We start from the raw sequence: 142006 nt of genomic DNA, 5'->3' as shown, positions 1-142006 counted from the left end.
ATGCATTAATTACAAGGCCCTTGAGGGCCTGTGAACCTAGAGACTCTGGTCTCATCTGGCCCCTTACAAACAGATTCAAAGGGTCACAAACAAGGCTGCAGCATGAGCTCAAATGATCGAGAGACGTGCTCTGGGACAGGCATCTGGGCAAAGATGTGAGGGCCATACGCTCTGGTTCTGCGGAAGCTGAGAGGAGCATCCACGGGTTCTAACCAGACCCCCTCCCACCCCGACAGCTATGTCAGGTGTTGCTCAGACCACAGGGTGTGACTGCAAAGAGGTCTTGGTTCCCTCATCAGCCTCCAGGCACAGGAGGCATCTACTGTCCCTTCAACTTCACACAGGGCGACGTTGGTGATGAGGTCATGGCATCCTTGATTTAATGCACCACCACCAAGACTCCCCTCAGAAATTAGAGTCCAGAGAGTGGTCCCAGGTGGGGCCAGGACGGCTGGCAGTTGGGGCTGGAGCTCAGATGCAAGAGCCCTGGCAGAGAGCACCTCACCTGGGCCTGTGCCGCGGGGACAGGAGCACCGGGCTCCTTGGCTCCAGTTCGTCCCTTGTGGAAGAAAATGACACCATTCATCCTGCTGTCTGTCAGCGGAGCACGTGGTTCCCTTTGTTCTGTGAATGCACCGGCTGTGGAGACCATGTTGCCAGGAGGCAGGGAGTGGACGCCCCCAGCCTCACTCTGTCATGTCTCCCCCTCTCTAGTCCAAACTGCAAAATAAAAAATGCTGGATGGGGAACCTGCCACCGATTGCCGACCCCCAGGCCACCTGTGAAAATATTAGTCTCTGAGGCTGCAGCAGGGAACAAATTGTTCATTGAAGCCATGTGGCCCCAAACCGGCACCTCCCTGCCAGAAACACACCCAGCCACGCTGGCGCTCTCCGGGCGGAGTCTGGCCACATCTGGCTGGCTGGAGATCAATCCAGTGCAAGACACAACAGACTCGCTTTAAATCAAGTATTGCCTCATTTATTTTCCCTTTGTAGTTCAACAAAGGGTGGCTTCTCAGGACGGGGGTGTGTGTAAAGGGGGGGTTACTCCCCTAGTTCTCCCCCAGGCAGCTCTGGGCAGGAAATAACCACAGCTGGCAGATGCTGCCTCGCCTAATGAGCACCAGTTCTTGTTCTGAGATGCGCTGTTTTGGATGGTAAACACAGATGCATACAGAACAGGCTGGGAGCATGTGTCTGGGCACCATGCTCCTTGTTGTGTGCACCGAGGTGACACACATCCTTTCTGTTCCCAGGTGGCTTCTGTAACCCCAGAGCTGGCAGGATTCTCAGCTACATGGTGGAAACTGTTTTAATGAAAATGGACTCCTGCATCCAATTTTATGGTTTAAAAATTTTTTTTATTGATTTGAGAGAGACAGAGAGAGAGTCAATTTGTTGATCCACTTATTTATGCATTTATTGGTTGATTTTTGTATGTGCCTTGACCAGGGATCAAACCCGCAACCTTGGCGTATCAGGATGATGCTCTAACTAACTGAGCTACTTGTCCAGGGCCCAATTATATGGTTTTAAAACCTCTTCCTTGAATTGCACACCAGGGGAGGGCCTTTCAGATCAAATGGCCCTCAGCCCTCAGCCCCATAGAAGACTCGGGTCCTCTGATATGGGTTCTCTGTGGCGGCTTGAAGTGCGGGCCCACAGAGCCACTCTGAGTCACTGGGGAGGTCGGCCTTTGAGAGATCCTTGCATTGGGTTTGCTGGCTATCTCCACAGCTACCTGTCAGCCCAGCGCTCTGCCTTTCGGGTCACTGAAGGCAGGTGACCAGCCCATGTGGGGTTTTTACCCCAATCAGATTCAAGGACACCCACAGCCTCGGTTCTCTGGAAACCTTGGTTCTGCAGGCCATGAGGGCACTGCCAGGGGAAGCCAGGTGTGGATGACTGCCACTCGGGTCAGCAGCCCATAGAACAGCAGGGAAAACGAAGAAGTCAAGTGACATGAGCTGAGGCTGGGTGGCAGTACAGAGCCAGAACTGGGAGCGAGGCATGAGTCTGGGACTTAAATTGACCAGCTGTATGAGCTCCAGAGCTCACAGAACATCCCTGGGCAGCTGACTTTTTGTAAAGAAGGCAACCATTTTTTGAGCATTGACTCTGGGGACAGCTCCTGTTTTGAGCTCTCGCTGTCTTCAGGTCCTATACCCTGGGACTGTGTTATACCCATTTTACAGATGTGGACATGGAGCCTGGAGAGCTAAGTGGTATGCTTGTGGTCATGCGGCCAGGACAGCATGGATCTGGCCCCGAAGTCCTGGGCTCTCGGAGTTCTATGACTTTGAACACAATCTTCATGATGCCCTCTGCCTTGTTGAAGGAAGTCCTATCCAGAAATTCAATTTATGAGCCTAAGGTCACAGCAGTGAACACGCTCTTCCCAAACAGTAGATTAGTCCCTAGGGGCAGAGCTGAGGGACTCTGTCCAAACTCAATAGGAACCACAGACTATTGGAACAGGGATGAACCATGGGTCTATCTTGTTCAAACAAAGTGTTTGAATAAGAGGTTATGTGACTTTTCTGGGGTAACAGCCAGGAAGTTGTGGAAGAGCTTTCTTCAGACATAAAGATATATATATGAGAAACACCTGCTCCTCAAAATCAGGGGTTTGAAAGCAGGATCCGACCCCAGGTGAGGACACAGAGCTGCAGAGTGATCCCGCCAGTGTTGGAGTCTGCAGAGGGCTGTGATGGCTCTGATAACGGCCCCCTTGTGGTGGCCATGCTGCAGCTTGATGCCAGGCCCTGTTCCATCATTATCCAGGGGTCCCCCTTGTGGTGGCCATGCTGCAGCTTGATGCCAGGCCCTGTTCCATCATTATCCAGGGGTCCCCCTTGTGGTGGCCATGCTGCAGCTTGATGCCAGGCCCTGTTCCATCATTATCCAGGGGTCCCCCTTGTGGTGGCCATGCTGCAGCTTGATGCCAGGCCCTGTTCCATCATTATCCAGGGGTCCCCCTTGTGGTGACCATGCTGCAGCTTGGACAAGCCAGGCCCTGTTCCATCATTATCCAGGGGTCCCCCTTGTGGTGACCATGCTGCAGCTTGGACAAGCCAGGCCCTGTTCCATCATTATCCAGGGGTCCCCCTTGTGGTGACCATGCTGCAGCTTGATGCCAGGCCCTGTTCCATCATTATCCAGGGGTCCCCCTTGTGGTAACCATGCTGCAGCTTGATGCCAGGCTCTGTTCCATCATTATCCAGGGGTCCCCCTTGTAATGACCACGCTGCAGCTTGGACAAGCCAGGCCCTGTTCCATCATTATCCAGGGGTCCCCCTTGTGGTGACCATGCTGCAGCTTGATGCCAGGCCCTGTTCCATCATTATCCAGGGGTCCCCCTTGTGGTAACCATGCTGCAGCTTGATGCCAGGCCCTGTTCCTCCATTATCCAGGGGTCCCCCTTGTGGTGACCATGCTGCAGCTTGATGCCAGGCCCTGTTCCTCCATTATCCAGGGGTCCCCCTTGTAATGACCACGCTGCAGCTTGGACAAGCCAGGCCCTGTTCCATCATTATTTAGGGGTCCCCCTTGTGGTGACCATGCTGCAGCTTGATGCCAGGCCCTGTTCCTCCATTACCCAGGGGTTGGAGTCCACTCACCAAGGCTTTGCCCCACTCTCAGTGCCCACTCTGTTCTCGAGACCATCTGCTCTACCTCCTGTTCCCCCTGGTTGTCTACCCTCCAACTACAGGCCAGGGTTGGAGGGCACTAAGGAACAAAAGCCTGGGCATGTCTGAGGCTCCAGCCCCATGGGGCCATTGAGGGAGCTGAGAGGCCTCACTGGCCAGCAGTCCTTCTTTTCAGGAAACACAGGCTCCAGGCCAGAAGGAAAGCATCGTAGGTGGTTGTGTGGGGACCCTCTTGGAGGACGGTCTGTGATCCTAGGTGAGAAGGATGTTTCAGACGGGCAGGGTCGCTCTGAGCCCAGGACGGCGCCTGCCAGGGCCTCAGTAGATGGGGTGTGCACATCCCTGGGTGCTGGCCTCCCATGCAGGGCTCACAGTTATGCACTTGTAGCAGAGCATGTAGGGCAAGGCAGGTCTCACCTGTCCCTACTGTGTGTTCCTCGCCCTGGACCTCACACAACTCCCTGCCTGAGCCCCATGGGACAGAACTCGCACTGGCTCCCCCTTCCAGCTGTATAAACCAAGCTTAGCTTCAAAGCTGACTGAGACACACTGCGGTGGGCTTGGTGGCATCTGAAGGGGAGGGGAGAAGTCTAGGCCTGCACGGACAGCTTGGAGGCCTCTGACCGGAAACACGCCCCCCAGAGAGCTGTGCTGCAAGCGTGAGACCCAGACTGGGGAATGGTGCTAAGAAAGAACGCAAAACGGCTTCAAATCCGGGTTACATGCCGAAACAATAATATTTGGGGTCCAAAACATATTATTAAAATTAATATCATTCATTTCTTTGGGATTTTTTAATGTGGCTACTAGAGACCTACACGTGTGTGCTTGCAGCGTGTTCTGTGGGCCGGCGCTGGTCTAGACAGACGACCAACGGGGCGACGAATCCTGGCACCTCTGATTCACCAATAGAGGGCTTCAGAGGAAGGGTGACAGGTCTTGCTAAAGTTTTGTGGTCCTGCCTGGAAAGGCTCATGGTACTAGTTCAATAAAAGGTAAACATGACGTAATCTTGTGTAAGAAGTTGACATCAAGTCCTGGCTGGTTTGGCTCAGCAGTTGGATGGAGCGTTGGCCTGCGGACCAGAGAGTCCCAGGTTCGGTTCCCACTAAGGGCATGTACTTTGGTTGCAGTTTGTCCCCGCCCCAGTTAGGGTCGTGTGGGAGGCAACCACTTGATGTGTCTCTCTCACATGGATGTTTCTCTCTTTCTCTTCCTCCCTCTCTCCCTCCTGCTCTATCTGCAGATAAATGCAAAAATGATCTTAGGTGAGGATAAAGAAAAAAAAAAAAAGAAGAAGTTGACATCAAGGCAACCCTGGCCCGCGGGATGGATGACACACAGCACACACGTCCCTGTGTGGTGTGCCTGATGCCATCTAGGTGCAGTTAGAGATCAGGGTCCACGGTGCAGCTGAGCACAGAGGCCTTGCTAAGTGGGTCCGAGGAGGTGAGCCTCGAGAGTGGGCTTCATGGCCAAGGGGCCTCTGCCTCCTCTCCCAAGCCCTGCATGCACCAGGCAGTGGGTGAGGGGGCACTGTGGTGATTACGAAGTTTACTTTATTCACTTTAGCTGCACTGCTCCTGTATTTCAACATGTAACACATGCATCCTCTTTGGTCACCCTTGTCTGGGTCCCTTGTCTTAGCTCCACAAGTACATACATCCCTGGCCCGTCCTCAGAGCTGCTGCTGAAACTTCTCCGGTTATTTTGTGGTTGTTGGAAGTTGGTTCTTTAGTAAATTCTTCAAGAAGGGCTCATGGGGACCATGCTCCCCGAGTGCTTGCAAATTTATGACTTCTCCTGCCTTTATTCTTGCAGAGCTGATTCAGCCTTCTTGGCTCACATTTTCTTCCCTGGAGCATTTTTAAAACATTGCTTCATTGTTTTCTAGCAAAGAGTTGCTATTGAGCCATTTAATGCCAATCTTCTGTTCTTTCCTTTGTAAACAAATTTTGTTTGAATGTCCAAAGGATTTTCCCCTTATCTTTAGTTTGTGAGGTTATATCTTGGTGCTGACTGTTTGAGACAAATACACCACACACATACACACCTGGACGGCAACCTACCCCATAACATTGATCGCAATAAAAAAAAGAGTTAAATAATATTCCACCAGACAACAGAAAGTTATGACTGAAAAGTAGATGAAAATCATGCTCTAATATTTAGAAATAAATTAAGGCAATTTTCAGGCTTTGAGACAAGAGTTCAAGTCAGAAATGGACAAGCTAGTAGCAATATAATCAAATAACATGTATACATGAAACAACTAAAGAAATCAGGAAATACTGTGAAAAACAAGGGAAAGGCCATTTTAGAAATGGAGACTAAATTTAAAAGAATCTAAGAAGAATAGACACCATGCAAAACAATCATAGAAAAAGAACTGGAAATGATAAAAGTGAAGAAAATGATGCAGAAACAGAAAAAATGTAAAGGTCTGTGAGAAAGTCATGGATGTCAGAGGCAGGAAAAGGTGATTGGAGTGTGTGTGCATGGTATGTATGTTGTGAGTCTGCCTGTGTGTTTGTGTATCTTTGACTGTGTACTTATGGTGCATAGTGTGTATGACTGTGTATGATATATGTGCATTTATGTGAGTGTGGTGTGTGTCTGGATGTGTCTGTGTCTGTGTGAATGTGCCTGAGCGTGTTTATCTATGTGTGATGTATATGCATGTCTGTCTGTGATGCATGTGTGCTTAATGTCTAAATGTGTGTGTGTGTGTGTGTGTGTAGTGTGTTTCTGTGTGTATGGTGTGTGTCTCCCTGTGCATACTGATGGATATCCATGGACAGTGGTCACACAGCTCCTGAGAGGTGGTGGGAAGGGCAGTGTCCTCCCAGCTGGGTTTCTCTGAGTTGTTACAGGACTCAGATGGTCCTCCCCACAGAGCACAGCCCTGCTCTCTGCTCAGTGTCTTCGGGAACATTCCACAGCCTTGTTTGCAGAGCACTGCCCTTGGCCCCGCTGTGTGGCATTGTCCTCATTCTGTCCCACCTGTCCTCGTGGCCCCTCTGCTCTGACCTCCAATCCTGGTGGTCCTCTCCTTTTGGGGTGAGTAGTGTTGGGGTTTCAGGGTACAAAGCCCAAGGCCACCCTGGGCCCCTTTGATCCCTACTCCCCCAGGTATGCGCTGACCCCTTGCTGGCCGTGATATGCTGGGGTGCAAATGAGAAGTCTAGTTCATAGATCCATAATGACTGAAAATGTCACACAAAAGGAATAAAATCCTCAAGTGAAAACCCAGAAAGGGGGCTTCGAGCCATGAGCTGGAGCTGGGACAGGGGGCAGAACTGGTGGCCTTATGGCTGCCTCGGTGGCCAGCCTACAGCTGTGCCAGAGCCGCGTGTAGTGTCTTAGACCTTCCAGCCTCTGAAATATTGAGCTCCTGCCTGCAGTGCGTGTGTTTTTACTGGTGCCTGAGCTGTCTTATCCACAAATGACACAAATGGTTTCAGTGACTGGAGCAGCCTGTCCTCTCGGAGGTCCCTGGTGCATTCATGCTCTGTCCACGCCTGGAAACAGCCCCCAGGCCTGGGAAAGCCCAGGTATAGTGAAGGCACGAACCTGCTGGCTTCGGATTCCGCACAGGCTGTGGGATAGGGCATTAGGTGCGAGGAGACAGAGAGGATTGCCATATGCCCGGGCAGACCCCAGGCTCAAAGCTAAACAATGCAAACGCCACTGTTCTCCAAACCCACATCTGCCTGTAGTCATGGCCTGTGCCTGCTGCCTCTTGGGAAAATGTGAACTGCCAGGGCAGAGCTGATGATAGCAGCTAGAGATGCATACCTGTATGTGGATCCTCCCTCCATCTGAACCCTGGAGAACGCACCCAGATCCATGGTCTCCCAGCGCCGGGGAAGTGACCTCTGTTCCTGACAGATGGCCTGAGATGGGGCTGTCCAGGCTTGGTACCACAGCCAGGTGGCTCCTAGCCCAGCTGCCCTGGTGCTTCTCTCCCCTGGCCTATGGATCCATAGGACCACGGTCCTCTTGTCCACAGCCTCCCTCTGGTTCAAGGGGATAGACACGGGGTAGAGGTGCTGGAGTCAGAAGCATGCAGTGGCGCATACAGGCAAGAGAGCATGAGAGCTGACCCTCCAGACTGCTCTGGCCGAACCCACCCTCCTCCCACTCACAGCCTGTCGCCTGGAGCCTTGAGGACCATTCAGGATCGTGGAGCCCAGAGGAGAAGGCCTGCGGCACCCCAGGGTTCTTTTCTCATCCATGAGCCCCCCCTCCCTCTCCCCAGTGATGGGCCAGGTGCGCAGACAGACTGGAAGTTCTGTTCCCTGATGCCTCTGCTGGGAGTGGATGTGCCGCAGCCAACCTGGGCCTGGTCCCCATGAGGGTGGACACTGTTGTCTTTGCTGTTCTCCTTCCAGAGTCTGGCCTGTGCTGGGCCCTTGCATGTTTGTTGGATGGCCAGTGAGTGCTTGCATGGCTGGGGGAGAAGGAGGAGGCCTGAGTGGTGTCCTGTTTGGTCCCTACACATGCTCAGTAGATGAAAGGGGCCCAGCGCCCAGCACAACTGGTCTCCCCTGTCACCTGAGAAGGCTGCTGTGGGCCTACCTGGGGGAGAAGGGTAAAACGGCCCCCAGACATGTGCCTCAGAACACGTGTCTAGAACCAGCACCCACGGAAATTTGCCAATGGAGGAGGAGGAACCAAATAATACAGGTAAGACAAAGCTTAAATCCACACAACAAAGTATTGTTTTAAAAAAGATAAGGGCACAGATTTTGAACATCAAAATAAAAAGAGAAAGGGCACCACGCCTTCTGCGGATACTTGAGCATCATGTGATCATTTTGAAACACTTTATGCCACTATGTTTTAAAATATAGAGGAAATAGATGAATTCCTAGATAAACACAAACTTCCAAAACTGACACTAAAAAACAGGAGAAATCTAACTCTCTTAAAGAAATGGACTCTACAATTTAAAATCTTTCCACAGATGCACCTCTAGGCCTAAATGGCTTTAGTAGTAAATTCTTCCAAATGTTTAGGCAAGAATTCATACCAAACGTACATAAAGTAGCCGATAGTGCCCTGGCCAGTTTGGCTCAGCAATTAGAGCATTGGCCCATAGACCGAAGGGTCTTGGGTTTGATTCCAAGTCAAGGGCATGTACCCGGGTTGCAGGTTCAATTTCCAGCCTCAGTCAGTTCTCAAGGGAGGCAACCAATCAATGTGTCTCTCATATCAATGTTCCTCTCTCTCCTTTCCTTCTACTCTATCTAAAAAATCAATGGAAATAAAGTCTGCAGGTGAGGATTAACAACAACAACAAAAACTAGCCTGTAGACGAGAAAGAGAAAATATTTCCCAAATAATTCCATGAGCAGCATAACTTCAGTAACCAACAACAAGAGAAATTACAAGAAGAAAACTACAAATCAATCTCACGAACAAAGCAAAAGTCTCACACAAAATATTAGTGAACCAAATCAGACAACATATTTCATTTTTTTCCATAAAGAGAATAAAGCCTAATAACAGAGTGGTATTTTTCAAGAAATTCAAAGTTGGTCATTCAGTCTATTAATAGCATAAAGGAGAAAAGGCATAAATCATCTCAATCGATGTTTTTAAGAAAGCATTCACTACCAGTCAACACTACTCATGAGAAACATCTGAGGCTCCCACTTGGTGACAGGCATCTACCGCCCCAGGACACCACCACGGGAAGCACGGGCCACTTTCCCTGTGGCAAGGTGCCAGCTCCCGCCTGTCCTATCCAAAAGTCCTGCTGGGTCCTGTGGTAAGAAAAAGAGGTCAAATAAGATAAAACTGCCCCATAGAAGGCTGGACTCTGACATCAGAAATTGATCCAAACGAATTGTGATTAGAATTAATAACTACATTAGCAAGATTATTGGGTACAAGTCAATATAAAAGTTCTAGTTTTGTGTCCTAGGAGAACTGAGTGAGCAGTTTGCCAAACAATGCGTCTCCAGCAGAGTATGTCTCTGTGAAATCGGACTAAAGCTGTGTGTTCAGCCCCCACACACAAAGTCGTGAGCCTGACAAAACCCAGGCTCGGAAAACACAAATGCCTTGTTGCGCCTTGCTGGGGTTTTGAGGGAAGGCTCCGGGTCCCAGACTTTCCTCAGAAGTAGGGTGAGGATCTCAGCAGGGGGGAGATGGAGGGGAAGGTGGGGCGGGCGGTGACAGGGACCTTGAGGCAGAACTGTGAGAACCAGGCCCTGGCCCCCAGCTCACGCCCACGGTGCCTGACCACTTCCTCGGGAGGGTTGCCTAGTCCCTGCAGGGATGGAGACATGTTGGTGGCCTAGAAGGAAGAGGGAGGAATGTGGCTCCCAGCCCAGCAGGGAAGGACCGGCGTGCGTGTCAAAGGCGAGTTTCTGGTTTTTGTCCAGCTCATGAGGCACCTTGTATGGTGAGGCTTCGTCAGTCTCTGCTCTGTCCCGTGGAAGTCGATGTCCTGGGCTACTGCTACCTCACTCCCTGTGGGCAGAACTTTTACCATGTCCCAAGGTCCCCTCCGTCCCCACCCACAGGCCACTGGGGCCCACAGCTCCTCTGGCAGCCCTGCCAGAGAAGTCCTGCCGGCTGTGGCTCCTGGAGAAGGGTCACCGGAATGGTGACACAGCATTGCTCCTCACTCTGTCCCTCGGGCTCACAGCCGTGGGCCTGCACCTCCCAGTCTGTGTCGCAGGCTCGGCCTCCAAGGGACCTGGGCTGGGACACTTCTGACAGCCAGCAGTCCCTCCCCTCTCTTGGCAGCTGAGTAAACGGTGTGAAGGAAGTTGGCCTCTCTCCCTGATTGCAGGCATCTGTGCTGGGGACTGCCTTGGTGACAGCTCCCGCCTCACCCTGTCCCTGCCTGACAGCTCGGCGTGGAGGCTGAGTGTGCCGTTTTCCTGGGGTGTCAAGCAGGACAGATGCCCTCTCGTCATGTGCTGACCCAGCCTCGGCCTCCTTGTGCTGGCTCCAGACCCTCCTCTCGTTGCACAAAGTCCTTTGTCCCATCCAGCAGGTAGAGAGAACAGGCAGTCATGTGACAGGCCAGGCACACCCCAAATGACCTCTGAGGTCAGAGGCATTATTCTGACTTTCTTATGAGGGAAGGGAGCCTCACAGCACCTATTGGTTTTGGGCCTCATGGGGGGTTCGAGCCCACCCCACTCAGAGTAGGAGGCGGCCAAGGGGGCCCTGGGGTGCAAACCTACCGGGCAGTGCTGGGGCAGAGCAGGGAGACCATGGTTGCGGGGGGGAGGGGGGGGAGGGGCTGCTTCCCACTGGATCAGAGAAAAAACGAGATGCCCTTGAGAGGGTTAAGAACACCACATGCCACCTGGGCGGGGGCTGTGAAAGGCCCCTCAGAAATACCACTCCCATTTCTAGATATGAAGACAAGAGCTAAAAATAAAACTACAATGATACAAGTCCTTGCCCCGCTGTGCCTGAAGTGCCTTTGTGACGCTGCTGGGTCTTCAGGTGCCCCTGACACAGACTATAGCTTGTGGTCTCTCCTGCAAGCTGGTGTAAACAGTAATAAAAAAGGAGCCACTTTTAAATAGAAAGCTGCCATCCCAGAGAAACCACCTTGAAGGTCTTATACCTCAAACCTTGGAATGTTAAAAAACAAGGCAAATTTTTTGAGGTAACACCATATTGTTTTCCATAGTGGCTGCACCAGTCTGCATTCCCACCAGCAGTGTACTAGAGTCCCCTTTTCTCCACACCCTCGCCAACACTTGTTGTTTGATGATTTGTTGATGGTGGCCATTCTGACAGGTGTGAGATGATACCTCATTGTTATTTTAATTTGCATCTCTCTGATGATTAGTGATGTTGAGCATTTCTTCATATGTCTCTTAGCCATTTGTATGTCCTGTTTGGAGAGGTGTCTATTTAGCTCCTCTGCCCATTTTTTAATTGGGTTCTTTGTCTTCCTTTTGTTGAGTTGTGTAAGCACTCTATATATTTCGTAAATTAACCCCTTATCTGATGTATTTATTCTCTCTGATGCAATTATTCTCTCCCATACAGTGGGTTCCCTTTCCATTTTGATGGTTGTTTCTTTTACTGTGCAGAAACTTTTCAGTTTGAAAATTAAAAATTGAATTGCCATTTGACCCAGTGATTCCACTTCTAGGAATATACCCTAAGAAGCCTGAAACATCAATCAGAAAGAATATATGTACCCCCATGTTCATAGCAGCACTTTTTATAATAGCTAAGATCTGGAAACAGACCAAGTGTCCATCTGTAGACGAATGGATAAAAAAGTTGTGATACATATACAGCTGTACTATGCAGCTGTAAGAAAGAAAGATCTCTTATCCTCTGAGATGACATGGAGGGACCTGGAGAGTATTATCCTAAGTAAAACAAGCCAAGCAGAGAAAGACAAATATCACATGATCTCATTTATTTGTGGAATATCATGAACATAACAGTCTAAGGAACAGGGTAGGCCCAGAGATGTGGGAGTAGGGTACAGACTGACAACCCTCAAAAGTGGGGGTAGGGGGAAGAGATAAACCACAGAACTTACATGCATGTACGCTTAGATGGACAAGGACAACAAAGCTGGGAACGGGGTGGGAGGGATGGGGGAGGAGGGTGTCAATGGGGGAAAAAAAGGAGAAACATCTGTAACAAAAATAAATTAAAAAAAAAAAAGGGAAAATAACTTTGGACTGGGCCTAGGGCAACATTGTATCCCAAAAAGCTGTTTGCAAAGATAACAAGAAAGCAGATATGATGACTAAAGGACTGAAGATTAAAAACGTTGTATAGAATTAGTGATACTATGTTATCTGTACCAATCGAAATGCCTGCCTCTTGCTGATGTAATTATTCCCCTTTCCTTTCTCATAAATACCCCTTGCCTTTGTCTCCTACTCCGAACACTATTTGGGCCTCTGCTGTTGTTACTGATCTCAATAAATGCATGTTGTCTCTCACTTTGAAAGGCCTTTTATTTAGAGGTTAGCACGGGTGAATGCTGATTTGCCCTCCTGGGCAGTCCCTAGCCTGTGGTGTGGTGAGGGTTCTGGGCAGCATGAGATACAGTCACACCGGTGGTACTGCTAGCTGGGCCAGGGCAATGTAGGGTTTACTTTCTTTTTTTTTTAATCCTCACCCGAGGACATTTTTGAATTTATCTTCAGATAGAGCAGGAGGGAGAGAGGAAGGAAGAGAGAGAGAGAAACATCGACATGAGAAAGACACATGCAGTGGTTGCCACCTCCATGACCCCAACCAGGGCCAGGGACAAACTGCAACCGAGGTACGTGCCCTTAGCAGGAAATGAACCACAGGCTGACACTCTAACCGCTGAGCCAAACCGGCCAAGGCAGGGCTTACTTTCTTTGTTGTGGTTTGGTCAGCGTAATTCACAGCCTGAAGCTTGGCTTTCTGAAGACCCAGCCCTGGAGCCTTCACCACTGAGATTTACTAGGAGATTATGCCCATGTGCGTGCGTGCACACACACACACACACACACACACACACACACACACAAGAACTTCTACATCTACACATAGTTACCCTCCTCTAGTCAAACACCACGTGTCCTCACTGGGGCCCTTGTGATGAAGGAAAAGCCAGGTGACTGTGGGACAACAGCAGGTGCACAGCCCACTGTTGTGAGGGTCACCGTCCCTCACATGCACAGACAACTTAAACCCCACTTTCTTCGGGCAGCATGAATCCAGAAGATCTTTGGTCCCCCTGACGTGTTGGTGCAGCTGCACAGCTGTGTTCTCGGGCAACACCCCACCTTCTCCGGAGAGCCAGATGGAAGAAAGGGGGCTCCACCCTCAGGAGTCGCGCTCCCTCCAGATACGCTCTGAGGAAGAGGCCTGCTTCAGAGTTTCAAGCCCACATTCCTTTGGGCAGGGCAGCACTTGCCGATCTGCATTTACATCCTGTTTTTATGACTTAGATTGGGCCAGAGGAATACTGGCTTCTACCAAGATGGCAGTGAGCTGGGCTCTGGGCAGCTCTGGCTCCAGGCCTCCCTGGAACAAGGGCTCCAGAGAATGACAAAACCCAACATCCACACTGTACCCAGAAAAGATGGTGGACTGTGAGAAATCCCTGGGAGCAGACAGGGGTCAGCAGCTGTGGCGGGGACCCTAGGGCATTGATGAACACAGGGGTCCCTGTCATCCGAGGAGATGCTGGATTGATGGAGAAGCTGCAAGACAGGGCCGGCAGAGGGAGGGACCCCACCTTCTCTTGTTTAGTCTGTGTTTCTCTCCCTTTCAGCGTCCTGTTCTTTTAAAGCAGGAACAGTCATTCCTGATGTCCTCATATCCACCCCAGTGCCTGGCACAAGGAAGGCACTCAGTACACTGATGGATGATCAGTAAGGGAAGAGGACTGGAGGGGAGATCTGGGGCCTTGCCAAGCTCTCCCAGCCACAGCTGGCATGGTGTGGACTCAGCCTGGTCGGGCGGCCCTCTGGAGCCGAGGGATAGGTGAGGGCTGGGCCTGACTCACCTGGGCAGGTGATGTCACTTGTTTCTGTGCCCAGGCCAGGAGTGATGCCACCATGAGTGCATGCATTTCCTCAAAGACACAGAGAAGCCTGTAATGCTGTGGGTTGGCTCAAGGAGGTTTCTAGGAGCAAAATGTTGTAATCAACATAGAAAAGAAACACTGGTCTACATTGTATTAAAGGAATGCTTGTCCAGACACAACGTCTGGGCTACAGTGATGTCAAAACCTCCTGTCAATTCAGTCCTCCATTGTTGAGCCCCATGCAGACAAAACATGTGGGTGAGTGACTCAATTTTTGCCCTAATTGACTTTATGTATTGGTGTCATGGAGACGCAGACAAGGAATAACTTCCTGACAGAGGCTTAAACATAAGAACAGATTTCCAAGAAAGACTGCATTATTCTCCTCTCTGGAGGCTCATGGAGGGTGTTTGGGTCAATTCCGGGCAGAGAAATACTTGGGAAGACGTCATAAGGGCCTTTGAAGTTGGATGACTTTGACCCTTCTGGGCCACCAGAGTCACTGAAAGAAAGGCCACAGTGCTCACATTTATACACACATTTTAAGTGATCTTTGTGTGCTTTCCAGAGCAGCGGCAAGTTGTAAAACAAGGCATGCAGTCTCATGATGGAAGCTGTTGTTAATTCTTACATAGTTCTAATGATGCACACTCAAAATTAATCTTCGTGCATTTAGCACAGAGCTCATGAACTAATGCTCCTCTTCTTAACACTAACTTTTCAGTTAATACTCATTTTTATTTCAGTTTCCAACAGCATTTAAGAGAGGCACATTTGTCAGTAGCAAAGCCCTGAGCTGAAGTTTACTAGAAAATGCCCAAAGTGGAGAAGCTGGTTTCTTTTTTTAAAAAAAGTAACATTCGGTTAAGGCAAAAGTTTAAACACCATTTTGCTAACCTGGGATGTGTCTTAAGGTTTAGGCTTGTCTGCTTATTTGGTGAAGCATTCTCTCTTTACTACATTAGAGGCAGTTAAGATCTCTGGGGCGCACAGGCTGCACACATGACCATGTCCCAGTCTCGAGGAGAGGGCAGGGAGCAAGCGCACACCCTCGGTCCAGAGGGTTTCGCAAGCCTTCCCGCAAGATTAAATGCTGGGCCGCTGGGAGGTTTTCAGATCTGAACTGGAAACATATTTGTTTTTTCTGCTTTGATGAGGTTCTGCTGTTTTGCAGGGCTTTGAAGTTTACTCATTGACATTAAATCGCATTAATTATTTTTAAATTTATATTTTTGTGCATGACTTTAAGGCTTTGCGAAGGGCCTAACATGAGCATAGATTCAAATAATTCAAAGGAACAGATCCCACAGTTCCTGCTAATTGGCAGCAGAACGTGGCCTCCAGTTTATTACAAACTTACATGCTCCGGTTTAGAGCTAATCTCAACTTCCCCTTGAAGTTGGAATTCAAAACCTCACTCGTGGCTTGACATGGTATTATCCTAGAAGAATGTTTGTTTCATAATTTGAAACAAGAACCTGGATCTTTTATGAGGCCCAATATTATTTCCATATGAGGAACAGATCTGGACAGAAAGTGGTTAGAATGGAGCGTTGAGTCCTGACAGTGCCCCCGAGGCCCAGCTGGGAGCTGTGACAACTCTCTGCCTACGTCCTCTTCCACTGAGGTCCCACCAGGGGCGCGTACAGAGCACACCTTCACCCTGGGGCCCTGTGGGGTGGCAGTAATAAAGGCAAGTCCCACAGGCCTAGATGGAGGGGGCTTCAGTTTCCATCCCACTCCCCGTCACAGCAGATGCCTCCTGGGCCCACAAGGAACAACCAGCGCTCCTCCACTCAAGCGTCGTCTCGTCTTTCTTTCTTTGTTCCCTTCATCAGCAATTTCTGGAGCACCTGCTCTGGGAGAGGGGTCTTCCACGCTCTGGGGTGCAACAGTGAGATAAGAGGACCTGTCCTCCCAGGGGGCACCGTAAGAACACAGATGTGATGGTAGGGGCCACGTGTGCAGGGAAGGGAAGCAAAGGCTGCTGCTTTATGCAGAGCCCAAGGGGGTGTCCCCTCCAAGCAGACCCCAGGATGGGGACTGGGATACATAATCATAGTGAGAGGTGGTTCCAGGAAGCAGAAGTGGAAAAGCAGGAACTTCTCCACTCACCTCTGCCCTGGGGGCACTAAACTCCCACACTGTGAGGCCGCCCTGCCCTGGGGCCCATGATGAAGCCAGCCATTGATGGGTGGAAAGCTGTGAGTGTGTTCACATGTCCAGTGTCCACACAGTGGCCAGGGAAGCCAGGGCCCAGGAGACAGGGTGGGCATGACAGTGCAGTCTCTGAGCAGAAACCTGGAGGACTGAGGGGCTGAGCTTGTGGACATTTGGGCAGGGAACTACCTGTCTGTGGGGGCAGGACCCAGCTGCTCGAGTCCAGTGCGCTGGAGGAGGCCGAGGTGGGACGGGATGGGGGGGGCTGCAGGCCAGTTAAGGACCCCAGCTCCCACTGGAGAGGTGGGGAAGCATGGGGCTTTGATTATGGGTGACTATGCCTGACCTTCAGTTGTAAAGATGCCTTTGGTGACAAGAGTGAGACCAGCTAGGAGGCTGTGGCAAGAGGTCAGGGAGCCGGTGAGACCCGGACGGGTTGGGTAAGAGTGACGAGGTTCCAGGTGGGCTTGAAAGCAGAGCTGAGAGCATCTGCTGACAGGTCAGAGGAGGTGAGGGAAAGGCCGGACCTACCCCCTGTAGGGGCTGAAGGAAGGAGCCAAGGAGCACATGGGAGGTGAATGTGCTGGAGGGGCATCCGGCAGATGTGATGGGAGTGGTTGGAAATTCATATCTGGGGTCCCAGGAAGAGAAGCCGAGGATGTCAGTGTGGGGACATGTGACCAATGAGCCAGGACAGCACCCATGCCACCCAAGTTCACAGGTCTGGGCAAGTGGCACTCCGAGGCTGGGGCGAGGATACAGGGAACTGGGGTGTGAGGGGAGGCAAGGGGAACCCAGAAGCCGGAGTATCCAGAACACTCGAGCGTGTGAAGTCCCAGCAGGGCACGTCAGCCCACTTAGGTTTTCCATGACTATTGATTTATTTGGACATTTCCTGTCATCTCTACTTTTTCTATTTGCGATGCCTTTTCTGTTTCCTTCTTCTCATTTTTTGCCTTTATTTAAATTAATAACAACTGACAAGATGAGGGTCTTACTGGCCCCTCTCAGCGCTCCGATTTGACCTCCGGGTCCCTCACTGTTTTTTTGTTTTTAATTTTTATTGAATTTATTGGAATGACATTGGTTAATAAAATTATATAGGGTTCAGGTGTACAATTCGACAATAGATCATCTCTTTACTGTATTGTGTGTTCATCCCCCAAGTCAAGTCTCCTTCCATCACCATTTATCCCCCCTTTACCCTCTTCCACCTCCCCCTCTCCCCCCTCCTCTCTGGTAATCACCATGCTATTGTCTGTGTCTATGAGGATTTTTCTCTGCTTAATCCCTTCACCCTTTTCACTCAGCCCGCAACTGCCCTTTCCTCTAACTGCTGTCAGCCTGTTCTCTGTATCTGTGAGTCTGTTTGTATGTTGTTGTCTGTTTGTTTTGTTCATTAGATTCCACATATAAGTGAAATCATATGGTACTTGTCTTTCTCTGACAGGCTTATTTCACTTAGCATAACACTCTCCAGGTCCATCCATGCTGTTGTAAAGGGTAAGGTTTCCCTCTTTTTTACAGCCGAATACTATTCCATTGTATAAATGTACCACAGCTTTTTTATCCACTCATTTACTGACGGGTACTTGGGCTGCTTCCAAATCTTGACTATTGTAAATAATGCTGCAATGAACACAGGGCTGCATGTATTCTTTCGAATCAGTGTTTCAATTTCTTCAGCTATATTCCCAGAACTGGAATCACTGGGTCACAGGCAGTTCCATTTTTAATTGTTGAGGTAACTCCATACTGTTTTCCACAGTGGCAACACCAATCTGCATTCCCACCAACAGTGCACCAGGGTTCCGTTTTCTCCACATCCTTGCCAACCCTTGTTGTTTGTTAATTTATTGATGAAAGCCATTGTGACAGGTGTGAGGTGATATCCCATTGTGGCTTTAATTTGCATTTCTCTGATAATTAGTGACACGGAGCATTATTTAATATGTCTATTGGCCATCCATATGTCTTCTTTGGAGAAGTGTCTATTCAGGTCTTTTGCCCATTTTAATTGGATTATTTGTTTTTTGATGCTGAGTTGTATAAATACTTTATAAATTTTGGATATTAACCCCTTATTGGGTGTCATAAGCAAATATGTTCTCCCATTCAGTGAGTTGTCTTTTCATTCTGTTAATGGTTTCAAACTTTTCTTTCTGTTAATGGTGCAAACTTTTTAGTTTGATGTAGCCCACATACGTTCTTAATATTAGACTTGGCACCGTTAGTCCTCCTGGACAATGCAAGCTGATTATAGTCCGTTAATCCCATTTGTGGTTTTAATTTGCATTTCTCTGATAATTAGAGACATGGAGTATCTTTTCATATGTCTATCGGCCATCCGTATGTCTTCTTTGGAGAAATGTCTATTCAGGTCCTTTGCCCATTTTTATTTATTTATTTATTTTTTCTTTTTTTTTTTAAATTTTTTTTATTTTAGGAATTTTTATTTATTTTTTTGTTACAGATATTTTACCTTTTTACCCCATTGGCACCCCCCCACCCCACCCCCCTTCCACCCTGTCCCCGGCTTAGTTGTCCATGTCCATTGGTCATGCATACATGCATATAAGTTCTGTGGTTTATCTCTTCCCCCCCCCCCCCCCCATCCCCTCTTCTGAGGGATGTCAGTCTGTGCCCTACTTCCATGTGTCTGGGTCTACTGTATTCCTCAGATTGTTATGTTCATTATATTCCGTATATAAGTGAGATCATGTGGTATTTGTCTTTTTCTGCTTGGCTTCTTTCACTTAGGATAATACTTTCCAGGTCCCTCCATGTCGTCTCAAAGGATAAGAGATCTTTCTTTCTTACCACTGCATAGTACTCCATTGTGTATATGTACCACAGCTTTTTTATCCATTCGTCTACTGGTGGACACTTGGGCTGTTTCCAGATCTTAGCTATTGTAAATAGTGCTGCTATGAACATGGGGGTACATATATTCTTCCTGATTGGTGTTTCAGGCTTCTTAGGGTATATTCCCAGCAGTGGGATCACTGGGTCAAATGGAAGTTCAATTTTTAATTTTTTGAGGTAGCACCATATTGTTTTCCATAGCGGCTGCACCAGTCTGCATTCCCACCAGCAGTGTATTAGAGTCCCCTTTTCTCCACACCCTCGCCAACACTTGTTGTTTGATTATTTGTTGACAGTGGCCATTCTGACAGGTGTGAGGTGATACCTCATTGTTGTTTTAATTTGCATCTCTCTGATGATTAGTGATGTTGAGCATTTCTTCATATGTCTCTTGGCCATTTGTATGTCCTGTTTGGAGAGGTGTCTATTCAGCTCCTCTGCCCATTTTTTAATTGGGTTCTTTGTCTTCCTTTTGTGGAGTTGTATGAGCACTCTATATATATTGGAAATTAACCCCTTATCTGATACATCATTGGCAATGATGTTCTCCCATACAGTGGGTTGCCTTTCCATTTTGATGATTGTTTCTTTTGTTGTGCAGAAGCTTTTTAGTTTGATGTAGTCCCATGTGTTCATTTTCTCCTTTATTTCTGTTGCCTTAGGTGATGTATCAGTGAAAATTCTGCTCCATATGATGTCCAAAATTTTGTTGCATACATTTTCTAGAATTTTTATGGATTCACGGGTCATATTTAAGTCTTTTATCCATTTTGAGTTTATTTTTGTGTATGGTGTAAGTTGATGGTCTAGTTTCATTTTTTTGCATGTAGCTGTCCAATTTTCCCAACACCATTTATTAAAGAGGCTGTCTTTACTCCACTGTATGCTCTTGCCACCTTTGTCAAATATTAATTGAGCGTATTGCCTTGGGTCCATTTCTGGGTTTTCAGTTCTGTTCCACTGGTCTATATGCCTGTTCTTGTGCCAGTACCAGGCTGTTTTGGTTACAGTCGCTTTGTAGTATAACCTGATAGCTGGTATTGTGATCCCACCTACTTTGTTCTTCTTTTTCAAGATTGCTGTGGCTATTCGGAGTCTTTTTTGGTTCCATATGAACTTTTGAAGTATTTGTTCTAGTTCTATGAAATATGTCGTTGGTATTTTGATGGGGATTGCATTGAATCTATAGATTGCTTTGGGTAGTATGGACATTTTAATTATGTTAATTCTTCCAATCCATGAACAGGGTATGTGCTTCCACTTTTTTATATCTTCCTCTATTTCTTTTTTCAATGACCTGTAGTTTTCTGCAAATAGGTCCTTTACTTCTTTGGTTAAGTTTATTCCTAGGTATCATAATTTTTTTTGGAGCGATGGTAAATGGGATTGTTTTTTTCAGTTTCTCTTTCTGTGAGTTCATCATTGATGTACAAGAATGCCGTCGATTTCTTGACGTTAATTTTGTATCCTGCTACTTTGCCAAATTCATTTATTAAGTCTAATAGATTTTTGATGGAGTCTTTAGGGTTTTCTATGTACAATATCATGTCATCAGCAAATAATGACAGTTTCACTTCCTCCTTTCCAATTTGGATCCCTTTTATTTTTTCTTCATGTCTGATTGCTGTGGCTAAGACTTCCAGTACAATGTTAAATAAGAGTGGCGAGCCCTGGCCGGGTTGGCTCAGCGGTTAGAGCGTCGGCCTGCGGTCCGGAGAGACCTGGGTTCGGTTCCCGCTAAGGGCACGTACCTCGGTTGCAGTTTGTCCCCGGCCCTGGTCGGTCGTGTGGGTGGCAACCATTCGATGTGTCGCTTTCACGTCGATGTTTCTCTCTCTCTCTCTCCCTCCCACTCTATATGAACAAAATATCGAAAAATGTCCTCGGGGTGAGGATAAAAAAAAAGAGTGGCGAAAGTGGATATCCCTGTCTTGTTCCTGTTCTTAATGGAAATGTTTTTAGTTTCTGTCCATTGAGTATGATGTTGGCTGTAGGTCTTTCATATATGGCCTTTATTATGTCGAGATATGATCCCTCTATTCCTACATTGCTGAGCGTTTTTATCAGAAATGGATGCTGGATTTTGTCGAATGCTTTTTCAGCATCTATTGATATGATCATGTGGTTTTTATTCTTCATTTTGTTTATGTGGTGTATCACGTTTATTGATTTGCGAATATTGTACCAGCCTTGCATCCCTGGAATGAATCCCACTTGGTCATGGTGAATAATTTTTTTGATGTATTTCTGGATCCGATTTGCTAATGTTTTGTTCAGGATTTTGGCGTCTATGTTCATCAGGGATATTGGCCTGTAGTTTTCTTTCTTCGTAGTGTCTTTTTCTGGTTTTGGAATTAGAATTATGCTGGCTTCATAGAACGTGTTTGGAAGTCTTCCTTCTTCTTGAATTTTTTGAAATAATTTGAGGAAAATGCGTGTTAGTTCTTTTTTGAATGTTCAGTAAAACTCCCCCGTGAAACCATCTGGGCCTGGGCTTTTGTTTGCTGGGAGAGTCTTGATTACTTCTTCAATTTCCTTAGTTGTTATTGGTCTGTTCAAGTTTTCTATCTCTTCCGGGAATAGTTTTGGGAGACTGTGTGTTTCTAGAAATTTGTCCATTTCGCTTAGATTGTCGAATTTGTTGCCATATAGTTGTTCATAGTAGTTGTTCATGATCTTTTGTATTTCCGTGGTGTTGGTTGTTACTTCTCCTCTTTCATTTCTGATTTTGTGTATTTGGGTTCTCTCTCTTTGTTTCTTGGTGAGTCTAGCTACGGGTCCATCAATCTTGTTTATCTTTTTGAAAAACCAGCTCTTTGTTTCATTGATCCTTTGAATTGTTTTTTTGGTCTCTATGTCATTTATTTCTGCTCTGATCTTTACTATTTCCTTCCTTCTACTTGCTCTGGGGTTTTCTTCTTGTTTGCTTTCTAATTCTTTAAGTTGTGAGGTTAGACAGTCAATTAGAAATTTTTTCTTGTTTTTTGAGGTAGGCCTGTAGTGCTATGAACTTCCCTCTCAGAACTGCTTTCGCTGCATCCCATAGATTTTGTGTTGTTGTGTGTTCATTTTCATTGGTTTCCAGGAAGTTTTTAATTTCTTCCTTGATCTCCTCGGTGACCCATTCATTGTTTAATAACATGCTATTTAGCCTCCATGTGTTGAAATGTCTTTGCGTGTTCTTGTTGCAATTGATTTCTAGTTTCATGCCATTGTGATCTGAGAAGATGCTTGATATGATTTCAATCTTCTTGTAGAGATTTAGTTTGTGTCCTATCATGTGGTCTATCTTTGAGAATGTCCCATGTGCACTTGAGAAGAATGTGTATTCTGTAGTTTTAGGGTGTAATTCTCTGTAGATATCTATTAAATCCATTTGGTCTAGTGTTTCATTTAGAGTCTCTGTTTCCTTGCTAATTTTTTGCCTAGAGGATCTATCCAGTGCTGTCAACGGGGTGTTGAAGTCCCCTGCTATGATTGTATTGTTGTCGATTTCTCCTTGGAAGTTCTCCAGAAGATTTTTAATATATTTTGGTGCTCCTATATTGGGTGCATATATGTTTATCAAGGTTATATCTTCCTGTTGGATAGATCCTTTCAATATTATGTAGTGGCCGTCTTTGTCTCTAGTTATGGTCTTCATTTTGAAATCTATTTTATCAGATATGAGAATTGCTACCCCAGCTTTTTTTTTGCTTTCCATTTGCTTGGAAAAATTTTTTCCATCCCTTCACTTTCAACCTATGTGAGTCTTTTGTTGAGAGGTGCCTTTGCCCATTTTTAAATTGAATTGTTTTTTTTTGTTTGTTTTTTGGTGCTGAGTTGTATAAATTCTTTATAAATTTTGGATATTAATCCCTTATCACATATATCATTAGCAAATATGTTCTCCCATTCATTGGATTGTCTTCTCATTTTGATGATGGTTTCCTTTGTTGTGCAAAAACTTTTTAGTTTGGTTAAGTCTCATCTGTTTATTTTTCTTTTGTTTACCTTGCCCAAAGAGACATAGAGAAAATATTTCTGTGAGAAATATTTGAGATTTTACTGCCTGTGTTTTCTTCTAGGATTTTACGGTTTTGAGCTTTACATTTACATCTTTAATCCATTTTGAGTTTATTCTTGCTTACAGTGTAAGAGGGTGGTTTCATTTCTTTTTCTGCATATATATGCTCATTATTTTGTTGATATTATTGAGAATTTTCGTTCTGGTGTGTGTGTGTGTGTGTTTCTTTGGTGTCAGTTTTTTTTCTATATTTTAAATTTTTTTCTTATTGATTTTTAGAGAGAGAGGAAGAAAAAAGGGAGAGAGAGAGATAGAAACATCGATGAGAGAGGACATTGATTGGTCACCTCCTGCATGCCCCCACTGGGAATTTGGCCCACAACCTGGGCATGTGCCCTGACCAGTGACCTCTTGGTACATGGGATGATGCTCAACCCACTGAGCCACACCAGCCAGACTTAGTTTTTAATTAAGACAACAACAAACTTTGTAAAGGTATAGGTTTAATCTTTGTTTTTTTCCCTCATATCTCTTGCAGCTTTCCCTGGGTTTGTTCCCTTTTTATGTTAAGGTTTCCTCCCAAATTATTTTCATTGTGGGTTTTGTTGGCAAATTTATTGAAAACTTATGAGAATATTTTTATTATGCCTTCAAAATAGTTTGTTATTTCAACTATTATATTTTATACATACTATATCTCTTCGTTGTTTTTTCAAAATATTTCTTTTTAAAATTGCTAATTTCTTCCCTTATATATTTAAAGATATTTGTCTTATTTTAAATAATTTGGCTGTTACTTCTGCTTCCAATGTTATAACCTTGGAGTTTTTTCTTTTGTAATTTTTTAAATTTTATGAGTTTTTCATTTTCTTGACTCAGAACTCACCTTCCCGTAGAAGTGAATTAAGTGGCCTCTGGAAGCAAACACATCATCCAAAACCTTTATTTCCATGTATGGCATCCAAAATAGCCTCACTATTTCCAGCCATTCCAAGGGTCAAATGGCCAAGCACCAAGACAATACAATATAAACAGAATCAAACATGATCAAATATTGGATTTTCTAAGTATGGGTTTTATTTTTATTTTGGGGTTTTAAGTTAACTGTTGTTAATATGTATGCAGAAAATGACAAAACAGATAGTTTCACAGGAGAGCTAAAATATAGATATTTTTAAATCAAATGAAAATACTAGAACTAAAAACTACATTAACTGAAATTAAGTACTTGAAAGATGGATTTAGCAATGGGTTAGCTGCAGAATAAAGGTCCATAAAAGTGAAAACAGGTCAGTAGAGAATATTAAGAACAAAGCAATAAAAGTTACAAGGATTAAAATACAAAAAAAGAAAAAGAAAAAAGAAAAGTAAAGAAAGAAAGAAAAAAGCATAAAACATTTGTAGTGAAAAGTTATAACATGCATGGATTGGGGTCCCAGAAGGAGAGGAAAGAAAATAAGGGAGAAGAAATATTTGAAGAAACACTGGTCAAGAAATTTCCAAAAGCAATAACAGACATAAAACCATATATTTGTGAAGCTTTGCAAACACAAAGCAAAGAGTACACAGAGAAGACCACAAGCAAAGTGAATACAGAGTTTGACATATCACAATCAAACTGTCAGAAATAAAAACAGAAAAATTGTAAAAGTAAACAGATTGATAGACAGCTAACTTCTCAATAAAAATGATGGAAGCTGGAAGACAATTGAATAATGCATTTTAAATCTGGGGGGGAAATAACAGCTCACCTAGATTTCTACATCCAATTAAAATACTTTTTGAAAATAAACAGTAAGTTAAGATATATCAAATGAAAAAAATTGAGAAAACTTGTCAGCAGTGATTGTCACTAAAATAAATAATAAAGACTTCCAGGAAGAAGGAGAATTATCCCCCAGCTCCAAATCTTGTTTTGTTTTTAAACAAAAAAACAGAGGAAATTGTGGCAAACAACAGAAAAGGTCAATGTGTGGCAAAACCCAGATGACTATGACTGAGTGCAACAATAACGATAATCTCTTGTAGAATTTAAATACACATAAAATTAGGATACAGAACAATAGCACAAAGGCTGGGGTAGGTAAATGGGATTAACGGACTATAATCAGCTTGCATTGTCCAGGAGGACTAACGGTGCCAAGTCTAATATTAAGAACGTATGTGGGCTACATCAAACTAAAAAGTTTGCACCATTAACAGAAAGAAAAGTTTGAAACCATTAACAGAATGAAAAGACAACTCACTGAATGGGAGAACATATTTGCTTATGACACCCAATAAGGGGTTAATATCCAAAATTTATAAAGTATTTATACAACTCAGCATCAAAAAACAAATAATCCAATTAAAATGGGCAAAAGACCTGAATAGACACTTCTCCAAAGAAGACATATGGATGGCCAATAGACATATTAAATAATGCTCCGTGTCACTAATTATCAGAGAAATGCAAATTAAAGCCACAATGGGATATCACCTCACACCTGTCACAATGGCTTTCATCAATAAATTAACAAACAACAAGGGTTGGCAAGGATGTGGAGAAAACGGAACCCTGGTGCACTGTTGGTGGGAATGCAGATTGGTGTTGCCACTGTGGAAAACAGTATGGAGTTACCTCAACAATTAAAAATGGAACTGCCTGTGACCCAGTGATTCCAGTTCTGGGAATATAGCTGAAGAAATTGAAACACTGATTCGAAAGAATACATGCAGCCCTGTGTTCATTGCAGCATTATTTACAATAGTCAAGATTTGGAAGCAGCCCAAGTACCCGTCAGTAAATGAGTGGATAAAAAAGCTGTGGTACATTTATACAATGGAATAGTATTCGGCTGTAAAAAAGAGGGAAACCTTACCCTTTACAACAGCATGGATGGACCTGGAGAGTGTTATGCTAAGTGAAATAAGCCTGTCAGAGAAAGACAAGTACCATATGATTTCACTTATATGTGGAATCTAATGAACAAAACAAACAGACAACAACATACAAACAGACTCACAGATACAGAGAACAGGCTGACAGCTGTTAGAGGAAAGGGCAGTTGCGGGCTGAGTGAAAAGGGTGAAGGGATTAAGCAGAGAAAAATCCTCATAGACACAGACAATAGCATGGTGATTACCAGAGAGGAGGGGGCGGAGGGAGGTGGAAGAGGGTAAAGGGGGGATAAATGGTGATGGAAGGAGACTTGACTTGGGGTGATGAACACACAATACAGTAAAGAGATGATCTATTGTAGAATTGTACACCTGAAACCTAAATAACTTTGTTAGCCAATGTCACCCCAATAAATTTAATAAGAAGTTTTTTGTCGCCCTGGAGCGTCGGCCTGCGGTACGGAGAGACCCGGGTTCGGTTCCCGCTAAGGGCACATACCTCGGTTGCAGTTTGTCCCCGGCCCTGGTTGGTCGTGCGGGTGGCAGCCACTCGATGTGTCCCTTTCACGTTGATGTTTCCCTCTCTCTCTCTTCCTCTTTCTCCCTCCCACTCTATCTGAACAAAAAATGGAAAAATGTCCTCGGGTGAGGATTAAAAAAAAATTTTTTTTGTCATTAGTCCTCTCCTGAGCATATTTTTCCATTTGTTTTTAAATAGAGTGGAAGGGGGGAAGGTGGGAAGAGACAGGAGGAAGCACTGATGTGAGAGAAACACACAGATTGGTTGCCTCCTGCACAACCCCACCGGGACTGGGGATGGAACTTGCAATCCAGGTACAGGCCCTTGACTGTGAATTGAACCCAAGATTCTTTGGGCCATGAGCTGATGCTCTAACAGCTGAGCCAAATTGACCAGGGCTAATAAAAAATTTTTTAAAGAAAAAGATGCACATGGGAAATTATTAAAAGAATAATAAAAATCTAATATGAGGATAATAAAAGACATATTTTATTAGTCAGAAACTGGCAAGATAAAAAGGGACAGAGGGGATCACTACAAAGCAAATTATCATGTGGTAAATTTAAACACAAATATACCACTAGTTACACTAAACACAATGTAATCATTATTTCGTCACATCATTAAATGACTTTAATGCTTTAATTAAAAGGCAAAGATTGTCAGGCTGGATTACAAAAATAAAACAAAACAAACTTCATTCCTCCAGATAACACCTACCTGTAAATATGTAAACACGTAAGAATGGGAGAAGGCACACCATGCAAACAGACAAAAATCAGTAGAGATACTGAAGATTTAAAAAACATAATAAATAATTTTTTTCTGGTTGACATGCACAGAACCCTGCATCTAATAGATGACTGCAGTATACACTGTTTCTTCACATGCCTATGGATCATAAACCCAAATTGATGACATGCTGGACCAGTAAAGAGCCTCAACCAATTGTTAAGGGTCGAGAACATAGGGAGAATAGTCTATGACCACAGTGAAATCAATAACAACAAGATGCATGGTAAACTGAAAGCAACAAATGAACAGACAAACAAACGAACAAAAACTTATGGATACAGACAACAATGTGGTGGTTAGCAGGGAGAAAGGGGGATGGGGTAGTAATGGGTAAAGAGGCTCAAATATATGGTGAGGGAAGGAGATTTGACTCTGGGTGGTGAACACACAGTGCATTATACAGATGATGTATTACTGATTTTTACACTTGAAACTTATCTAATTTTATTAACCAAAGTCATCTCAATAAATTTAACTGTAAAAAAATACAAAAAGATACATGGAGAAATCTTGAATGTTTGAATATAAAGTGATAAACGTCTAAATGATCCATCAGGCAAAGAGGTCCCAATGGAAATTAGAAAATATTTTGAATTGGATGATGATGAAAATGTAAAGTATAAAAACTTGTGTGATGTACTGACAAGAAAAACTATACCGAGAAAAAAGTATACAGCCTTACCTTGGCCAGTTGGGCTCAGCAGTTAGAGCACAAGCCTGTGGATTGAAGGGTCGTGAGCTCGATTCCTGGTCAAAGGCATGCACCTCAGTTGCAGGTTCGATCCATGGTCCTGGTCGGGGTTGTGCAGGAGGCAACCAGTCATTGTGTCTCTCTTACATCGATGTTTTCTCTCTCTCTTTCTCCCTCCCTCCCTCCTTTCCACTCTATCTAAAAATCAAGGGAAAGATATCCTTAGGTGAGGATAACATAACATAAAATATACAGCCTTCAATGCATATGTTAAGAAAAGTGCTGAAAATCAAAGAACTAGTAATTTTCTCAAGAACTTGAAAAAAGAACACGAAATTAAACTATCATAATGAATAAATTAGAAGAAAACAAAAATAACAGTAATTAACGAAACAAATCATTGCATAAGAAAGAAATTAAGAGCCGAATGTTATTGGCTTAAAATAGGATAATTAAAAACAAAATGATAAACTCCTAGAAAGTTTGATCAAGGAAAAAATGAGGCACAAATCAACAGTGTCAAAGATGAGACTAGAGACATTACTAAAGATCTCACGAATGTTAAATAAAAAAGTATGCTGAACAATTTATGCCAATAATTTTGACAATTTAGATCAATTAAACAAATTCTGAAAAACACAATTTGACAAAACTGATGCAAGAAAAATGTAAAAGTCTGAAGAATCCTGTTAAAAACATGGACACAAATATGCTCTAAAAATGAGCAAATCACAGTCAACAGACTATAAACTGCACCACAGCTAATTGAGGAACAATGCAGACATGCAAGAATGGTAAAACATTAAAAAACAAGTTAATATACAACCAAGTAAAATGAAAATAATCTTCTCAGCAGTTGCAGGGAAGGAGCTCTGAAAAATTCAACTCCCAGTCATTACAACTCTAAGACAGGAGAGAAGAACGAGTGCGTTCCTTCACATAACGAACCATCTCTACAAACACCGTGCAGAATGCTGAAATGTTGACAGCGTTCACAGGAGGGGCTGCAGGCACCAATTTTACCACTTTAATTAAACATTTTACTAGAGGCTCCTTCCAGTGCAACAAAACAAGTAAAAGAAACAGAAAGGAAAAGAAAGGAGGAAATAATGCCATCTTCATGTATAGGCAACGCATGGAAAATATAAAGGAATCTGCAAACAGCTATTAATTGATACATAATTTCACCACGACCATGAATGAGGTCCATCCAGAGGTCGGCCTGGATCTGCTGCTGGTCACCCCTCATCCTCCTGATAGCAACACAGATTCAGTTAACAAGGCACGGGACCCAGGTGGCCCAGGATCTGCCGCGTCTGTCCCACCCATGGGTGTTCGTGGGTGTGTGTGTAGTGGAAGGCTCCTCGTGGAGCTCTGTGGCTGTTCCCGGGGACCCAATTTTCTTTCAGCTACTTGCTTTTAGCTTTCTAATTTTTCATGCATTTATCAAAGAACTGCTAAGGCACCCCTCACCTACAACCAGGATGACAAAAGTAGTTTTCAAACCACCTTTTAAACTCCCCACCCCCCAAAGAGTTCCACGGCCTGCGCATCGAATGTCTGCTTTGTTTCCGTGGGCACTGCCTTTTAAAACAGAAGCAAGTCAGAAACGTTCTGGTTTACTTGATATGTTTTCTTTCGCTCTTGACTTTGGTAGAAATCGTTTCTTATTACTGCAATTGATATTTAATAAACACTATGGTCAAAGGGAAATACCAGGCTGCTCACCGTGAGAGCTGAAGAGGCGTGAGGCAAACAGGGAGCTGGGCAGGAAAGCACGCCAGAGCGTAGTCTGTAAAAACAGTGGGGCCGGGAATGCTGCAGAATAAAGGATCCGATTGTGCCTTATTTATTTCTCTTACACTGTCTTGGCTGGTGAGTCTCGTTAAATGCTTTCCTGGAAAACAATGCATTCTTCTTTCTGCACATGCTGCACATCCCCATGGCTTGTCAGGGGCCCTCTGGGGAGCCCAGCGCCCAGCCCGTGGGGGTGCCGTGGAGCTGACATCCCACACTGGGTCAGGTGGGCACGCAGGGCAGCCTCTTCAGGACCCCACACCTTTGCTCACAGTCCCGCTTGGGGCAGGAGCAGAGGAAGCGGTGCTGGTCCTCGCTCCCAGAGAGCCAGAGCGTGGCCTGGGTGCAGGGAAGGCTTGTGACGGAGACATCACTGCAAATACGTGGAGCAGGAAGATCTTTCAGTAACTGGTACTGAACAAACTGAATGTCAGCATGGGAGGGAGGAATGAGCAGTGACCCATACTTCACATCAAAAACAAAAATAAACTTCAAATGGACCATAGACCTTAATGGGAATGTGAAAGACATAAAACTTCTGAAAGGAAACAGAATATGTTCATGACCAGGACAGAGCAAGCACTAATCATAAAAGAAAACTGGTATCAATAGGACTTTATTAAAAGTAAGAATGTTTGTTCATCTGAAAGGACCACTGAAGGGAGGAGTCCAGCCGGGTGTGGGGAGATGTTAGAACTGACAGGAGATGTCCGGAGCCTGGACCAACGAGACAGACGGCCAACTTAAAAGCAATCAAAGTTCTGACCTGGCACATCTCAAGGGAGGAATTCCAAGTGTGGGAAGGTGCTTGTCAATACGCTGATGATCAGGGAAACACAAACTAAAACCACAACAAGCCAACTCTGCAGATGCTGGACAGCTGGTGTGAGGGGTGGGGCGGGGTTGCCAAGAACAGGGGCCAAGGACAGGGTGGGAGCTGGGGAGAGGACAAGGGTCAAAGACAGTGAATTCGAGGATGGGGTCATCTGCTGGGCACATCTACCAAAGCTGGACGCATGCCACGCCCACCCAAGGCTGACACCCAGAGTAAGTGTGAGAAGCCAACAGGCCAGCACACGTGTCCTGGATGCTGCATCGACCACAACACCATGTGGAAATGCCTGTAGGTCAGTCAGCCACAGGATGGAGATGTCACAGCACAGGTAGTGGCCTCTCCGAGCCCTGAGGGTGGAAGGAGTCTGGCCAGCCGCAGCACGGCTCTGCTCTGGAAGCTGAGGAACAGCAGGCACTGGCCTAGGCGGCAGAAATGGGGGTGATGGGATGTCTGGGCCTCCTGGGGTGCGGGCACCTCTGTCTGTCCTGATTTGGGGAGATCAATATATGTATATATCCAGGGTAGAGCAAAAGTAGGTTTACAGTCATTCATATGGAAAAATAATACAAGAATAAACTGTTTCCCACACTCAAATTGTAAACCTACTTTCCCCCCACCCTGTGTGTGTGTACATATTAGTCAAACCCTGCAGTTAGGAAGTGTGCGCTCCCCTGGATGTGGGATCCCTCAGTTTAAAGGAGACACAAGTGCACAGTGTTGCTGGTTCTGCTCCCAGGTGGCTGCACATACATTCCTAGGAAACCACAGGTGTGTCTGGGTGGGGCCAACCCCCCCGGGGTGAGGGGGAGAGTTCTGGCAGGCACCCCACCTGACAGCCCTGACTCCGGTTTCTTCCCTCGGGTTAAAGTGATTGGGAAATAAAAACACAAAGTAAAAACTTTCTCAGGGAACATTTGACCAATCCTTAGTTTTCAAACGTGATGACAGCAGTTGACCTGGGCTCCCAGGGCCACAGGTAGCCTGCTGGGTGCCTCACCTGAGCCTGTGTGGGGAGGAGCATTCCACCAGGAGGAGAGCTCACCCCACACGCAGGCCAAGGAGGCAGCAGACACTGCCTCCCCCTCTCTCTGACTCTCTCCCCCTCGCTGTCTCTGTCTCTGAATCTCCCTCTCTCTGGGCCCCACCTGACCCGGACTGTCTTACCCACTCACACACGCCCTTTCTGGAGAAGCTGGACAGGACGAGTTCAGCTGCAGAGCTGCGGTGACAAGGTGTGGGTGAGAAAGGGAATGCGAGTCAGCAGAAGGGGAAACCCGTGATTTCCTAAATCTCCGAGGAGGAGCTTTGATCCCTGGGGTGAGGCAGGGTCAAGACATCCCGGCATGTTTTCAAACGTCCCCTTTGCTCCCATCCGAGTACAGAGGGAATGCCCCACCCAGAGCCATCTTACTCTGTGCCCCCAAGATGAAGTGTCGCCTCTCTTCCTTCTCGGTCTTCCATGGTTTTCAGGTCTCCACCCAAAGCTTGCAGGGATGCTGACCAGCACTTTCCAGATGATGCCACCACTTGCCATTCCCTCTTCACTCCAGCCCGGGAGGGCAGGGACCCCCTCAGCAGGCCTGGCTCCTGGAAACCTGCACCAGCCCGTCCTGCCTGGCTCTCCCTCCTCTTCCAGATGTTCCCTTCACCTGCAGCTACTGGTCCGGCCCACATGCCTTGCTCAGCCACCACTCCCAGGGACTGCGGGCTGCCAGGCTGGACCATGCCCACATAAGCAAGCGGGTGAACACAGTTAGCATCCTCCTCCTGAGACACGTTACTCCAAAGGGGAGACATGTTGGAGAGGTTGGAAATAGGTGTCTGGCCACATTTTTACATAAGTTTTTATTGATTCTAGAGGAAGAGGGAGGGTGGATGGAGAGAAGAAGGGTGGGGGGGAGAGGAGAGAGACATCGATGTGAGAAACATTGATGTGAGAAAGAAACATGGATTGGCTGCCTCCCGCATGTCCCCTACCTGGGATTGTGCCCTGACTGGGAATTGAACCTGCAACCCGTTGGGGGTGGGGTGGGGCAATGCTCAACCAACTGAGCCACACAAGCCAGGGCAGACCACATTTAAAGAAAATTCCCCCTTCCATGATGGCTAAGTAAGATGTGTGCCATTTCCGTCTGGAGAGGAAGTTTTCAGTACAGATCCCGCAGCACTTCCTGCAGGTGACAGGACATGAGCATGCAGAAGAGAAGCCCACCAGGCACCTGCTGAACAGACAGGGCCCCAACCACCCTGGGCTCCCCCTGTGTCCTCCAAGCCAAAAGTAGCCATTCACAGCTACTCCAAAGGGGAAACCACCCCAGGAAGACAAAAATGATGCTTTGTTGCTGGTCTTTTGCAGGCCGACTTCCTTCTTTGTCCTGCCAACTTTCCAGAGAAAGAAGCTGCCTTTTCTCTGGAGGCTGGCAGGAGCTGTGGGGAACTGAAACACGCCCCCTCCTCCACATGTCCCTTCAGAGACAAGTGGGGCCATGTGGTGTGTGGGGCCTGGTCCTCTGGGTCAGGCTTCTGGTGGTGACCCCTCCATGTACCTGCTGTCTCTACCCAGTCATTTGCCTCAGGGAAGTTTGGGGTAAAGGAACAAAATAATAGGATATATTCCTCTCCTTCAATGTGTCTTGAGTCTGAGCCAGTCCTGTCTTCAGAGACAGAGAGAGGCTCTGTGTTTCCTCTTTTTGTTGAAAGAAGACGTAACACTTTTCACAGCAAGCCTTTCCTGGAAAAGTGCTGGCCTCTGTGCCCGCTGATGGATAAAACCACCTCGAATGCAAAGGATCTGCTCCAGCTCTGCCCCCAGCAGGCCCCTTCCCCCTCCACATTCGTCACTGGCCGGCAGCACCAGGGGTCAGGGGTCCAGCCCCTGGCAGTCAGAGAAGCAGCCGGTTCCTTTTGGTGCTGTCTCCAGATGAGAACAGCTGGCCCGAAACCCAACTGCTTGGATCGGATGTGTTCCTTGATTTCTAATGTAACTCCTCGTGTACCAAGACATAGTGGTCAGTTTCCAACACAGACTTTGGACTGTTATTTCCTTAGAGCAAAACAAATGATTTAAAAAAAAAAAAAAAGCCAACCCAAGACATTAGAGCTGGTTGATCCCCACGGACAAGTCTCTAAAGAAAACAAAACGTGTCTAGAAGCATCCTAGTCCTTAGCATTCCCTCTCTGATTTCCACTTTCCTCAGACCTCCCTGGTGGAGCCTGCCGGCCTGGAGCTGCAGAAGTTAGTCGGTCACCTTAGAGCCAGAGTGGACTGTTTGAGGACTCGTTAATCGGTTAACCAGTTAACCAGTCCTTGGAGTGGAAGCTGAAGAAGAATCCTTGCTCAAAACTGCGTCCACGTCTGTCTCTCAGAAGAGTGCTTCCGGGTTCGCGGGGTGCACTCTCGCCATCTGTCTCTCCTTACACTTGTAATTTTTAAAAGCTTTCCCCATCTATTAAAAAACATGTGTTTATTGTAAAAAACGAAAGTTCAGAACTGAAACCAAGGTCTCCCATCCTCCTTCTAATAGAAGCAACTTCTGTTAGCAATTTAAAGTGCAGCATGTAGACGTTTCCCACGCGTCTGCAGATAGGGCTGTTTTTGTACAAATGGAATCATAGCAGAAATATGCTCTGAGAACGGCTCTGTTTTTCATTTAACAATAAGTCCTGGACATTGTCCCACTTGAGTCCGCTCAGAGCTGGACAATTTTTAAAGGCTGTGTAGTATTCCGCCACATGGATGTGATCATTACAGTATGTTGCCATTGGTGGATATTTAGGGTGTTTGCAATGATTTTATCTATTCAAAAGCAGGGCTGCAATGCTGACACGATACCCACATATGTGCGTGCGCGCGCACACACACGCACACACGCATGCACAAGCATGTCTGTAAGGAAAATTTCCCATGGTTGGTGCCCTGACCCAAAAGACAAGCACATGTTTCTCAGTGTGGAACTCTTCAACGGGACTAAATCACCACATTCCTGTTTCAAACATCCTACCCAGAACAAACGTGTCCACCGAGACAAGTGGTCACTGAGTCCAAAGGCCCCTTCTTCCTACTCCACAATTTCATCCAGGATCAGTCAGCTCCAGACTTGAATCTTTGTGACAGATACGAGCTCAAGCCGCGATCAACAAAACACCTCAGGGGGCTGCACACAGTCATCTGGTCGGCCGTTGGCGGTCATCAATGAGACCAGAGTTGAGCTGAGGACACTGGATTTCTGAGAGGCCACAGACGCCCAGTCTCCACGCGGTCACTAACAAGGGCTCCGTAAACCAGAACTGAACTGATGTCACCACTCCAGTCGCCCCACATCAATCAAAGTTACGAACGAAATCAAACTCAGTCTAGCCTCATTCCTGAAGTGGCTTCCGCCCCACGCCGGCTGCGACCCCGGGCTGTCAGCAGGTCTAAGGTGTTCTTCAGGCTGCACAGCAGGATCGGCGGGCCTTTTAAAAACAGGGACACTCAGCCCTGGCCGGTTTGGCTCAGCGGTTAGAGCGTCGGCCTGCGGTCCCGAGAGGCCCGGGTTCGGTTCCCGCTAAGGGCATGTACCTTGGTTGCAGTTTGTCCCCGGCCCTGGTAGGTCGTGCGGGTGGCAGCCACTCGATGTGTCCCTTTCGCATCGATGTTTCTCTCTCTCTCTCTTCCTCTCTCTCCCTCCCACTCTACCTGAACAATAAATGTCCTCGGATGAGGATAAAAAAACAAAAAAAAAAAAAACAGGGACACTCAACTCTGTCAGGGGGATGCCAGGCACTGAGAAGGCAAAGTGCCAGGTCGATTCTAATGGGTGGCTGGGCTAAGAAGCCCTCACTCTTGGGGGCCTGGCTGGCATCCTGACAGGCTGGTCCCCACCCCAGGACTCTGCTGGCCTCAGGAGCTCAAAGTCCCCTGGAAGCAACAGAGCCCCTTCTCCAGGGGAAACACTGGGGACCTGGCGGCTCACGTGGACTTGGACCTGAGTGTCATTTTGGTTCCCCACTGTCCGCTGGAAGGAGGGACAATCACCCTGGCTTCTTTGTCAGGCTGTCTGGCCACAGAGGAAGGGCCCCTTCAGCGCCAGCCTTATGGTCATATTTCAGTCTCTTTCCTCCTTTATTTGCAAATTCTTCTAGGGAGGCGCTTGATCAGTGGTTCCCAGAAACTGGTCCCCAGGCCAGTGAGAGCCCATAATGAAGTTTTCCTCCGTCTGTGGTAAAAACAAGAAAAACGGTGCCAGAGGACAGTTCTTTCGGTAAGGCTAACGGGAGTTCACGAGAAGGCCGCCCTTCGTTCTGAGAAGGTTCTACCACTCTCTCCAAGAGCAGTGACAATGACCAGCCTGTGCACCTCTCACACGGAGGGCTCCCCGAGGGACTCACTCTTCACAAACCCAGGGGTGACCCAGTCCCTTCCCCGGAACCTGAAAGGGGGGGGCAGTTCTGAGGGCCTCAAAGAGCTGAGCGCAGCAGGAGGGGCTCTGCCTGGCTGGGGCCTGGGTCAGAAGAGCCCCTCACCTTCTCCTGGGACATGTGCAGAGAGGCTTGGACACCCTGGCAGGAGACTTGAGCATGTTGATCCCCTCTCGGGCCACCTCCCTGGGCCCTTCCCCCGTGAGAACCCTGTTGCACAGGTGTGGGCAGCGTACAGAGACCGGCGCTCTCAGCGCCAGAGCAGCTCCAGTGAGGCTGCCTCTGGCTTCCTCCGTCCTGCTTGCTGATGGTTGTCTTGCCTTATCCTCAGCCCATCTTTTGGCTGAAGACTGCCATAATTACACCCATTACGAGGATGAAAAGGTAGAGGGACCCACCCAGCGTCACACGACTAAACAGGGTCCCAGCACCAGGTCTTTACAGTGGCACCCAAGGAGCTGAGAAACATGAATGTGTGGGACCCCTACAGACCCATGACTCAGAGTCCTGGGAATCCAGCCAGGGCCTTGCCGGCAGCCAAGGCAGGGAAGACGGCAGTGAAAGTGAACGCAGCCTCCCACCCCACCCTCACCGGGCAACCCAGCCCCTCCCCCACCGGGCTGGGGAGAGAGCAGGTGCACACTGGCCTCAGGACTGGTCCTGGCAGGAGCAGGGAGTCCCCATCTTGGCTGGTGCCGTCTCAGGGCTGGCGGGCATTTCCCCACCTAATGTCATATTGGTACAATATTTACGGTGAAGCTTGGGAAGACTGGAATCCTTGTCCAAGGTTCCTGCTCCCTCCATGGTGCACTTCTGGAGACCAGAGACTTTTGTGCTCCCCAGAAACCTGGAGCCCCTAGAACCTTCAGGAGCAGGGCTGCAACCATGCCTCTAGATCCCCTGGGCCACCCAGCATTATCCCCACCCCCCTCGTGCTAGACAATTGGGGTTTCTCACCAGAGCAGAGTCACTGCCCTGTGTCCCTTCCCTGGCCAGGCCTGCCTCCCTCATGGTCATCAGAGACCAGAGACCCAGCTCAGCCACCCCTTACCTCTCAGCAGACTTTCCAACTCTCAGCTGGCCTTCCCCGTCACACTCCCCCCCTTCCCTGTGACCAGGGAAAGGTGCCAGTCCCTAAGGGGCTTGGAGAGAGAGCTTCCCCCTCGCAGAGGCCAATAGTGGCTCCCACCTGCCATAGACTTCCCCAGGCTCCCCGCCCACTACACACTTAAAAACCTAGGAAAGAAGACAGTTCAGTTTGACAGAGCAGCACAGTTATTAAGCACCTACTGTGTGCCCTAAGTAAGACAGGACCCCTGCCCCCTGGGATGACATGCCTAGTTGGGGAAGGGCTAGTTTGGGATCTGGGGCTTTAAGGTGCTGAAGATGGACTGAGTCACATCCCTGCCTGAGCCCCTGCCTCCCACAGGCAGCAGCCACATGGGGTCTGCCCCACTGAAGGTTACTCTTTCCCTGCCTAGCCCTGCTCGGACTGGCACCAGGACAGATGGCCAGGGCACCCCTTGTCTGGTACCTGGGCCCCCATGGCGAGAGAATTGGGGTCAGGGATCTTGTTTACAGAAGAAGAAAATGATCTCAGACACCAGACGGCTGAGCAGCTGTTGACAACTGGACCAGCACAGGGTCTTGCATCCCAGCCCAGCCCTTCTGCTCCTACAGGAACGACTTATGGGAAGAGCGCTGCGTGGGTAGTGGGGAGGGGTCAGAGTTCAGCCTTACAATCCCCTCCACCAGTCAGCCAGGATGACTGAAGTTGTGCTTATTTCCTAATAATCTTGTGCAAGTAAGAAGCAACCAGATAGAGGTGGTGATAGCCTTAAACCCATTTCATTCCCTTTGGGCTTGTTTGACTTAGAGATGGGAGCCCTGGAGGCCATGCCAGCTCTACCTCTCAGCCCGTCTCTGCACTTGCTGACCTGGAGGGGAGATGTGGCTGGAGGGTCAAGGGACTGAGGTCACTGGGGGTCAACGGGTTGATCTGGGGCTGGTGCACGGTGTAGACACTTGCACATCTCCATCAAGTGCACTTCACAGGAAGCACCTTACACCTCAATAAACAGAGGGCAGTTGTGTGGGTGGAGGCTGCATTCCTGAGGCCACACACAGGGCTTTGAACAACTGCCCAGGATCCAAAGGGCCCCTGGTTGCACCCAAAAAAAACTGTGTTTTCAGAGTGTGGTCACGGTTTCAGATAGAACAGCCCTGGTCCACGGTGGGGGCTGTGAGCTGGGCAGACCACAGAGCACAGCATCATCTGCTTCCCCTTAAAAGGGAACAGATGGTGACAGTAACAACCACAAAAAACAGGACGAGCCCTGGCTCTGGACGCCATGTGCTCCAGGGGCCCCTTTTCAGGCAATACCCCTACATTTGACATGTTTTGTCCTGATTTAATAAAGAACATGGGGGTGCTTCATTTCCAAAGGCTTCATGAGTACGAAGGTGTCCCATTGGGCGTTTGTCTCCAAAGGCCTGGCCCAGCGCCTCGCCTCCCTGCTGCAAGCCCAGGCTGCAGGAGGAGCACTCGGGCCCCTGGGCAGGGTCCCCACAGCCACCTCCTTGTTGGGGCTAAGGAGTCCTGGACCATCCCCACCTGAGGCTGCACCGGGGAGACTAGCACACGTGGCACACAGGAGATTCACTTCTTGGGCATGTCCTTCAGGCTGGGGGTAAGTGGGCAGTCTGGCCTCCAGGACGCATCTCCTCCTCTTAGAGACAAGGTGCCCTGCCCTGCCCACCCCCACCCCCACCCCCACCTCCAGGCTTTTGACAGCAGTGATATGATAATGAGAAGGCTTTGAAAACCTGCAAGGATGCCGATTAGAGACTGGAGATGTGGTTGCAGCACAGCCCTTCTCTTTGAAAGTACTGAGAACTGATTTTATCAATAGTTGAAACTGTCCCAGAGGCTCCATGATGCAGAGGGGGAATGCAGGACACAGGCGAGGCCCCCACCCTGCTCTGCCTTCTCAAGGGCTGCCCAGGGACCTGGAGGATGAGGGCAGTCAGGGGCTCTGGGCTGGACTCAAGCTGCAATTGCTGTAAGCCAGAGCCAGTGTCAGCTCCTGGTGCCTCCTGTGTTCCCCGCTATTCCTCTCCTCTGGGCTGCAGAGGATGAAACGCTGCAAATGTCCCTGCCCACACTGGCCAAACCTGGAGGATGAGGATGCTCAGGGGCCTGAGGTCAGAGCAGTGTGTCCAGAGGCAAAGTCCCTTAGGCCCACCCCACAGGCAAAGGGGGTAGAGGGCTGACCCATAAACAGGCCTCGGCAAGGACATGCTGGTCAATGTCATGAAAGGAGGTGCCTGCACACAACGCCGGTCCAGACACTTTGGGAGAGCAGACAGCACCTTGCAGCAGTCACGTCGTCACGACTCCACCATTGCAAGTATGATGCCACTAGACCAGGGAAATGACAAGGAAAGGCAGTTCTAAAACATTGTTTTTTGTATTTTTAGAGAGAAAGAGCTCTCTGAAGGCCAAAGTGCCTGGGGCCACGGGTCCCCCAAGATCCTGCAGACCCCTGTTCTGGGCCAGGGAGCAGGACAGCTAGAGGGGAGGCCTTGCTCGATGGGCAAGTGAACATGTCATTTTTCAAGCCGGCATTCCAGTCCCACCTTTCTGAGCTCAAGCAGCAAGTACACCCCACAGTCTGAGAGTCAGGGGTCCACAGTGAGGGCCCCACCCCCAAGATCCTCTCACCTTTCCAGCCCACATAGAGCTGGAGATGTAGGGAAGCCTGTTGCTGCCGCCCAGGAGGTTGGCGGAACACGCAGGTTACCCTGTGACCCCTTGCGAAAGGTGTTCACAGACCCACGTGGGCTGAGCACAGGGACGTGTGCATCGCCAAGGCGTGTGCATCGCCAAGGCGTGTGCCTTATGGCAGAGCCGAACTCCTCCTGCTTCTGGGAGGCACAGTAACAAGAGGTTAAGCGGCCAGGCCTGGAGGCCTGAGCTGAGGGAGGCCTGGAGGCCCTCAGGCTCCTCGAGGCACCAAGGTGCCCACTGCGAGCTCCTCTCAGACAGTCCAGGGAGCCGAGCAGAGCAGGGACTGGTGCCTCCCTGGGCAGGTGGACAGAGCTGTGGGCAGGGACACAGCCACAGCCCTACCTAGTGGAGAGGCCTGGTGTCCCAGCCGGTGAGAACTGGGATCCATGAAGTCTAAGCACCATGCGGTGCCCCCTCCAAAGCTCCTGAACGTGAGGAATTTGTGATTTCCATGCATTGGGGCATGTGGACAGGCTTTTCACAGATGTTCCTGATGGAAGTGCCCAGATGAGAAATGAAGCCTGTGTTCTTTCCTGAAAGTCAGCATGAGGCTCGGGAGGGGCAGGGGCACTGGCTGGATGGAGCAGCTTTGACTGTGGGAACAAGGAACAGACTCCTCAGAGGCCTGGACGCCTTTTCAAGGAGCAGGTGGTGCTAAAGTGATAACACCACCAGACAAAGTGACCAGGACACAGGAGCAATAAGCAAAGCCCGTGGGCTGGGCCCAGCCCTGTTAGCTGCCTTGGCACCTAATTGGAAAGTGTCTGCATCAGTCCAGCACATGCCTTCTGCCATCATATCCAGGCACAGGCGTGGACATTGACCAGGATGGCTACCTCTGCCCTATCTTCCTGCCCTGCGTACAGGCCTCTCCACAGGACCCTCCCAGCAAAAGTGTTTCCAGTTTTTGAGTGTGAATGGGGCTGGCTGGAGCTGCCACGGTTGTGTGGACACCTGAGGAGGAAGTCCATATCATCTGGCTGAGAGACTGCCAAAGTGTCCTGGTGGGTGGGTCCCCGGCACAGTCACCCCAGGTTAGTCCCACTTCCGCCCATCTGTGGCTCTATTACACCTTTTGGGGGCTTAGTGAGTGAGTTGAGTTTCTTGCAATCAAGAAATTCCCAGCACTCTGGGAGTTCTCGGAATGACTGGCTATGCCCTGCCTCCTGGCTGCAGCCATGTGGGCAGAAAGTCAAAAATTAAGACAAAGAATTCAGAGGTATGCCACCTAAAGCAGGAACAACAAAAGATAAAACAAATAAATTGGACTTCAAAATTGAAAACTTCTGTGCTTCAAAGGACACCGTCAATAAAGTGAAAAGACAGCCCATGGTAGGGGAGGCAATCTTTGCAAACCATATATATGATGAGGAACCGTACCCCTAATATATAAAGAACTTTACACCTTAACAAAGGTTTGAACAGACATTCCTCCGAGGAAGATATGCAAATGGCCAGTAAACACATGAAAAGATGCCAGACAGCCATTAGCCATTTGGGAAATGCAAATCAAACCAGTGAGACTCCAGGTCCCACCCACCAGAATGGCCACAATAAAAGTCAGATTGTGACCAGTGCCCGAGAGGATGTGGATAATTAGAACCCTGCCACACAGCTGGTGGGACTGAGAAGTAAGGCCACTGCCACGGAGAACACTTGGGCCCACAGAGAGCTGGTTCCTCACAGTTAAACAGGGAACTAACATGTGATCCGCAAGTCCCCTCCGAAGTTGTGCCTGAAAGAAATGGAACTGTGTCCACACAAGGTTTGTGCGGCTCTGCTCACAGGAGCCAAAAAGTAGAAGGAACCCAAATGTCCATCAGCAGGTGGATGGACAAACACAGCATGTTCTGTCCACAGACTGGATTTTATGCAGCCATGAAAAGGAACAGCATTCTGACACGTGCCACCTCACGGATGAACCTTGGAAATACTACACTCAGTGAAAGCCAGACACAAAAGACCACACATCACATGATTCCATTCACATGAAATGTCCAGAACAGGGAAATCCATGGAGATAGGGAGAAGGCTGTGGCTCCCTGGGGCTGGGGTTGACAGGGATATTGGGGTTGAGACCACCAAAGGGTTCTAAAATTGACTGGTGATTCTTGCACAAATCTACAAAGATACTAAAACCCACTGAATTGTATAATTTAGGTGGGTGACTTGGAGGGTATGTGAACTACATATTTATAAAGATGTTAAAAAATACATTTAAAATCCTTTCCAGGTAATCCAGGTCAACGTGGAACACGTGAGAACTTTCTGCTGCCTAGCTCTGTGTGACAAGGTAGATGTGACCACAGAAACTGGCCAGCCTGGAATGGGGGTGAGGGGGCACGAGGGAGCAGGAGTTGGTTCCAGGGGCCTCAGCACCATCCCAGCTCTCTCCAGCGCTCGAGTCATGTGCATTTAACAAAGACCAGAGCTTCAGGAATGAGACTCAGTGGTCCCTGCCAACACACCTGGATGGGCATCCCAGCCAACCTCTCCCATAGCAGTGTGGGGTGGCAGACTTCCCAGCATCTGCAAACATCACTGCAGGGTTCCATACAGGACCGTATCTGCACACGGATTGCACACCCATCCTCGAGTTGGGACAGACAGGGTGATGGATAGAGACACAAGGCATTTGGAAGGGCTTCAATCACTAAGCTGTGACTTTGCATAACCCACAATAGTATCACTGTTATTGTCGCCAACACGTTAATAAGACACATGAAACCACTGAAGACGACAAACCATTATATTCTAAATTGAGGGCTAAAGGCCTATTAAGTTTATGGGAGACAGAGAGAGGGCTGGAAGAATATGGGAGGATAGCCCAGAGAGGGGGATCTGGACCCAGGCCCTGGAGCTGGGTACCTTGTGGAAGGTGTCCATCTCCAGGGTGAGAGCCTGGGCCAAGCGCAGGCCTAACAGAGGCCCCTGCCTCTTGGTGCTGAGATGTTGGCTTGCATAAAGTGGCCCACTCTGTGGCTGGGCCTCCAGCTGGGGTCCTTCAGGAGGGCTGGTGGGAATGGCTCACAGGCAAGGGTGCCCACTGCATGGTTCACATGCCCCATATTCACACTCCTGTGTGCAGCTTGGCTCTAGGCTGAAGGTTACTGCAGGGGTCTGCTGGAGTCAGGAGCAGGACTCTGGTTCTATCTCCGGTTCTGTCATCGACCAGCTGTTTACTGGGGAAATCATGTGGTGCTTGGGGCCACTGTATGTGGGTGATGACAGCATCTGACCCTTGATGGCCTGAGAATTGGACAAGACGATACATGTGAATTGTCCACCAGGCTTGGCTGGACATTGACTCATCAATGTCTGTTATCTCGGTGGCAAAAGGTAGGAAGGTCCTGGCAACAGTGAGGACTGGCCACTTCAGTAAGCTGGAGAGGTCCAGCTCCATGAAGGAGGAGGAAGTGGGCCAGTTCTGGGCAGGTGAGTAACCTCACCAGGGCAGTCTCCCTCAAGGGTTTGGAGCTGGCACCAGGCCATGGTGGGGGTCATCCATGAAAACAGGAGGTGTGGGCGTGACCACAGGGTTATAGCACCTGCTGAACTGAAACCACTGTGGGAGATACAAGTGCTTGGTGGGTAAGGGAGGTTCAGGGGAGGCAAGGGGAGAAGTAGAGCGAGAGTAGCAACCTGGGGTCCAGGGAGGAGGTGAGAAAGGATGGTTACTGTAAAGGAAAATACAGAGGAGGGCAAGGGTAGGGGTCCCCATAGGGTGAGGGATGCAGGAAAAGGAACAGAGGGGATGCTGAAGGAGGGGTCACCAGGGCAGCTGGGTGGGCTAGGGAAGAATGCAGAGGGGAGCAAAGGGGTGCTGGCAGCCCTGTCCCTCGTGTAGAGGGGGTTGAGCACAGGTGGCCAGGCCCAGAGCTCTGAGCGGTGGCTGACACTGTCCCCTATTGCTCAGAAAAGGCCCCGTTAGGCCTAACTATGTCCCAGCCAAGGACATAGCTGGGGGAAGGGTGTCAGAGTGCACCCAGCCCGCAGCCCAGTGCTGGTCCTTTCCTGTTGTGGATTACTGTGGGGCAGAAAGAGGCTGGTGCTAGACCTCTGGAAAGAAGTCAGCTGGTCCATACCAGCCAGGCTGAGGCTGGGAGTTGGTCCTGTGGAGAGACCCCCCTTTCCTGGGGCCCCTCTCCAAGGTCCCTCCCCCCTGGGCCTCCTGTCCTCTGAATTTCCTTCTCCCAAGCTCACTCTCTAACTCACCACACCATAAGCCACAAGGATACAGGTTGTGTTTCCAAAGTCCTGGGACAATGCCCCAGGGCCCTCTTCTGCGGAGGGGCTTTCGGCTCCTCTAGAATTGAGGACCCCAAGACCTAGCATGGCCTGATCGGGAGCTTTCCCCAAGAAGGTCAACACAGAACTAAAGGATCCATTGCAGCCCCTGACCACTCTCATAGGCAACTTGTCCGGGGTCTTCGTCGCGGAGCACCTTCCCCCACGTCCAGGAATGGGCACACACTGAGCAGGGCCAGGCCCAGACCAGGCCGCGTGGGGGTCGGGATCCGGGGGGCGGTGCGCTGCGGGCGGCGGCCGCGGGGGGCGCTGCGGGGGCCGCCGTTAAAGCCCGAGCGCGGGCGCGCGCGCTCAGAGAGAGTCAGGCTGCTTCTGTCGCTGCAGTCCCCGCGGCCGCCCGTCCGCCTGCCCCAGAGTCCCGACTGCACCGGACTCCGGAACCCCACTCCCCCGACTAGACGCGGAGGCCAGGCTACCGGTCCATGCGGCCCCCCCGCACGCCCAGCCTCGGCACCGGACCCCAGACCCGCACCTGAGCGCGCGCCCAGAGCGCGGGCGGCAGCCAGGGGCTGGGGCAGGATGGGGAAATTTCAATCCAAGCACGGTGAGATGCGGGCCCGGGGCGGGCGGGAGGGCTGGCGGGCGGGCGCCGGCTACTCACTGACCCTTCCCTCTCCCGCGCCCTCCCTCTGGCGCGCCGCAGCCGCCGCAGCCTTCAAGCGGAGAGAGAGCCCTGAAGGTGAGCGGGCCGGGTGGGGCAGCGACCCGGCCGGGACCCCGAGCCCAGAGCCCGACGTGCGTTCTGCCCTCGTGCCCTCGGGTGGGGGGATCTTGCCACGGGGTCTCCGGGAGCGAGTAGGCCCCCACCCCAGCCCGCCCCTGGCTCCCCATCTGGAGTCCTGCGCCCCTGGCTGCACGGAGATGGGGTGGGTGGGCGCGCCGGGCGGCTGGGCATCTTTAAGGCGCAGCGCCCGCGGGGCTCACCGCGCATCTCCTTCCCTCCTTGGTGCCCGGTTCCCGCGCTTCCTCTCGCCGGGCCGCAGGGGACAGCTTCGTGGTGTCTGCGTACGCGAGTGGCCGCAAAGGCACTGTGGAGGCGGAGCGGCGCGGCGGCGTGGAGCACCGCGCACGGGAGAAGCAGGTAGGCGTGGCGGGGTGGGTAGTGGTGGGGGCGGGGGTGTTCGGCCCCGCGGGGCTCGGGAACGCCAGTGCCAGAATGGCGCCCCCTCGTCGGAACCCAGTCCTAGAAGGTGCAGGCTGAGATGGCCGGCGGGAGTGTTGTCAGCTGGGCCGAAGGAACCTGTCCCTCCCAGCCTCCACAGGCCAGGCCGGGTGGGGCTCCTGATACCCCTGGCTGGAGGCTTAGGGGAAGGGGGCATGATTTGCTTTAGGATCAATCGCTTGCACAGCAAAGATAGCTAGAATTAGAGGCCTCCCATCTGCAGGGTGGGTGACCACTGGCATACAGCGAGGCTCATGGGAAAGCCAGGCTCCAGATGGACCTGGGGATGGTGGTGGTACCCAGAATGCAGGTGCTGCCAGGGCACCCAGAAGCAGAGAACTGCCAGATGTGTGTGTGTGTGTGTGTGTGTGTGTGTGTGTGACACCAGAGGGGCCTTGGGAAAACTAGACCTGCACATGTTTGCCAAGCAGGAGAAAGTGGACATTGGATGGGCATTAGTGTGAACTGGATCTGTGTAGATGGCCACACCAGATGACTGAGACCCCTACTTGCCCACTACTTGCCCCCCCCCCTTTCCACCCTTCAGGGGAAGTCATCTATGTTTCTGGAAGACATTCTTCTGGCCAGTTGATAAATGAAAAGTTCTGAGTGTATTTGTAAACACCGCACCTCACCCTGACAAGGGCCCAGATTTGCCCTGAAATCAAACCCATACTGGAGTTAGAGCTCCCGCTTTCTGGGAGTGAAGGTTTAGTCCCATGTCTGTGGAGCTAGGAAATACTTTTTAAGGTACTTTCTGAGTCTTCATAGTAATGTTGGATGGTAATGTTACATGGACTTGTGCTTCCTGGTACCAAGGGATGAGGGCAGGTATCCAGGGAGCAGCCTAGTTCCATCTTTCTCCCTCCAAGAGAGGTCGGGGTGCTAACAACGGGATGGTACCTCTTAGTGTGGTTCTGCTGGGTGTGGTATGTAAATGGGAGCAAGCAGCAGGCTGTGTGGGCTTTAGCTTCATGGTCAAGGGTTTAGGCCGGGCCTGGTTCCGCTGGTTCCAAAGTGCCTGGGGACCTGGGCACGCTGGGCCTGGGAGTGTCCACTCAGTCCCCAGGACTCTCCGGGTGCTTGCTCTCCTTTGTTCAGAAGGTGGTGGCAATAGAGAGTGGTTCCAGCAGCTCCAGGCAGTGCTTCTCCTGGGCCGCGGGCTCCCTGGGAATGTGCTCCTGCAAATGAAAACAGTCTGGTGTCGCTGCGAGATTGTCGGAGCTCGGGCTGGAGCACTCTTTCAGGCTGATGGACTCCACACTCCTGGGGTAGTTTTTGAAAGAATGATGTGGGAGTTGTCCTAGGCTATTCTCTTTTCATTTTGCCCTGTGCTATGGTCTGAATATCTGTGTCCCCCCAAAATTCATATGTTGAAATCTAACCCCCAAAGTGATGGTGTTAGGAGGTAAAGCAACAGGGAGGTGAACAGGTCATGAGGGTGGAGCCCTGATGGTGGGATTACTGCCCTTGTGAAAGACTCCAGACAGCTCCCCATGCGCTGTGTGAGGACACAGCAGGAAAGTGCTGCCCAGGAATCAGAATAGGGCTCTTAGCAGACACTGAATTTGCCAGCACCTTGATTTTGGATGTCTGGCCTCCAGAACTGTGAGAAATAAATTTTTTGCTGTTTATAAGCCACCCAATCTGTGGTCTTTGTTGTAGCAGCCCGAATGAACTAGGACACCCTCATTTCATGAAAGAAAGGACCTTTTAACACTAAGATGTAAAAAAAGAGAAAAATCTCAGAACACAGGGTGGTCCTTTAAATTAAATGCATTTCTGCTTTAAGACAATAGCACTGCTTTTTCCTCATTTGGCCATGGGGCTGTGAGCCCCTGGCCAAGCACCAGCCCAAGTCTAGACCTCCTGGACCAGGCATCCCTCCCCCTGCCACAGATGCACAGGTACCCTCACCACTGCCGCTCCCTGCTCCCTTGATTACCAGGCATACCCTGGGGTGGCTCTAGCCCAGGCTCAGTGCGAACCATGCTCACCACCTCTGCTCTTGGTTCTGCCACTGGAAGCTGCTCAGTTAGGGGATGTTTAGGTGGCAAGTCCTAGAAATCCCCTGTTCCCAGCCCAGCGTCCCGTGCCCTTCTCTTTGTGTGGTGCCCAGAGCTCCATCCATCATCTCTGGTCTCCCGGGTGATGCCTTGAGGAAGGCCAGCCTGGATTAGGCAGCATTCCTCCTTCCCCTGAAGCTCACCCTGTATGTTGCCCAAGAACTGTGGCAAATGACCACATGGAAATAAAGTGCATCTAACTGTCACCAAAATAAAGGAAATGAGATTGGTTTTGCCCATTAATTGTTAATGAGTTATGTTGGCTTTTGGTATCTACTTACTGCATATCTAAAAAATTACTATTATAAGTATTAGCATTTTCCAGGCAAGTGTACTCCTGGCTTCACAGTCTAGAATAGTGTTCCTTGTTGATTCTGAAAAATGCTGCAGTCTGGTCATGGCAGGACCCGCATCGATCCATTGCCGATGCCCCTGAAGGGCCAGAGCTGTGCCAGGGTGATGTGGGATGTTGGCAAGTGAAGCAGAGAGGATCTAAGAAGTGGAGTAACTGAGGTCATACATGTGTTAAAATGATGAGAAGTGACAGGCGGTAGCACCAGCAGCACTTGGCAGTGCTGTTTCTAAAGGTGGATTCAGTCACAGGGTCACCGTGAGGCTCTGTGGTGACATGGTTGTCCCTATCCAGGAAACATACCCTTCCCTGCACAGTCACTCATCATCTGTCTGCCTCCCTGTAATTTCTCCAGCGCTCCCTGAGGCTGGTGGGGAAAGTTCAAAAGATAAGAATCACCACTAACAATTGAAATTTTGTTGTGGATAAAACACAGATTTCCATCTGTAAGCCTGAAAAAGGGATGTTTTGGCAACTTCGGAGGTGGCATTTGAGCTGAGACTTGAGACAGAAATGCATGAGTCGAGGAAGCCACTGGGGCCTGGCTGAGGCCTCCTGCCTGGTGGGACTCTTGGCTGTCCTTGAAGGATGTAGCTTCTCGGCCTCTAAGGCTTCGTGACAGGCAGCGGGGCAGGGCTCTGCCCGTGCTGTCTTGGTTAGCTCTCAGCTTTCAAGGTCTACACCGCAGACCCACACACGTGCATACGCCAGTTCTGGTGCGCTGACGGTTCGCACACGTTCCTGATGGAGGCAGCCTTGCAGGGAGTCTAGGTGGCGAGCCCTGGAACCCCACTGAGAGACTCGCCTCGGGCTTCCAGCAGAGTCCATCTGCCCTCCATGTGGTCTTGTCCACAGGTGGCCTCTCGCTGCTTTTGGAATCTGGGGGCTCAGCCCTATGGCATGGTTTGATGCCTCTCATCTGGTTAGAATTCCCCGGAGCCAGTCACCAGGACCTCAGACCCCTCCTGCCTCTGCAGCAGGCCTTCATCCCGCTGTGGTGGGGCAGGGCTGCTCCTTCCCACTCACCTGGCAGCCCAGGAGCCAGCACTCACCTGCCCACCTCCTCACCTACGCCCAGAGTGCATAGTGGCAGCAGGATTTACACATTTCAGTTAAGAGTCGTTGAGACGTGAATTCTGTGGCTTCTTGTTGAAATCCCTGGGAAATTCCCTTGGCTTTGCACGGAGTCTGGACACCACCCCATCTGCAGTCAACACAGAGAACAATCAGTGTGTGTCCTGAGACGAGGAGGAGTGGGTGCCACGGCTGCTCCTTGTCAAAGGAGAGGCATCCCCTTGTGACCGTCAGTGAGACAGGAGGCACGTCCTCCTGCCACCGTGCAACTCCTTCAGTCTTCTGTGACCTGTGCTCTGGGACACTAACTCAGGGAGTTCCAGCCTTTGTGGGGTGTCCAGGCATCAAGGCTGGGAGCTCTTCACTGTCTTGGCGTCCACTGTGGGAACCTTGGATCCTAGCAGCCATGTCTCTGCCCTCATGGCCCTGCTGTGTGGTGAGGCCGGCACAAATGTGCACAGAGGCCTGAAGGCTCACACGGATGTGGGGTCACTGACAAGAGTCCTGGGGGCCCAGGACTTGCCAAGCACCAGGGGCCTCTCCCCAAAGTCAGCTGCATCAATCTGTCACCCCAACCTGGGCTTCTGAAATTGCAAATGGCCCTCCTGGACCCTACTCCACCTAAGGATGAGCCAAATGGTCCCAACTAATTCACATCTGAAGAGCCACCAGGCCACATTGTGGGAAACCCCTCCTGGAAAGGGGTAATGGGACCAACCTAAGGGCCCTGTGAGGAGCTTGCCACTTTGTTTCTGGAGGGGTAGCTGAAGTTTGCCTCCTTTCCTAGCCTGGAAATGTGGACGGGTGCTGTCTGCAGACAGAACTCTCGGAGGGGAGGGGGACATCCTGTACTCACCTGGCTGTCCCCTGTGTCGGTGGGGATTGCAGGAGGTGCTGGGGTCAATGTGGGCCTGCAGCCACCAGCATTAGACACTCGGGAGAGGCTGAGGGCTGTATGGATGGGCTGGATGCCGTGCACCTGCCCCTGCCCCAACCAGGTGCCCATGGAGGGGCTGCTGTGGGGAGTGGCTCAGCCACCAAGGGGCAGTGTATGTCCTGCCTCTCATTAGCTCAGGTACGGGCATCCTCACGTTGTGTGTCAAGGACTCTGATGTCCACCGGGTGAGGCTGAGCTGGGACTCTGGCCTTGGGGCTGGGCCAGAAGATCTGTATTGGTCACAGTGGGGCCACAGGCTGGCTGCAGAGTACCTCCTCCATGCCAGTGGTCAGCAGAGGCACCTTCCCTAAGATGCTGACCTCGAGAGAGACTCCCAGGAAGCATTTGGAGACACAGCTTGTGCTGCTGGTCCGCCCAGGGGCACGGCACATGTGAAGATATGTTCTCATGGGGCAGCGGCTTAAGAGAATGTTGACCCTCCGTGTCCACAGGTACACTGGGGCCCCACACACAGACAAAGCCAGGGCTGCTCCAGAACACAGTTCTGAGTTGGGGGTTTCACGGTGGAGGAGCCCGCAGATGGCAGACGTCTCTGTGACAGCGTCCTCAGGCACCAGCAGCCCACGTGGCTGCTGAATGAGCTGAAACTGGCTGCCCAAAAGGAAAAGAACAGACCCGAAGCCGCCCTGCCCTCTCAGGGAGGCCATTAGCCCCCGCGGGAAAGCACCATGCTGCATCCAAGTCACGCCCATCACTTCTCTCTCCTACATTTTTACTGCGGCTAAATTGTTTGAATAACTTCAAGGGTCTTGGTTGTTGAAGAGCTTACATCGTATCTTTAAAGATCTGTGCTACTTCACAGTCTTCAGAAGTCGGCGCTCAGCTCTCGTAGCTGTCTGGCCAAACTGGCAACTTTCAAAGAGGATGAGAGCACAGATCAAGACATGGTGTAGCCCTGGCCGGTTTGGCTCAGTGGTTAGAGCGTCGGCCTGCAGTCCAGAGAGACCCGGGTTCGGTTCCCACTAGGGGCGCGTACCTCGGTTGCAGTTTGTCCCCGCCCCTGGTTGGGTCGTGTGGGTGGCAACCACTCAATGTGTCCCTTTCACGTCGATGTTTCTCTCTCTCTCTCTCTCTCTCTCTCTCTCTCCCTCCCTCCCTCCCTCCCACTCTATCTGAACAAAATATCAAATGAGGATAAAAAAAAAAAAAAAGACATGGTGTAAACTCATGAGTGGGTGGAGAGCTGCAGCTAGTGCCGGCCAGTACAGCTGTGCAGGGAAGCCACAGAGCCATGGGGGTGAACAGATGTCAGCTCCTGGCCCCAACCAGGCCCTCAAATCCTGGACAGAGCTCCGGTGAGGAGTGAGCCTGGTCTTTCTGACTCTACCAATGCAAGGTCCGACGTGAGCTCGAGGTGATGAACACAAGCCATCAGTGAATGTGTCCTATTCAACATGACCCCACCACGCACACAGGACACCTGGCCTCCCGAATGATCTTCCCGGGCAGCATGACCCCACCATGCACACAGGACACCTAGCCTCCCTGGGCTCTGTGACCCCACTGTGCTTACAAGCAACAGACTAACCTCTCATTTATTTGAGCAGCAAAATGACCGATGAAATCTGTATTTTAGATTTGTCTCTCTTTTGAGCAGTACCTATTTGTCCTTAGCCCACGGTCACCTGGTGGCCAGCATTTGTCCCGACCTGGCTGGAACAGGGCAGCACATCCCAGGCTGTGCCAGGCCACAGACCTTCCCTGGGTGTGGGAGTTGGATGGCATTGCCCTACCGCTCTCCATCTTGTCTCTTTAGGCTGGGGTCAGGTGTTTGGTCATTTTTTTCCTCAGGAGGTGAGAAGTCAAGGCCCATGTCCTCTGTCCTCCAATCCTCACTATATGGCCAAGGAGTACCCACCTGGCCAGCCCCAACAGAGGTTGTTGAACTTCTGCTCACAGATGACCACTGGGAACTCCACGACATGGCCATGTTAAAATGGGCAGGCTCGCCCCTCCCGAGGTTTCCCTTACATGGTCGTTGGTGAGAGGTGGCCCATGTGGACTCAGAGCCACCCAGACCCCGCCCGAGACCTGGCGCTGCTGCTCACCTTCGTGTCTGTAGGTCACAGCTTGTCCTCTGCGCTCATAGGCCGTGCGCTGCCACCTGGAGTCCCGAGGAAGGATGAAGGGACAGATGTGAAGAATCTGGAATAGGAGCTGGCTCCGGCACTGCTGGGCAGGGGTGGCTCTGCATCCTCTGCCGCAGGTGGGCTGGGAGGGTGGCCTATGGGACAGCAGCCCATATGTGGTCAGGAAACATCAGTGTCAGGCTCCATTCTTGACTTGAGCTCTGACACCAAGTGCTCCTGGGCTGGAGGGCACGAGGCTTCGCGATGGCACCAGGGCCTGTGAGCTATACCCGTGGTCATCCTGCCGAAGGAGCATCGTGCTGCGTGGGCAGGTGCACTGAGCAGGCATGGGGACATGGGGTCATGCAGCCCTGCCTCTCCTCTCCCCAAGAAAGGAAGTCTGTGCCGCTGTCTCCCAGCTGGCTGAGGCTTGGTTTATGGAAGCAGCAGCTCGGGCCTGAGCTTGGCACAGTTCACCTCCTGAATTGGGTTGTCCAGTAGGCAGGATTTGAGGAAAGCCACTGGCTGCGTCACTGTGATGTCATCGCCTTCAGCCGTTCCTGCAGGTGTGAAGTGGAGCCTCTCCTCTTGAGCCACCTGCCTCAGAAAATGTCTGGGTTTGGAAGAAAAGGCCTGTGTTGTACCCAGAGGTTCTCAGGCCCAAGGCAGGCCCGGTTGGTGCCCAGCGGGGGACAGATCCCAGGTCCCTGCAGAACTGTTCTGTGGGGAATCGCAGGCCAAGGGCCATTCGGGGGCAGCCTGCCACACCCTCTGCCCCAGCCCCTTTCCTGGGCCATGCGAGTCCCCAGCACAGCCTCACTGGGTTCTGGCTGTGTGTCCTGCAGCCACTCCAGTTCCGTCTCCTTTACCTGTGCGGAGACCGGGGAAGCGGGACAGGTGAGACAACCTTCATTCTGTTAGGTTAATGCTGAACTTCCAGGAGAGCAGAGAGAAGTGTGTGGGCAGGGTCTGCTGTCTGCCTCACATGGGGACACCTCCTGCACGGGGAGAGGGCAGGCCGTGGCAGCTAGCTGTGTGTGGATTTCCCGGGGCAGCCTGACCAGCACCACAGACCGGTGGCCTAAGCAACAAGAGTTTATTGTCTCGCTGTTCTGGGGGCCTCAAGTCTGGGATCGAGGTGGTTTCTCCTGAGGACTCTCTCCTGGGACTGTAGACTATCCCCTCCCTAAGTCCTCACATGGCCATCCCTTTGCGTGTCTTCCTCTTCATGTGATGTTCTTTTTGTCAGGACACAGGTCATATTGGATTAGGCTCCACCCTAATATTACTAATAACCTCTGCAATGACCCTAACCCCAAATAAGTTCCCATCCACAGGTCCCGGGGGCAGGATTTCAATATATGAGATCCTAACAGGCCACAAGGTTTCCTCAGCTCCCCCTCCCCGCACTCCCATCCCCCACCCCCCTCCCAGTGCCCTCCTCATCGCCCCTGCTGGTTGCTGGACCCTCCGCTGTGGTGATCTGTGGTGATCGGAAGGAAGCAGTCAGTCCAGCAGGGGACCAGGAGGATGCCACTCTCAGCCCTGGCCCCGTGCACCTTTTCCTATCGTTTTATTCTCTAAACCATGTCTTTTCGTTGTGCGCCGGCTTTGCAACCATCCTCAGCACCTCCGTTCCCCTCGTGTTTTCCAAGCCTCCCACACCTAGGGCTGGTGACGCTGCTAGTCGCTCTGCGTTGCTCACGCCAGAGGGCTCTCTTGGCCTTGCTGCCCCCGAACCTGGGACCTGCCCTTTGGGAGCGCAGGGCCAAGGGGTGTCTGGTCCTCAAACGGTGGTCCCCCAACCTGTCGCAGACCGGTGCCTCCTGGCTCCAGGGCTCCTCCTGTCCCGTCAGGTGGTTGCCCTCACCCGGCTTGGGGAAGGTCCCTGGGCATCGCTGCTCCTCCGTGAGCTCCCCTGCTGCTCCCCGCAGGTCCCCTGGAAGGGCTCCAGGGGAGGTGGGTCTGGAGGGGAGAGGGGCTGTGAGCTGCATTTTCTGTTTCCTGTTTCCAGAGCCAATTCCTGTAACTCCTTCGGGTTGTTTTGGTTGGAAGAAGGAAGGGTGGATATTTTTCTGTGGTTCAACTATCCCTGTTTTAGCTCTTATAAGAAAGTGTTTCCCTGTTCTCATCTGGAGAAGAAAATGCATTGAAACGCCCCTCCCTCTCTGAGCATCCATTTCCTTTTCCTGCGACTGACATACGGAGCCTGCGAGCCTGCGCCTGCGAGGGCCGGGGCTGGGGTTCCTCGCGCAGGCCGCAGGCCGCACCAGCACGCCTGCCCTGCTGGGGTGGGCTTGCCTGCCGGACATGGCTGGGGAGTCAGAGGGGCCCCACCCTGGCCCACTCTTCTCAGGGATGGGCACGGCTCTTCTCTTCCCCTCCTGCCTCTCTCCTGCCCCCCTGCTGTCCACCTCCCTCCCTCTTCCTCCCCGGCTCCTCCCCCCCCCCCTCCTGTTCCTACTTCTTTCCTCCCCCTCCCCTTTTCTTCCTGTCTGGAAGCCCAACAGCCCCTGACAGTCTGGGGCCCGTTGCCATCCCCTGGTCTGGAGGGACATCTGCTTCTCTGAGATCCTGCGTCCCGAGGAGGGCGAGCGTCCCAGCCTGCGGGGTTACAGATGTCCACTTGTGTGACCTACACCCAAGAGGGCTGGCCCATGGCCGTGGGACCCCTGGATCCTCGGGAGAAGTTTGGGGCAGACTCCACCCCAGACCCCACCAGGACCGTTTGGGTAATTCTTCCTGGCGGAAACCGGCCACAGTCTTGTCCTGTGGTCAGCAGCAACATCTGATGGTAGATCATTCAGGAATAATTGAGCTTTGATAGCCAGTCAGTGTAAGCACACACTGGGAGGGCCGTAGGGGTCAATATTTTAAATAATGAAAACGCAGCCTGAACCTACCCATGTTGGTTTCTTAGGGCCGCTGTGACCAAGTGTCACCAACTGGGTGGCCTGCACCGACAGACGTTGATTCTCTCTCAGCTCTAAGGCCAGAAGTCTGAGATGAAGCTGTTGGATGCCTGTGTTCTCTGATGGCTCTAGAGGAGGGTCCTTCCTGGTCTCTTCCAACTTTGGGGGCTCCAGGTGCCCTGGGCTTCAGGCCAGTGGCTCTAGTCTCTGCCTCCGTTTTCCCGTGGCCTCTTTTCTGTGTCTCTGTCCTCTCCTCTTACATGGACACTGGTCATTGGATCAGGGCTGACCCTCAATCTGGCATGACCTCACCTTAACTAATCACATCTGCAAATACTTTCGAATACAGTCACATTGTGAGGTTCCAGGTGGACGTGGATTCTGGGGGTACTATTCAGCCCAGTACGTTACCCACGGAAACATAACGCCAGAATGCCGGCCATTTTCTTCTTTGTTTGGCACAAAGGGATTTAGTGACAAATGTCATCAGCAGAGCTCTGTCCACATCGATGTGGTCTGCACATCCATGTCTCCATCTCAAGTCCTTGTGTTGAGGTCACAGTGTCCACACTGAGCAACAATGAAGGCTGCTCCATATTTAGCATTTGTTGATTTAAGAATGTTTTCAGTCCTGGCCGGTTGGCTCAGTGGCTAGAGCGTCAGCCCGTGGACCAGAGTCACGGGTTCAATTCCGGTCAAGGTCACGTACCTCAGTTAGAGTTCGGTTGCAGCCCAGGTCGGAGTTGTGAGGGAGGCAACCAATCAATGTGTCTCTTTCACATCGATGTTTCTCTTTCTCTTGCTCCCTCCCACTCTGTCTGAAAACAAATGGAAAATACCCTCAGGTGAGGATTTAAAAAAAAAAAAAGAATGTATTCAGATTCAAGCTCTTTGCCCAGGAAAACTAGTTACTAAACCATGGATGCGAAAGAACCTCTGGTGTAATGACGAGTTCTTTATAGCCACACAAAACCTGAGGGCCATGCTCTGCCTATCACCATGTGGCCCCCATCTGGGTGAGCTCTATGGTTCTTTGGTAGCCCGGCCTGGAAGGGAGGGCAGTCCAGCTGCGCCCCACATCTGGACCTGCTAGAAGCAGGATTATGGACGTGGTTGTCTCTACATTTGGAACAACTTTTAATTAGCTGAGGGCCAATTTGACCACATTGAACTATCTAGTTTGAGAAGAAACACCTCAGGTGGCCTTCAGACTGAAGCAGTCCCCTTAACCAGCAGTGTCCCCAAATATTAAGGAGACTTTCTGTCGTGCGGTTTCTCTCTTCATAGTGCAGCTGAGGTAGCAGGAAGCTGCCTGCACCCTGAGGGAAGAGGGCAGGACTCGATACAACTGGCCAGCTGCTCTATCTCAGCAAAGTGGTCCTTCATCCCATCTGCCACACCCAGGTCCCATTCCTCAGGGAACCCAGCAATTTGTCTCATAATTGGCCATTCCCACCACCTTCTGCTGTGCCAGTTCCCAACACCTTCCCCTCTAACCAGACCTCTGCTTCCTCACCTCTACCTCTGCCAACCCAGTGAGTGTTTGGAACATAAGGCCAACCAATACCAGCACCTCCTCCCAGAGAAAGCCCAGTAGGCTGACACCTCTCACCCTATCTCTTTCCTCTGAACCTCCTCAGAGAGTGCCCACTCTGCTCTGGCCTCCTTCCTAGTCCTGCCCTAGGGCCTTTGCACATGCTGTTCCTCTGCCTGAAGGCCTATCCCCCACAGCTCTGCTCGCTGCCTCCTGTGTTCAGGTGTCTGCTCACACATCCCTCTCCAAAGGCCTTTTAAAACCCCCTCTTGGCACCCTCCACTGCCTCCCCTCTCATTTCTCTTCATAGTGCTGAGTGTAAGGGACTCCGGGCCTCGCAGGGACACCATCTGCCTCACCATGAACTACACCCACTGCAGGCCTGTGAGCTCCTCACCGGCTTTCCTGTTGATGGATATGTGGCAGGCACGGCTGGCAGCCTTTTTCATGCCAGAATGAAACAAATTATGTCTGTTCGATCCTGTTTGCTGCACCAGCTGGAATTTTGCTCACGATGACAGCCAGCCCTCGGCAGCCGGAGGGGAAGGACTTCCTTTTGCTCTGCGGTGTCTCCCAAGGAAATCGTAACAAGCTTTGAGCTCTGAAATCAGAGAAGCAAGCAAGCAAACAACAACAACAAAAACCAACAACAAAACCCAGCATATTTTACTATAAAAATCCAAACTGGAGATTATTTTCACACCACCCTTAAAGTGTCTCGGCAGGCTTGACTTCGCAGTGCGGCTGTGGCAGGCTCAGCGGCCGGGACTAAGCGGTTCACTACAGTGGGAAGCCCCTCCTGCCATCAGAGCTCCCGACAGGAGGCTGCCGGCCTGGGTCCTGGGCTCGGTCAGCAGTGGCAGGATCCTGCCTGGGCTGTATCCTGTCTGCAACCCCGTGTGTCTCAGGTTTTAAGTGGACGACCCTCTAGAACACAGCCTCTCGCATAAGCTCATGGGCAAGAGAGGCCCAGGTACAGTTTGTCTTCTGAAATTAAAAAGAAAAAGTACCTACCAGATCCTAGAGCTCAAGAAGGACCTCCCTAGAGGTATTGCTTCAATCCCAGTGGCCTCTGGCACATCCTACCCTCCATGATCGGCATCTAGGCCTCTTGGCATCTTCCCGCCACCTCCTGAAGCTCCGAGTCGGCCTTGCTCATTAACTCAGGAGGGTGATGTGTTCACAGCACCCAGCACAATTACTGGTTACCCTCCACAACAGTCATTTCCCCTTTCACAGGGAGAAAACCAAGGCACAGCGGGGTTAGGCGATTTGCCCGCAGGCACAGGGCATGGAGTCGTGCAGCCAGGACCCCCACCCAGGCAGACCCCCAGGGCCTGTGCTCTGACCAGCAGGCTTCCTGGCCTGCTGCAGGCACCATGCTCCTCACAGACTCAGGAGCCAGCCAGCGAGTGACAGAACAGGTGCCCCCTGGTGCCATTGGTGCCTGGAGAACTAAAGCAAGGGTGCACGAGATGCCACGTGGGGGTGGAGGCTGCCTCAGATGTGGGGACATGGGCACAGTCAGCGGTGGCATGGCATTGACAAATGGTCTGATGGAAGTGGGGGTAGCCGCCCCTGCATCTTCAGGCATGGAGAACGGGTAGGACAGGGAGGGGAAGTGTGGTGTCTGGGCTCTGCCACATTTGCCACTGAGGCCATGTGTGCAGGGGACTGTTGTGGAAAAAGGGAAATGGAGAGAATAACCATGGCCTCATCCCGTTCCCACCTCCCAGAAGCAGCTCACTAAATGTCGACGTGGTTGCCTCCCAGACTTTTCTGCAGCTCTGGGAGGCTGGACACTTTGTCTGTGACAAGTGCCGCCTGCTGGGAGAAGGGCCAGGCAGCCCTTGGGCCCCATACCCACCAAGTCGGCGTTCTTGGGGTTCCCAGACCCCATCTTCTCAGCTTTGAAAAAAGGAGCTGGAACTGGAAAGGGGGGCATCTCACCCTTTCTCTCTTTCCATTAATTTGTTTTAAGTGGCTTAGGTTTTCTTTCAAACAAAACTGCCTTCAGCCCTTGGGAAATGTGGTGCTTGGCTGTTCCATGAGGTTTTTCCAGAGACCTGAGATGTATGTCAGTGGAGATCAGCTCTGCTTTTTTCAGGAGCTCGGGGAGCGGTTGGCGTGATGAGTCCACCACATCTGTGGTCCTCGTGTGGAGGTGGTGACAGGTGTGGAGGTGGTGACAGGTGTGGCCCCTTGCTCCTGAGGTGAGCAGGGAAAGGCTGCACGAGCTGGCAGCTGCCCCAGAAGGGCCCTCGGCTGGAATACGGTACTGGGCCTGCTGCTTCCAGCCTGTGCTCAGGGGCGCCGGCACCAGCCTGGCTCGGGCCCAGGCCGCTCCACTGGGCTGTCCAGTGCCCTCCAGTGTCCTGGTGGAGTGGCCAGGGAACGCAGGGTGGCACCGGCCTCCTGGCTGCAGTGAGGGGAAGCTGCCGGGTAGGTCCAGGCCTGGTGTTCAGGAAGCCCCCTCCTTAGTTCTCCTTCCTTTGGCTTGTCATGGAGAGAACATGGCCCAGAGGAAGGAATGTGCTCGTCCTCTGGATGCAAGGACAGAGGGAACAAAGTTTCTGCTTTCAGGTTTCTCAGGGTCAGCAGGTGGGGGCAGTGGGTGTTGACCACATCTGTCATGGATGGTCTGGGGGGCTCAGAGCCCTGACAGGCAAGTATTAGGTCAAAGGGCGGGACCAGGCTGCTGCCCCAAGCGGCCGGACAATGAGTCCTTGGCTGGCCAGCCGGCCAGCTTCACCCATCACTGTGCCAGATCTGTCTTCATCCCAAGAACCCTGCACTGGGCCATCTTTCCTGCTCTGTGGTGTTGGTAATGACCCACAGAAGGGCTGCGTGCTGGGTGTCCCGCCCCTGGGCTTGTGCCCCGCCCCCAATTTCCCAAACCATGCAGCCGCCCTGGGCCTGGCTTCAGGACAAGATTGTTGCTTAACAAACACGTGTGCAGGTTTCCTCTCAACACTTTTTATCTTTCACACTGTGGATCTCAACTAAATTCCTTGAAGGGTGGATCTTGGTTGGTGTTTGGTAAAAGTAGTTCGGGTTTTGTCTCTGCTCCTTTAAGACCCCGTTGCCAGACACCAGAGCGAGGGAGGGGTGCGCGGCCTCGGCCTCCTCCCTTTGATCTCAGGAGCCTCTGCCAACAAAAACAGAGCTGGGCTGAGGTTATTACGTCGTCTGTGCAGGGTGTGTTTCCACATGACGCTACAGAGGTGCTTTCTGAAGGAGAAAACACGCTCATTCCTTTCTCCGAGTAGCTCATCCCGGGGGCCGGTGCTGTGATCAGAAAGTGGCGCTTCCACATTGCCAGGCTGTGCGGCTCCTGCGGGCGCTGACATGCGCGGTGGTAACCCATGGTGCCCTCCGAGTTAAAGGTTTTAAATGTATATTGTTCCTTTCCAGCTTTGTTAATAACCTTCCTTCGAAGTAGGAAGCAGGAGGGTTTACTGCTAATGAAAGAAAACGCAAGTCCGAGGGTTCCGGCGGAGGAACCCCGACGGGGGCAGATGGATTCTGCGGCCGAAACCCAGTGGCAGGGAGCTCGTCTCGGGCGAGGGGGCGACGGGGTCAGGAGTTTCAGGCGGGGGTCTTGTTTTCGGTGTCTTGTGACCTGTAGCCAGTGCGCGCAGGACAGCGGCTGCGTTTGGAAGATCAATCACCTTTGACTTTCCCTTTTCTGTGAAACTCGGAATTATTCGCTCTGAAGACAAAAACAGTAGCAGCACAACTGGGGGTAGAAAATGAGGTCTGCTGAGTAGCTGCAAGGTGACTCTGTAACATTTAGTGTTGAACTGAAAGCAAAATGCCAGATGCTGAGCATGGAAATCCCTGAGGTTTGGGGCATATTTTATGGTCACTTCTCAATTATCAAGGATAAAAATGTAGATGTGTGTGTATGTACATATTGTATATATATAGTGTGTACTATACATGTGTGCACATATGTATTCACAGACTAGATAAACACACGTGTGTATGTTCACATACATTTAGTATCTGTGTTGAAACTTGTTATCCCCTACCTGGGGAAGTCTGTTCACCCTCAGCCACACCTGATTCAAGCAGAGACTGGGAGAATGTGGGTTCTGGTCCTAGTGACAAGCCTGGGGTTTGGGGTCAGGGCTCTTACAGCGTCTCTTCCCAATCATGTCAGTTAATGTAGGTAACATGAGTTGCCAGGTCCCTCTCCCCAAGTGTGAGAGAAAGAGATTCCTGGCCACCACGTTGTTACACCCAGCTCCTCACTGGCCCTCTCCTGATGACGATGTTGTCCCTGCACATATTTACAGGACAGTTACTCCTGCAGCAGGCGGCCTGGGTCCACCCCTGGTAAAATATTCATAACAACACACTGTGGGCTGGCCACTAGGCTGGAGCACTGGTAGTATATGTCCTCAGTGGACACTCCTGTCCCCATTGTGTCATCAGTGCGTGCTCCTGTCCCCATGGTACATGTTTTCAGTCATTCTTACCACAGGCTTGGCAGTCATTCTCCAGCAAGGTCCAAGTGTCAGGCCCTTGGGAACTGTCCCAGGGTCAGGGTGTTTTTTGGGGTGGGTGAGTGCCAACGAATAAATCTCCACACACAGGGTAAGCAGGGTGCGCAATGCATTTTATGTCTTATTAAAATGAGCAAAATTGTGAAAAGCTGGGACAGGGATAAGAAGACAGAGACCTCGTTCAGAACAGAAGTTACCGCTGTCTTGTAAGGAGACTCGTGTTTATTTTAGGAGACCCTTTGATCCCAAATGACTGAGTTTTACGTGTATATTCCAAATTTGGTTATTACAAAGTCCGATTAAGTAGCCCTAACCCAGAAGTACTGATGGGCGAAATCTAGAAACGCCCCTCTTGGGTCTTGAAGCCCTGTTTTAATTTTGAAAGGAAGAAATTAAAACCATCTGCAGCTCGTGGGAAGTCTGTTTGCACGGCCCCCTGCCCGTGAATGCTTGGTTTCATCGTCCCGAATCTTTCGCTTTAAAATCAGAAGTTCAGAATAACAGTTACAGTGGCCCCTTGAATGGGACCCTCCGTGGGCCTCAGCCGCACATGTGTCAGAATTATTAAGCCCATAAAACTACATTGTCACATCTGAAACTGTTTAGCCGTTGAAACCGAGACTTCCACTTCAAAGCCGCCATGGTGTTTCCAGACAGACGCTGGCGGATCACCTTGAAGTCGAATTCCATCCGCTGGCGACCAGAAAGCGGCCTCCACCCCCTCACAGCGTTTCTTACCAACTCTGCAAGTAGCCTGGCTCCCTCAGACGATCGGGGCAGATGTGCTCCCGCACAGCCTTCAGTCTGATGGTGTCTGAAAACCCGCCTTGAATTCCTGGCCCTGACGATGAGGTTCTTTATTTAAACAGCCTTGGAAGCAGCTGCTCCCCCTCCACGCCCATGTTTCTTTGCTGGAGCACCTAGTGACTGGTCTCTCCCACCTGAGGCTCCCACTAAGCACAGAGAACAGGCCTCCAGTCCCCCCTCTCCACCTGCAGCCCCCTCCCCCACGTCTCCCACTTCTCCCCATCCACCCTCGCCTGCCCCCTGATGGTTGCCAGGGTGCCCACCCTACCAGCTATGCCATGGGCCTCCTCGTTCTCCTCTCCGAAACCTTAACCCTTCCGGCCCTGACACTTCTCACCGTCTCTGAGGTGTCCTCGAGCCCCAGGTTTGCCCTTTGCCTTTTCCTGCATGGTCCAGTTCTGTATGGTGCATGATGACCCCAAACCTACCCCATCTCTCCGCATCCATCCCATAGTGCATACTGGCCCGGATGTCACATTGTCCTCCACCCTCACCCACCCGAAGTGCCTCTCAAACTTCCCTGAATGGGCTTTGGCCACCTATAGCACAAACTCGATGGATACCTCCCCTGGGGTACCCCGGCCATACCACATCTCCCTCCTCAACCCCTCGGCCTCTTCTCTGAGCCCCACAAATGGGCCCATAACTCCACGGTCCATTCTAACTGGGCAGATGGCTCCTGGCCCCCAGCTTCATCTTGGTCACCCAGCCCTGGGGTGCCACCGTTGGCAGGATTAACCCTATGCTCAGCCACCTGCAAAGAGGAGCAAGGTTGCCCTGGTAGCTCCTGACCTGGCAGCCTGTTGCTTCTGGAGAGTTCTATGGCCGGCTAGGCAGCACTAACTACAGAAGCTGGAGTTGACATGGTGACAATGGCCCCTTTTTCCCAGCTGTCCCCAAGGCCCTGCCCTCTCCACGTGATATGTTAGAGCTACCTGCTTCACCTGCCCAGGGCATTACCTGTCAAGGGCAGGGAAGTAAAGTGAGGCTATTTTATTTCCCTGCTGACCAGAAACCCGCCAGGCCACTCTGTCACCTTGTCCTGTTCTTGTCCCTGCCCACAGCCCCCTGCCCACAGCCACAGGAGGTGGAGCTGGGGAGCAGGGGGTGCTGCTCCACGGCACTCTGAATCCAGGAGCACTGTTTGCTGGGGGTGACTGAATGTACCCAGAAGAGATGCATCTTGTTTCTGACTTCATGGGTGAACAGCACCTTCCAGATAACCTCTGTGACTGAATGTAGGCCCTGCAGGCCCCACAGTCCCAACATTCACCCAGCATTTAAGGCCCTCCTCTCCTGGACCCACCGGGTCACTGAGGCAGCATCCAGTGACTGTTCCCTTAAGAGCAGTTAGTTCTGGGAAAATGTCGTCAACACACCTGCTTAGTTCTCCCCATCCCTGTCACCCCTAAAGAAGCCCCTCCCTGCTCCCATTTTGCTCTCTGTCTCCCCCTCCCCCACTGCCACCTCTTTCTCACCTGCTTGGACTCTCATCTACCCAGAGCCCCCTGGTGTACCCACACTACACCTGGGAGGAGGAAACACAGGGCTTGGGGACCCCCCCCCCCAGCACTCAGAGGAGCAGCCCTGACCTCATATTCAGGAGGGCAGCACTTCCAGGAGCCCAGAGGTGGTGGGGCTTTAGGTCGTGGGCCATCAGGGGCTGTGAGCTCCACTGAGTGGGTCCCTGAATCTGTTTTAATGGAAAAGAGGGGGCCTTTCCAAGAGCAGCGGCGGAATCAGAGCAGCTCCTGCATCGTGGTAGATGGGGTACACCCAGGTGCCAGGTGGTCACTCCCCTGATGGTCACACTGGATTCTCATCACAAATCTCCCAAACCCTTTCACAGAAAGGGGACTTGCTCCTGGGACTCAGTACACAGTGCTTGTTTTCTGCACAGAGTAAATATTTGCCCTGGGGCACACATTCTCAGGAACGCAAGCCCCAGAGGCCTCTTGGAGTCTGAAAGAATCCACTTGGAAAAGCAAATGAGTTTCCGGCAGTGTGTTCATCACAGTTCTGGCTTGAAGCAGGAACTGCCTCTCCTCTGCCCTCGGCCTCCTTTTGGCCTATTTAGGTAAGAGGAGGAACTGCAGTCAGCAGGCCTGGGTGTCAGAGCCAATGGTGTTACCCTATTTGTCCTCAGCACAGGTCTCCCTGCTGGGGTGAAGGTCCCACAGTGCAGTGTGTGGATGCTCCTGGCACAGGTGGGCACCTGGAGAACCCCAGATCCCTCCTCAGAACCCCTTCCTCGGTTTCACCAAAAGGAAATTGAGGCCCAAGTGATTAGGCGGCTGATTCAGGATTGTCGGCCAGTTGTAGCAGAATGGACACCAGGCCCAGCTTCAGACAGTGGGAGCTGAACACTGCCCCAAAGATCCCTGTCCTCCCTGGGGCCTGTGGCTGTGACCTGATGTGGAAGGGGGGTCTCGCCTTGGTGGGGCCCTAGCTGCCTGCACATGTATCATTGTAAGAGGGAGGCGTGGGAGTCTGGCGCAGAGGAGACAGGGAGAGGCGTGTGATGACAGAGCAGAAGTTGGAGAGAGGTGGCCACAAACCCAGGAACACCTGGGGCCACCAGGAGCTGGAAGAGACAGGAAGGACCCTCTGGAGGGAGTGCAGCCTTGTGACACCTGGATTTCTGACTTCAGGCCCCAGAACTGTGAGAGCATAAATTTTTATTGCTTAAGCCCCCAGGTTGTGGCCATGTGTTATGGCTTCCCCGGGACATGATCACGTTGTCCCCCAGGTCCTGTTATCCTCGACAGACACTGTTTATTGAGGCCCAAATCCCCAAGAGCTCTGCACTAGCCTCCTTTAAAGAACCGTGGTCTGAGCTAACACGGCTCTTTCAAGGAAAACACAAGCAGGTTTTATCTGTCCTTCCTGGGACAGAACAACTGCTGGTTGGAAATGAATCAGGTCTTATAAGGTCCTTTTCATGGTCCTGCCTTCCTCAGTTGCCCTGGGAAGAAGACGTAACTCTGCTGCACTGGTGTCCTCGAAGACCTTTCCCAGAGGCAGGGATGGAAAGCCTTTTTTTATGCACGAGCGTTGTGGGTGAGGGGATCCAAGGAAAACAGAGGCCCCTGAAAACTGGGAATGTGTTTGCTAAGATCCCAGATGCTCCAGGTTTTGAAGGAATATGTGAGCACTGAAATCTGAGAAGCAGAGACACTCAGGATGTGGTTGTGGGCATCACAAAAGGTTTCTCATTTTCTCACCTTCGCTGCCTTAACTAGGAGCCTGTCTCCTGTCTCTCCCTCAGCCAGGTGTATGAGATCTCCAGACTAGGCACCTGCGGTGGACAGCCCATGTCACCACAGTTCTGGTGGATGGGGGTGAGGACTCTGGCATGGCTGCTGGCTCTACCTAGTGCTGTGCCATAGGAAGGTGTGGTTGGACCTTCTGGCCTTTCAAGGGAGGCCTAGAACCGAGATTTTGGGTGAATCTCCCAGCACCCTGCACCCATGGACATCTGTGGGAAACATCTCACGGTCTCACCTGAGCAGGTGGGCAGTCCTGGCCTTTCACTAGGACCCATCCAGGACAGGGCTGCTGCTGGGGAGGACAAGAAGCTGAGTCTTACGCTGTGGCTTGTGGAGTAGACTGCCTGAGCTCAGAACAGAGTTGGGCAGGAGATGTGGCGGTACCTTGGGACAGCTGGGTGGTCTCTCCTGAGAGCCCCTGCAGGGTGAGAGGGGTAGGGATCAGGCCTTGGGGACCCTGCAGCAAAGGTCACAGCCACCTAACATTGATATGCAAAATAAGGACCTGGGTGCTCATAAAGCACTGTGTGTGGGGCTGAGATCCTGTCCCCAGTAGTCAGCAGATGCTGGACAATGCACCAGGGCGCTGGAGGGGGGAGGGGGGAGCAGCAAGTGAGGAGAGTGTGCCTGAGGGGATCAGCAGAAGGTCTGCAATGCTGGGTGGGTGGAGCCTCCAAGGAGCCCCAGGGATGGGAGGGGATGGCAGGAACAGGGCTCTGTCAGCCAGGAGAGTAAGGACAGTGCTGAGGACCCTCTACGGAAACCTGGCCAGGCAGAAGATGGGGCCAGATGGGGGTAAAAGACAGAATTGGGGACTTTTGTAGGCATGAGGCTGGGACTCCTGTGGGGGTGGCAAAGGGAGTGAGAGCAGAAACTGATGCTTCAGGATTGGGGTCTCCTCCATAGGGTGCTCAGATCAGGGAAGGTGGGTGAGGGGCATCCCAGGAGGGGGCAGGGCTCTGTGGGAGGTCGACACTTGCTGGACTTTAGGAGATGGGGTGTCTGCTTGCACCCCCTCTCGCTTGAGGGCCCCAATTATCTGGGATTCAGCTGCCTGGGAGGTCACCCCAGTGGGGAGGGGCTGCACATCTGGCCAGCATCCCCGTGGTAGGTTTATCTGTTGCAATTAAAGCTTTTGGCCCTTCTGTTTAGCCAAAGCAGCACAGATTAAAGGGCATTTTTATGGAACCAGGATGGATTTGACTGAAACCACTAGTCACAGGGACAAGAATTGTTCCTTTTCTCCCAAATGTTTGTTTCCTGTTATTTGAGCCTCTGCATCTCAGAGGTAGCTGATGATTTAGCTCGTAGATAAACACTGTAGATTCTAGCATGTGGATGAACATTTTTCAAAAGGAACTTCCAGGCACTTTAGGGCACTGTCACAGGCTGGCTGTTGTAGCGTTCCTGTTCCCTGTCCCTGGCTGTGGTATGCACTGCTGACTATTGTATCCATGCTTCGTTACTGTGTCGTTATTGCACAGCTGGGAGCGCCACAGGAGACGACCGCGGGTCTGCTCTCGCCTGCCCTCACTGTCTGTCTGTCCCACAGGAGCCACACCACTGGCTTTTCTGGGTTCTGGCACTTTCCTGGAAGTGGGTCTGGGGGCTCCAGTGGTTTCACGGAGCAACTTTAGCTCTTTCAACAAGAAGTGCTGTGCGCACTCGGTCTCAGATCTTCCTATTCGGAGGAGACACTGTTACCACTTATTTTACTTCTGTGATTATAACGAGAGGATAGTGTGCTCAGATCAAGGTGGAATCATCTAGAATCATGCAGGATTCTAGAGCACTCTGACTGCTAGCCTGGCTGGATACCTGGGGGATGGTTTCTGTTGCTGCTGACCTTAGACCTTTGACACCCTGTTTCTTCCCCACATCCAGGAAGTCTGCGCACTGTCCCTGCTCCCCCCAAATGCCTGGGACCTCAGCTTCATGGCTTTTTTTAATTTTATAGGAAAAAAAATTTAACCAAAAATCTGGTTTTTAGAAGTGATTGGGCTTTAGCTTAATATTCGTCTGGGTAGCGCTCAGCTGCCCACAGGTGAGGAATGTCCTCGGAGGTCTCAAGAACCCTGCGCTGCTTGGTGCCTGAGCACGAAAGGCATCCTTAGGACCCTGGTGAGCCCCAGCACTGTGGCCAAACCAAGTTCTTCAGATGTCAGCAGGCTGTACAAGAAGGAAGGGAAATAGTGTATTTTAATAATTAGGTGTTATTTCTTATGAAAACAAGCTCAAACATATTCTCCAACTGGCATCCTAAAAATGAACTTGGAAGTAGCCTCATTCTGAAGGTATGACAGAGGGATCTGGGGATGAGGAGAGAGGAAGACGCTGGGGCAGAAAGCAGGAGTCTTTCTTCTCCCTGCCCATCCAGAGCCCCTCCTGGGCGCAGGTCATGCACCTGCAACTTTGCATCTCCCTCAAGACGCAGTCTCAGCAGCAGTGATTTCTGAACTGCCCTGGGTGCCCTGTGGTGGTGCCCCCGGCCCTGTTGAAGCCCCGGGAAGGCTTCCCTTCCTGTGCATGGTCTGCTGCCTCCTCTGCCCACTCCAGAGCTCGCCCTCTCACGGACTCATTTGTGCATGAGGGGATCTTCCAAGACCCCCAAAGAGGCTGGTGCTCCATCCCTCGGGTCAGCCCTACTGTACTTCCAGGAGGTCCTCGGGAGACCCTGAGGCCTGTCGGGGTTCCATTGTCCACACAGAGCATGTTCAGGCTTGCCCTCACCAAACCCAGAGAGTGAGCGCCCAGAGTTGCGGATCTGCTCAGTTCTGTGCACCCGGTGTTTAGGGCCTTTTATGTTCCTTTTCTTTTTTTTTTCTTTTTTCATCCTCACCCGAGGACATTTTTCCATTTTTTGTTCAGGTAGAGTGGGGGGGAGAGAGAGGAACAGAGAGAGAGAGAAACATCGATGTGAAAGGGACACATCGAGTGGCTGCCACCCGCACAACCGACCAGGGCCGGGGACAAACTGCAACCGAGGTACGTGCCCTTAGCGGGAACCAAACCTGGGTCTCTCTAGACCGCAGGCCGACGCTCTAACCGCTGAGCCAAACCGGCCAGGGCTTATGTTCCTTTTCAATGACTCCTGAGAAAGAATCACTTTGTACATTTGGGTAAAAATGTTTAGGGTTTTGTTTTGTCTGCCATTGAGCCTCTCAAAAAGGATAAGCCAGAGACACTGTGCATATATATATATATATATATATATATATGTTTTTATTGATTATTTATTTTTTTATTTTTTATTGATTTTAGAGAGGAAGGAAGAGGGAGAGAGAAACATTGATGAGAGAGAACATCGACTGGCCGCCTCCTGCATGCCCCCCACTGGGGATTGGGCCCACAACCTGGGCATGTGCCCTGAACGGGAATCGAACCGGCAACCTCTTGGTGCATGGGTCAACGCTCAACCACTGAGCCACACCAGCTGGGCGACACTGTGCCTTTTTAAACACATTGTGTGCTCTTTATCAGAGGAAGGCGGGTGTCTTTTTTCATACAGCCAATAGACATGGGCTGCCCCTGAGGTCACTCAGAGGTACCTGGGATGGGGGCCTGAAAGCATGTGACAGCCATAGTGGCCATGTGGCCAGAGCTACAGAGGTGGAACCAGAACCACCTCTTGTTTCTTCCAGTGACTGGGTGCCTTGGGCCATCTCGGACCAATAGAGGCTCCTGTGGTCAGTGGTCAGCGTACAGATGCCACCAGGCCAACCATGGGGTACTGATGCTTTTGTTGAAACATGGAAAGGGGAAGAGGTTGCTCCCATGCCCAAGCATTGCCCTGTCTGTCTCCCCTCAGCTGGGCCTGAGGCACCCTCACCCACTGAGCCCCCTTGGGATGACTGTTTGCAGACTTGACCTCTTAGATAAATTGCTTCTAACTCCCAGTCCATCTGCACAACAACAGGAGAGCTGGTGGTATAAAGCTGTTTGACCCACAACCCTCACACCTTGGAGATGATGTTAGGCCTGGTGCCCTCCCACTACCCGTATCCTGAGGATGGCAGCAAGTCCACCTGGAACCTTCCACCATCCCCTGCCAGGACCCTGACCAGGACTGCTGAGCACCAGGGGTGACCCCGATGGGCCCCCTTTCACATTGGATTCCAGGCCCGTAGCCAAGGGAGAGATGAGGGGCCTCCAGTGACACGTGGCTCCTTCGGGAGGAATGATGAGGCTGTGGGGCTGAAGGGCTGCCCTGCCAAGTAGCCTTGGGGGTTCATGTCCATACACAGACACCTGTCCTTCCATCGTCTGCAGAGCCCTCGACACTCTGCCTGCCCAAGAGCCCCTGCAAAGTGCTGCTGTCCCTGGGGCGGGTGGCCGGTGCAGGCATGTGTCTCTGCCAGGCAGGGTCCTCTGGTTCAGGTGCTTCCCTGACCACCCTGTTCATGTGTCCTTTCCTCGTGTTCTTTACTCTCCTGGGCTCTTCACAAGGACCACGTGAGCTATTGTTCTGTAGAGTTTCTGTTGGAAGTCTCCCATTTTTCCATGGCTGATTTTGGGATTAGCTCTGGAGGCTAAGGGGCTTCTCTGAGCTGGCCCCTCAGCCTCACCTGGCTGCCCTGGGGGAGGCGCCTTCCCCACAGCAGGGAGTCGGCCAGTTGGGCTCTTGGGGCAGTGACGGGGCGGTGCTCTTCCAGTCCTTGTGTCTGCATCTTGTCCTGGAGATGGTTCTGATGGAACCAACGGCACTGTGGAATGTGTGTGTGCTTCACTTTGTAAAATCTGAGGCTTAGTGCGGTGTGCACAGGTTGGTGTCTCCGCAGTGACAACCCAAACGTGGTGTCGTCCATGACTTGCCCCGCTGAGCATGTGTTCCCTGTTCTCTCTGCAGGAACTTCTCAGTGGGGACCCCAAGGAGGGACCTTTCCGGGAGGACCAGTGTCCTCTAGAGGGTAAGCCCTGCTCCCTAAGCCTCACAGACTACCCTGTCCCCCAGGCATATGTCCAAAACTTGCCCTCAGGACACCTGGACAAGTGGAGGCCCTGATGATGTAGACCACCCACACTTCATGCTTCTTAACTTCTCCACCAAACCCAGACCCACCCAGGGCAGCTCCCTCCCCGCCTTGGTCTCCGGGAGCCACTGCTGTCTGGCTGGGGCAGAGCCAGAGGACACACCTGCCCATGGCTGACCCAGGAGGGCTGCCCTGCCCCTGCGCAGGTCTCTTGCTGCCTCCTTGCTCTGGAAGGAGGGGCTCTCAGCTCAGGCACATCCGGAAAGGACCACAGGCTCTTCACAGCGCCTCCCCACACCCTGCTGTCCTGAGTCACCTGCTTGGGCTGGATCGAGGGGAAACGGCTCTCCTCACCCCGTTTTCTCCCTCCAGTGGCCCTCCCCCTTGAGAAGGCTGAGGGTCGAGAGGGTACCGGACAGCTCTTCACTGCAGAAGATGTTGAAAGAGCAGCAAGCCGCGAGGGCCCACGAGGCCAGAGCAAGAAGCGCCTGAACATTGACGTAGGTCTTTGCTCCCCCTCACGGTGCGAGAGGGCCCGCGGCGGGGAAGGGCACGCACACAGCAGCCCACAGCAGGGTTTTTCCTGGACAGTTTGCCTGAGGCTCAGCCAGCAGAGGGAGTTATCGCAAAGCTCGCACTGGGAGGGGCGCGTGGCAAGGAAGGTATCGCCACAAACCTGGCTGAAACTGGCAGATGTGGCACCTGACACTGTGGGGGGCTTCCCCAGGTGTGGTGCCAGCACACAGGGATGACACTCCGGCCCTCCATTGTCTTCTGGCCCCCCCAGGGCAGGAGCTGGAGGGAGCAATGGAAGGGGACCTGTTTTCCCGAGAGATGGGGGAGGCTCGGGTCCCACTGCAGGGTGACAACCCCACCTGCCTCTGTCCCCATGTGGCCTGCAGGCGCTCCAATGCGACGTCTCGGTGGAGGAGGACAACCGCCAGGAGTGGACCTTCACGCTCTACGGCTTTGACAACAGTGGGAAGGCCACCAGGGAGGTGATGCATTTTTGTCTTCGGAAGGTGGTCCACAGGGCAGGGGGCTGGCAGGTACCAGATGCCACTGCCTCTGGTCTCTGTGATAGGGAGACAGGCTGTGCCCTCTAGGGTGGGAGGAGAAGCTGACCCTTTCCCAGGCATAGGGGTGGGGATGGTGGACTCAGGCGACCAATGGAGTCTAGGGAGTCTTGTGGCCTCAGGCTGTCAGCACTGTTTCCAGCAGAGCCCTGCAGGGCCTGTTTCTGGATCCCGAGGCCCAGTGGGGCTGCTGGGCAAGGAGGTGAGGATCCCTTGAGTGCCCCCTGCCCTCACCTCCACTGGCCTGTGTGTCCAGGATGGGCAGAGTGCCCCTCGAAAGGAAGCAGACTTGTAGGATGACAGAAATAAGTGTCTTTGGGTTGAAGAGCAAAACTTTCGTAGTTGTCTGACTGCTAAGTCCTTTGAACATAGATTCAGTGTGAAATTTGAAAGGTCCAGGGGACGGGCTTCCAACAACAGGGCTATTACGCGACTGTCTGGGGCTGCGCGGGCTAGATTTGGGGTGAGGACGGCTGCTCAGCACTGTCTGTGTGGGATGCAGAGTGACTCAAACAGGCAGGTAGCCTGGAGGTGGTGGCGTGGGGGGGGGGGGGCAGTTCCCCAGCCCAGTCTGCCTGTGTCAATGACATCGGTGCCATCTTTAGGACATGTCCAGTCTGATGCACACCATCTACGAGGTCGTCGATGCCTCAGTCAACCATTCCTCTGGCAGCAGTAAGACCCTCCGTGTGAAGCTGACCGTCAGCCCTGAGCCCTCCAGCAAAAGGAGGGAGGGTCTCTCTACCAGCCAGGGTGAGGGGTCGGGCCCCCCGCTCACATGCCCTGAGACCCTGCTTTAAATGGCAGCCCACCCCCTCCCTGCAGACACCCTCTTGGCCCCCCACCTTACTGTGCATTCTCCATAGCCCTTCTCCCACGCACCGGGCTATGGGGTTACTGTTAACCGTGTCTACTGTTCAGCACCCCATTCCCCCCGCTCCTCTCCACCGGGACAAAATCTCTGTGGTTTCCTGAACATTGAAAGCAGGGCCTGGCACCTGGCAGGGGCCCAGAAGTGTTTGCTTAGTCAATGAATGAGTGAACAAATGCATGAGTGAATTCACTCTTTCAGACCGGGAACCCACTCGCTGCAGGACAGAGGGTGAGATCTCCGAGGACCCCAGGGTGGCCGACAGGAGGCTCTCTGCTCACATCAGGTGAGGGGCTGGGGTCTGGCTCTGCCCTCCAGGTGTACCCTCCTCAAGTGGGAGCAGACGGCGCTCACCCCTGCTTCCTGCAGCCCTCGGGGACTGCCCCCTCAGGGCAGACGGCCAGGACGAGCACCTGGGTGCGGAGGAGCCCTGGGTACAGCCTCCCGTCGGGGTGACGGTGCTGGCTTGTGGGCCGGCACTCCGGCTGGCGCTGAGCACACCCAGCATCTGTCTGAGAGATGGGTGAGGCTTGAAGGGCAGGTCAGCCTAGAGACCCTCAGTCTGGCACACTCTGGCGCACGGTGGTTCTACTCACTGGCTGTGGTGGTGACAGGGACAGTGGAGGTCTCAGAGCAGTGACCTGCTCTCTGCCTCGGGGCCCAACTGGGTGTCCGAGGTGGACCAGAAGGTGGGAGTTCCTGCAGGTTCCCTAAGGCAATTTGCAGCAGTGACCCTGAGGTCTTGATGAGGTCCTGGGCTGGCTGAGGACCTTGCTGTCCTTTCTGATGCTCCTCTCTGGGAAGTGGGTGCTGGTCGGAGCCCACTGCCCAAGACCATCTGCTCCAGTGCCCTCTTCATCTCCGAGGAATGTCTGCTCTGGCCTTGTGCAAAGGTCAGTCCCCTTCTGCCCTGTGCCCCACACAGGAGGCCCTATGCGGACCCCCACCCCTGCCCCGTGAGGGGGCTGTACTGCGTGGATGAGAACACTGAGCGGAGAAACCACTACCTGGACCTGGCTGGAATAGAGAACTACACGTCTAAATTCGGACCTGGTAGGTACTAGACACCAGTCCTGTGGATAGGAGACCCCCGGGTGTGGATGCCTCCCTTAGGGGCATGAGCCCTCGCCTGAGGGCTCTCGGGTTCCCACAGCAACCGCGCTGCAGCATTGCATCCAGTGTGTGGGGGTGCCAGGTCCAAGGTGTGGCGTCCGGGCCCTGCAGGGGGTCTCATGGTCTGTGTCCCATGCGTGCAGGGTCCCCGCCGGCACAGGCCAAGCAGGAGCACCAGGGCAAGGCCTCGCACCCCCCGAGCAGGTCTCGTTCCCAGGAGTCAGATGCACACACTGTGCACAACCGCAGGTCCCAGGTGCTGGCTGACCAAGTGCTGCTGGCCGGAGAGCCCACTGCCCGGGCCCTGGACCTGCAGCCCCGGCTGAAGGGGCAGGACAAGCAGTTCCTCAAGTCCCCCAAGGGCTCGGGCAGGCCTCCTGGGGTGCCCACTGGGGGCATGCCCATTGGGGGCATGCCTGGTGGGGGCAAGCCCGGGAGGGCCTTCAGCTACCACCCTCCAGCTGCCTTGCCCCAGCCCCCCCAGGATGGCCACCACCTCCCACAGCCCCCACCGCAGCCCCCACCACAACCCTACGGCCACAAGCGGTATCGGCAGAAGGGTAGGGAGGGCCACTCACCACTCAAGGCGGTGCTGGGCCAGCCTGCGGTAATGGAGCATGAGGTGGTGCGGGACCTGCCGCCCATGCTGGTGGGGGAGGGCTACTCAGTGCCCGTGGTCCAGCGCCACGAGCACCACCACCACCACGAACACCACCACCACCACCACTACCACCACCATCACCCGTCCTAGCATGCACGCCCCGGCCCCGCCGCCCCCGGCCCCGACCAGCTCCAGGTCTCGGTGTGGGCAGCGGAGGTGGCGCCAGGTGGACAGTCGTGGAGCAGGCCCTTCGCTGTTCCTCCGCTCTCCTTTCCTCTGTGCTCTTGGCGGATGTCACGTTGAGAGGAACACGTTTGATGCCACTGCTGTTTCCCAGTTATGAAGTGATTCTGTGTAACCCATAAAACCATATGTAAGCATAGAAAAGCACAACTGTATCTTTCATTTACGATTCCAAAGCAAGCCCTTGTGGCGCAGAAGGGACTCTGCTCCGATGACCTCTGCGTTTTTCTCACGGTGCCTCACGCGTCGGGTGCCTTGGACTGAGACGTGCAGGGTGCTGAGGCCTGGCTGCCACCTAGCTGGGAGGAAGAACGTACAGCGTTGCAGCCCTCATGTAATTATTCATTCCGAAGGCCGAAGGGGGTGGTTTTGGGGAGCAGCTTCCTCAGTACGCTGTGTGTGCAGCGGTGAGTTCTGCTTCATCACGCCGAGCACAGGTCATAATGGAAGAAGGGCAGCCACAAGGGAGGCATGAGGTGCTCCTCAGTGATCAAAACATTCGGGAGGCATACGAGCAAAGAGGAGGGCACAGGTGGGGTGGGGCCAGCACCAACATCTTAAGTGGACACAGATGTGGACAGCAAGGCCAAGGGAGGTGGTAGGGTCCACCTAAAACGAGCACAGTCTGCTGAATAGGAGCTGGGATGCTTGTCTTCTGGGCTCACCACCGAGTGCCTGTGCACAGCTTCCGTGATGCCCACTTGTGGAAAGAGGGCGGGAGGTGGGGCCGTGATGGTGTCTGAGGGTCATGAACCTTGGCTGGCAGCGCCCCCTGTGGCAGGACACTGCTGCTCCTTCCCTCCGAGACGAGCAAGTGGACTCGCTGGCAACCTGAGAGTTTGTGCAGGTGATTTTGCATTCACCTTCGTGGAACTGTTTTTAAGAATCACGCAAATTGGATTGACTTGTAATTGAGGGTCCCCCTCCCCCCCAGGAATAATAAAAGTGTGCATTTTCTAATATGTCATTCCCTGTTTTTAAATGAGTTTTTTAAAATAAATATAGTCAGTCCACCTGCACTGGCCTGTGGGGGATCAGGCTGCCCAGGAGTGTGTCAGTCTCTGTTTATACAGACGTTCGTAGAAAGAAAATTAATACACAACTCCAGATTTATGGGTAATGTTTTTCCCCCCACTCTACTGCTCTAAAAAACAAACAAACAAAAATCCAAGCCCCTAATTGGGTTTGTGATAACGGGAGACTTCAGGACACTGTTGGGCCACATGGACCAAGGTTTACATGGAGCCCCTGGGCTCTCCTTGATGAGACCCTGGAGAAGCTGATGAGTCATCTGCCACTGTCTCCTCCCTTTCACCATCACATCCCTGTTCATGGCCATTGTAACGTAAAGCCCTTGGAATTGTTTTTTTTTTTAATTATTATTATTTTATTTCTTTATTTGTTTTTGTTACAGATGTTTCTCCTTTTCCCCCTATTGACACCCCCCCACCCCCAGCTTTGTTGTCCATGTCCATTGGTCACACATACATGCATATAAGTTCTGTGGTTTATCACCCTCCACATCCAAAACCCTCTGAATTTCTGAGTAACTGGTGTCTGTGAGCTGAGGCCACATGTGGAGGGAGAACTGGGGTTCCCAGGATCTTCCAAGGCCAGAGTACTTGAATCTCAGTTTTCCAGGTATTTCAGATCATGAGACCCCAGCTGGTGCCTGCCTGCCCCAGAGCAGAGTGCCCTCTTGTGGGGACACGTCTACACTCCATTCACACACGTGAATCCTGCACAGTGACACCCACAACACTGGCATCGAGGTTTTTACAAAAATGCCTGTTGTCCTGGCCTGGGTCCATTCCTTAGCGTGCTGAGCTGTTGCACCTGGTCCTACACGCGGGGACCTTATTTGTTAATCCCAGCAGACCCCTGCAGCCCTGCACAGCCTGCAGGCAGGTGCTCGCTGACCAGCTGACAGGGAAGTTGGGTGGGCCTGACCACCGCGTCTCGTTTTAAAAACAATGTGTAAGTGCAGTGAAACGCCAGCAAACACACCGGAAGCTGAGTGTGTTGCTGCTTGTGAGTCCGTGCAGCAGAGAAGGATACCATTGTCCAGACGGAAATGACCGCGCCTGGCCCCGCCCGCGGGCCTATCCCACCAGTTCCTGCAGGCAGTAGCGACCTCTGGCGGGCAGGGTCACACACCTCGCCTCCTCATGAGGGTGGGTGCGCTTTGTGACATCCACAATGAAGAGAGAAAGACAGCACCTGGCAGGTGAATAATAGCTCGCGCAGACGTCCCCACATATTAACCGTTCGTTTCTGGACCGACAGCGCCAAGATGGTACTTCAGGGACATTTCACAGATAACGGCGCTGGGATTCAGTGGGCCGGTGTCCGTTTGGCCCCTTTCTCCACAGCAGTCACGCTCTCGGGGGCAGATGTGAGCACTGTCCGGAGACCTTTTGGCCCCCAGATATTTATTCACCTCTCACTCGGGATGAGACCACTGCAGAAGAGCCAAGGGACAGACAGATCAGCCAGAGCTGCCCTCTGGTCTCCTGAGCGCCGGACGAGGTCCTGGTGAACAGGGCTTTGGGGGAAGTTGTAACCGAGAGACCCCAGCAACGCTGGGCTGCAAGGCTCGAAGCCAGGGTGGGCAGGCTGTGCTGGCCTGGCCGGGCCCAGGGGCCTGCGTGTGCAAGTGGGGGCGGGTGGCACTGAGTGGGGCCCAGAGACACAGTGCCCAGGGTCCACGCACCAGGCTGGGCTGCCTCGGGGAAAGCAGCCCCCAGGGTGGAAGGGGCCCCTTCAAAGGGTGACAGACAGACACATACCTGGTTGGGCCAGGTCCTGGCGGCCCATCCAGCATGGAGGATGCCTGCCCACCGGGCCGAACGCAGTGGAAGACTCAGGAGGCACTGTGGGCTGTGGCCGACACACGTCAGTAGTTGTCTCGGCAGTTTGAGTTTGTCTTTCACACCATGTTGGGGCTCTGGTGTCTCTTGCATCTGCACCCCTTTCCAGTGGCAAAGTTGCCATGTTGAGTCTGAGGCCCAGAGGACACTGCTGCGCTGACCACAATGCCCAAACTGGCTCCACCACAGAACCCACTGCGTGGGTGCCCACGAGTGTGTGGCAAGTCAGGATCCTGGGACCCTCCCAAGTCTTCTGAGTTTCTGCCGGCCCCCTGTGGAGCATGGTCCTTCCAATCCCTTGTGACACCCTCACCCCTGCCCTGAAGGCCGGGCCCGTGCTGCAGGTCATGGATGTGAACGTCTTTAGCAGAGACTAAGGATAGCTCAGCACTCTAGGTCACTCCCAGCAGCCCGGTGTCACCACCCCAAGGTCCCCAGGAGGACGTTAATAGCTCCATACACCTGTTCACTGCGCAGCATCCAGTCTTCTCACACATTCAGACTGCAGACTTCACCATACACACTTCAAACATCGTCACCTCAGCAGAAAGCCCCTGCGCACTCCCTCTTCCCCACCCCAGCCCGTTCGCTCACCAACTCACTCTGTCTGGATTCCACTGTTCCGAGTTCATCTAAGTGGAATCACACGCAACCTGTGGCTGGCCACTTTCACGGAGCTCATCCATGTGGTAGCACACTGGACCACCATTCCTTTTAACAGCTGAATTAGGTTCCACTGAATGTTGACATTTTGTTTAGTAACTTATCAACGGATGGGTCTTTGGGCTGTTGCCACGTTTTGGCTGGTGTGCCTACTGCTACTATGAACGTGTGCACATTTCTCTGGGCTATACACCCGGAGCGGGACTGCTGGGTCACACGGCAACTCTGACAATTTTAGGAGCCTTAACAGTTTGTACAGCAACCCCACCTGCACACATTGCCATTTCCGTCCCCTCGATTCACCTCCATCCTGGGGGGTGTGACGTGGTCTCACTGTGAGCCTCTGTTAGAATAGGTGTCCCTCAAACCACAGGTTTTATTTGCTGGGTCTATCCTGTTAGAAATTACAGATTGACTCATTTCAGCAAACTCTTCCAAAAGAAGGGAGGCATGGGGGAATTTTCTGCAATTGTCTAATTTTTATGTTGAATGAGACATATGAGACGCTTCAACATAGATTTTATTCAATTTTATTCTTCTACTAACAAAAATCATACAAAGACAAGGAACCTGTAAAAGGAAAACAAAATCCACTTGAACTTGCTGCAGTTAGTTATACAAAGTGTGGTGAGGCTGCGTGGTGCTCAGAGACCCTGGACAGGCGGACGGGGCACAGACACGTGGACCCTCAGCACAGGTGAGTGAGACGGGTTTCACTTAACCCCATGCTGAACCAGGACGGTCAAAAATCGGGACCCCAACCCCTCACTGGTTGCGGCTATTTGGCACACACTTTGGCCAGTCGCCACTCTGATGGCAATGCTGGCCCTCTAGGCTGCCCGATGGCTCCTCAGAAACATCCGGAAATGCACACTTAGTCTTCGCCCCATCATGAAACTCTTGACCCAGGCCAATTCTCTTGGGAAACCATGGACGCCTGAGAACTAACTCTACGGCCATGGTCCTCTGGGCCTCTTTCAGATACAACCTCTTTGTGGACAATTTAATTAGCACTGAAACATCCAGGTGTTTAAACAAATAAATAAGCCACACAGAAAGTGAGGCACAGATCACTGCAGCATCTACAGTGAATGTGATCATGACCAGAAGCAGAAAGACCACAAGGTAAAGTGCAAAGTCTACGGATCACTAAAAGGTACCGAGTCAGTGCCCTAAACACAGCTGTCACCATGCCCTCCGTGCGGTGCAGGGGCACAGGCTTCAGCCGGACAACTCAGTGCACGTGCCCTCCCCACCCAGGCCTCCCACAGCTGCAGCCCGGCGCCCCTCCCCGGGGCGTGGAGGGTGGGGACGGAGGTCACAGGAGCCAGTGGGTGTCAGATGCCAAACCTGTGGTGTGCTCGCAGTTCTGAAGGTATAAACACTCGGCACTGACCGCTTCCAGGTCTCAGAAAGGAGGTGCCCACAGGGCTGGACCCACCAGTGCTTATAAGATGCTGGCGTTCCCAGCAGCACCCACCTGGGCTCGGAGGGCTCCTCGACTGGGGGTTCTTTCCCTTGGGAGTTTCCTGGAGCACAAACCCAGCTGGACAACCCACCTCAAGTTCCCAAACAACCAGGTTCCCGGATCAGACATCCCGACGAGTCAGGCACCTGAACAAGGCCCCCCGGCTGAGCCCCGGGAGGTGGGCGTGCAGCTGGCTTCTCTGCCTTTGTTACGGAAACACCAACAAGGAAAGCCAAAGGGTCAGGGGGCTGATGAAGAACCTGTGCCCCTGAGCCACAGGCTGACCTTTCACCTTCATGAACGGACCCGAATGGCCAAGGGTCAACTTCAGTCCAAGTATGGCTTCTTGTGAACGTCCTGAACGGGGAAGAACTGAAATGTGGCTGCCGCAGCAGACGGCGGGTGCAGCCAGGACAAGTCCCTCGAGAGTCAGAGGCTTCGGGGCCTGGCCCTCGAGAAAGGAGCTGCTGTGTCCCCGGCGCTCCGAGCCTCCCTCGGGAGCCCACGAGCACCAGGGCATCTCACCCCCCCAGACTCCAGCGAACCTCTTCAGTCATGCGCTGGCTCTCAGACTGGACAGGAGAGCCCGATGGTATTCTAGAAACTTCTGTAGGAAGCCACGCTGGCAGGTCAGGCCATGGTCTGTGCCCGCGGCGCTGTCCCTGTGCCACCCAGCACGCTTCCAGAGTGGCCGAGCGTTAGGAGTAGATGGTGATCACCTCCCGGCCACTGCCTCTGACCAGGAGCACCCTGTTTAGGCCCTCAGTCAGGACCTCGAGGAACTCCATATCTGGTGGACGAGTTAAGGCCACAGCTGATCCCATAGGACACGTAGCCTAATGCGTGAAGAGTGACCTGTGTCCTTAAGAATGAGTTTGAGGAGCAGGGTGAAGGCTGAATCAGGAAAACCCAGACCCCAGGTCCCTGGGGTGGGGTGGGAAAGCGGGCAGGGCGGGGGAGGGGTCCCAGGAACACAGCCGGAGGCGCTGACCCCACCCAACAGGAGGCTGCCTGACTGGGGACCTAGAGAAGACCCCGGCCCTCATCCCGCGCTCTAGGTGCAGACCCACCAGGAGTGATGCGCCTGACATGTATCCACTGTTCACCAGACCCCAGAGACCAGGACCTCCTGGTCGCCCAGACACACATTCCTCACTTATGGTCAGGGCGAAGCTCAAACCTGAGAAGCAGCTGCAGCCCTCCTCCTGCTCACCTCTCCCCCTTCTCCCCAGGGGAGGGCAGGCAGTGAAGTCTGCATGGTCCCCAGGCCATGCCCTGGCCGCCTGGAGCCCGTGGGAGGACCCGTCCCTGCATCGCTTGGCTGCTGATGCACACTTAGAGTCTGACAGACCAGTCTGGGGCAGGGTTGACCTGTGACCTCTGAGGTCGCAGCCTTCCACTCTGTGCCTGGCACACCCAGACCAACTGGGAGGCACTGAGGGGCCCATGTGGGAACACGGGCTCGATGGGCAGAAAGCTGTGTAAGGGGCAGCGAGGTGCCAAGAGGGCTCACAGCTGAGCCTCGGCAGAGCCTGCAAACCCGTCTCCCCAGGCTCCGTCTGTCCCAGAGATGGAGTCACACACAGGTGCCCAGTGGCCCCCAGGGAAACACCAGGACAGGAGCCGGCCAGGTGGCGCTCAGAGCCCAGAGCCCAGAGCCCACATCACCTGCCCCCACCCCAAGGGCTGCGCCAGGAAAGGATACAGTTTTCATCGCCCTGCCGGTTCTTGGGGGGCCCCGGCATGTTCAGCAGGACCAGCTGGGCGTCCTGGGACTTGTTCAGGATGACGCCGTTGAGCTTCACAGCCGTGTGCATCCTCCTGACGTTGGACTGGTTCCTGCAAGAGGGAGACGGTCCCTCTGCACCCCAGCCCACAACGCTGGGCACCAGGCCAGGTCTGAGCCCTGTCCTGCCCCCTTCACTCTCATGAGAAGAGGGCTGGGAGGAAATGAATCCGATTCAGATGGATTCGCAGCCCTGAGGGCTCCATGGGAGGCGATTCCACAGGAGAACCGTGTTGGGAATTACAGGGCAGGGGAGGGGGATTTATTTAGCAACCAGAGGGCTTTGGCCTCCCAACATTTTAGACTGAGAATCACTACAGCTGCCAAGCTTCTAGTTTACAAGCAGTTGTTCACACAGGCGGAAACAGATGCTTTGGGGGTGAGCTGCTGTCTGGGTGCAGGGGCTCTGAACTGTTTCTCGTTAGAATCTCTGGCACTGCGGACCAACCTTGCATTAAACACTGCCCTGTGGTGAGTCCGCTAAACCAAGTGCACATGGCAACATCTCACTCATGCCGGCACAGGCCGGGGTCTGAGGAGCCCAGAGGTGGTGGGGAAGGAGCTGGGCCCTGCACCTAGCCACCGCCACTGCAGCCTGTCCTGTGACAGAGCCCAAGACCCTGGCCGAGGATGTGGCCGGTGTGAGGGTCCAACCAGCTCTCGATCCTTCGAGACGCTGCTGCTCTTGGCTGTCCGAAGGACAAGAGCTTCCGATGCTCAGCGACCCCGTTTCTTGAGTCCTCACTAACTGCCCAGGTCTCACACTCCACAAAGGAGGCCGCGTGTCTACTGTGCTCACACTTCCCCAAGTGTCCTGAGCAGCCCAGGTGCAGCAGCAGCCCCCAAGGCAGGGTCCTGGCCAAGTAAGACAGGGAGACTGCAGACCCACGGCCACTGGCACGCCCAGGCCAGGCACCCACGGGCCCTATGGTCCTCAGCCAGGTGGCCATGGGTCCCTTCTCTGGGGAACTGTGCTCCAGTGAGCACTCAGGAGAAGCTGTCCGAGAGCCCTGCCCGCCTCAAAGCATTTGCATCTTCTGTGCTGAACAATTCTGGGGCACACTCAGGGAGTCCGGGCCAGCCTCAGGAAATCCAGCCTGGGCAGTCTGCCTGCAGCCTTCTACGAGGTCACTATGTCCAGAAACGAGAGGGGTGGGCAGACAGACAGACAGAGGCTGCACACGAGGGGTCAGGAAAAGGCCTGCAGGACAAATGCCCAGGCTGCACCCTTTGATCAACTCAACCCTTAAGCCAAGTACATCTGATTATAACCACCAATTATTACCAGGAGGAAAACACGGACACAGACCCTTTATTTTCTCCCTCCAATTCCGTCTGATAAATTAGAGATTGGGTCTCTGTCTCTCATCACAACCACCATGAATTAGGTGCTTGGAGAGACCAAAATTACCAGTGTGCTGGGGAAGGCAGCATTTCTAGAAATGCGTGTGTGAGATATTAAAGGATCTCTTAGGGTTAAGAGTTTGAAAACATATAATCTTAAAACCAGGGGTTTGGGTCTGGAAGGGCCCATGGCTCCAGGATGAAGTGCCCCGCTGGGGGTGAGAGGCCCAACAGGGACAGGGCAGCCCTCACGTACCCAGAACCTAAAAGATCTGAGTCTACAAAGTAGGAAATGTGTCAGAAATACGGCGAGTCTGCCAGATGGGGGGGAGCCTTTACAACAGGGTTTCCAAAGCTGGGAATTCGAGGCTGGGGTGGGGGACTCCAGGGGTAGTGAGTTAAAACGGAGATTCTGGCCGGAAGACTAGGAAACACAGAAAAGACATGCACAGCAGACCTCGGGGCTGGCACGCCACCCAGAGCGCATGTGCTGGGCACACCATGGTCAGTCACGTACATGTCAGGTATGGGCTGACTTCCTGTCTTCCAGAAACTTCTCCCTGCCTGGCCATGAAAAGGGCCAGAAACGAGTGTGGCCCTAGAGGAACGGTCCACCTGTATACTTAGTTCTGCCCATAAATACCCTCTTCCTGGTTCATTTTCCTGAGTCCACAGGCCCGCAGGGGTCCACTCTGACCTTGCTCAATGCAGGGGTTGGGGATTCGGGTGCACAGAGCCCCTGTCCTGAGCCCAGGGTGCTGCGTGGGTGCAGGAACCTCAGGGTTCAGCAGTGCTCTAGGGAGAAACCCTATCCTGTGCCTACCTGTTTTTGTCTTTTTTAATTTACAGACTTTTGGGGGGGATTTTAAATTTACAGGAAAACAGCAGAAAGTGGTCCTATGTACACCCCACGAGCAGAGTCTCCCTGATACATCTACACATCTGCTCCCTCCATGGACCAACACTGTTACGTAATGAACGCAGGTTTAGGGATCCACAAAGGAAGGTCAGCCCCTCGGTACCCCGAGTTCCGCTGTGGACTCTGCCTCAAGCTGCACCACCACAGGAGACAACGGCCCGAAGGTTCCTGGGGTGACGGGGGGGGCAGGGGGGCACAGACCCAGCAGAGAGAGGAGGAGGGACAGAGAGATGGACCAACAGCAGCCTCAGGGGCCCTCCCTCCCACCTGGCCAGCCTGGCCCTGGAGCCCTGGAGCCCCGGCCGTGGGACAAAGCCCCAGCCTGACCATGCAGAGAATTCATCCACATCCCTTTTCACACAGATGTGAAAGGACAGCAGTTCATACAGCGTGAAAGTGTGTCTGATGTGAGGGGCAGGGAAATCCAGCCCTGGCAAAACTGAGGTTTTATATCTCAACACCTTGATCCAGGGATGTGGATAAATCAAATAACAGCTACCAAGACACATGCTTCCGCTCGGAGCTGGCTCAGGACCAGCCTGCCCAGACCTCCGTTCTCCCGTGGTATTTAGAGAATGAATCTCAGGAACGTGCCGTGAGCCGCTCTGAACGGACAGGAGCAAATACACAGAAAATAACCGAAAGCTACCGCAGTGGCAAGTAAGCTCCACCTACACACACACGCACACACGGACACCCATGAACACATGGGGACGTGCACACGCAGCCATGCGCGCACGGTTTACTAGGGGTGGGAGGGCAGGCATGCGAGCAAGCAGGCTAACAGAGGTCCTAAACCAAGGGAGTGACTTACAGGTTTCCCCATTCTCTACATGGAAGAGAAAACACAGAGAACACGTTACTTCAGCAGTGACTGCAATGAACCCTTTTCAACATGTGTAGGCTCACCCCAGGATGTCCTTTCCTGGCCTACCTGGGTCTTCTTTTCGAGGGGTTCTCAACCCCAAGAGCCCCAGAAAGCCTGCAGATCCTTTCCAACAACCTAGGCTCTAGGGTCTAGCCCACTGCTGAAGACCCCAGGGAGATGCTGCTCTGTTCTATCCTGGGAACCAGGGCTGTGTAACTGTGACTCAACCTAGACCCCTTCTTGGGACCCAGCCACACCGTGTCCTCCACGAGCACCTGTCAGCCCTGGTGGTTCTCAGCTCAACGCAGGGGGTCAGGCCCCTGGCAGCCTGTACCATCAGCAGGGTCCAAGCTGGGAGTTATGATCCATCCAGAAGCCCTAACTTCTAGCTGCTGTGAGACCCACCAGGAACAGACAAGCCTGGCTTCACGAATGACGCGTGCCTGGGCCCTGGCTGAACGGCCCTCAGAGATCCCCGTGCCCTGGGGCTGGTTCCCTGCCCTTCCAGGCCTCCCAGCCTGCAGCTGAGTGCCTGCTGCCCTGTCACAGGCAGTGAAGGGAGCTGGGACCTGCCACCCTGGCTACCAGTTAACACTCACGGTTTCAGGCTGAAGAGGTCTTTGAACCCAGACACGTTGGTCTCTTTGTTCTTAAACTTCTCGGCAATCAGCTTCTCCTTCGTCCAGGTCATCTGCACCTTGTCTGGCGTGGAAGGGGCGTGGGTCCTGGTGGCCACCACGGAGTGGGATGCAGTGTTCCTGTCATGAATTAGCTGAGCCTGGTGGGAGACGGGCAGCAACAGGACTCACCACAGCAGGTCTCCAAACCTCCCTGGGGAGGAGGTGAGCATGGAAGGGAGAAGCCACTGGCCGCAGAACTAAGGGGATTTTATGACCAACGAAACCCAGGAACCCCAAACGACCTCCCAGTTGGGACCCCAGTGCTGCCCTACTCCCACCAGTCTGCCTTCCTCCTGGGGTCCAGACAAAATCCTCTCCTCCTGCCCCAGCCCTGAAAGCGCCCAGGGCTTCAGGAGAGAACCCGGGCTCCATACTCACACAAGGGACAGTCACGTCCAAAAGTCTGCTCCACACTCTGCCTCCGCTCCGGGCCTGCTCACCCACCCATTCACTCACTAATTAATCTGTCAACTCATTCAGCCATTAATTAATCCCCTCATCCATCCATCCTTCCTTACATCCATTCATTCATTCCTTTACTCATCATCTTTTCTTTCATTTACTTATTCTTCCCCCCATTCATTCATCCTTCCCTTCATTCACCCACTCACTCATTCACCCCTCACCCATTCATTCAACAGCAGAGGAGCTGCCAGGGAGCCCAAGCCTTGGGGTGGGCAGTAAGTGCCATGGAGTTTGGGGACAGGTGTGGAGGGAGGCAGCTATGGCATTACACAAAGCATCCCGGGAAGCCTGTGTGCAGAGAAGATGTGGACAAATTGCCAGAGGGAGATGGGAGAGGCCTGTGGGGATGAGGTGGGCTCAGGGCAGGGGCTGGCGTTAGTGAGAAACTCCAGGGGCCTCTATGGCCAGAGTGAAGGTTACTCAGGCAGCAACAGGACTACGTGAGGTCAGGCATGGAGCCTGGGGGAGGGGTTGGCTCGTCAGGATTCACTGTGGTTGCCGATTTGAGGATGAGAGAGACAGAAGGCGGTCAGTTAGGCCACCGTGGTGGTTCAAGCAGGAGGTGACACAAGAGAGGAGGGGGCTGTGCGTGTCTGGGACAGCTCTAGGTAGACTGTGTGTGGGAGACCAGGGTGACATAGCCCATGTATCGGCCTGGGCATGAGCCACAGAGGCCAGTGAGGGTGTGAGACCTCAGTCCACATGGGGAAAGGAGGTGGAGGTGGGAGTCAGGCCACCCGACCACTCACAAAACTGACCGCAAAGAACCTGGTCCCAACAGCCCTGCGGGGTCTAGAGGAGCAGGGGGTCCTGCACCATCACCCACACACACCTCCCTCTCCCGCTCTGTCTTGGACAGCTGCATCTGCTTCAGCATCTGGCTCCTCTGCTCCATGACCAGCGTCTTCTCATAGGTGAACGCGGAGATGTCGTTCTCCACCTAGAACAGCGCAGGGCACAGAAGTAAACTCCGCGTGTACAGAGCATGACCCTTCCACCCCAGCTCACTGCTTCAGGCTGAGCAAGTGCTGAAACAACAGGCTGCCCGGCCCCTCCCTCTCAGCCTCACCCTCTGCAGGCTCAGCCCCAGGAGGGGTGAGCGTGTGTGCATGTGAGCGCATGTAAGTGGGATCCTGCGTGCAGGTGAGCACGTGTGTATGTGTGTACACATGTGAGTTAGCATATATATGAATCAGCATGTGAGGGTGTGTGTAAGCACATCTGCAGGTGAGCATGTGCATGAGTGTGTGCATGTGTGAATGAACTTGGATGCTAGTGAACATGAGCATGTGAGCAGAAGAGTGTGAAACTGTGCAAGCGCCTGAGTGTGTGAACAGCCCTCACAACTAAACATGTTTCATTCTCCGCCCCTGCTCCTCCCCAGGGCCCACACGCACTAACACAAGATGCCTGTGAGAAGGAAACTCCACACAATAGCTAACCAAGCACGGGCTCTATGTCCAGGTCCCAGCGCACAGCTTGGGTGTGCGGGACACACTCACAGTAATAGGAGTTATTTCTGTGCCCAGAAGAGCTAGCCGCCCACACAGGATAAACTTGCCCACTAATCACAGAACTTGGTCCTTTCCTGACATTGGCCCATCCTTCAGTGGGTGAAGCTGGGTCCTCCCTGTCCATGGGGGTGCACCCCCCAACCCTCTTGGCCCTGAGATCTGCCCGTAGGACCTCTGTGGAGCTCTGTGAGCTGGGTGTCATCCCATGAGTCACTGTGTGAAGAAACTAATTTTTACGTATTACTTCTATGTCAGTCCACTCAACTTAATTCTTGCTGAAAAAAATGTCTATTTCTTTGTTTTTTCCAGGTCCTTAAATTACATTCTCTGCAAAATAAAAGGCACCCTCGTTTCTGGCATGTAAGGCAGTGACATCAGGATCCAGGAGGCTTGCACGGCCCTTTCGGACAGTGGCTGGCTGGCCTGGCTGCTGGGCTGTGCGGCCCCTCGGCGCTCACAGCAAGCTGGTCTTGGCTGGCGTGCTCTTCGAGTCCATTTACACTTATTTCCCTGATGCTCTTAATAAAATATACTCATTTTAAAGACGAGTCTTAGGAAAACCCCTGAGCTCCTTTGTGCTGATACTTCACGGCTCACGCTCCCGTCTCTGGTCTTTCTGAGCCTTGCTGGCTGTAACACCTCCTTCCTTGTTAGTGGCCCTGAGTCCTTATTGTTAAATGTTAGCCTCTAACCACTGGCCTCTCCTCTCCTTACTCATTTTCACGCTCCCCCCAAGTCCATCGCCGCCAGGCACCCTGTGGGCCTCCTGCCTCCTGAGGACCTTAGTCCCAGGTTCTGGGGGTCGCAGATGACACCATGGGCCCTCGCTCTCTGTGAACAAGGCTCCCACTCCACGTGAGAGCAGCGTCTTGGACCATCTCTGTCCTGCAACGCCCTGGAGGGGAGGCTGACCCGAAGACCCAGAAGCAGCAGAGGGGAAGGAGGGACCTCACTAACTGGACACCAGCCATGGCCTCCCCCTCCCACCGGAGTACTCGCCCCAACCAGAAGCCCTGCAGGACGCACCCTCCGATGGGAGGGTGGCAGGGTGGTCCCAGGCTACAGCAGGACTCTCGCACTTTCACAATGGAAACACAAGCATGCCCCTAAACCACAGGTGCTTTCTACCTAAACCTAATTAGCAATCACGACTGAAATCTAGCAGGGCTGTAAATTGTAGCAATGCTGTTAAATGGCACCAAGTACCCACTTGGAAAGCTGAATAAGACCAGTGGCTTGGAAATATAACCATAGTTACTCAAAACCGTGACACCGACAGCGTGCCTCAGCACCCCTCAAATGGAGGTCAGGTCATTTGCATCTTAATTCTATTTGGCTTCAGGTGATTTAAAATGTGTGAGGTTACAGGGGACGATGGCAAAGGGACACAGGTGCTGCATGGAAGACGTCCCAACAGCCAAAGCTGGACAATACGAGCCACAGAACGAACAGTGCAGTGAACCCACAGTGCAAAGCAGTGTGGGGTCTGCACACAAATGCACCGACACACACAGAGGAGAGCCTGACAGCTTAGCCCCTCCTGCTCCCTGAGGACTCAGGGGTGCACTTCCAGAGCAGAGTGTGGACTTCACAGAGGGGTGCTGTGATGCACCTGGACACAGGGACTCGTTGCCTGTGAAGGGTTAAAGGTCACGATCCCCTCCTAGGACACGCTGGGGAGGGCACGCCACCTCTGGAGTCTTCTTCCCATAAACAAAATTCAGTCCAGCCATGAGAAAAACATCAGGCAAACCTAACCTGGGGAACATGCTATAAAATACCCGAGTCCTTCTAAACTACCACAGTCATAAAAGAGAGAGAGAGAGAAACTTTCCCGGCCCCAGGAGACAGTGCAGCCTGGGGCCCTGAAGCAAAGCACATCGGGAATGATGGCAGACGCCGACAGCTGGGAGCAGACAGCAGCAATGTGCAGGCCGGCCCTCGGCTGTGAACACCACGGTGCAGTGCAGTCAGCACCGGGGCCCTCGGGGACCCTGCTCCGCCTTCATGTGCCCACAAATCCAGGGCTATGCCAAACGTGAACAGAACAGCAAGCCAGCAGCCCTGCCCACCAAGCCCACACGCCCTCACCATCTCCACCACCTCCACCTCTGCGCTGATCCTGAGGTGGTACAGGAACGTCTGCAGGTCCTTCTTCATCTGGATGCTGTTGTCGTCTACCTGAGCCACCGTGAAGATGCGCATCCGGCACTTCCTCCACACCTGGGGTGGGGACACATCTGCACTCAGGCCGCTTCTGACACCACTGGCCCCACTGCCCACCTCGGGAGACAGACCACCCAGAGTCCCCAACTCATGTGACCCCCAGCACCCTTCCATGATGTGACCCCCACACCACCAATGAATGGCCCATGATTTCCCATCTGTGAACCATGACCCCCCTACCTGTGACCCCTGACCCGCGCCCATGACCCACCCGTGACCCGCTCCCACCTTGTGCTGCCGCAGCAGGAAGGGCAGCAGCATGAGCAGGCCCCCGTCGTGCACGACCCACCACACGTCGATGTTCCCGGTGCTGAAGCGTTCCTGGTTTTGCGGGAACAGGTCCACATTTTTGGCCACCAGCAGAGCCTGCTGTGCTGCTGTGGTGTCCCGGACAGTGTCTGTGGAGAGGCAGCACGTGGGTCAGCAGGGCCTCGGCAGCACGGCATACCCCACGGACTCGCTGGGCACCCGCCAGTGCAGGAGACGGGCAGCCACAGGGTCCCCACAAAGCCCCCCGCCAGAGCGGGCCCCAAAGGCAGCCCTCGCTCTACCAGCCACTCCACAGGCAGCACAGGGGTGCGGGCAGCCAAACTAGGGGGGTGGTCAGGAGAAAGGGAGAGGCAGCGCAAGGCTTTCAAATGGCCGCTGGCTTTTCAAATGTATTCAGGTGCAAGGGCACAGCTCGGGCGACAGGCCTCCAGGGAGCAGCTCTCAGGCTGGTGATCCTGGCACCCCGGCCTGTGGGAGGCGTTACCCACCGACAAAGTTTTTCCAGGAGAAAGGGTTGTCCTCCTCCTTCCAGGATTCGGGCCAGGCCATGAGCACCGTGTTGTGCTTCATGCCCCCCAGGCCGGCCGACTGGATCAGGTGGGACATCCCGTCCCGAAGGTTGGAGGACACAACCAGCTGGCAGAAGCCTTTGGTCTTCTCGGCACTCATCAGGGACCGGATGTTCTGCGGAGAGGACAGGAGCCAGGGCCACCGTGTCCGTCAGCTCACCAACGCACCAGGGGCCTGGGCAGTGCTGGGCAGACCCTCCACCAACATCACCGCCTCAGGGAAGGTGTAGGCTCAGCCTGGTGGTGTCTGTGGTACTAACTCCAGGATCCGGCAGGTGCTCTGGGCACTGCCTGTGTGTGTGTTGTGGCCACGTGTGTGTGGGGGGGTGACGGTCAGTGCTGTGCATGCAATTTGGGGTGGTTCTTTCAACATGGTCTACGCTGTCATAAAACCGCCTACTGTTTCACTGGGACACTTTGAGCCCTGTGTTAAACACCTGGTTTGTTAAAACTCCACTAGAACATGTCAAGTCTGAACACCCTGCTAAGACAGCTGTGGTACTTCACAGGTTCGGGCATAAGATACCAGATGCATGCACCGCGCCCCGCTACGCACAGTCTGAGCACCCCACAGAAGCCAGGCTCGGGGCTCCCTTTAGACAGAGCCATAAGCCACAGAGAAGCACCCGGGGCCTGACACCTGAGGGACCACCTGCTGGATTTCCAACTCCTTGCGTATCTGCCCCCTAGAAGGGGAATCTCCCCCAGGCCTGCCCAACTGCACTCTGGAACACAGGTCTGTGGACAGGAACTGAGCCCCAGGATAAACTATGTCCAGAGTCTCACCAATACCCAATTCAAGTGATGTAGAAGATGAGATGTGGGACCTTTGAGCTGCTCATATCTAGACGGGATTCTGGATGAGAACTGATAATGAGTTGAGACTGGGGCAGAGGTTGAGGTAAGATGAATATATTCTGCACATAAGACAGATGAGCATTTGGAGGTCAGAGGACAGACTATAGTGGGTTGATGGTACCCCTCCCCCCTAAAAGTCTACACCTAGTCCTGACAACCTGGGAATGTGGCCTTATTTGGAGAAAGGCTCTTTGCAGGTGTGACTAAGAATCCTGAGATGAGACCATCCTGGATCACCCAGGTGGCCTTGAATCCAGTGCCAAGTGTCCTTATAAGAGACAGACGAGAAAGACAGACATGGCTGTGTCATGTAAACATGGGCAGAAATGTGGGGAATTCAGCCACAAGCCAGGGACACCTAGAGCCTCCAGCAGCTGACGGAGGCAGGAAAGGTCCTTCTCACAGTCGGGAGGGGACACAATCTTGCAACACCTTGACAATGGACTTCTGGCCCAAAGAGAGGGAGATGCACCTGTGCTGCTGCCAGCCTCTCACGTGTGGTCATGAGTTACAGCCACTGCAGGACACTCCTACAAAGGGCTGGAGCCACTCCCCTCTGCTCTTGCCGAGACCTCCGAGTCTCTGAGCAGGCAAACCCAGAAGGACAGGGACAACCCCAAACATGGAAAGACATGAAACTGGAGCGAGACCGTCACAAGGGCTCTAGAGAAACCTGTCCATCAGGAGGACTTCTCCACGGTTTGAGCTGAACGGCCCTCAGCACCGGTCAGCAGCCTTCCTGAGTATAGCCTGCACCGGCTGTCTCTTTAAGGTCTCGGAGCATCGCATGTTGGGGGGCATTTCTTACGCACATTTCAATCCCGCATGTTTCAAAGACCACTGTCCTTTTGGAGACGAACGACAGCAAGGCACACACACTGTGCCTGGGGCCCTGGAGATGGACCTTCCTGTGCAGCCCAGCAGACCAGGCCTGGCCACCCCTCTGCTCCTTCACAGGCCACCCTGGCCCACGTCCGTCCTCCAGCCCAGCCCACGCCCACCCACCTCCTCGGCCTGCTGGGCCTCCGTGTGCTTGTCCAGGTAGGTCCCCTCCAGCACAGAGCCCACGATGGTCAGGCCCTTGCCAGCCTTGAGCTGCGTGGTGAAGGACAGCAGGCGGGGGTGCTTCACACACTGCTCAGAGTCCAGGTTCAACAGCACCAGCACCTGGGGCCTGCGGAGGGGTTCAAAGTTACCATGGCAACTTGTCACCATGCTCTCCCACAGGTGGACAGGTGAGAAAGGTAGGACAAGTGAAACAGGTGAACAGGTGGGACAGGTCAAATAGGTAAACAGATGGGACAGGTGAACAGATAAGATAGGTGAAGAGGTGGGACAGGTGAACAGATAGGATAGGTGAACAGGTGGGACAGGTGAACAGATAAGATAGGTGAACAGATGGAACAAGTGAACAGATGGGACAGGTGAACAGATAGGACAGGTGAACAGGTGGGACAGGTGAACAGGTGGGACAGGTGAGCAGATGGGACAGGTGAACAGGTGGGACAGGTGAACAGGTGGGACAAGTGAACAGATAGGATAGGTGAACAGGTGGGACAGGTGAATAGTCAGAGGCCTCCTGGGCCCCGGAGGCTGAGGCTCCCTGCTGAAAACCCCGGTGGGCACCTCCCGTCCCAGCCTGTTACCACCTCCAGGTTAAGTGCAGGACGGGGAGACCAAGGGCTTTCAGTACAGGTTAAATCCCTGTTCCACGGGGCAGCCCTCCTCCCCTCCAGAAGTGAGAAGAGGGCACAGCCCGCTGTCACGTGCGGAAGTCTCCACCCACAGGAGCAGCCCCCTGGGACCGCTCACCCATTCCTCGCCCACCACACAGCCCGGCACACTGCCCTCCAGATGTCTGATCACACGCAAGCTGATCACACCCCAGCCCACCCACCATGGCTGAAGGAAGGCGCTAGAAGCTTCTGAGACATCATCTCCTAACAAGAGGGGGACCGGTTTCTAAGTCTGACTTTAGAAACAAATGCTCCATGGGACCAAAGGGCAGGGGCGGGGTTTCGGGGGGCTGCAGGCGCTCACCTCCAGTTCTTGGTGTGGGGGGTGCCGTGTTCCACACGCAGCAGGGCGTAGCGGGCAGCATTAAGCGACAGCCCCCTGATGCCATCCCCCCACTCCTTCTCGGCCCTGTGGAGAAAGGGGAAGCAGTGAGACCCCACCCCACACAACACTCGGGAAGGTGCCTGCAGGGAGGCCACCCCAGTAAGCTCACTTAGGCTCTCTCTGTGCTTCTGTGATGGAGGATGGGCTTTGAGGCCACAGGGGCGAGGGGCAGGACATGGGAAGGTGCACCCTGGCTGGAAGGGGCGGGGGGTGACCCTGGCACCCTATGAGACCTGAGTTGCGACCAACTGGGGGAAATGAAGAAGATGTGGTGGGGGGACTCTGATGGGCAGGCAGTGACCTGGGCAGATCTGGTACCAAACGATGGCTTCACCCACATGAGCAGACCATCCTTCCAAACCACTATGACAGCCAGGATGGAACTTCAGGCAGCCCACCCACCCCACCACCTGGCCAGAGTAGTGCCACCGCCCTGAAAAGCCCTACCCCAGCGGCCCCCCTCCCCCCCTCCCCACAGGGACGGGGGCTGGGGAAATGCCCCAGGGAGGAACCAGGCTCTGAGATGCAGGTAACCTAAGGCACTACCGCTGCCCACGGCTTTGGTGTCTGGACACTGTGGTTTCTGGAAATTTTGAAATCACACATCAGTGCTGCCATTGGGTAGATTTTCGTTTCCAAAAAGCACCCTAAAAAATTATGGCTTTTATACACAGACAGGTGAGTGCAGTGTCATACAGGCATGAAATTAACCGAGAACAGCAGGTGTGGCCGCTCTCCACCTGTGACGACCACGGCTGCAGCAGAAATCCTGCTGAGGTCGCTGTGCACCTGTCCTCGGGAGAGGGACCCCACATTCCTGGTCCAAGGGGGCCCCGAATAGGACTCGACTACAGAACCCCAGGGAGGCCCCACTCCGGGAGCACGCCGTGACTGCGGTGGCCGGTGGCCCACAGAGCTCACCCGCGGTACTCGATGTACTTGTAGATACAGCCGGCGATGAGCATGGCGAACAGGGCATAGTACCAGGAGCAGATGAACATCAATGCCAGGCACAGGCTCATGCCCAGGAAGGACAGCGTCCTGGGGGAGTGTGTGGTTATCTAGTGGCTGCAGGTGGGGACCAGAGTCTGTGCCCTGGCTGGCACCCCAACCCCCACACCTCACATGCCACCTATCCTCATGCCCCAAACTAACATTTGAGTAGCTACCTCCAAAACATTACTGGTCCCTTAGTGAAAATCTTTGTTTTAGTTGCATCTAAAAAACGGCAGAGATGCCTGGCAACTGGCGCCTCCGTCCTGAGTCAGCTCCAAAGGGCTGGAGCGGCCCTGCTGACACCTGCTGAAGCCCTGGCTCTTCAACTGGGCCGAACTCTGTTCCCCAAGGCGCTCGGCCCCCTGCTGGGCATGAGACGCAGCACCCGATGCCAGGGAACATGAGACCAAGCAGCCCTGGATCCCATACTGAAAACAAGGGCTGCCGCACAGTGGGTGTCCCAGGTGACACAGGCACGCCACCCTCACCAGCCTGGCTGGGCTCTTCCGCCTTCAGGCCCCACAGAAGCTGGCCTTGCGGATACGCCATGCACCCCTCCCGGTGGCAGCCGACAGGTGACCTCACCAGTGGTAGTATCTGAAGCGCGGGCGCCAGTTGGGGGTGCGCAGTAGGGTCTGTACAGCGCAGGCCAGGTTCACAAACATGTAGCACATGAGGAAGAACCTGGGGACCAAGAAACAGTATTTGAGGGGTCGGGCCAGGTCCCACCATGGGCCCAACATCTGCTCTGCCACCACCTCCGGTGAGCCCTCTCATCCACATCACTCTTCTTCCTGTGGGGTCTCCCTGTCCCTGTCCACATCACCACCCGCCTGGGGTCTCCTGCCCCCTCTCACCCACATCACTGTTTCACACCATAACTACCTGGGCCCCTGGGCCCATTCCTGTCTGTTGCCCCGAGCAGAAGGCCAGCCTGAGAGCAGGGCCTCGTGTCTCCGCAGTGGTCCAGTGGAGACCCTGTCCCCGTGCCTGGCCCGTGTGCCCTGGCTGTGCCCGTACTCACATGGAGAGGATGGGGGCCACGCTGTCCAGGGAAGCGATGAGGATGCCGGTCTCACAGATGAGGGCCGTGAGCAGCAGGGCCCACGTGGGCTCCCCATTGGCCTTCCCGTGGCCGAACACCTGCAGGGAGAGGGGCACGTGGGCTGGGGACCACGGGCAGGCGGCCGTAGGAACAATGCCCGCAGCTGGCTGGTCCAACCCACAAGGCCTCAGGGATGCAATGTATACAGAAGTGGATTTGCATGTGTCCTGCACCTACCCAGGGGCCCAGGAAGAAAACCCAACACCCAAAACTTGTGAGGAGATGGCAGCCAGTACCATCAGACCCAGGCCCTGGCAGAGTGCAGCCAAGGTGCAGGGAAACACTCATGTGTTGGAAAGGGGTCTCCTGGGGTTCTAAGTGCAGCCTCAAGTGAAGAGAAATCTGCAAGAACCTCACTCCAAGGTACCTGGACCTTCACCCATAGCTGTGTGGGGGCGGAAGAACCTTCCAGAAGGTCTGCCCCATGCTCAGGGACACCAGGCCTGAAAAGCTCTTCCTACCCGCTCCGCGCAGGGGGGTCTGGGAAGGAAAACTCAGCACATGCTGCAGACACACAGAATGGAACACGAAATGCAGACCCAGTGCAATGGCTCCACGGGCCAAGCCTCGGGGAGTCTAGCTGGGGCCCCACAAGCCTAGGAGCCCGCATGCCACCTCCCATGGTCCAGCACGGTCCTGTGCTGTCAGTGCGCCTCCATGACCTCACCTCTCCTGAACGAACAGTCGCAAAAGGTGCCCTGGCTGTGTGCTCAGTGGTTAGAGCGTCGGCCCACGGACCAATGAGTCATGGGTTCAATTTCGGTCAAGGGCACGTACCTCGGCTGCAGTTCCTCCCCAGCCCCGGTCGGGTCATGCGGGAGGCAGCCCATCGATGTGTCTCTCTCACATCAGTGTATCTCTCACTCTCTCCCTGTTTGCCTCTTTCCCTCCCTCCACTCTATCTGAGGCTGAATGGTGAAATGTCCTGCCCAGCCGGTGTGGCTCAGTGGTTGAGTGTCAACCCATGCACCAAGAGGTCACCAGTTCGATTCCCGGTCAGGGCACATGCCCAGGTTGTGGGCGCAATCCCCAGTGGGGGGCACACAGGAGGCAGTCAACCGATGTTCTCTCTCATCAGTGTTTCTCTCGCTCTCCCTCTTCCTTCTTCTCTCTCTAAAAATCAATAAAGAAAAAAAATTTTAGAAAAACGTTCTCCGGTAAAGATTAAAAAAAAAAGAAGTGAAAAGTGACAAAACCCGAGTCTGCTGGGACTGGTTTCAGGAAACTATGGTGAGAACGGTGGACACTGGCGTCACAGCAACACGCTAGCTGTGGTCACTCCAGATGCTCAATCAATATGTCGATGCCCCCAAAATTCACATGGTGGGGTCCTGACCCCAGAACCTCAGGGCATGACTATGTTTGGAGTGGAGAACTCTGAAGAGATGACCAATGAGGTCACTGGGGCGGACCCTGGGCTCATTATAAGAGACTAGAACGGACACAGAGAGAGATGGCCACGTGAGGACAAGGGGAGAAGAGGGCTGTCTACACCCCAAGGAGAGGCCTCAGGAGGAACCAGCCCTGCGACCCCTGACCTCAGACTTCCAGCACTGAGAGAGTCAGCTCGTGTTGCTCACGCTGCCCTGTCCTGGCCTCTGTCACGGTGGCACCACACTAACCTGTCAATGGCCTCATTCTCATTCCAGAAAGCTTTAGCCCCAACTGGAGGAAGCAGGGGCTCCAGACCCCATGACCCTCGTCGTCACAGTAGGACAGTCCTGAGGCCCAGGGCCCCACAGGACAGATGCCAACCCCACAGGAAGTAGAGGTTCCCTCCTGTGAACTGCTCTGCCGGCCCCGGTGGCGAGGGACTGCCTCTGCCCGAGGGACCCCACACCCTCAGCCTGGTGACCATCTGGGGTGGGGGCCTGCCAGGCTGGAGGTGAGGACGTGGGTCCCTCCCACCATCTGTCTCTGTGCTCCAAGACAGAGCCTGGGCACCCTCCAGCCATGTCCCTTCCCAAGGGTCCTGCTCTCAGAAGGGAGCCTCGATGCAGACCCAACCTGTGGGCAGCCACCACTCACCTGGAGGAAGGGGATGATGCCATCTCGGGCGATGGCCTGCAGCAGGCGCGGAGCCCCCGTCAGGCTCTGCAGGCCGGCGCCACAGGTGGAGAAGAAGGAGCCGATGACGATGACCCAGGGGGACGGCCAGGCCAGCATGCCAATGACCAGGTTCCCTTGCAGGGCCTCCCCGAACCTGCAGGAGGGGAGGGGAGGGCAGGGTGGACTTTCAAAACATGAGCTGAAGATTAAACAGTTTCCCAGCTTCTGAGTGGGCACAAGGGCACTACTACCCCGAGTAAACACGGGGTCCTGCCCCCGGAGAGTTCTCTCAGGGGCAGGAAAGCCACAGGCCAGCCCAGGGCCCATGAGGACAGTCTCTCCTGCAAAAGTGACAGAGACCACAGCCTCACTGTCAGGGGGCCCTCCTGCCCCGAGGGGCTGCTGGACACACACCCACCAGCAAGCAGAGCGGGCGGGCGACAGCCTGGGCACTGGCTGCTCCCCCACTGAGCAGTGGGCCAGCGGGATTCCTCATGGCCTCTCCCAGGATCCCCTGCACCCCCAGCCCTGTCGGGTCCGAGGTGACTCTATGGTCTCCCAGCTCCAGGCTAGAGCAGGAGAAGGATGGATGCATCAGGCCAAACGGAACCTTAACAAAGGGATCGTGGGGGCTTATTGCTCTACCCACACAGTGTGAAATCCTGAGTGAGCTCAATTTCAAAGCTAAAGTCATTCAAAAGAACCGACTCTGACTCCAGGCATTTAGAAGTTGCACATTAAAACCAACATACTTATCTCGTAAGATCACGCCTTCAATGCAGGCCCCAAAGAGCACGATGCAGGAGAGGTCTGCGGCTGGTGTCAAGGAAGCAGTGACGCCGTGTGCTGGCAGCAGGGCCCGGCGGCAGAGGCCTGCAGCCACGCTGCGCCCGCCCACCCAGGCTGGGCGCACTGCCATGTCCCGGTGGCTCAGACACCTCCTCACGGCTGAGCCCTGGCTCCTCAGAACGGGGCCTCGGGTCAGGGAGGACAAGCCGGGCTTGCAGTGTGACCACCGCAGGCGACACTGGCTTAGAGGAGACGGACTTCAGAGAGACACAGCACTGTGGAGGACTACAGCACACGTGTGTGACTCACGTGGTACACGTGGTTATGTGTTACTAATACATGTGATATGTGGCATGTGGTAACATGACTACTGTACACACAACATCACATTCCATAACCGACTCAGGTGCCATGTTTCATCTTCCTGCATCAGGCCAGTACTTCTCTGAGGTCCCTCTCTCAGGGACAGATGTGATCAGAACTCGCCTAAACCCGAGAAGCGCACCCAAAGCTGCTGCTGGACAGCCCCGGTACCTTCACGCCTTGACCCCTTTAAGGATACAAATGAAAGATGTAGTCACAATGGCTAGGATGGTCCCTGTGGGGATTGACTTCTGGGCGTCCCTGAGGTCTCCGGATCGGTTCGAGCCTGCCATGATGCCTGCGGAAACAGGCGGAGCTGACCTGTTACCAAGCAAACCTGGAAAACTCCATCCCCACTGGCCAAGGTCCATCCGAGGCTGAGCTGGGATGAACATCAGCCACACCATGTTGGAACGAAGACCACATCTCCATGGGGCCAATTCCCCGACTTGGGCTCAAAGAACACAGCCCAGCCCAGCTGGTGTGGCTCAGTGGAATGAGCGTCGTCCCATGGACTGAGAGGTCCTGGTCAGGGCACATGCCCGGGTCATGGGCTTGATCCCCAGTAGGGGGCGTGCAGGAGGCAGCCAATTGATGTCTTCTCTCTCACTTCGATGTTTCTAAGAAAAAAAAATCAATAAAAACATACACATATATGAAGAGCACAGCCCCAACTCGCTGCGCAGCTGTGGGAGGGCTGCTGCAGGGCACACGGGAGAATGTCTCCCACTCTCCACGGGGACAGGTGACCCCACCATGAACTAAGTCACAGTCAAGACCAGAGCAAGGCTCAACCCAGAGTCAGCCTCCGGGTACACCTGCCTCCAAGCTCACTTTCCTCTAAGAGTTGAGTTAAGCCACGTGGCTGGAGGTCAGAAAGTCCCAGCATAACGACGCTAAATTCCCCAAGAAACCCGGTCTGAATCGAGCATTATGAGAACATGACCCTAAGGTACCTCGGGCCCCCCCTACATGAACTCCCACTGGGTCCAATCCTATCCCCGCATGCTGGTGTTCATGCCCACGCCCAAGACTCATTCCATTTGGTACATGAAGCAAAATGATTCCAACTGAGCTCAAAGAAACACCGCTGATGGCAGACTCGTTCAGTGCCTCATGAGCACATTCTAGGTGACCTGATGTGCCAATGTGCTCAGAAAGGTGGCAGTGCGGGCGGGGTGGGTGAGTGTGCTGGCACAGAGCCCACAGACAGGTGCCATGGGCTCTGGAACACCTGCATCCGGAGGACGTTTCCATGCGGTCCACCTACCAGGTGTGCTCTCACCCTAGAACATGTTCCACACTGACAGATGGGGGGACACAGCACAAAGACCCCCAGGGGCCAGATCCAGATCCCACCACTCACCAAAGTGAGTCCATGACCCCACTTATGGGGGGAGACTAAAAAGAAGCACTTCCGACACCTCCCGCATCCCCGCCTATGAACCCCATGGCTTTAGCAAGAGCTGAGAAGGTGAGTGGCCCCTTGCAAGCCCGCCTTAGAGTGCAGACAGGCTTGCAGTGGGGGCCAGGTGACCTGGACAGGACCACGGGGACAGACACACCGACGACAGCTACAGGCTGCTCACTCCGCCAGGCCAGGCTCTCCCTCTGTGGGGGTCAGGCGGAGGGGTGTCCCAGTGGGAAGTGGTCTCCAGGAGTAGTGTGTGTGCATGCATGTGTATGAGCTGTGGGGGGAAGACTTTCATACGCTAAGGGCCACCCCAGATGGTCAGCTACCTCTCTTGTAAGGACAAGGATGGCTGCAGTACCTGGCCACTAACAGCTGTCGTGTTCACTCCTAGGTCCCACTGAATAGTGCACACCGCAGTCAGAGTTACTTCTAATAACACGGGCCTCCCAGAGAGCATACCTTAAACCACACAACTTCCTCTGCTCCCCACTCAGAACAGGCGGGGAGCAAATTTTGCTCATTTCTTGAGCCAAACACACAAAAAAATGGGGCGAGGGGAGGGGGACAGGGTTGGCTATGTTCGCACGGAGGGAGGGAGGAGACAGCTCTGGCCCGCCTGGAATGCCCGAGGCCTCACCAGTCACAGAGGGAAAGTAGATGCCAACCAGCATGGTGAAATAGGTCATGATGTCGGTGAGGACGTAGGGCAGCCTGTTGGTTCTGCTCTCCTCTGGCACAGGCACCGAGGGTGTGCCCGTCTTCTCCACAAACACCCCTTTGTCCGTGTACACACTCCACAGGTTATCTGTGGGGGGAAAGGATGGGTAATGGGACCGAGAACCTGCCATCGGGGCCCCTGCCATCAGGGAGGCCCAGCAGATGCACTGGGCATGCTCCAACTTCCAACTTCACACAAGGACAAGAACAGCAAAGTCGGAAAGTGACGTCTGAGGACACTGTTCACCCAATCACTGAATGCAAGATTTCGGTCCTGAAGTCAAATGTGAAGAAAAGACTTCACGTGAACCAGTGTGTCCCTGAGGGTCTGAGGGAGGGTCTCCGGTCGAGGAGTCAGTCAGCAATCCCTTCACCTAGGTTGCTCCGCCGATGGAGGACCCTTAAGGGGTAGTGATGGCCCTATCCCCCACATACAACTGAGGTGACACCCCGGGTCCACCTCCTACCTGTGCAAATGCACCCCGGGGCAGACCCCAGCCTGCAGGCCTCCTCTCCACAGACCCCTCTTCCCCTCCAAACTCCCTAGAGGGTCCCTGCTGCAGAGCCCATCCCCTCAGGGCGCTTCCCCCAACATGGATCCCCTCCCCCGCAGGGATCCTCCAACCCCGCAGGTCATCTCTATGCCTCACTCCCACCTCTCCCTGCTCCCTCACTCAGGGCACACTGACTGCACCTCTACTCTCCCTGTGTGACCTGTCAACAGGGTCCTGCTCTGCCAGAACCCAGAAGTAGGGCTTGGCCTCTAGCCAGGGGCCTGTGAGCACCAGGATCCCAGGGATGTGTGGACATGTGCAGCCCTGACCCATCTCTGCCCACTCACCTCCACCCAGTACAGCCCCCGAATTCCCCCAACACCCACTGTCATCACAGCCACAGCGGGGTATCGATCTACCAGCGGGGACAGCCTGGGACCCAGTGATCACAGCCTCAGGATGATTCCACTTCCTTTTCTATAAACGGTCGGGCCTCTGCCCTGGTGTCGTGGGGGAGCCAGCCCCCACCGGTTAATTACTTCCCTGACTAACAGAGCTGCTATGAAGTCCTAGAAAAAGGATCAACTTGGAGTCCCTGAACGCTGGCCTCCACAACACGGCTGCATCTATGGCCCTGGGGAGAAGCAGGCCAGGCAGGGGCCCCGGCAAATCAGCATCAAGGAAAGAGCGGCACAACCATGGACTGGGCAGCAGGACGGGTTCCCAGGGACTGGGCTTTGGACAACTCGGCCCCGCTGAGATCCAATGGGCACTCACCCAGGAGGACGCCGCTAGCCACGCCAGGGATGCCCTGGATCTCCGTGAGGTTGTTCTGGGCAAAGTACTCGTCGCAGGTAGCGCTGGGCATGGAGTTGTTGCAGAAGAGGCCCCAAAGCGCCGTGGTTGTCGTGCCGTTGGTGGTGGTGTGGACTTTGGCACAGATGTCAAAGCTGCGTCTCGATAACGTGCGGTTCCCCAGCAGACAGACCCTAGAGCAGGAGTGGGGGTAAGGGACACGCAGGATGTGTGAAATTACTCCCACCACTTTCCTCAGTGACCAGGTGGAGGTTTCGCAGGGGTTCCCCGGGAGCAGCTTCTGACAGCTCCGTGTAGCACGACGGGAACGTTTTGCACGCGCTGCTGGAAATCAGTGTCCCAGCGGGAGTCCAGCTCTCACGCAGTGTGGGGCTAAGGGATGGTCTGTTTTGCTACCCTGTTCTAGAGTGTGGGACACAGGAATGAACGGGACTGTTCCTGCCCAGGCAGCTCCCTCCTATGGAGACAGCAAAGTGCGGGAGCCAGGAGGGGGCTGGCTGCCAGCTGCCTCCCCGCCCACCCCAGCCCGGCCAATGGGCAACCTGACACCTGACCGCCAGCCACACCACCGGCTCACTTGCTCACTTACTCCCTGTGACCTAGAGCCACTTCCTTGTGATGTAGTGTCCACACTGAAAAGGGGGATGAGCAAAGAACCCACTTGAGGGCTACGGGAGTGGGAAGAGCTCAGTTCTGCCTGACTGTCCGCAGGGCCACCAGCCAACTTATATGCCCTTGGCCGTCACCAAAACCCCTGTCCTGTCCTTGCAGGTGGCGGGCTACAAGAGCATCCTGACTGCATCCCTGGTACAGTGAGAGGAGGTGAGACTGCCAGACACCTGGCACCACCACCCCAGCCACCATAACAGTCACAGATGAAACCTGAATTACAAATAAGCCACTATCCTTACAGACCTGACCCAAGCGGAAGGACCAAGGACAAGGGACCCCTTTGGGAAGACTGGGACTCACGGGATGTCCGGTGGGTCGAAGGCGGTCTTGATGACACCAGCGTAGATGGCAAGGATGGACAGCACCACACAGGCCAGGAACACCAGGGCCAGCTTGTTGACATACTTGACCCCCACGAAGACCACCATGGCCATGAGCACCAGTGTGCACGTCCCATACACGCGCATGTTGTGCAGCATGGCCACGGCCTCACCATCCGGCGACTTGGCGTGGATGATGGATGCACCCGGGGAGATGTAGGTCTGTGGGGACAAAGCAGGTCAAGAAGGGCAGCCTACCCATCCCTGCCTGGAAGAAACCACATGGGGAGAGGAGCAGGGCCAGACACAACTTCCTGAAGGGGCCGATCTCTGGGCGTCCACCTTCCCCGACAGCAGCCCCCCACCAGGATGCACCCACAGGGGACCCTTCGGTACATAAAACACAGGCATCAAGTGCTGAGGGGTGGGACACAACTCAGATGGCGCGTAGGACCTTCGTGGTGAAGCAGTGCTAGAACACAAGGATCCCCCCTCCCTAATTTAAAAGAAGAGCAATGTTTTCCTGCCGACAGGGATGTGATTCCAGCTGGAGACCAGCGCCAGCCTGACACAGTCCTTCCAGAACCACGCAGGGCTGGTGCCGAGTGCGGACACGCCCAGTGGGTGCTCGGTGCGTCCTGCTGGGAGGATGAACCGAGGGACCGGTGACAGCGCTAAGAGAGTGGGACCAGGTGCGGGGACCTGACAAACAAGGCTTGGGGAGCACACCACCCCATGGCCCACCATCAGGAACCCTGGTGTTTCTGACAGCCACGCCCTCGGCACTGGAGCAACGAGAAAAGTCGGGGTAGAGGGTGGGGATCCCCGAAGAGCTCAACCTCTCAAGGGTCTGGCAAACCAGGCCGGCATGTCTACCTTGACACACATTAAAAGACTGATCGTAAGTACTCCGACGTGAAGTTCTGGGGAATCCAGAATGTCTGCCAGATGATGAGGAACAATGGCTGAGAAGAAAGGCCTGACAGGAAGCGCTGCCCCTGGGGTAGGAACCCGGGCAAGGGGGAGTCAGCCCAAAACAAAGCACTTACCAGAAAAATCTCAATGGTGCCCAAAATATACATGGCCCCAGCAAAAGTTGTGCCCAGATAGAAGCAGAGGCCCACGGCCCCTCCGAACTCCGGCCCCAGGGACCTTGATATCATGTAGTACGAGCCACCAGCTGCAAAAACACCAACCAGAAACAGGGGTTAAGGACCCACCATGCATGGTGAACATGGACTTCACCCAACAGACAGCCAGCTCTGGAAGTTGTGACCAAACAGGGTTGTGGTGAAAATCAGCCATGAGCAGGGCAGAGCCCATAAATCTGCACATTTTGATGGAAGACCAACACTCCCATTCTCTTAACTTTGGCCCCAAGAGGCCTGAGAGCCCAGAGTTGTTTAAGCATCATTTCATATCAGCCTGAGTGCAGTTGACAGCCACACCCCACAGGTCCGAGAGCCAAGTCCACCCTCAAATACCAACCGGGAGACCGTGGGGTGGCTCTGGAATGCCTAAAGAACTCGGGGCGTATCCTCCTTTCGAAAAGCCAGTCTGCCCTGGAGTCAACTCTCTAAGTGAGCGTGTCGCAACCCCGCTGGCACCGAGTCTCGGGGCCTCGTGCTCTGAGGCCGGAGAATGGATGGCCTCTACACCACTGCTGCTCTTTGGGAGGCCTGGGAAGGTCTGGGGGAGGGGCAGCTAGTCAAGGCCTTAGGGTGCAAAACATGCTGGACCTCACTTATACACACACAGGCTGCACAGGCTGCAGGGGAACAAGGTGGTGTCGTTTCAGTCCCTTGAATCCAGGTAGGAAATCAATTAGAGGCATTTCTGCCTGCACCTGTGCTCATGAGAGACAACTGGATGCAGCCCCAGCCTACCTGCCTCCCCGCCTTCCCTTCTCTGCTGAGCTCACTGCCCCGGGGCACTGCCCTCCCAGCACCAGGGATGGGAGCTACGCTGCAGAATGGGGGAAAACAAATAGCCATGACTTCAGGAAACAGACCAGAGCGCCTCCTCCCCATCACCCAGGCAGCCCCTCCTGTGTTCCTACTCCTCAGTCAGAGAGCACCAGAGGCAAGGAATGCAGCCTGTAGTGCTTTAGTTATATTGGTTTAAAAAGAGGATGATAGCTCGGCCGGTGTGGCTCAGTGGTTGAGCATCGACCCATGCACCAAGAGGTTGCTGGTTCAATCCCCAGTGTGGGGCATGCAGGAGGCGGCCAATCGATGTTCTCTCTCATCGATGTTTCTATCTCTCTCTCCCTCTCACTTCTTCTCTCTCTAAAAAGAAATCAATAAAGGGAAAAAAATTTTTTGGAAAAAAAACAAGAAAAAGATGATGATGGTTTATGGGAAATTAAATTTCAGAATCAAAGGGATACATCTGGCCATAAAATGGCAGCCTCGCCCCGCTGGGTGTGGCTCAGTGGTTGAGCATTGACCCATGCACCTAGAGGCTGCCGGTTCAATCCCCAGTCAGAGCACATGCCCAGGTTGTGGGCCAGATGCCCAGTGAGGGGCATGCAGGAGGCGGCCAGTAGATGTCCACTCTCATTTATGTCTTATCTCTCTCCATCTCCCTTCCTCTCTCTCTAAAATCAATAAAAAAAATAAAAAAAAACTTTTAAAAATAAAAATAATAAAAATAAAATGCCAGCAAAGCATAAGTTTATCAAGATATTTTGGGGTGTTGATGTGAGTTTCTGCTCCAAGGAGAATCCCAACAGCAGCCTCTGAGCACTCAGGAAGGTGCTGGGGGATGAGCCATAAAATGGCCCCTACCCTAGTCTTAGCAAAGCCCCAAGGTGCCCTTGCGGGAAACACAGGAAGAGACCCCAGGAAAAAAGGGGCACTAGCCCTCAAGAGTCCCTGTGCAGCCCAGCTGATATGGCTCAGTTGGCTGAGCATCGCCCCATGCACCCTGAGGTCTCAGGTTCAACTCCCAGTCAGGGAACATGCCCAGGGGCAGGCTCGGTCCCCAGTAGGGGGTGTGCAGGAGAAGGCTGATTGATGTCTCTCTCTCATTGATGTTTCTGTCTCTATCTCTCTTTTCCTTCCTCTCTCTAAAATCAATTTTAAAAAACCTATTCAAAAAGAATCTGCATGCAGGTGAGAGCCAAGAGTTGCATGAGCATCACCACCCAAAGGTGGGGTCACTGCCAACAGAGTTTCTGGAAGGGCCTGGCTAGACTGAGCTGACCCTCTCCCACCCATCCGACCCCTCTAGACATGGAGATCTCTGTGCTCAGACACGAATGGCAGGCAGCAACCTGCAAGTGGGTAAGGACACGTCCACACTGGGCCTCTTGGCACAGGGCCCCACTTCCTGCCTCACCTGTGGCCACTTGGGTAAAGGGCTGATGTCAAGGTCATCATCGGAATGAAAGTGGAGCATGCTCTGAATCCACAGCAGGGTTCAGCTCAGTTACTACCCCCAAAGGGCAGGCTCCATTTCAGATGACCCAGCCCCCAGCACCCCCTTACCTGGGACCACGCCATTGGTGGCGATCGCACTCATCGAGATGGCGGTCAGCATCGTCTGCAGAGAGACAGGCGACCCTTTCAGGAGAGCGCTTCTGAGGGCTCCCGGCACCGAGAACACAGCAGCCGGCCTGGGCAGAGCTCCCGGGCCGCTGCCTGCTCCCCAGCTCCTACCACAAAGGGCTGACTAACCAGCAGGAGAAGCTTCAGACACTCGGGACTGCAGCCCCCACACCCATGTTCTCTTCCATTTAACTCCCCAAACTGAGTTCCTCCAGGATGCCCAGAAAACACCCGGCTCAGGACCCTGTCCAGCACTGAAAGGCCAGCTTCCACCTGGGTGCCCACCCCCCAAGGGGTATAACGTGCCCACCTGCTCAGGAAGCAGCCACCTATGGGTTGGGGAGTAACTATTTTACAACCCAAGGGCCAAAAGGAACATCCTGGAAACCAAAGGCCCTGGCGCCACGTCTGCTCTCTGGACAAGGCCCCGCCCCGTCATCCTGCTTCTTACCCTTCTGTGTGTATCGGGCACTACTCCAGACATATCCCAGCTCTTAAGTGTAAGAAACATGTGACCCAGGCAGTATGCAGCGAGGCCATTTAGGTGACCACACCACAGCTCTGGGAAGTCCAGGGCAGCAGGGAAAGTGGCCTGAGAGGGGCCCAGGGGACACCCGCTTATCTTCAGACAGCTGTCTCCAGGTGACACATGGTGACAGAACAGCTTAGTCACCCTCCAAACAATAAAGGAAGTGGGAAAAACCACAGATGGGGAGAAGGCACGGAGGAGCATCCAGAGAGTAAACCGGACATAACCAAATGGTGGAAAGAAGAAACTATGTGTCGCTAACAGACAGGGACACAGGTGCAGAGGCCAAGTGGCAGGTCTGGTGTGCTGGGGCCTGGGGCTTAACAAGTCATCGACACATGTCCCTTCCTATAAACTGGGTCCCTGAAAATGTCCACATGGGTCCAACTGGAAGGGGACCTGGTCCAAGTGCAAGACTCCCGTGAATGGTGGCAGTGCTGGTGAAAACCCTCGGTGCTTCTGCAGATTTAACTAAATGAGACTCCCTGGGGCTGACGGACAGCATGGTCATAGCCCCCAGGCCACATCCATTTCCCCATGATCACACCAGCACCAGTGAGGAAACCTCCCTGGGACAGAGTCCACGCGGTCAACCTCAGACTGAAGGGCAGCGGACCCTGGAGGGTCCACAGGTGTCCACATGGTTGGGGTCCCTGGAGTCCAGATGCCACTACCCCAAAGTAAAAACCATCACATCTGAAACAGACTCGGTCACTCACACAGGTGCAGCACATGAACACAATGAGGAAGGATTCCAGGACGCCGGCCACGCCCACAATCCACGTCAGGCGGAGGAAGAGGATCACGCCGAGGATGTTCTGCAGACAGGGCAGGTAGACTCCGATAAAGGTGCCCATGCCAGGGCTCTGAGAGAGAGAAAGACAACCGCAGCTCCAGGGAGGCCACGCCTGCACCCAGCAGGGGTCAACCTCAGCCCCTGTCCCTGGGAATCCCTCCTCTGGGAGCCCTGGCTACACCCTCAGACCCCAGGAAGAGGTCCCAGGAACAGAAGGACAAGGAAAGGAACCGGCGAGGGTGAAAAGCTTCAGCTGCCTGGACCTGGAAAAATGGTTGAGGGGGAACCACACCCCAGAGTGCACTGAGGCTGCAGGAGATTCCAGAGCAGGACCCTGGCTGCCCGGGAGCAGGGTGGCCTTCCTGGAGAAACCAAAACCACATCATCTCCAGGGAGCAGAGAGGGGAGCAGCCAGGTTGGGCTTCCCTCTTCGAGGGGAACAGCAGGAAGGAGGGCTCTGTGGAAAAAGACAGGTGCATGAGGCTTCGGCTCTGTGCCGCGGGACTGGGACTCTGGCTCCTAGCCCCTCGGGAGACCACAGTGTGAGAAGTGAGGGCCATGGAGGATGGGGCAGTCATGTTCCCTAAAACCAAAGAAGGTGCAGAAAGCAGCGATGTCTCAACCCTCATGGAGGAAGGAATCAGGGCTCATGGAGAGCTCAGAGAACCAGCCGCCTGGGCGCACAGTGAGATCCTTCCCCCCGAGTCCACAACCGCAGATTCAGACTCTCGGCAGGGGTGCCGCTGCACGTGGGGTAAGCGCTAGACCGGGCAGGGCTGCGAAGGTGCCTGACAGAAATGCCTGCTGTGATCCTGGAAAGACTATGAGATGAGCAGACCAGCCCAGAGGATAAGGTGGCGACATGGCCAGGAGCCTGCCTGCCAGCCCCAGCCACTCCGTCTGTGATCTGGGGTGACAGCCAGTGTGACCACAGTCAGGCGGCACACCTGGGATTTCAGGACATCTGGCTGCAAAGACAAGATGCTGTTTCATGGGGAAAAGGTATTGAATTACACACACACACACACACACACACACACACACACACGGGAAGCTTTCCTGTGAATGACAAGGCTGACCGAAAACAAGACCTCATACGGCAGCTCAGAGAGGAGCTACAGCCCTGGGATCCAGGGGGACATAACCTGGCTCCAGGGAGGTGGCTGGAGAGCAAAGGCCCAAAGGAGAACGGCTGAATCCCCATTAAAGAGACAGGCTCCGCAGGTGAAAATGGAGCTGTCGACAGCTAGGAACACCTGCCGCCGCGCAGGCAAGGCCACAGAGCTCCCACTGGCTTCAGGGCCCCCGGGAGAACGACCTAAGGGAGCAGCCTGGAGAGCTAGGATCGGAAAGCTGCAGGCTTGGATCCGAGTCCTGGATTTGGGGCAGCTGAGCATAACTGTGCTTTTTGTGTAAACAGCAGTGGTTATGGGTCTTAGGCATAGGAGGGGCGTATGTCAATTGTATAAAAATGAGACTGGAAACAAAGTAACAGCAACGCTGGACAAACTGCCAGCTTCTATTTTATAATCCTAGTTAATATATGAAGAGATCAATAAACCACCACAGGAGGCTGAAACAACCCTCTAGTCAGAGCAGCTGGGGCTCCAGGCCTCCTGTGGGCCCCTCCCACCCGGAGCCAGTCCTGTGCCCAGCGGCTGACATGGTCCTGAGTCACCCTGGAAGGGCACAGCAGCCTCCAGTTCTCTTATAAAAGGCAGCTTTGAAGGATGCACCCGAGCAGCTCTGAGGCCCCGGAGCCGGGAACAAACTCTCTGGGAGTGAGCTCCTACGTCCGGCTGGCCAGAGAGACAGTAAGGGGCAGCCTCCCCCTTCTTCCCAGGGGACCGACACGCATCCCTAACTGGGTTACCAGCTTCATCCCAACCGAAACTTGCCACCTGGCTACACACGGTCCTACTGAGGGTCACTGGTAGCTGTCCCTGCTGTCACTGCAACCCAGTGCTGTTCTAGGTCCCCATCGGTGGTGGGCCCACACCATGTGCCTTGTTCGGATTCACCAGGCTGACACTTAGGTTACATCTCAACAAAAACTTCAACTCGGGGTCTGGACTGCATTTCTTTTTTTTTTTTAATCCTCACCCGAGAATATTTTTCCAAATGTCTTCGGATAGAGTGGGAGGGGGAGAAAGAGAGAGAAACGTCGATGTGAGAGAGACATGCTGATTGGCTGCCTCCCACACAACCCGGACCAGGGCGAGGGATGAACCACAACCAAGGTACATGCCCTTGGCCACAATCGAACCCGTGACTCTTTAGCTCCACGGACTGAGCTACACCAGGCAGGGCATGGGCTGCATTTCTGTGTGCTGCAAGGACGTCTGTGACCTGCTGGGCTGGGCCACGTGCCTGAAAGGAATCGCAGCGGCAGGAGGCCGCCCGAGGGGGCACAAACTGAGGCTGAGGGTGGGTTCGGGAAGCTTTCAGACCCAGGTCGCCGCGGGAAAGCATGTTTCCTGGGGCGGCCGACGGCTCCCGGGAACACGGGCTCCAGCAGACAGGGCAGATGTACGCCGTGTGCGTGAACAGCGGGCTCCTGCAGGCGAGCCAGAGCATGAGCCGTGAGACCAGAGGGAGTGCCCCGGGCACTCACCCGAATCTGTGACCTCCACATGGCATCACCTAGGGTGAGTGCCCCTGTCCCCTGCCTGGTGGGGCAGGGGCGGTGGCTCCATGAACAGCTAGGGTGGCCAGAGTCCGAGGAGCCAGGAAAATCACTGCAGAGGGACCAAGAAAGGCGCATTCCAGAGGCCACTGCCCTCTGCTAGGAAGGACTGGAGGCCACATCTCATGTCCCCTGTCCCCACGACTTCCATCCTGAACACGCAGCCCTCCTGGAACAGAGGAGCCAATGCCCTCGTCAGGAAATGAGTGTTAATCCTGGATTTACAGTCAGAGGGAGGAGAAAAGGAAGACGGCCTTGGCTTGGAGCCCAAGGGGGCCGAGGTCAGACACAGGCCCAAGAGAGGCATTTGGAGGGAGAGTGAGTGAGGCCGTGTGGACACAGGGCTCCCGGCACCTCGGCCCCAGTACTGGCCCAATGGGCAGGGTGGACACAGACGCGAGGGGAAGAGATGGCAGAAAGACGGCCGCCAAGACCCCTCCCACTTGTCCCAGCTCAGAGATGTGGGGTCACGCAGTGGTCCCATCCAGCTGGCAGAACACTGCAGAAAGTGCCACCCCCCCTCGGGGAGGCCAGGGGCTCCGGCCTCACATGGCCTCTGTCCTGCTGGACAGGCATCCACCCCAATTCACAAGCCTTCAGAACACAGCGCCTTTCATGTGGTGTTTTCAGAGCCGATGGGGGCGGGGACCACCCTTTAAAACAGGGAAGAGCCAATTTCCACCTTGTCGCGAACCCTCTGCAGAAAGGTGAACAGAAGGGAAGAACTACCGCCCAGGCCTGAGGAACACCCTTCTCCGCCAGGGTCTCAGGGCAGGAGCGAGATGGCCCGTCAGGACCCCTGAGGCTGCAGCCTGCACCGGACGGGCTATTTTTACCCTGCAGCTTTGATTTGCAAGTAATACACACTTATTGCAAGAGAATTTAAAAAGTAAAGGGAAGTAAGAAGAAACTAATAATAACCCATCATTATCCCACAGAAAGACCCTCGACTTCGGCTTCGTCTGTACCCATCTGAACACCGTCCGGAGGCGTAAAAACCTCACGTGGCGGTTCTGTCCTCACACAGCCCACCAGCGCCCTCAGGGGCGTCCGTGTGGTCTCCAAGCTTGGCTCTTACAAATTTCCCCAAAGAACCTCATTCTACACGGCGGCAGCTCTGCTTACTTTCCTAGAAATGCATCCCTAAGAAATGAAATTCCCAGGAAAATGGCGAGGGCTAACTGTCCTAGCACTGGAACACAGGGAAGGAGAGGAGGCCACGAGGGGCCCCGGAGGTCTGGGGGCACAGGTGGGCAGGGACCTTGATCTCACGCCGCCGGCTGTCCTCGTCCTCCTCGTGCTCCACCACGCCCTGGCTCAGGTTGGTGTAGTTGGCCAGCTTGTTGAGAAGTGAGGACACCATGGGGTTACTGTCCATTTCTTCCTGTGTGGGACCGAGATCTGCAATAAGTCACCTGGATTCCAAACTGAAACATGCGCAAACCGACCAGGTCCACCCCCAGCAGATCTGCCATGCGGACGTTCCAGAGAGCCTATTTCCAGGGCCGTCTGGAGCCCAAGGGCCAGCCAGCCAGCCCACCACAGCAGGTCTGAAGTAAGGGGTCAGGGGCTAGAGCTCAGGCTCCAAGACATGCTGAAGTGAGGGGGACCAGGGTTCCTAAGACGGTCCAGATTCAGCTCCTCGGAGCCTCTCACGGAAAGGTGTCATCCAAGGGGGCACATGATGCCAAATCTTCGAGACAGGGGTGGCCACCAGCTCCCTCCCCACAGGGCCCAGTCAGGCGGCCCAGCCCCTCCGTCCATTTGAGACCACGACCTCTTCACTTGTCCAAATTACAGCTACTACACTGACCCCTGCTCTTCACAGGAGAGAGTATAATAACTTACCTCAAAAAGTGCCATGTTCTTTCCTTCAAAGAAACTCTCGTTCTCCATGTCGCCATTGTTAATGATGGGGCTGCTCTCTCTTGTGTGTCCCTCTCCTGCTGGGAAACAGTCCGGGTCAGTTTTAGAAGCTGACAGGAGGTGGAGGCACAGGGAACCAGGGGAATGGCAGGCTGGGGTGGATTCCAAAGACAGATGGGAACCCACAGCGGAGCCAAGCACAGTGCACTGCAGACAGAGGGGCACTGAGGGCACCGAGTTCCAGAGCCACGTGTGGCCAGTTCTCCTCTGGGAACATGGACATGCAGGTGACCTGCCAACACCACACTCTGCTTGAGACCCCAAACCAGCAAGGCCTGCGAGGTCCCAGCCCCCTGCTCTGGGGGCCAAGAAGCGAGAAGCTAGGACGGACAGTGACTGCTGCACACCGAATGCGTCCAGGCCAGGATCGGGTTATCGTCCCCCATGGCCGTGGGACAGGCCAGAGCCCGGGTGACCCTCATCCAATACACCATGACACACCATGGACCCACTCAGCAGCCACAGAACGTCCTTGGCGCACAAAGAGGGGAGTGAAGGTCCCACCTCTGCCCACCCAAACTCAGGAGGGGGAGCAGTGCTGGTGTATCGGATCCTTGTGTCCCTCCCCACACACGTTGGACTCCACATGGGGAAGTCACACCATCCTGGGCAGCCAAGCCAGGTCTGGGCATAGGTGGGGCTCCTGCAGCACCACCCCCAACAGCAGGCAGGACCTCCGACCCGGGCTGCACTTCAACCACCAAATTGAACACTGCCCCCAGACACTCAGTGAAACATGAGCTGGATGCCTGGGGACTCAGACCCTGCTACAGGACCCCCTGCAGAATGCCCCCCTCATCACCCAGACAATAGTCTGACCATGAGGGGACAGTCCATGTGCCCAGCAGGAGGTGCACCTCAGGGGCTTAAGGCCCCAGGCACTGGCCAGGAAGCCTCAGTCCAGTCTGCTGAGAGGACAGAGCGCGCACAGGCTGGCGGGAAGGCATCCTGGTGCAAGATAAACCCAGAGTCTGCTGACACGAAAATGCCCCCACACAGGGGTGGCCTCCTTGCCGTGAAGCCAAAAACCCAACTCGGCAACAAGAAGAAAAAGAGCAAGGGGCCAGGATACAGAAAACCTCATCTGTAGGGAGGGGCAAACAGGCTTAATCACGATATCAAGGAAGTCCAAGTCGTGGCCACATCGCCTGTGCCCTGCCCGCAGGCAAAGTGCCCTGGACCCCCTCACTCACTCCCAACGAAGGCCAGGACACCTCCCCTTCCCCCCGCCAAGAGCCTGGAGGAAGCAGAGCTCCCAGGCCCATGGCCAGCGAGCAAGGGCAGGACGGCAACCGCCCTTCACCTGCTTCCCTAAGGACAGCAGGCGGCTTAAGGAGAACTCAACACATGAAACCTGTCAAGCTCAGAGGAAAGAGCCCAGAGCTAAACAAGGCCCATCTGGCCTCACCCCACTGCGCACCCCGGGCAAGAGGACGGGCGGGAGGCAGACGCCTGTCCTGGGGTGCAGCTGCCGGGAAGGGAGGGGACCCACAGCAGGCTTCTGGCAGACGCCACGTCTGCGCCCCTCCCTACGACTACCCGGACACTTTCAGACCAGACATATAGCTCTTTTTATAATAAACCTGCTCAACAACCGAATGGCCATTAGTGGGATTTCAGTTTTATTTTTATTATTATTTTTTTATTATCCTCACCCGAGGACTTTTTTCCATTTTTTGTTCAGATAAAATGGGAGGGAGAGAGAGAGAGAGAGAAACATCGACGTGAAAGGGACACATCAAGTGGCTGTCACCCATACGACCCAACCAGGGCCGAGGACAAACTGCAACCGAGGTACGTGCCCTTAGCGGGAACCGAACCCGGGTCTCTCTGGACTGCAGGCCGACGCTCCAACCGCTGAGTCAAACCGGCCAGGGCAGGGCATTTGGTTTTAGTATTTTTTTTTTATTTTTTTTTTTATCCTCACCCGAGGACACTTTTTCATTCTCTGTTCAGATAGAGCAGGAGGCAGAGAGAGAGAGAGAGAGAGAAACATTGATGTGAAAGGGACACATCGAGTGGCTGCCACCCGCACGACCAACCAGGGCCGGGGACAAACTGCAACCGAGGTACATGCCCTTAGCGGGAACCGAACCCGGGTCTCTCCGGACCGCAGGCCGACGCTCTAACCGCTGAGCCAAACTGGCCAGGGCAGGGCATTTGGTTTTAAATATGGTTCACTACGTAATAAAACTGTGCGCTTATTTTAAAAGGTATGGGCTGCGTTTGCCAGGAGTGATGCCCATGGTGTGCTAGATGAAAAACAGGTGGCACAGCATCGCGCACAATAGGACTGCAGCCTGGAAGGGGCAGCTCGAGGCAAAGTGGGGCTCACTGGGGGGACTGGGATCACAGACAACAACTTCTTTGTGTGACTCTTTAAAGCTCCCTATTGGGAGGGGAGCTTAGGTAAAAAAAACTCCAAGTAAAGCCTTCTGTTCAGAAACCAAGTCTCAATCCATTACCTTCTGGGTCCCACAGACCCTATGCTTCACCCAAACTCCTGAGGACAAATATCTGAAATGTAGTTCTGGCCAGTTTGGCTCAGTGGTTGGAGCGTCGGCCCGTGGACCAGAGAGTCCCGGGATCGGTTCCCGCTAAGGGCAAGTACCTCGGTTGCAGTTTGTCCCCGGCCCTGGATGGGGTTGTGTAGGTGGCAATCAGTTGATGTGTGTCTCTCATGTGGATGTTTCTCTGTCTTCCTCCCTCTCTGTCTGAAGATGAATGCAAAAATGTCCTCGGGTGAGGATAAAAAAAAACAAAAACAAAAGTTCTATGAAATGTAACTTCACCAACCACCGGCCTGCAACTTCTAGGACTGTGAAAACTTTGGGAATACGGATTTTACTTTTCTAGTGACAATGACCGATGGCTGACACAGAGCAGTTTCTGACAGTTTCTGGAGTAAATGCAAGATGCAAAGGGCTCTGTCTAGACCAGCTTGTCTAGAGGACCCTTGGGCCAGGCCCTGATGTGGTTGCCGGCTAGTTTTGTCTGACGGCACTCCGAATCCCCATGGGTTGTGGCGGCCTTACCTACGATCCCCTGCCTGTTCAGAGCAGATCCCACCATGAGTGTCACGGCGCTGAAACATAAGACACGGCCCACAGGTGGCCATCTCGGACGCCCGGTCCTCAGGTCACCGCAGCCAGGTCACAGAGGAGCTCATGGGGCTCAGCCTGAATTCAATGTGCAAGTTTGCTCCCAGATCCTGAACCATGGGGCCTGAGTAGGTGCTCAGTGGTATCGCTCTGACAACAATCCCTAAGTGATAAGGAGTACTGACCCCTCTGGCACCCCGATACATTCAACCAGAGGCGCCAATGCCACCCCAGAAGCCACTGGCAGGGACACTCAGGGTGAGCAAGGAAGGGAGCCACCAGCCCCTCCTGAACCTCCCAATCTGTATCCTACTTACAAGTCCCCCAACACTGTGCCCACTTACAAGTCACCACACCAGTGAGGCACCACCAGCACACTTTGGGAATACGGATTTTACTTTTCTAGTGACAATGACCGATGGCTGACACAGAGCAGTTTCTAACAGTTTCTGGAGTAAATGCAAGATGCAAAGGGCTCTGTCTAGACCAGCTTGTCTAGAGGACCCTTGGGCCAGGCCCTGATGTGGTTGCCCAGCACCCAAGATGGCCTCCTGCCCTGGGAAAGAGGGAGGGAGGGGATGCACCTAGTATTAGGTTCTCCCTCTGATAAGCCAGCCTGGCCACACGACCTTGGACAAAGTCAGGCTCCTGGGTCTTGTGTTTCTTGTCACGGGGCAGAGGCGGACGATGCGGAAGGGCCTTGCTGCACAGCTCAGGCGGGCAGCTCCCAGAGCGTCCCAGGTGTCCGCAAGGTCCACTCTCAGCTCACTGCCAGCCACAACCCCATGCTGTGCTGGGAAAGCAAAGGCTGGTAGTCACGGCTGTTGGGACTTGTTTGCAAGTAAACATCATGCATCAGACCCCTCTGCCCTCTGCACAGGCAGAACCATGCACACCCAGCAACTCAGTACTTGACCTGAGGTCCCCTGAGGTCTTTCCTAGGCATCTGACACTCGCAGGGAGCAGGTGGCTTGTAGACATGCCATCAAACAGGCGCTAAACACACCCCACCTGTTCGCTGCGATCGGAACACCTAAGATAAGGCATCCCGACAGAGGACTCGAAGGTAACAAAACACGTAAAAACTGTTCCCAGAGCTCCCCGTGGGAGCAGAAAAGAACGAACACCGGAACGACTTATCCAGGTAGGTGGGCATTTAGTGACGTGGTTACACTGTAGACAAGCCTGACAAAAACCTAGTGAAGTAAACACCCTCCTCTCCCACAACAAAGACCAGGGTGAGTGGGAGTGCAGTGCATGAAGGGAGAGTGAGCCGCCAGGGCACATGGGGAGTCAGGGCACCACGGGCCACTGGCCACGAAAGAGCTGCAGACCCCAGTACCTGGGTTCCCCTTCTGCAGGCTACCAAAGTGACATATGTGATGAGCGGTGAAGTGGAGAAACATACAAAGTAAACAAAAGGAGCAGCAGGCACCCTCTGCATCTGGGTGAATCCCTCCAATCTGGAGACCGCCCCGGCGTTTAGGACCAATCATGTTTCCTCCTGTTATCTGAGCCATAAACCATGACTTCAGTCATTAGTCCTTTAAAGAGAACACATTTCCCTTCCGGGGGCACCAGACAGCATCTGAGGACACACAGCCTCCACTCCCTGCTGCCACCTGGCGCAGGGCAGCAGCCCCTCACCGCAGGAAGTGCCATGTGACCCTACTTCTCCTCAACTCTGCTGTAGTCAGGACACTCGGGTAAAAATCAAACGCTCTGACGTGAGGGACTCATCTACACCTCCATAATATGGAACACGATTAACACAGCACCTGGACAGTTCTTAGGACTCCCGACTATTTGTACCTCTGAATACCCTCAAATTTTGTTATATATATATTTTTTTTTAATATTTTTTTATTGTTTTATGTTTTAGAGAGAGAGGAAGGGGAGAGAGAGAGAAACATTGAAGTGACAGATACATTAATCAGCTGCCTCCTGCACGCCCCCTACTGGGGATCGAGCCCACAACCCAGGCACGTGCCCTGACTGGGAATCAAACCAGGACCTCTCTGTCCATGGGATGTCGCTCAATCCATTGAGCCACACCAGCCTGGGCTGTTTTATACTTTTTGAAGATCAGGTTACAATTAAAGTTTGGACAAAGAAAACTGGGTCCTAAGGACGCCCCACGGCCTGATCTTTTCCCACACTTGGAGCTCAGCGGGCAGAGCAAGCCTCAAACCCTCTCCCACCCCTGAGACACAACGCAGTCAGGCCCGTTGAAGCTCTGGCGGGCAGGAGACTTCCTCTGTCCAAGACCCACCTGAGTTTTGGGGAGGCCACTCACCTGGGCTCATGCCCCCTTCGTCACTCTGCCCGTTCATGACGACAAGGCCTGAGGATAAGCCTGAGCAGAGAAAACGCTGGGGCACAGGTTATGGAGGAGGAGGCCGTCCTCGCCAGGTCCCTCGGCATCCTCCTGGGGCCCTGGTGGTGCTCCACCAGGCACGCAGCCCCAGGCTCCAGGTGTCCTTGCTGCACGTGGTGGCCGCTGACGGCGTGGGATGAAGTGGAAGGCTGTGTGATGAGGGAGGGCCCAGGCAGGATCAGGTGTCCTGGCCAAGCTGGGCGAGGGCAGGAGCCACCCCTGCGTCCCCAGGCAAGAGCGCTCTCGGCAGAAGACCCAGCCTCGGTTAACCGCTCTAATGGAAGAGCCAGGGTCTGCCTGTCAGATGTTTAACCACAGTATGGCCCAGGGGTCATGAGATTAACCCCACATTATCCCCCAACACTCCCTCTTCCTGCCCAAAGGTAAACCCGCTTCTGACTCCCCTCCACATCTGACTGAAAATGCGCACTGGCCTCACAATTACAAGAGTAATTTTAAAATCGTTGATTTTACAATCTAGATGTAACCACATACCTGTTGCTTACTGCACAGAGAAACAATGCAGTAGGCAGAAGGTCACAACTCAACTCGAGAGCCCATAACCCCTCTCTCCAAGGCCGAAATACAAGGACTGCTATAGCCATTCGATCGCTGGGCTCAGAAAGCAGGAGGGATTCCAATTCCTTAAGGTGACATGTGGTGTTGGGGGGCAGGGGTTACGGACACGGAGCTCATCTCAGGAAGACTCCCCAAAACCATGATACTGGTTCCTCTTATCACTGAGAAAACAGACCCTGCGGCCAATCAAACCTGCAGGAGAACCCGTGAGCATGAGTTTCACTGAGCTCCTCCCACCAACCGGAGCCGGAAACACCACCAGCCGAGCTGGGGTGGCTCTGGGGTGGCTGGGTGGGCTCCCATTTCCTGGAGATGCCTCCAGGGGAAGGCTGAGCTGTGGATACATCACAAGGGAGAGAACCAAGGCACCAATGACTCTTGAACAATGAAAGAGAATTTTCCTAAAAGTAGAGTGAAATGAGGAGACTTTATGGAAAAACCATGAAAACACGCAATGGGTCCATCAAGTCATCCCTCGTGCGGCAGCAGCAGGAGGGGCGGCCGGCGCTACGTCCTGGGTGTGGTGCCCATGGCAGTGGCCCTGCAACAACTGGACAGGGGGCGGATCCTGCAGAGGCTGCCATCAGAGTCCAAACCACCAGGACACGGCCAGCGTCACACGGCCACAAGCCATTAGCGTCTGGTTCACAACGGCCTGGATTCCTGCCGCTCAGTTAGCTCCGAACTCTTGATGCGCTCAGGCCAGACATTTGACACAGCAGCTCCTTCCTATAATTAATCTTTTTATGGCCTTTAAAAATGTGTATTTAATGGTCCCACAGCAGAGGCAACAGGAGCCCAGCTCCCTGACTGTCCCAAGGCCACCAGCCCCAGCAGCATTCAGGGGTCCTGGGCCAAGGACACCAACACCAATCATCTAATTAGAAGCAGAAATGCTGAACATTCAGCACCACCAACTCCCCAGCAGAGTGGCTGCCCCAACTACGGGGTGACCTGGGCAGCAAGACAGTGACAACGGGCTACACCACGAAATGAAACAAATCATAAAGCCACTGTGCCACTCGTTCAAAAACAATTAAAAGGCTTGGGGGGTGGACTTAATGACTTGTCTCTAATTAGTAAAGTACAGAAAATGGAAAAGAGCAATGTTAGGGCAGAAATCTGACAAACACCCCTCAGCCAGTGACCACGGTTCCCTCAGCCACATGAGTCACAGGGATGGTGGGCACCCTTGACAAGATGACAAGGACACACTCTCTCTGAGGGCTTCCTCTCCAAACCCTCAACCCTAGTCTAGTCATGAGGACAACATGAGACACACCCCAGCTGAGTGCATCCTTAGCCCATGTGCCCACCTCCTCCCAACGGTGCAGCCACGGAAAACAAGAACAGTCTGAGAACCTGTTGCAGCCAACAGCACACTAAGCAGCATGACGGCTGAGTGCAAGGTGGGGTCTGGAGACAGGGCGGGATGTCGGGGAGGAGGTGAGACGCTAAGGGTCCGGAGTGCAGTCCACACAGGACCGGCCCTCAGCTGTGCCCACCCAGTGCGTGCACAGTGCACACCGGGGCCCGTGACGCCCTTTCACCCGCACGCCCCAAATCCAGAACGATGCCAAACATTACATTCATTAAGTAAAGAAGTAATTCTCATCTTGGTGAGACCACAAAGAAAATTTAGGAATCACGGCATGGAAAACACACAGACAGGTGCAGCTTGTGAACATCAGGGCATGAGAGAGATCGTCATTTGTAACAATACTGAATGGCAAGAACCCGAGAGACACCCTGAAACCACCGGGTAAAAGGTAGTGAGGTGGGGGTGGGATGACAGGTCCCCACATATTGATTACGAAGTTGAAGGATCCAGTACCAGGGTTGTCTGAGGTAATATAGGTGATGGGAGGTTGAGCCCATTATTTGGGTATAACTAGACATTGGCATTCTTGCCTCAAAACATTTCTCCTGAAAACAGCCCCACGGAAATGGGCGTATGTAAGTTCTGTGGCATTCTACAAGATACCTGACCCAGAATCCTTGAGCAAGCGAATGTCAGGAAAGAGAGCCAGGTGGGAAACATTCTACACCGTGAGCCAGCAAGCTTTCTCTGTAAAGGGCCAAACTGTTCCCTCACAACCACTCACTGCCACTGAAGACAATGGGTGAATAAACACAGGCCATGTTCCCATAAAACTTTATTGACAAAAGCAGGTGGCTTGCTGGGTCCTAAGTTGCAGAGCCCAGCAGCCAGCTCTCTACACACAGCTCATTTGACTCTCCACCAGCCTGGAGGGTGCCCAGCAGGTTCTACCCCAGCCCAGCCTCCGGCCTCCCGGCTTAAGGACCTGGCCCCACTTGTAGCAGGTAGAAAAGCTCACTCCCTGGAGAAGCCCCTTCCTCGTGCCCCTGGTTCTCTGGCCCCAAGGAAGCCAGCACTTCGTGGGCTACTCCTTAACATATGACTAAGCTTCAGTCATCTGCTGGTCCCCTCAAAATTTCGACCAAGTTCCAGTAATATGTCTGCTCATAGCACCTTCCACACACAAGATTATCTATTCCCAGAGGTCCTGACTCTGGACAGATGACCGACAGCCACTGGTTAGCAAGCCTAGGACCTAGAGCCACAGCCCACCAAGGCCACAGATGAGCTCTCCCAGGAAGAGAACGGATGACTAGCACCTAACGGTGGAGAACCCAGGGACTCAGGAGGCAACCGCAGCAGGAAGGAGCAGGGCAGGCCAGGAGCACACAGCCCTGACCAGCACCATCCTCCTTCTCCCTGTGAAGGCAGTGGCAAGTCTGCCCCCGATGAAGTCATTCCTCTTGTGTCTTTACCTTGTCATTTCATTCCAAAAATGTTTCAATACTCGGCAAAGTTAATAGATGTTCTGCGAAGTCCCACACCCCTCACCAGTGCTGGCCACACCCCAAGCATCAACCCTTCCCATCTAGCTGAGGCCAGGAGCATCTCAAATCACACAGCAGCCACAACACCCTGTGAAACTGACCCCTACAGGCAACTGCTGGTCTCTTTTTTTCGGCCCTTGAAAACTGTATTGATTTTTTTCCCTTTATTGATTTTAGAGACAGGAAGTGAGAGGGAGAGATAGAAACATCGATGAGAGAGAACACTGACTGGCCACCTCCCGCATGCCCCCTACTGGGGATCGGGCCCACAACCTGGGCATGTGCCCTGACCGGGAATCGAACCGGCGACCTCTTGGTGCATGCATGGGTCCACGCTCCACTACTGAGCCACACCAGCTGGACCTGTACCAATTTTGATGCCCATGTTTCTGGCTCCCTGAAATACAAACTTAATCCCAACATCAGTAAACATCAGATGGTGACCAGAGACGGTGTCAGCCTGGCAAATAGAAACTTCCTTCCCCAGGCCATGCCTGAACTCGGTCACTCTGGAGACCGCACAGAAGCTGCAGGGCACTCAGGCTTTGTGTCCCGGAGAGAAGTGCATATGTCCTTGTCGTTACTGAGCAAACACAGTCAAGCCCTCTGCAGAGTCGGAGGGGACAGCCGTAAGCCCAGAGGCGCAGCTGGGGCAGTGGCACTCAGCGGAGGCTGTCCAGGCTCAGGCGCAAAGAGGAGGCCAGCAGACCCACCTTCCTGGTGTGTCCTGGGAGCCCAGACCCAGGTGGTCTGTTGTGGACACTGGGTCAGAGCCCGAGTCCTGCCCAGGGCAACATTCCCAAGTGGGCCCCAAGTGCACTGTGTCCTTCACTCTCCGGTTACAGCCTCTACCAGCCCCCCCCCACCCCCATCTCCACACACAATCTTCCCTCCCCAAGTGAGCCAGCACATTCCTCCCCCACGCCTTCCTCCTCCAGCTCCAATGTGGGATTTCACCACCGTCTCTCCCAGAACGGCTCCCCAGGGAGGAGCAGAGTGACCTTTGCAGCTCAGAGCCAGACATGTTCCCAAGGATCAGCTGGCTGGGCTGGACCCACATCGGCAGCCATCACCCCTTCCCGCCACCAAGCATAGGCGGTATGCCCATCAAAGGACACCGTGAGGGCCACACAGGGATCTGCACCAAGGCGCTGGCAATGGGGGAATACATGGTTTGCCCATGGAGCCTCAAGGCACCTCCAGCAGAGTGACGTCCCCTCTGGTGACCTCATGGTACACCCAACGGGCCGGACCCCAAAGCACCCCACAGCTACTACCCCAGTGGCCACATCCTCTTTGAAGTGGTTAAGTGCTGGCATAAAATGACTTTAGGTTTCACAATCCTAACAGTTAAATAATGACCCCTGGCTGTTGCCCTTTGTCCTCCACACTTTGCAGCAGGATCAATGCTGGGACCTGAAATCCAGCAGCCTGGCAATTGAGGCCAGCAGGGAGCCCATGGGGCTCTGCACTCAGGCCAAGAAAACATGAAAGCTTGAGGCTGGGACCCCACGTTTTCAACAGCAAGTTCCTGGCTGAAACAGAAATGCCTTCTGTGTTAAAAACTGAGGAAACACTGGGAGGACAAGAACCACACACAATCTACCAGCCACAACACCACTGTGTCCGGAAAGGTTTCCCTCCAGCACTGTCTTCTGGAAGGACTGACAATCGTCCCCTCCCCAATGGGGCTTCCAGGGGAGTGAAAGGGTCCTCTGAGGACATCCCACACACCAGAGTGACATCCATGTGCAGCCTCAGGTTAACGCCCACCTGCGTGCAGTTTCCTCTCGCTCCCCAACCAACCAGCACCTCCAACGGGACTCCTGCCATCATCTCCTACAGCACCCCATGGGTTGGGAGGAGGTTCTCATGAGAAATACTGAAGGAATCTGGAGAATTCTGGAGGAAGAAGTCAAGAGGGCTTCAGGCGCCAAAGGAACGCGCCACCTTTTAGCCAGGACCAAGGCACCCGCTCCCACCTCAACTTACTCATCACTCCATTCAGGGCCTCAGTCCCCACTGTCTGGACAAGACCCCGTCTCTGGCACACTTTTAAATCTGACATGCGGTCTAGAAAGCAAAGATTTTCTAGTCAGGTGCTCAGCTACCAAGAGGCACCAATGCAGAGAAATGGCAAACCAAGAGTGGCCATGAAGTCCCGGCAAAGTAGTTAGACACACATGCATGCACGTACAAACACAGAGACACATGCAGAACACAGCCACATGTGAGTACACACAAACACAGACACACACACGGCACACACAGGATGCATGTGCAGGCACATACATGCACACATAGAACATGCACACTTACAACATACATTAACATACTTCTACAGGCACACACTAACACTTGTGCATGCAGATATACACATGCATATACACTCACACACATGCATACGCTCACACACGTGTATGCACTCACACACAAGTACAGAGGCATCACTGGGGACCACACCTCTAAGAGCTTTTCAGGAGAAGAATGTGTTCCCAGACTTTTGTCTAAAGGATGTACTCCCTCGTGGGAAATGAGAGGTCCCTGGGGAACCCCACTCCCCGACAACCCCTCAGTCACATGGCTGCTCACTGCTGCTGGACTGACCCCTCCCACCTCAGAGACCAGCAGCTGGCAATCTGAGTGGGGTAGGCAAGAACCCCCACCAGCCCCCTGGGGCAGCTCCCATTACCAACTCCGGCTCCTGTCTGGCTGTGGTCAAGACCCTTGGTGGGAGGGAACAGGAAACCTAAGAACAACCTGGCGCTTCTCTCCTCTGATTTCGGCTCAACTTGATCCCTCCCCAATGACCATTCTCTGAGCCTCCAAGAACCCAGGCCCAACCCGCAGGCGCCACGAACAGACAGAGCCCAGGAGACGAGAGGTCACGGCCCCCTCTGCGACAGGCTGGCTCCTGGAGAGGGAAACTGAGGCACAGGGAGAGCTCAAGGATGGCCCGGAGTCCCCTAGGGCCTCACAGCACCCTGAGGTGGACGTGCCTGCTCGAGCACAGGGTAACAGACGTGACTCAAGTGCACCCCCACCTCGAAGACAGCACCAGGACACAGCCACAGTGCTCACCAAGGGCACAGCCGGCCTGTGATCACCCAGACAGGCTCGGGGTCAGGGCAGTGTCACACAGTCGAATCGACAGCGGTTCTGGCGCTCAGTGATGAACACAGGCTCCAGGCGCCACTGGCTCTCCTCCCAAGAGCCAGAGACCCCAGGCCTGTGAGTCACAGGACCGGGCAAGTGGAGCCGGGGCTTGAGAAGGACCCAGACACAGGAAGCTAAACTGCCGCCTGGAACGCAGCTCCCACCCCCATTCACACAAAACAAAAACGCACTTCCACTCCTCCCCCGACTGTTTTCTCAGAAAGAAACCGCCCAAGGAAAGAAAAAAGAAGCAAGCCAAGAACCAAGGAGGCCCCGGGCCTTGCTCAGGGCCTGCCCAAGACGGGCCTTGGGGCCCACACAGACGCCCCCTCCCCAGGCAAGACCCCAACACCAATAGTTCACAGGCACCCAGAAATACAGCCCCATAGTCCCCCAAGAGCCACAGAGACCACCTAGACGGAGCCTGCTCACTGGGGCTGCTGGCAGGAAGTTCAAGGACCCACACGGCGCCTGCAGACATGGAGGGGGGAGCTGGGCCCCTCATTCTTGGCTGGTCCTGCTGAAGCTCAGGAGTTATCTACACAAAGCAGCTCTCTGCTCCTAAAAGTGAGTTCCCCTCTTTTTCACAAAAAAAGGTATTAACTCTGTGCTCTGCTCTCTCTGAACAGCACTGCCCCAGCATCCCCCAGCAGCAAGCCCAGGCCCCCTTGGGCCAGTCCTGAGAGGTTGCCCACAGCCAGCCACCTGCCAGGGTCTGGAGAGACCTTTCACCCATCCGTGGTGCCATCCACACCACTGTTACTCGGCCTCAGCCCCACGGGGCCCCGCATGAGGGCTGGCACACCCACAGAGGCCCCTGGTTGACCTCACATGCCCAGAGCTGCTTGCAGACGCCTGCACACACTCTCCAGCACAGCTGTCTCTACAAACGCTACAGGACACCCCCGCAAACAGGCTGAAATGGAAAGCACCTGGCTGAGTGAACGGTAGTTAAAACCTAACACTGGACATCGTACTTTGCCCTCCGGTCTCACATCTGCAGAAAGCAACACTTATAAAATTCATACCCACAGAGGTGCTGACAGCAGACCCGGACAGCTGGCAACACAAAGCCATCAATGAGACACCAGCGGAAGGGCCCCTGGACCTAAGCATCGTCCCATCTGCTGCGTCCCAGCTGTAACAGGGCAGAAACTCCATTTCTTTACCATGACCCTTCCTCCTTTCTGTCCGTCCACTCTCTTCCTTCACCATTAAGCTCTCAGGACAACAGATTCTGGTCAACATCAAACTGTCTTAGGAACAAAGCTTCAGGTCTGCTGACCATGGAATTTCCGTCAAGCTAAAGATAACATCTTGACCTCAGTTGTGTTTCAGCCCCAGGCTCAAGAAAGCCTGAAAGTGGATGACCCTATGGACCACACCCTCACGAAAACAGAGAGAACAGTGGCTGACTGATATCAGGGTCTGACACATGATCAACTACCCCAGCCAATCAGTAGAGCCCAAGACCCTAACTCCCTTAGCACTGTGACTTAGTTATTTGTCCCCTATGTAACCCACCCCCTGGAAGCCATTGAGGAGCCAGGTCTTTGAGCTCTAGCTTACTTGTGACTCTGGGCTTGGCACCATTCCCTTAAAATAAACCTTTACTTTCCTGGCTGCAAACTCCTGTAAGCATATTAAAGAGCTTTGATGAGAGCAGGCAAATGGACCCCTTCAGTCCAGTCAACAGCTGTGCAGCAGCAAGAGGCCATCTACAGTGGCCCCTCCAGCACAGTGGCCCTGGAAGGTGTCCTGGTCCAAGGCCCACCTCCCCCCATGCAGGAGCCCAGGACTGGGGGTCACCTGGTCAGGTCGCAGGACCGTGGCCGCAGGTCTCCCGGTCAGAGGCCCTGACAGGCTCCCCACCATGGCTGGGTCCCCAGCAGGCAGGGAGGCGAGCATAGCCTGCCGTTCACCTGATGGGCCCAACGTGGACAGACGCCTCTGGCCCTCTCCGCGGCGCCAGCAAGGTCTGCGAGCCTGCGCCGCAGCACATGACCAGCCAACCTCTCCCAGCTTCCATGTGGCCTCAGCCCTGACCAGCTCTGAGGCCACAAGGTACCCACCTCACCCTTACAGCACCCTCTTTCCAATGGCCCCACGGATGAGAACTTCAGCCAAAACCCCAGTGGTAAAGAGTAAGCCTGCCACACACCTCTAAGTCGACGCCATGTGGGATCAATTATTTCGAGGAAACATCCTTGAAATTCAGTTGAGCCAGGGCTACAAGGAAGGAACGGGTGGGCCACATGGCTCCTGGTCCCCTCCTGTGTTCCAGGGCAAGGGTGAGAAAAGGGGTGCTCACTCTCCAACAGCACACCAGACACCAAAAATGCACAGGCCGCATTGAGGCACTGGGAACAGCAGCAAACTCCACAGGCTCACCGGCCCCACAGAGCTGCCTGGCACAGAGGTGGGCTGTATGCACAGCACAGTGGTGCCTCCATATCCAAGCCCTGCTGACTACATGGCCTGTTCCTTCCCAGCTAACAGTTATGAGAGCCCTGCCAAGCACATGGGCCCACTCTGCCAGGGGCCCCCAGAACCCATTCTCCTCCAGCCGCCTCTCCTCCTCCCTGTACCATGGCAGTGTAGCCTCATCGGCTCCAGGCTGCCCCTGTGGAATTCCCCTGGGCCAGTCCACCACCCCTGGCTTCAGACACGGACTCGGTGCCCAGGCGCCTCTGTCTAGGGCCAGGGTCACACATAGGACTTAGCATTTTACTCAACCTGGGAGCTGCATTTCTGGAGAGTTGAATTTCAGGGGGCTGGCTGCTCGTCCATGTCACCAGACAGTCTGACTCCAGCTGGTCAGTTGGGCCCAAACATGATATGGGGATAGCCACAGGTTTAAGTGCCCATGTCAGCAAAGGGGGCTGCAAGAACAGAGAACCCCTCTAAAGGGTCAGCTGTGGCCTGCTTACAGCCACAGCCCACCTCATGACCAATGGCAGGTGGGAGGGAGGTTCGCCTGAAGAGAGCAATTCCAACCTACCTTCGTGACTCCTGGTGGCAGGTACCCTTTGCACGGTCACACAGCGCGGGTATCAGAAGCAGAACAGGTCCTAAAGCTTGTGGTCTCTACGTGGACAGGGCCAGGGTTCAAGTCTGAAGACCCACCCCACCTCCTCAACCATCTCTCTGCTGGTGCCACTGTCCCCAGCCCCCAAATTTTGCACAATGTCCCCTTCTGAGAGGCCACCCTGACACCCAGACCCTCGTAGTGCTCAATTTTCCCCACTCCACCACATGCTAGATCCCAGGAGGAGGGTCGAATTCCTTCTGTTCACTGATGCACCAAGGACCACGATGAATCAGCCATGGTGGACACTCCACAACCTTTACAGGACAGACGGCAGCTGCTTTAACCAGTGCCCAGTGGCCCTGGAGCTGCCTGGTCCTTTGGGGCTGCTGTTCACAGCTCCCCCAAGCCCAACCCCACAGTGGCCACCCCCGGGCAGCAATAGCCACCACCACCAGTGTCCACAGCTCAGACGCCCACTCCAGCAAAGAACTGAGATCAGGTCTGGGGAACTTTCCAGAACAAAAGAGTACAGAACTGGACCTAAGAGGCAATGGGCACACTGTTCACAGGGCACACAAGCTGGAAACACATTTCAGACCAGGGTGCAGACGCATCACCAACACCTGCATGGCCCAGGGTGGGGATGTACCCCCAGCCACATGACTGGACCCGGTCCACTGGGGGGCCGCAGGAAAGAACAGATGCCCTCCCACCACATGACCCAATGCCAATGATCAAGCCCCTCTCTATCCACCACTGTGTGTAGTCACACACACACGCACGCACACACGCACGCATGCTCGCATGCAAATATGAGTGCTCACGTGCATACACAGACAAGTACGCATGTACAACATGCCCACATACAAGTGAACACACCGGCTTCACATGATTTCTAAGAAAAGGGCCTGTCACCTAAAGACGGTCTGGTTCCCCAGAGCGCACGAAGGACACATGAACAAAGGCCATGTTCCCAGCACCCGGAGCCACACTCCACTTGGTGAGTCCAGCTACTTTTTGTTCCTTTGTCTTTACAAAGAATTTGGTACAAAAGATATGTTTGGTAACCTATGAAATCCCCTTAAAGAATATCCATGAGCCAAGCTGCCTACAGCAAGTCCCAAGGAGACAGACGGAATGGGATCTGCCCACTGCCACTGTCCTTCCCGAGTCAGTGTGACGCATTCCTTCCTTCCTGAAACCCAGTAACGGATGTTGCTCCGTGTCCTTGCCCAGCAGGACAGAACCTGAAAGCTTTGCCCCCCCCCACTTTTCAACTGTACTGCTCCCTGAACCCCACATACCAATGCCCTGAAGTTGTGTTCTCCCCGTCCTAGTGGCAGAAGCCCCACACATGGCAGAAAACTCGATCAGAACCTGCAGTCATGGCCTCTGAGGTCCCACGGCCCCTGACCTGGCCCAGCCGATGGCCTCATAGAATGCTAGCAGCTACCAACTGCCCACTCCTAATGGCCACCCTGCCTTGTGCCATGACAGGACAAAGGCGATGCCCCTAGGATTGGCTGGATCACTGTGTCAGGGGGCTCAGAGCCCCTTCCAGAGGGGAGGAGGAGACCAACAGACCTGAGACACAGAGAGAAATCACAAAAAGGAATCCGAAAAGCAGAACAGCAACCCAAGGAAGAGGAAGTAGAGTCAGAGCCACGGGATATGCCACGTGAGGAACAACTCTGGCCAGGGGCAGGAGACGCAAGGGGTTGCAGGCCCCATGCACCCTCCAGAGGCTCCATATACCCTCCAAGGGTGGACCCCCACCCCATTAGCCACAAAAGCTAGGGGTGGAACTTCTTTGGGGGCCCAGGCCTGTGGCCATGCCTCACTAGGGGCCTGCATGCCTATCCACTCTGTGGTCCCACACAGGCTGCCCGTGGCCTCCAGGACTCAGCCAACATGGAGGGGAGTCACCAAGAGAGGGGATCAGGCTACCCCAAAGTCAGTTAAAAACCCACCATAATCAGCCCTGGCCGGTATGGCTCAGTTGGTTGGAGTGATGTTCCATACAACAAAGGGTTGCAGGTTCGATTCCCAGTCAGGGCACATACCCAGGTTTCAGGTTCAATCCCAACTGGGAGGCAACCAATCAATGTTTCTCTCTCACGTGGATGTTTCTCTTTCTCTCTCTCCCCCTCTCCGAGCTTCTTTCTCTAAAATCCGTAATAAAAACAACAACAAAAACCCACCCTAATCAGAAGTCAGGAAAAAGCACCCTCCTTCTCACCACCTCCCGTCTATAAAGTATTTCTACCAAGAAACAAAGTATTGAGGAAACGGGATACATAAAAACCTTTCTTTTCCACTTCCAGACCAATCTCCCATCACAATAAAATGCAGAATAACTTTCCCATCACACAGGGGACCAGGGTGTGGTGCCTGTCCTCAGGGAGGGAACCAGCCCCCAGGAAAAATGAGCCCGTCATACCAGAACACCAGGTCCCACCTCTCACTGGAAGGGAATGGGGAAGCAGGGAGAGCACTCAATTGTATCCACAGAAGATAACATTGACCTTGGCCTCTGCTTCTCGTGCCAGGCCTCCCTGTACCCAGTGGATTTTCACTCAGTGGGGGAGCATCTCCTCCAAGGACGCCCAGGCTTCCACAAAGCAGCGCTGGGATGCAGGGCCACTGTCCTCCTGGGTCTAAAGCATCAGGCACAGGCCTGTCAGCTAGAAGTGCTGAGGTCAAGGCAGCAGGGCTAATTCAAGGTCAATGCTCAGCATCCACCACTCACCACGCTGTCACTTGCCTGGGTGTCCCAGGGGTTTCTAATGGCCAGAAAATGGGCTAAGTTTCACACGAACAAGGTTCCCAAAGAGGCCCCAGCCTGGCGCACAGAGCAGGCCCAGGACTCTGCGAGATCCTTCCTGTTTTAGATGTCACAGGCTTAAGAGGCCCTCCCTGCCTCCAGGCCAGACACAGACCAGAGTCTGGGTTCACGAGCCCCTGCACTGTAGTGGAAATAGGCATGGGACCCGAGGGCAAGGGGTGAGGACGGTGCCTCCTACTTCCACGACAGCCCAGGGACTTCCAGGCACAGGGTGTCCCCAGACTCGTTCCATCACCACCAGGAGACCCACCTAGAAAGCCAGGTGCCTCCCTGGGGAGGTTCGAGGGTCACCCAGAGTCAAGAAGGAACTTCAGTAGTGCCAGTGATCCTGTGACATGGTAGGTGTGGTCACTGGCATGGGACTGTGGAGTCGAGACCCTGAACAGCACAGACCCCACACGATGGCCTTTGGAAACAGCTCTAGCCTGGCTGTTCCTGGCTCCTGCAGGACCTTCCCCAACAAGCAGGGCGCATGGTGGCTTCCTCATCATGCTGGTGACACGGTGACCTTCACACGGCATCTCTGAGTGCTGACTGTGGTCTGACAGCTTAAGTTAAAACTCAAATCCCAGCCAGACACCCCATAAGACAACAGCACTGTGACCACGCAGCAGGGACAACCTCCTCTGCCGTTTCTTTCGGAGAAAGCATTAAGTGCACAGAACACAAAACGTCAAAGTCCCAAGTTAGTTGTGCCAGTTCAGCCAAGTGTCATAAGTTCAGCTCAAACCATAAAGGGTCTGTTAAGTGAGCACAAAACCCACCCTTGGCAGTTCTGAGTCTAAGATCACTCAGGTAGATACAATTTCCAGCCCCCAGCAGGAACTAGGGGGGATCAGGGTTCAGAAAGCAAAAGCACTCAGCGACTAGAGGCTCTCCATAAGCTAGGTGAGGTGCTCACCCATCAGCCACAGGCCCAGGGCACCACACAAGAGCTACCGGGAGCAGAAGGGGTAAACTGGAGGAAAATTATCCTCAGCTTCAAAACGAGCCACAAAGTCTGAAGAGAAGGTGAATGTGGTCCCAAGATGGGGCTAGCAGGCTGGGAGCCAGACATCTAGTAGTGTGGCTCAGGGATCCTCTGGGAACTAATCAATGGCGGCTAGTGGCCAGACGAGCTGATCCTTGATGCTCAGAACCAGAACCATGGGGCAGTGGAGAAAGGCTGAGCTTACAGACTCTGCCTTCATGTTCTACCTGGTCTCAAGCCCCTGCACCAGAAAGAGGCCAGGAAACAGCCATGACCAGTCCCACACCAGCAGAGCAAAGCTGGGCAGCTGCCTCACCTTGAGGAAAGGGACATCTGAGGGAGGGGACAGGACCCTAATGACAGATGATGCAACAGCCCATCAGGACATACCTTCCAGCAGGTTCTTAATGGTGCCCCCAGGAGGCCCTGGCCTTTCCTGCCAGGGTAGTGAGCACTCAGGACCTGTGGCCTGACTGACCTCACCCTCTTTCCTTAAGTGCCAGGAGCTGGGATCCTCCTCCCAAGGCGGCAGTGGGGGAGAGGGGGGATGGCACAGGCAGGGAAATCCCCAGCTGTGGGTGCTAGACTGGGTCCTCTCACTCCCCCAATTTCTACAGGGAGCTGAGAGCAGAGATGAAGCTGCTCACTCGGGGGAAATCATCCATCAGCTGCAGGAACCCAGGCCTGGAGCGAGGATGAAGGGGAACAGGCCTGGGGGAGCCCCCACAAGAGAAAGTGAAAGTGTTACAGACCTGGGACTCCAGAACAAAGGGAGCCAGGGGGTCCCTCAGCCTGATCACAGCTAGGGGGGACCTCCCCCGGACCCGCCAGGGACCTGCTATCCCTCCTGCTGATGACCCACAGAGTGGGTGTACACAACTGGGACCTCAGCAGGGTCTAATCTGACTGACTGGCTGGCTGGCTCTTAGCTCGGCCGCGTGGGAGCAAAGGCCTGAGGAAGCAGGAAGGCGCTCCTGCTGGGGAACCACCCCCTGCGGCTACCGCACCCCACCCAGGCCGGGGGTTCTCACGAGAAGTCCCTCCCCCCGTGCCCATAGTTACCCCGGGGCGTCTCCCACCTCCCACACCTCCCCACTGCCCCACCCTGAATGTAAGAAAGAAGGTGCTTCCTGGGCCCCGGTGGAGGTGGGGGTTGGGGGAACGGCCAGGAACGTGCTCCAAAGATGGATCTAGCAGTGGGGAGCAGCAGAGGGGTCCCACAGCCCTAGGAACCCTGGGCACCACAGGGGTCCTTCGCCATGCATCCCGGCGACTAAGCTTTGTGGGGGACTCTGCAGTCTGGAGAAGGGTGAGGGAATCTCAGGAGGAGAAGGAGTGAGAGGAACTTGGGGGGGGCGGGGACTGAGAAAGGGCAGGAGGCAAGGGGGGAAAAGCAGCCCCACACTCTTTCTTTCCTCCGGTTCTTCTCCGGCCCCGGACCGCCCCCAGCCCGGCGCAGCCCGGCTCCGCCTTTGTCCCGCGGACAGGTGCGGCCGCGCTCACCCGGACTAGAGCAGCCGGGCTCGTGGCCCTCGGGGGTGCCCGGCGCCTCGGTTGGCTCGGCTGCCTCATCCTGGTCGCCGTCCGCCCGCGCCTCCACGGGTACCACGGTGAAGTTGGTGGGCATGGTACTCCGGACACTGCGCACTCGAAGACACACAGCGCGCTCCAGCCGCGCTCCGCCTGCTCCTGCCGACGCGCCGCGGGACTTGGGCGCAGGGGCGGGGTCCGCGCGACCCGCCCCCGGCCCGCCCCCCGGCCCTGTCCTCGCCCCGCCCCGCCACGTGACCTCACCTGCGGTCCCCGCGGCCCTTGGAAAAGTTTGCATGGGGCGGGGCGCCTTCTACAGATGCCCCTCCCCCAGCCTGACCAAGTCTGCCCGCGTACCCCAGTTCGCTCTGTGTCACCCTTCCCCAACGGGTGACTCTACTCTCACACTGACTCCCCCCCGCCCGCCGCTGAGCAGGCCCCTGCCTGTACTGTCCCCTCCCCCCTCCAGCAGGCCCCTGCCCGGTGTCCCAAGCATCCCGCGGAGTAGTTCCCAGACACAATCTGGCTTCTTTGCGAAACAGAAGCGCCCCCTCCCCACACCGACTGAGCTGGAATCTGGTCTCCCCTCCCCCTCCTTGCTTGTCTGGAGCTCACCCAGCGCGTAGGAAGGGGTTTCTTGTAGAAACGTGCTATGGTTGGGGGGGGGAGTTGGGGGGGGGCTGCTCCCGGGGCTTGGTCCACAAGGGACTTCAGCTGGTACACAGAAGTTATTAAAGCTCTGCGACAGGACCACAGGCCAATCCTTGCCTGCTCAGGGTAGCCCGCCCCTCCCCTCCCCTACGGGTCACGAAAGGGAAGCTTGCAGCCAGTGCAGGACGGCAAGGCCAGGACGACGGGGCAGGCGCAGCCCCGTTGGCCTTGTATTTTACAGCCTCGGTTCACATTCTTAACCCATGAGGACCCATGGAAACAGGCCAACAACCTGATGTCCATCAAAGGGAACTTAGTCCGAAAAACTATGGCATCTAGGTGCAATGAGTCACCCCGAACAGTTTTACACCCACAGCGGAGAAATGTCGGTAGTATGGGCAAAGGTGGTCGCAATATATCGAAACACAATAATCAGAATGATCTAATCATGTTTGAAACGTGTGTGTTTCTGTGGGCCCAAAAGGCAGTGACCAGGTTCTCTCTGGGCCCTGGGGGCTCTGCTTTTCCCCAGCATTGTATTCTTGTAACAACCAAACAACATAAAACCAAATTCAGGAAAGCCATTTCCAATGAAAGCAAAGGAGAGAAAAAGGTGTGGTGGCCCAGGTTCCCACCCTCTGTCCCAGGCTCCTGGCAGAAGCTGGAGGTCTGACACCTCCCATGCCCAAGGTCCAGAAGGCCCAAGACCACTCTTCATAGGAATTCCACCTGCGCTTAGCCCGGAAGAGCGCAGCCCACCCCGATGTATACTCTGGAGGCCTGGCAACCCCTCCCCCCCAAATAAGCCCATCCTCCCACAAAGAGACGATGCCTACCACCGGCCGCTACTTCCGCCAGAGAGCAGGGGAGGGGAGGGGCAGAAGACAAGGGGAGGGGAAGGGGAGAAAGGGAAGGGTGAGAGGAGGGAGGTCCATTACCTAAAGCTGAAGTTATATTTTTGAGAACAAATGTGTGGTGAGCCTTTCTTGGCAGGGTGGGGATGTAAGGACCACAGGGACAAAAGTCCAGAGGGGAGAGGACATCTGGAGCCTTTGGCTGCCCTGTGGGACCAGGACTCTCCTGGCTGTCAAGGTGGGAAGAATTCTCTTGAAGAGGGATGTCCAGGGCCAGGGTGGTCTCTGAAGACCCCAAGTCTGTCCCACCTGCAGTGGCTCAGAAAGGGGTTGTTGCAGTCAGGGACGGCAGGCGTCCCCTGCCCTGCCTCAGTAGACAGAGGACTCCAAGTGTGGGCCTTTCCACTCTAGGCTCCACCACTATGACTGGGCGTCCATGCCCCTCCTCCTGTTCAGAAGCCCTGCATTGGCCCTGGGGACACATCTCCCTCACAGAAGAGGAGCAGGACCGGGCAGGCTGCCTGACCTGAGGACCTAACTGGTTCTGGGGTTCAGCAAAACAGTGTCCTGGATCCTGAAACACGTCATTGTCACTTGAGAATACACAAACAAAAAGCACAGACTGGCCAGGTGAAAGGGACTATACCCACGGGATTGAGACGGGAGGGGCAGCTGGCAAGGGCACTGTGGAGCTGCCTACAGGTGAATGTCCTCTCACTATTTGACTTTCCTGTCAATTTGAAATTTTTCAAAATAAAGTCATTTCCATAAGTCTAGGAGAAAGCTCCTTGTTTCAAAGTGACAGATGGGTGTACTGAAAACACTAGTGGTCACAACCTCCAATGTCCCTGCTGCCAGCTGGCCTTGCTCTGCTCCTGGGTCCCAGCTCAGGACATCCAGGTGCCTGGTGGCTGGATGTCTCAAGCTGCCCACACTGCCCTTCGCCACCAGGATTGGGGTGCAGAAAGCAGTCTCTTCAAAACGGGAAAGTGGGATCCCTACCAACAGAGCTCTTGGAGACCTTGCTAGGGCTTTTGTTTGTTTGTTTTTTTACTCCTCACTCAAGGATATGTTCTTACAGATTTTAGAGAGAGAGGAAGGGAGAGAAAAACATTGATCAGTTGCCTCCCATACGTGCTCTCTAGGTATATGCCCTGGTCAGGAATCTCAAACCTGCAACTTTTTGGTGTACAGGGGTTTAAAGAGCAGAGAGCCGGCCTTGGGCCACACCCTCTGGGCGGCCCCAGTGGCTGGCTGTGGGTTTCCATCCTCTCCTTTTCTGGGACTTGGGAACTTTGGCAGCACATGCGCAAATTTCCTTGGACGCTGGGGAAGTCCTGCACACCTGGTAACTTCGCTGTGAGAGCTTACAAATTACATGACAAACTGAAGGCTCAAAGGGAGGCTGGTGCAGAGATGGCAACCAGCCATCCTGAGCAGGTTACAAAGTGTGAAATGGCCCAAACACCATTTTGCCCTCTAGCCCTTGTTCTGGTTTCACACTAACTTCTTTTCGAGGAAATCTTGGACAAACATTTGCTGTCGGTTCCAGCTCCGTGCCAGCGTCCAGGCTTTAGAGCTGGAGAGTGGGCCTAGGACTGATGCAGGGTCCCTGGCGCCGGCATAGTCCCTGCTGAGGTACAGGAAACTTGACCAGAGTAGAAGAGAAAGCAGACCAGACCCAGACAAACTCTCAAATTCTTGGCAGCAGCAATGCATCCTGAATGAACTGCGGTAACATCCCAGATATGTTTCAGGACGGTCACTGTGAGCCTAGACGGCTGGCCTTGAGGCCAAATCCAGATATTCTTGGGCATGAAAGGTTTCAGGGGTCATGCCACCAGGAAATCACACTGAGTCCATGAGGGAGGAAAACCCTGGCCCAAGGTCTGGCCAGAAAGGGCTTGGTCAAGTCCATCCCTGTGGTCTTGAAAATGGGGAATACCCAAGAACTGCCCTCATAATAAACTGAGCTAAACCCTGAGGACATAGCCATTTTGGGGGATTTCTTACTAGGAATGGAGGCGGCGGGACAAGCCTTTGGCCTGGCTGACTGGAAAGGCAGAGTTGGTGGGTCTGGCTTAGCCCCTCAGGATCGGCAGAGCAGAGAGAGGGGGACCCAGCACCTGTGCCCACAGATAGACAGCCTCATTTCCCTGGTGGCCCCCAGCCTCAGGGAATCACAAGCATCAATTGTTTTTATTTTTAGAGAGAGGAAGGAGAAAGAGAGGTAAAGAAAGATACCACCTGAAACCAGGGATCCAACCTGAAACTTGAGTACGTGCCCTGACTCGAAACTGAGCCTGCCACCTTCTGGTGTAGGGGATGGCACTCCAACCAACTGAGCCACACCAGTCAGGGCCCCATTGTTTTCGTTTAAAATATGTTTTTTATTGATTTCAGAGAGACGGAGGGAGAGAGAGAGAGAAATATCAATGAGAGACAAACATCAGCATTGGTTGCCTCCTGCACTCCCCCTACTGGGATAGAGACGGAAACTCAGGCATGTGCCCCGGTGGGGAATCAAACCAATGACCTCTTGGCATAGGTTGACGCTCAACCACTGAGCAACACAGGCCAGGCCCCACTGTTTTAATTTAAAAGAAAATGAGTTGCCTGCACATCTGTCAGTGATAAGCACACCAGACAATCTCCTCTGCTGGGATGTTTTGAGAACTGCAGGGAGGGAGGAGGGTGTAGCAGCCTTTTATAATTGGTCCTGAAGGGAGGGTCTACTTCATTTCTGTGAAAGCAAAGTCTGATCTGTGAAAATTCAGACTATGAAATAGAAATCGTTCTTCTTGAGACAATACATGTAGCAGGTTAAAGGCATTTTCAGGAAGCTCTAAGAATATGTTCTCTAGTTGGTACATCATTTTATGTTTCACCAGTAGAGATGAGAGACACCATTGCAATACTCCTGGCAGCATTTTAAAAGCCATAACTGAGAACCTGGGGGCAGGGGCCAGACCCACAAGTGCTACTGCCTTTTCCCCAAACCCCCTCCTGGGAGTTACAGCCAGAGCACAGATGTCCAGGGCCCTCGCCCATCAGCCCGTACTGGGCACAGGTGGGGGAAGTTGCTGTCTCCCCCCACCCTTATTGTACCCTTCTGATCCCCAAAGGGATGTCAGCTCCCAGGAAAGGCTAGGAGCAAGCACACATCACTGCCCTAGCCGCAGTATGACACTCTGTCCATACCTGTCCTGGTTACAGGTACCACACTGTCATCTCACCCAAGGCAAGTGCCCCAGGGCAGGTGGTAAGGACCAGCAGTAACTGTCAGGGCAACAGGGTTGTGTGGCACAAATCTGGCCCATGCTGCCATCTCTGTACCAGCCCCTCTCCCCCAGGCTCTCACCCACACACCCTAGCCCAGGACAGAGATGGCATGAGCAGGGCAGGCCCCTCCCTTTACTGGAAGGCTGTGTTTCAGGGTGCAGGCCAGGCACACACCCATTCCTCTGGATTTCCCCCAGTGTTCCAGGGAATGGGCCAGCCCCAGGCCATCCTGTGCCAGTGGTGGGAACAGAAGCAGCAGCTTTAGGCTCTGGTGCCTCTGACCTCTCTTCAGGCCCAACTGCTCCCCTTTGCTGCTCTATCTCCCTCCAAAATCCAGTCCACACCAGCCTAACAGATACTCATGTCCTTCCCAGCCATTCAGTCCCTCTGGGGCCGTCAGACATGGCTCTCTCTGACTCCACTGCAAGTTTCTGGTGTCAACTTGGACATTTCTGCTGCCAGGGTGCTGGCTGGGTCTCCTGTTTCACCCCTCAGAGTGTCATGGATCCCTCCAGGGGTGAGGTGAACCTAGCACACCTGGCAGGTTCACAGGACATCAGTGAGGCCACCCCCCTGCGCTGGGCCTAGATAAGAGGCAAAGCCATCAGGAAGGCCCCAACCTTGCAGGAGCACAGCATGTAACGGGGCTGCACAGCACAGATTTACACTGCAAATGAGGGCTGCAGAATTCCTCTGTGACCTCAAAGGCATTCTTCATGAACGAGAAAATGACAAAGTGTTGTCCTTAACATCAGATACTTCTGTTCCTCAAAAGGCACCATTAAGCCCTGGCGGTTTGCTCAATGGTTAGAGCGTCGGCCCGAGGACCAATGACTCATGGGTTCGGTTCTGGTCAAGGGCACGTATCTTGGTTGCGGTTGGTTCCTGGCCCTGGTTGGGGTCCTGAGGGAGGCAGTCAGTGAATGCATCTGTCTCACATAGAAGTTTCTCTCTCACTCTCTCTTCCCCCCTCCCTCCCTACTACTCAATTAATGGAAAAATATCCTCAGGTGAGGATTAACAAACAAACAAAGAGAGAGAGAGAGAGAAGAAAAGCAGGCCCCAATGTGCCAAGATAGCTGTCATCCACACACCCAACCCAGGTCTGTACCTGCATTCTATGAAGACTGCCTACAAAGGAAACGTCAAAACCTGGAAAAAAGGGTGAAGATGTGAACAGATGCTCCCCAGAAGAGGACGAGCCAGCAGCCGTGTGTCTACAACCACGAACAGCACAGACAGCAGGAAGCAGAGGGCCCTCTGCACCCTGGGGCAGCCTCCACACACCTGGGTATGCAAAAGATGCAGCCACCTTGAAAACTGTTTGGCGGTCACCTGGGAAATTACACACACATCTTTCATGACCCAGCAGTTCCACTCCCAACAGGACCAAAGACATACATGGTCACAGACAGGCACAAGGAGGGTCACGGCAGCACCTTCATGTCAGCTGGGCTGGGACAGCCCACATGCCCCTCAACATTGCTAAGCAGACAGAGAGGTGTGTGTGTCCATTGAAATTGCACATGGCAGTGGTGGGGACAAGCCATGGCCACACATGCCACACTCCTTCTCGCCGTCCTGTGGTGGGAGGCTGTGTGAGCTTGTCTACCTCAAGCTCAAAGGCAGGCAGACGGCAGGATGGTGGCTCCCTGGCAGGGGAGGGGAAGTCTGGGGCATCTCTGGCCCTGCTTTGCCCTGGATGGGCTACATGGCACAGATCACCAGGTATACACTGGCGCGCTCCACTGTTGGCCAGCCGCTCCTCACAGGATGAAGGGGTGGGGGGAGCCTCCGAGATGCAGACTGAGTGCAGACTGACCTCCCGGCCTGTTATGAGAGGGAAGCAGCTCCGAGGCCTAACCCTCCACCTGCGCACGCCTCCTCTCTCATTCTCCTGACAGCGAGACCTGGGCCAGTTTCCATCACATCCTCTGTCAACAAGGAAAGGACAAGCCAGCAAATATTTGTTAAGTCACAAAGCTGCCTAGCAGAAAAGACCTCCGTTAGGCCTGCAGTCCCCAACAAAGGCACCTGGACAGAGGCCTAGAGTGCGCACGTGAAATTCCACTGTGGGTCCCCGGACAATAGGCTGTTCAAGTGAAGATATTTGGCCCTGTTAGGGGCCTGTGCCAGGGCTGCAGAGGAGCCAGACCCCTCCGTGTGTCCTCACCAGCAGCTCACAGCCTCGCTGGGCGGCGCGGAGCAGATGTCCAAGGCCCTGTGCGTGATCTCCCCGTCCCAGCGCCCAAGCCCTCTCAGGGAGCTGTCGCTACAGTCCCCATGGCAGGCATGACTCTGAGTCTTTATATGCGGAACCTCAACTATCTGAGCACAATAACGATGCCCACTGGTGGGCCCAGACAGGCTAAGTAACTTGCCAGACATCACCAGGACCAGGAAGGGAACTCCAGGAGCTGGGTGTGCCCAGTCTGTCGGGTGGTGAGTGGAGGGGCCAGGATGGAGCTGTGCCTTTCCTGGGAGGTGAGCCCACTGCCTGTCCACACTTCACCCAGGACCTTGAGGCGAGCCCTGGGCGATGTCCACAGGCCATCCTCAGGAGCGGACGCAGGCTCTCCTAGGAAGAGCAGCTGTGTGCACACCCAGCTAGGAAGGGACGCTAGTTCTGTCATCCTGTGGCCTGTTGGCTGTGGTGTTCCCGCCAAGCATCAGAACCTCAGCCCATGTGGTCAGTGAGGATGAAAGCACCTCCTTGGTGTGTGTGTGGGGGGGGGGAAGAGGGTGTCTCAGCCATCTAGTGCCATGCCATCACCATGTGTGGGATATGACCCTGGGGTCACTGCTGTTGGTCCTGGTGCCATGTGGCCCCCCTGTCTTCCTCAACACCAACCTCAGTAACCTGTACTACTGTTTAGTAGTTTTGACTTTTCTTTTCCTCTTAAAAAAATTAATTTTGTTTGTGATAAAATACACACGACATAAAATTAGCCGTATAACCATGATTCCCTGTGCCGCCGGGTGCAGGAGGTACACCCTCGTGTGTTTCGGTGATTAAATAAGGAGGCTGCCTGATGTAGGCAAATGAAACCTCAGCCAGAGTCAGAACCCTGGATCCGAGAAAACAGAATCTGGTCAGAACATGGCACAGATTTCACCAGGTATACACGGGCGCGCTCCACTGTTGGCCAGCCGCTCCTCACAGGATGAAGGGGTGGGGGGGCCTCCGAGATGCAGACTGACCTCCCGGCCTGTTATGAGAGGGAAGCAGCTCCGAAGCCTAACCCTCCACCTGCGCCCGCCTCCTCTCTCATTCTCCTGACAGCTGACCTGGGCCAGTTTCCATCACATCCTCTGTCAACCAGGAAAGGACAAGCCCGCAAATATTTGTTAAGTCACAAAGACACCAGCGAGGCTGGCAAAAGAGCCAAGGATTCGGCTGAGGCCATCCACCAGTGTTTCTGCTTCTCCTCCACATCTCCCCGTGCTCCTGTGGCTGCCGTCGGGGAGCAGTCCCACCCGCTCCCACCCACCGGAGTGGGCACTGGCTCAGCTAGACTCTTAAAAACGTCAATGTGCCTTTTAGCATGCTGTTGTGCAGCCATCTTCACCTTCACCTCCAGAACGCTTTTCATCGTGCAAACTGGAACCCTGTCCCCATCAAACACTAGGCTCCCTGGGCCCTGGCAAACACCATTCGACTTTCTGTCTCTAGGAACGGGACTCCTGTAGGGACCTCATGTAAGTGGAATCATACAGTGCTTGTCCTTTGTGACTGGCTTATTTCACTGAGCATAGTGTCCTCAGGGTTCATGTTGTAGCATGTGTCAGAATTTCCTTCCATTTTAAAGCTGAACAATATCCCATTGTATGGAGAACCACATTTTTTTTACCCAGTCATTCGTCAATGGACAGTTGGGTTGCTTCCACTTTTTGGCCATTGTGAATAATTTTTGCTTTACCAAATGATTTTCCCCTGTATAGAGCAGCGTGGAACAATTTGTCATCGTTTTTGTAAAGAATCCCCCACACAGAGGCACACCCTCTGTGCAACAGAGGGGCGTCAGCAGGGACTGGGGTGGGCTGAGGGGTGGGAGACAGTTTACCCTGCGCGCTCTGTGCCTTTTACATTCGTGGTCTGTGCCAGCATTGCTGAGCCAAAAATACTTTACAATCATTTAAATTAAGCAGCTGCAGAGCCCAGAGATAAGCAGGTCACACTTTGGCGCCCAGGGCAGTGATTTCTATCCTATTATTACCCACAGCCCAGATAAGGTGACCAACAGTCTGTCCCAAGGTCACACCAAGGGATCCTAACAAACTGCCTAAATCGGAGGCCCAGGGAGAGGACGTGCCCACGATGGGCTTGGGGCCTCGCTTGGCTCTGGGCTGAGCCCCGTGTGAGTATCTGAGGCACGCGTGTGTGTCTGTGAGCCACAGGCCTGGAGTCGGGCAGAGGCCCAGCCAGGGTCACAGACTTGGCTGTAGTCAGTTTTCCAAACTGGCTGAGCCATCACCTCAAGTTTTAAACTTGAGATTCTGCTTGGTCAATTGAACCAAAAGCTACCTCTTTTTCTCGACTTTCTTCTGTTCTGTTTAAGAGGAGAGAGAAGGGAAAATTTGATTAACAGTTTCTGAGTTAAATGACTACTTCTTGGTTTAATTACCTCATTCAAACCTTAAATATCTAAGATTTACTGCTATCTACAGAGAACTACTTTTTGTAAATACTGCAAGTCATTGATTTCTATTTTCTCAGGGTGATGATTTTAAAATACATTTTAAAAATAAGCTTTCATTGCCACAGAAGCCTACCAAGGTTACATGGGCCTCACACCTCTATCGACATAAGAAACATCCAAACCTGTAGAGAATTTTTATGAGTAGTTGAGCCAAACTGACAACATACACCAGAAAGCAAGGTCTCAAATTCTCTATTTTGCAGCTTCTTTTACAAATTCGAAGTTCAGGAGGGAAATAATGAAGATGACATGGAGATGGGAGAAAGCCAGGTGGGGATGGGACTACTGGACAGTTCACAAGATATGTGCTCTTTTGAGAGTGATCATTTCAAAGGGGTGTTAATCTAGATGCATAGAAGTAACCTCCTCCTTCTGAGCTCTCTCCCTCACTTTTCCTACCTCAGGGTGCGTATCT

General features: G+C 53.7%; 2 protein-coding genes across 3 annotated transcripts; one reads left to right on the top strand and one right to left on the bottom strand.

Moving 5' to 3' along the window:
* The first annotated feature begins 44556 nt into the window (after positions 1–44556).
* Positions 44557–73710, top strand: NKD2 (NKD inhibitor of WNT signaling pathway 2). Its single transcript, XM_036280403.1, has 10 exons — positions 44557–44759; positions 44859–44894; positions 45199–45296; positions 69776–69836; positions 70272–70399; positions 70802–70897; positions 71581–71728; positions 72048–72132; positions 72772–72899; positions 73103–73710. The coding sequence occupies exons 1-10, from the start codon at positions 44735–44737 to the stop codon at positions 73708–73710; spliced, it is 1413 nt and encodes a 470-aa protein (XP_036136296.1). The 5' UTR covers positions 44557–44734.
* Positions 73711–77844: 4134 nt separating this feature from the next.
* On the bottom strand, positions 77845–132219 carry SLC12A7 (solute carrier family 12 member 7). 2 transcript variants are annotated; one of them, XM_036278916.1, is made up of 24 exons: positions 132078–132219; positions 111570–111667; positions 110983–111105; positions 106959–107105; positions 105651–105705; positions 103209–103339; positions 102140–102381; positions 101129–101340; positions 99778–99945; positions 97926–98024; positions 97327–97384; positions 96554–96728; positions 94445–94563; positions 94006–94104; positions 93346–93465; positions 92344–92448; positions 91309–91477; positions 89365–89560; positions 88835–89004; positions 88472–88603; positions 85699–85806; positions 84321–84499; positions 80510–80643; positions 77845–79594 (listed from the first exon to the last, which is right to left on the bottom strand). In XM_036278916.1, the coding sequence occupies exons 1-24, from the start codon at positions 132199–132201 to the stop codon at positions 79503–79505; spliced, it is 3255 nt and encodes a 1084-aa protein (XP_036134809.1). In that variant the 5' UTR covers positions 132202–132219; the 3' UTR covers positions 77845–79502. The 2 variants fall into 2 exon arrangements, with proteins under 2 accessions (XP_036134809.1, XP_036134810.1); XM_036278917.1 differs by having other exon boundaries at positions 111570–111664.
* Positions 132220–142006: the final 9787 nt, after the last annotated feature.

Source organism: Molossus molossus, unplaced genomic scaffold, assembly GCF_014108415.1.
Source record: "Molossus molossus isolate mMolMol1 unplaced genomic scaffold, mMolMol1.p scaffold_m16_p_3, whole genome shotgun sequence".
NCBI lineage: Eukaryota > Metazoa > Chordata > Mammalia > Chiroptera > Molossidae > Molossus > Molossus molossus.
The sequence above is the reverse complement of the archived record's forward strand: the minus strand, read 5'-3'. Positions and strand labels throughout refer to the sequence as shown.

Coding starts and splice junctions, on each gene's coding strand:
- NKD2 (XM_036280403.1), top strand. CDS start 44,735: ATGGGGAAATTTCAATCCAAGCACG. Junction 44,895..45,198: donor GCGGAGAGAGAGCCCTGAAG/GTGAGCGGGCCG, acceptor GCCGGGCCGCAG/GGGACAGCTTCGTGGTGTCT. Junction 70,898..71,580: donor GTGGGAAGGCCACCAGGGAG/GTGATGCATTTT, acceptor TGCCATCTTTAG/GACATGTCCAGTCTGATGCA.
- SLC12A7 (XM_036278916.1), bottom strand. CDS start 132,201: ATGCCCACCAACTTCACCGTGGTACCCGTGGAGGCGCGGGCGGACGGC. Junction 107,106..110,982: donor GCCGGCGGCGTGAGATCAAG/GTCCCTGCCCAC, acceptor TCTCTCTCTCAG/AGCCCTGGCATGGGCACCTT. Junction 89,005..89,364: donor CTCCTGGAAAAACTTTGTCG/GTGGGTAACGCC, acceptor GCCTCTCCACAG/ACACTGTCCGGGACACCACA.